This window comes from Sardina pilchardus, chromosome 9, assembly GCF_963854185.1.
Source record: "Sardina pilchardus chromosome 9, fSarPil1.1, whole genome shotgun sequence".
In the NCBI taxonomy this organism is placed as follows: domain Eukaryota; kingdom Metazoa; phylum Chordata; class Actinopteri; order Clupeiformes; family Clupeidae; genus Sardina; species Sardina pilchardus.
Window position 1 is genome coordinate 6,609,281 of NC_085002.1, and position 138,666 is coordinate 6,747,946.

At 44.3% G+C, this 138,666-nt stretch overlaps 12 protein-coding genes across 12 annotated transcripts in view; 10 read left to right on the forward strand and 2 right to left on the reverse strand.

Annotated features, from left to right (window-relative positions):
* The first annotated feature begins 1,143 nt into the window (after positions 1 to 1,143).
* On the forward strand, positions 1,144 to 6,673 carry micos10 (mitochondrial contact site and cristae organizing system subunit 10). Its single transcript, XM_062545444.1, has 4 exons — positions 1,144 to 1,259; positions 5,143 to 5,190; positions 5,668 to 5,777; positions 6,431 to 6,673. The coding sequence occupies exons 1-4, from the start codon at positions 1,199 to 1,201 to the stop codon at positions 6,437 to 6,439; spliced, it is 228 nt and encodes a 75-aa protein (XP_062401428.1). The 5' UTR covers positions 1,144 to 1,198; the 3' UTR covers positions 6,440 to 6,673.
* Positions 6,674 to 9,496: 2,823 nt separating this feature from the next.
* On the forward strand, positions 9,497 to 15,326 carry nbl1 (NBL1, DAN family BMP antagonist). Its single transcript, XM_062545443.1, has 4 exons — positions 9,497 to 10,039; positions 11,266 to 11,446; positions 11,772 to 11,883; positions 14,243 to 15,326. Exons 2-4 carry the CDS (start codon positions 11,274 to 11,276, stop codon positions 14,564 to 14,566), a joined length of 609 nt encoding a protein of 202 aa, XP_062401427.1. The 5' UTR covers positions 9,497 to 10,039; positions 11,266 to 11,273; the 3' UTR covers positions 14,567 to 15,326.
* Positions 15,327 to 22,000: 6,674 nt separating this feature from the next.
* Positions 22,001 to 26,226, forward strand: LOC134092133 (transmembrane protein 88). The gene is made up of 3 exons (XM_062544929.1): positions 22,001 to 22,380; positions 23,372 to 23,672; positions 25,999 to 26,226. Exons 2-3 carry the CDS (start codon positions 23,373 to 23,375, stop codon positions 26,224 to 26,226), a joined length of 528 nt encoding a protein of 175 aa, XP_062400913.1. The 5' UTR covers positions 22,001 to 22,380; position 23,372.
* Positions 26,227 to 55,709: 29,483 nt separating this feature from the next.
* Positions 55,710 to 66,937, forward strand: LOC134092531 (von Willebrand factor A domain-containing protein 1-like). Its single transcript, XM_062545446.1, has 6 exons — positions 55,710 to 56,282; positions 59,181 to 59,735; positions 61,321 to 61,653; positions 62,718 to 63,002; positions 65,003 to 65,284; positions 65,781 to 66,937. The coding sequence occupies exons 1-6, from the start codon at positions 56,201 to 56,203 to the stop codon at positions 65,792 to 65,794; spliced, it is 1,551 nt and encodes a 516-aa protein (XP_062401430.1). The 5' UTR covers positions 55,710 to 56,200; the 3' UTR covers positions 65,795 to 66,937.
* Positions 66,938 to 69,918: 2,981 nt separating this feature from the next.
* LOC134092532 (cyclin-L2-like) lies at positions 69,919 to 75,720 on the forward strand. The gene is made up of 10 exons (XM_062545447.1): positions 69,919 to 70,241; positions 70,569 to 70,643; positions 70,949 to 71,061; positions 72,897 to 73,017; positions 73,412 to 73,476; positions 73,608 to 73,707; positions 73,995 to 74,250; positions 74,554 to 74,644; positions 74,932 to 74,997; positions 75,325 to 75,720. The coding sequence occupies exons 1-10, from the start codon at positions 69,999 to 70,001 to the stop codon at positions 75,581 to 75,583; spliced, it is 1,389 nt and encodes a 462-aa protein (XP_062401431.1). The 5' UTR covers positions 69,919 to 69,998; the 3' UTR covers positions 75,584 to 75,720.
* Positions 75,721 to 76,814: 1,094 nt separating this feature from the next.
* Positions 76,815 to 79,951, forward strand: LOC134092279 (olfactory receptor class A-like protein 4). Its single transcript, XM_062545082.1, has 4 exons — positions 76,815 to 77,070; positions 77,919 to 78,170; positions 79,061 to 79,315; positions 79,719 to 79,951. Exons 1-4 carry the CDS (start codon positions 76,840 to 76,842, stop codon positions 79,929 to 79,931), a joined length of 951 nt encoding a protein of 316 aa, XP_062401066.1. The 5' UTR covers positions 76,815 to 76,839; the 3' UTR covers positions 79,932 to 79,951.
* Positions 79,952 to 81,827: 1,876 nt separating this feature from the next.
* On the reverse strand, positions 81,828 to 83,605 carry LOC134092533 (olfactory receptor class A-like protein 4). The gene is made up of 2 exons (XM_062545448.1): positions 83,298 to 83,605; positions 81,828 to 83,077 (listed from the first exon to the last, which is right to left on the reverse strand). Exons 1-2 carry the CDS (start codon positions 83,532 to 83,534, stop codon positions 82,064 to 82,066), a joined length of 1,251 nt encoding a protein of 416 aa, XP_062401432.1. The 5' UTR covers positions 83,535 to 83,605; the 3' UTR covers positions 81,828 to 82,063.
* A 1,691-nt stretch (positions 83,606 to 85,296) lies between these two features.
* On the forward strand, positions 85,297 to 87,769 carry fndc10 (fibronectin type III domain containing 10). The gene is made up of 2 exons (XM_062545099.1): positions 85,297 to 85,499; positions 85,733 to 87,769. Exon 2 carries the CDS (start codon positions 85,928 to 85,930, stop codon positions 87,005 to 87,007), a length of 1,080 nt encoding a protein of 359 aa, XP_062401083.1. The 5' UTR covers positions 85,297 to 85,499; positions 85,733 to 85,927; the 3' UTR covers positions 87,008 to 87,769.
* Positions 87,770 to 88,427: 658 nt separating this feature from the next.
* ssu72 (SSU72 homolog, RNA polymerase II CTD phosphatase) lies at positions 88,428 to 95,641 on the forward strand. Its single transcript, XM_062545449.1, has 5 exons — positions 88,428 to 88,677; positions 89,400 to 89,543; positions 93,182 to 93,321; positions 93,568 to 93,686; positions 94,219 to 95,641. Exons 1-5 carry the CDS (start codon positions 88,598 to 88,600, stop codon positions 94,318 to 94,320), a joined length of 585 nt encoding a protein of 194 aa, XP_062401433.1. The 5' UTR covers positions 88,428 to 88,597; the 3' UTR covers positions 94,321 to 95,641.
* Positions 94,801 to 107,439, forward strand: tmem240b (transmembrane protein 240b). Its single transcript, XM_062544930.1, has 5 exons — positions 94,801 to 94,830; positions 97,540 to 97,734; positions 98,032 to 98,138; positions 101,417 to 101,625; positions 106,658 to 107,439. The coding sequence occupies exons 1-5, from the start codon at positions 94,801 to 94,803 to the stop codon at positions 106,810 to 106,812; spliced, it is 696 nt and encodes a 231-aa protein (XP_062400914.1). The 3' UTR covers positions 106,813 to 107,439.
* Positions 107,440 to 109,043: 1,604 nt separating this feature from the next.
* Positions 109,044 to 121,361, reverse strand: atad3 (ATPase family AAA domain containing 3). Its single transcript, XM_062545450.1, has 16 exons — positions 121,058 to 121,361; positions 120,410 to 120,486; positions 119,204 to 119,305; positions 118,454 to 118,513; positions 117,018 to 117,087; positions 116,414 to 116,579; positions 115,200 to 115,269; positions 114,768 to 114,923; positions 113,750 to 113,806; positions 113,493 to 113,618; positions 113,159 to 113,283; positions 112,765 to 112,816; positions 112,544 to 112,614; positions 112,037 to 112,204; positions 110,945 to 111,053; positions 109,044 to 110,208 (listed from the first exon to the last, which is right to left on the reverse strand). Exons 1-16 carry the CDS (start codon positions 121,248 to 121,250, stop codon positions 109,885 to 109,887), a joined length of 1,926 nt encoding a protein of 641 aa, XP_062401434.1. The 5' UTR covers positions 121,251 to 121,361; the 3' UTR covers positions 109,044 to 109,884.
* A 6,492-nt stretch (positions 121,362 to 127,853) lies between these two features.
* The window catches only part of nckap5l (NCK-associated protein 5-like), a 76,364-nt gene continuing 65,551 nt past the window's right edge, over positions 127,854 to 138,666 (forward strand). Inside the window, exon 1 of the mRNA XM_062545462.1 lies at positions 127,854 to 127,986. The gene's annotated coding sequence lies outside the window, so the exon portion shown is untranslated. The remainder of the gene's footprint in view (positions 127,987 to 138,666) is intronic.

Consider the following 138,666-nt stretch of genomic DNA (forward strand, 5'->3'; position numbering starts at 1 on the left):
CATTGCAATACCCAGCCTAAATATAAGGTTTCAATTGGGCTTGTAAAATTGCAATTGAGTTTAGTTTTTATAAATCAAAGTTAAATATACTATTTTAACATCAGAGAACACAGTACAATACTCGATTCATCCACTCTATGTCCTCTTTGAAATGTTACAATGTAACTTATTGTGGGGGAATAGCAGGTGCAGAAAGACAACATTCCCACACATAGACACCTTCATTCAGACACACACACACACACACACATACACACACATATAGACACAGACAGACACACACAGAGACAAAAAATAAAATAAAAAAATGAATATAGGCCTACTTTAGATAGATTTAGCCTAATGGCTCTTATTGTCTCATCTTATTCATTTTTTCTCTCCCCAGCACTTGATTTTCTTGTATCAACAGCAAATGTTTGTAGACATCAATGTAACAAGTATAGGCCTAAACAATGTTATTCAAAATACCACACTACCTACATGGAAAAGCTAGGCTGGCCATCAGCCAGAACTGTCAGAAACCAGTGTAATTTGGAATTAACCCTAGGCCCACATCAAACAACCAACCTGCCAAGTACCTTAACTGCGTGTGTGTAGCCTACCTAGGCAAATTGACACGGTTTTAAAGAGAAAGGAAGTGCACCAAATATATATATATTTGTAGTAGTAGTAGTCCAAGCAAGCAACTTCTTTAAAGCATCTCCGCATTATTTTTCAAGTTTAATGCATAAAAACATAAATCAGAAGAAGGCTTGTTTCTGCAGGAATTAAACATAACCTTCTACTAGACCTGTCTCCATACAAAATGATGGATCAATGCCTAGATATAGACACTCAGAGAAATGAATAGGTCTTCTGGTAGTCCATAGACCCTGGAGAGCAAATATTGTCTGTATATGGCCTACATTTTATGACAGGGAATAATCTGCCTTACAGCAACCATTGAAAGTTGACTCTCAGAGTAGACTACCCTTTGTCTATGGTCTTGTCTCTGCCCTTTAAAAAAAAATAGAAGGCTGAAACAAGACTTATTGTCAATGATAACGATAAAAGTACAATTATAAGGCCTGCTGTAACATGATTTTTCGCACCAGCTTCGTATTGCTTTAAGAATGACGTTTGGCTTCCACATGACCAGTAGCTCTTTTTTTTCTCGCGATATTTGAAACACTGCGCTCAATCGGTCGGCAGCTTCATCATGGAGGAAGAGTACGGACGTAAATGGGACCGGTGTCTTGCTGACAGCGCTGTCAAAATCGGTAATTAAAGAAAAGAAGCACGCTACGTTTAATTAAGGAATGCCATCCTGAAAGTGATGAACTGCGACATCATACGGTAGATTTACTGTCTAATCACCGACAGGCCGCTCCCGGAGAGGTCATCGTAGCATTAGGCTATTAGATGTAGCTCACTGCCCTGTTATTGCTATGTTTATGCAGCAGATCACCGGACAATATAAAACGTGATGATGAAAACAGTTGATTCAGATGGGGTTCGTGACTTGGGCTGGACTGTAATGAGCTTCCCTTGGTGGTTAGGGGCAGTGTCCTCACCACAGTCCTTCAAAATGTCAACATGTGGCCAGGTGGCATTAATGCTCACGGTCATGTGTGTTGGATTGGCAACCCTGTTACATCTTTGAGTGATCAGCTGACCGTGAAACAAATCAAGCCTTGATTCTGGTGGAACTATATAAAGATGCAGTCCTAGAAATCCCATAGTAGTTCTGAGGCAGAGTGCCCAGTTGACACATCATTTTATCACACCAAGTCGGTAATGAGCTTTTCTCAATCAATGCAAAGGAAGTGGATGCAGTGCACTGTCCAGATTTCAATGAGACATTTTAGGAAAGTATCAGGAAAAGCAAACTGTAGGAACCACTGATATTTTGTTCAAGAATTGTCTCACAAAAGTGTGCACATTACTCTCAAATATAAAAAAATATGTAATTTAAAATTGTAGACATGATAGTAGGCCTACTTTGTCTCCTGAAATGTTGAAGCAAGAGTTGCATGTTTTTCTGGTTTATAATCTCGCATAACCTCTGGCTCTTCTTACGTAGGCCATTAGGCCTATATTGCTTATTCTTTTATCAACATGTTTTTTTCCCTCTATATGTTTGCATCCCTATATTCTATGTAAAGCCCCCTATAGGCAATTACAGACAGCTAAACATTTATCTCTCACTGAAAATTTACCACTCAAACACCACCACCAGATGGCAAATTGGTAATATCTAGGAGTCTTCGCTGAACCCCAAAGAAACACGAGTGCTCCTGTGACGTCATGAAGTACCAGTTCATGCTGGCCCATAAATATTTCTGTTTTTAACGCATGTTTTGATTGGAGGCATTCCTTCAGAACAAGGCCGTCACGCCGTTTTGCCAGTGTGGGCATGTCTCTCTATAATTGGTGGGTGTAACAGAATTGTGTGTGCATGAATACACACCAAGCAGATGACGGGCTGTCCATTTGAGTAATTTTCTAGCTCTTCCTGCCTTGAAGAATTGTGGTGATTAATTAGGTGTAATTTTACTGACAGATTATTAGTTTGATTTGATTAATAATCCATTTATTTTTACATTCAAAAGTATTTCTGCACGGCTGCGATAAGAGTTTTTCATGAGCTGAAATGGTCGGAGTTTTCACTGAATTTGTCATGAGCACATTGCAAAGTTAATAGGCTTTGATATGACGGGCTATGTGGACACGTTCTATAAGCGATTACTACATATTATGTAGTCATTTGATGTTGTGTGTGTTTCCCTAGCGTTAGACTACGTCATTGTTGATCTTGGTCCATGACTATGCTCTGAAATTCCATTTGTTAATCGCTATCAGAGCCAGCATGTTTCCTTTCGTGCTTTCCCTCCATTATAAAGACTTCGAATGTGGGCAAACTTTGCTCGATTTGCTGTCATCTTTTGCATCGTTTTGATTTGTTCCAAATGTCTGCTGATTCCTTTTTTTAATGCCTCCACATGCCATCACTTTCAAAGGGTCATAGCATAGCTGCGGCCTCCATAACCTCCATGAGACCTTGGACATTAAAGGGCCAGATCTGACATGATTCATTTGAAGGGGGAATCGACCGTGGATCTTCACAGAAGAGTGCAGAGGCAGAGGCAGAGGAGGAGGAGGAGGGGGGAAGGACAGGAAAGGATGGGGCACAGAAAGAGAGGCGGAGGGTGGGCCAGTGTGCATAAATATTGTGAGGGCGGCTCAAGACAATCCTGATTGTTGTGCAGCCGCAGGCACATTTGGCAGACAGGATTGCTGGGGCTCGGTTGCCGCTGCTGCCACTTTCTTTGCCGTTCCCTGGATGGGGGGAGAGAGAGAGAGAGAGAGAGAGAGGGGGATTGAGAGGAGGAGAGAGGAACAGAGAGAAAGAGAGAGCGAGAGAGTGGTTTGGAAGCGAGTGAAGAGCAGAGGGAGGGACAGAGGGATGTTCTGCTCAAGCTTTTACTAGAAAACTCAGACTGCAGTTGTGCAAGAGAGACAGTGGGGGAGATTGGGTCGGGGAGAGGGGGGGGCGGCTGCTGCTTCATGGAACAGGCCATGATTTGCAGGGCCCCCTCCTGAAGTAATGAAGACAAGTTGGGTGTTTTTATTTTATTTTTTCCCCCTCTTCGCGGTCGTGCTCGACATTTGTCGGTTGTGTAATGGTAAGCAGAGTGCAGTGTTTTGGCAGCCAAGCGATGGCTACGCCACATGCCTCTGAATCAAATTAAAAGGCTGAGAAACGAGTGGTGGGGGGGGGGGAGCAAGAATGGACGAGAAGGGCTGCTGGAGAAGAGGAAAATGGAAGAGAGGAGGACGGAAGAGAGGAAGAAAATGAAATGGGGGGGGGGTTTGAGGGTAGAAGAGAGGCGCATAGAATGGAAAGGAGAGCGAAAGGAAAGAGAATGCCAGAGGAGAGAAAGCAGGAGAGGATGAGAGGGCTTTGGGTGAGAGTGGAGTGAAGGAGAAGTGGGGGAGAAAGAGAGGAGAGGGAAAACAGGGGGAACGGGATGTACAGTAGAGGTACAGGAGAAGAGCGTGAGAGTAAGGGGAGTCAGAGAGCGAAGAGAGAAAAGAAAGGGTGGCGGAGAGATGGAGTGCGTTTGTTTGTGTGTGTTGCTGCTGCTCTGCTGTTGCTGGCTGGCGTGGAGCGGAGCTGGGTGGGGCGAGGCTGCCCGAAGTGCAGCGCAGCACAGCACAGCACAGCACAGCACAGCGCAGCACAGTGAGGTGAAGCTGAGAACACAAACACATTCCTGTCCCACAATCCTCGGCTCCTCGGCTGCTCTGCTGTCCAGAGCATATCCCCCTCTCACTTGGGCCCCTGCCTGGGTCTGATCACACACACACACACACACACACACACACACACACACACACACACACACACCACACACACACCACACCACACCACACCACACCACATACACACATACACACATACACACACACACACACACACACACACACACACACTGCTTTGCTGTCATCTTACCTATTCTCATCTCTCCATGGTTTCCTTTGTTCCTCTGTGTTTATGTAAATTCTTCCCTCAAATGAACTCTCTTGGGATTTGGTCTTTTTGTCTGTCTGTCCAGTTGTATCACTGTGTTCCAGTATGTCTACACCCCCTGCCCATTTTCTTGTCCCTAAAGTTTGTTGTTGTGAGCCGTTCTTCCCTCTGTTTGTTGTCAGTGTTTATGCCCCCCCGCCCCTTCTGTTTAATGGATGTCGTCTGGTGGGCAGGTGCTGTTTACCACTTTGAGGGGCAGAGGTCACATTAACTTCCCCCACCCACCTTGTGTTATTGGCACACATGTACTTCCTCTAATGTTGGACACACTATACGTGTGTGTGTGTGTGTGTGTGTGTGTGTGTGTGTGTGTGTGTGTGTGTGTGTGTGTGTGTGTGTGTGTGTGTGTGTGTGTGTGTGTGTGTGTGTGTGTGTGTGTGTGTGTGTGTCTGTGTGTGTGTGTCTGTGTGTCTGTGTTAGGATGAAAAAGGTGTCTGCTAAATGTAATGTAATGTTAGAGAGAGGAGGACTGTTGCTCATTTCCCATAGTATTGTAGACTGTAATTTGTTTTGTTTTTGGAGTATCCCCACTAACTTTCTTTCCATTTTTCTCTCTCCTCCCCCCACAGCGGCTGGTCTTGGAGTTGGCATAGTTCTCTCCGTCACGCTATTCAAACGTGAGTTGCACACCACCACACCCGTCACCTTGAGCGACACAAACTATTTTCATTTTTCCGCTTAATAGCCACAGCATGTTGTGGATGTACTATTAAAAGTTTTGGCTCTGAAATGACACCCGAACAGCTATATTTTCAATAATTTATTTAGCAGATACTTTGGTCCAATGCACCTTACAGTATTGTGTGGATGGGTATGCTCATCAGTAGGAGTGCTCCATTAATATCAACCCCGGAACATTGATGTTGTTGGCTTGATATTTCAGTTTAGCCCTAACATTGCCACACAACTTTATCTTGTACACCTTTGTGCAAATGAACTGAAATCAAATGAAGGAGAAATTAATGTGCAGTGTACCAGAAATGCAATTGCAGTTTTGAATGGTCTGCATGTAGCATGTACGTGTGTAAGTACGCGTGGCTTTGTTTTGGACATTTGTACATTTGTTTACCTGTTGTTTGTTTGTTTATGTGTAGGCCGCACATGGCCAGTGGCGTTTAGTGCAGGAATGGGACTGGGCATGGCCTACTCCAACTGCCAGCAGGACTTCAGGTCACCGTACCTGCTGCATGGACACATGGTTAAGGTGGGTATACTTCAGGTCACCGTACCTGCTGCATGGACACATGGTTAAGGTGGGTATACTCGGGGAAATGGCCTAGTGGCCCAGGGGAGAATTCAATATTGCCCATCGCATATCAGTACCACACGGAGCCTCAGCGTTTTGTCATAGGATAGTACTTATTGTGATGGATCATTGTGGGTTCATATGGCATGTAGGGTTGTAGGAAAATATCGAGCACACTTGAGTTTCGCAATATTAGGTTTATTGAGGATTGAGATCAGTGCAGTTGCAGATCCCACTGTTCTGATTGTATCAAAAGTTACTCTTTTACTCTGATTTCATGCATGTGGTGGCCTGTGGTTTATATCAGTTTTCTTGAAAATAGATTTATTAAAACATAACGTTGGGCGTAGTGTCGCAATATATTGGAATACATGTAATCAGGGCCTTTGTGTCATGATGCATATCACACTGCTTGATGCTGAACAGTACACAGCCCTAATTGCACAGAATCAGTGTTGTGCCAGTACTGCCTTCAGGGATGAATGTACTGTATGGGGGGGAGGGGGCAGGGGTGCTGTGGTTGAAAATGGTGGCCTTGGCCTCCTTCTCTCCTCTCTTTCTTGCACTCTTCTTCCTCTCAAGTGTTGCTCTGCCCTTCCTCTCTCTTGCAGGACCAGTAGAGGAGCATGGGACGTGCTGGTCTGGGAGGAGTTGCTGTCTTTGCTGTCATCCGTCATGCTGTTCGTTAACGTTTGCTTGGCGTTCTTTTGTTTGCTACCTCCACATGTTCCTGTTCCTGGTCACCGTTGTAATCGCTGCGTCTGGAAAGAATGTTGTTTATTTAATCGCACCATAATGAAAATAATTATAGTAAAGGCATTTAAAATAAAAAACAGACAAACATCAAAAAAAAAGGCTCGGGTTTGTGCGTCTGGATTTTGTGTTGAGCGATTGAGGCTGCTTTTTAAAGCTGTCCACATAATTCAGTTTTGACTGCGAGTCCTTTGGCGTAGCTCTCGTGGTATGCACATCCGTGAGGGCGAGAGGAAGAGAATGAGTGTTTTTGTGTGTTAATGAGTAGGAGAGTTTGTCTCCTGCTGTTTTGGAATGGGAGCCAGGTTCAGCACCTGCAGCCCTAAAGGAAAGGGATGAAGGGAGAGAGAGAATGAGAGGGAGGGAGGGAGAGAGAGAGATGGAAGAAGAGAAAGAAAAAAATATGAGAGTGTGGGAGTAAGAGAGGGAAAAGCATGAAAAATAACAGCAGAATAAGTTGAGTTTAAGTGCAAAATCAATAGGTGAACACTGAACAGCATATTAAATTGAGAGAGTGCAGAGTTTGACCAGGAATAGGAGATCTGCTTGTTTTCCAGGGCTGGAGTAGTTTCAGCATTAAAGGATAATTGCATAGAGGAGAGAGCAGTTAATCATGTACTAATGAGTGTTATTTCCCATAATTGTCCTCAAATATGCTGAAATGGACGCTCTCAAATCAAGATGTCGTCCGACCACAGAGCAGGGCAGAACTGCCAAGCGGTGATTTCATCAGCAGCTGCTGGGCAATCCACACATACGCAGAACCAGACCTGCACAGCGGGGAGAAGATAATCAGAGGCAGCACTCCACGTGGAATGACGGCGACGTTCTGCTCTCTCTCTCTCTCTCTCTCTCTCTCTCTCTCTCTCTCTCTCTCTCTCTCTCTCTCTCTCTCTCTCTCTCTCACCTCTCTCTCTTTCTCTCTCTCTCTCTCTCTCTCTCTCTCTCTCTCTCTTCTTCCATACCCTGACCCGTACACAAATGGGCTGAGCTTAAGAGCACTGAGCATACCTGGTGGAACAGAGTGCCACGAAACGATTGGCTGTGTCCCTTTTTTTTTTTTTTTTTTTGGAGAGCAGACTCCCTGCGAGCTTTTGTGACTGTGAGATATGGCTGCCCTGGACTGGTTTTGTTGGGTGCCATCATTTATGGTAAGTGAGAGTGTGTATGCATGTGTGTGGAGGGAGATCATAAGCCCTGTGTTTGTCCAGCCCCCTGGTGCAGCAGAATGCTTGGAATGTTCTAGAATGCCAGCTCTGGACAGGGGCTCAACAGTTATTACTAACAGGTGAGTCCGGCCCAGTGCAAAAAATCTCACTCTCTGGTACACAGACAGATACCGAACAAAAGCATGCATATATGCACAGATGCACCAACCCACAAACCACAAAATCCCACCAGAGCTGAATTTTGATCATAGCTGCTTGCTCTCAAAGTCACTGATGCATTCATTTTCTATGTGGGCAGACATGTTCGCACTTTTACAAAAATGCCTCAGCCGTTTTGTCTTCTCTTGTCAATCAAGGCATTTGTCTGCAAGTGAAGTGGAAGAGGTGGCTTTGGGTGGAGGTTATTGTGGATGGAATCCAAGCTGCACACCTGCGGGTAGAGTGAGTGCAGAAGCCAAGCGCGAGTCATGGGGTATGGGAGAAGCCTTAAGTACCTGTCTGTGCCTGTCTAACAGATGCGCTTTACACATCATGATGCTGCTGATGGATCACCAACATTTAGTGTCCTAAACACGTCACGCTCTGCCTATTGTGGTTCTTTTGTGTTGACTTTCCCTGATGAACTCTTAGCAGGCTCTCATTATTATCCAGCATTTTATCCAAGTGGACACAACCTCTGTTGATAGAAAGGATGGACTTGCACTGTTCCATACCTGCCTGCATTTAAAACCTTTTTCATTTTTTTAAGTTCATTCACTCCTAATGAGAGTGTAAGTAAGGGTCATGCAGTTTGTCCTCAGCCTTTACATTTTCTTAATATAGGCCAGCCCCTGCATGTGATGACTACAGTAGTGTGCATTTAAGTCAACAGCACTTCAGCTATGGGCTGCACAGAGATGGACTTACAGATTGTTTGAGGTGTGGATGGCCCCACCCCTGATTTTGAGCATATGATACCGATTGGCTACCAGAGAAACACTTCTTACGCTCTTCTGAAATCTAATTGGTCTGACAACCAAATAATGTTCTGGGCAAAAACTAGGATGTAGAATTCACTTGCAAAGGTCCAGTGGTGTGATCATGGCCTACAAAGGCCCTATTCAGCCAGGACAAAAATGAACTGCAATGCTGTTAAAGGTAGTTTAGTGATATACGGACAAAACATGTAGGCTTATAGGCCTACTAGGATTTGTCCGACAAAAACAGATTTTAACTTTTGTTCCTAAAGACAAAAGTGCCTTCACTCTTACTATTTAGAAAGTATGACCTAGTTTATAGGCTACTCATTGCTTTCTATAACGTTCAGAGGATTTTGTTTTTCTATTTGTGTATTGTATCTCATAGGATTTGTAATATACAGGCTGTGCAAAACCAGAGACAGGCAGATGCATAAAAATGCATGTTGACTATCGTTATTCATCTTAGCGTTATTTCTTTGCACACTTTAACCACCATTAAAGTGGCAACAGGTTTCTCCACACATGTCAAATGGGGTTCTAGGTAACTGTAGGCTATCATGCAAAAAAAAAAAAAAAAAAACCTCAAGTAACCTACACCTACTAGGCTACTCAACCGTTGCAACATTGTCCTCTCAAATCATAAGAACCTCGGCAAAAGAGGGGGAAGTCACCAATTTGTCATAAGTCACAAATTATTTGGCTAGTCCTGACAGGGAGGGATACGCCTTGACGACTGTCTGTATGATTTTAGAGAGTTCACTGATGTTGTCACCAGGCCGTAAACATTTCGACCTGACGAACTCTCTACATCCCCTCTTTTTTTTTGTTCAATCAGATACGCAGCGTGCAGCCAGGCAAGCCTCGATGCCGCGCCTAGTCAGATGAGCCCACAGCACAGCAAGAGAAAGCGGCAGCGACAGGAGCAGACTGACTGCGCACAAAACTTTTCAAACTTATAAAAATCTGTCTGATTTATTCCGTTTCAACGAAGAAAAGGAGGAGAATAGATATAGTACAGAGGGGAGGGACCCACGGAAGTTGATGTATAGATAGATTGGATTTCTTACGTGCGCTCCTTGCACGGTTTCAGCTCTTCATCCCTCGTTCGGTGATGTAATTGTTTAAGATCGGACGCGAGAGGAACATTGTCTGTTTTTCCGCTCGCATTTGACATTTTAAATTCATATCAGCCACTTATCGTCATCACCCATTTCTTCGTCTCTCTGGTGTCCAGTGGGTCGGACAGAGAGGGGCCGCGGTGAGAGGCGGTCGGTTTGGGAAAAGGGGATTCAGCGGGCAATATCTCTGGTGCCAGCGGACGTTTCAGTGGTTCCCAACCGTAAGTACAGTTGGTTTCAACTTATCTTAGTGACTTCAATTGGGGGGCATTGTAGGCGATAGGCTACGTGAGTAAAACAGATGGATTTAAAGCAGAAGATGATAAATGGTCAGCAATACTTTTATTTGTAATAGTATTTGTAACATGATATGAAACTCCCTGTGTATAGGCCAGCTTATTGAACCGTCCAGAGAACGTTTGCCCAAAAAGCCAATGCTGCATGCTTGCTTATTAACTTAATCTAAACTGATGTCATGAGTGCACAATTCGTAAAGACCTGTGATTCAGTGCTGTCGACTTTAGCTCAATATGAGATGTTTCACTTCAGCAGCAACTTGGCATCAAAAAGTTCTAATTTTCCAAACTTATTATGATAGACTTTTAGTCACCCCCTCATGCATGTGTCGAATGGCCGAAAACAAGCAAACACATTTATTTAAAATGTAATTGTTTTAATAGGAAAATAGCTTAATAACCAATTTAGTTATTGTCCCCACCCTCGCCCACACTCTCACTCTTTCTCCATCTCCCTGATGCTTCTCACGCACTCGCTTTCACCGCCGCAGGCTGCTAGGAAGTCGGACATGGATATTGAATTTGTGTGGAATGCCAGTTGCGTGAAAACATAGCGAAATAATAAAGTCTATTTTGGCTTTTAGAAAATGTTTTATGTATAAACACCTTTGTCACTTTTAAGTAGCCTACACGCGGGTGTCTTGAGATCAAATTGAGCTTTTAAAGCCGATTTGTATACTCATGTAGCCTACAAGAGGTCACAGTTTTAAAACAAAGGTTTTCTTTCGTGGGCGCATCGTTACGCAGTGTTCCTGTAGTTTATTGAAGTCAGGCGATATCTTACAGACATCTCTCCCCGTCTCTGGTTGCCCTAGTCTGAGCCAACGGTATTGTTCTTCTCCACTTGGCGCACACAGGGCCAAAAAGGCCGGCGACATGAATGATCTGAATTTGATTGGTACAACGGCTAGTCTTGAGTCGCACTGAATGACAGAACAGACAGGGGTGAATTAACTAGTGGTTTTAATATCGCAACTTTGACACTTTCGTGTTGGCTATAGACGTCAAAACAACTCCACCTTTCAGTCTCTCTCACTCACACTTGGTTTTTCGGACTATGATGGGCGTCCATGTCTTAGCCACACTACCACACACCAAAGTAAGAAAAGGGGAATTGATATGTCATAAAACTTCTCCCTGACCTGTTCCAGGTGCAGTTATGTGGCTTGGTGCGCTGATTGGCTGTGCGTTGCTCGCGCTGTGTTCTGCGCCTCCTCCCGCGCACATCAACCGTTTGGCGCTGTTCCCTGACAAGAGCGCCTGGTGCGAAGCCAAGAACATCACACAGATAGTCGGGCACACAGGCTGCCAATCCCGCTCCATAGAAAACAGGTCAGTACAACTAGAGGAAACTCACTGACCGAGACCCACAGGCGGAACACCCCAGCTGTGCTTCCTAAGGCAGTTCCTCATAGATGGTTGCATAGATAGGCACATTTAACTAAATATTATGCATGTCCATGTAGGAACATATGGCTGATTTGATAAGATCATTAGATTGCTCACACTGGTCAATAGCCCTTAAAGTATGCTGTATGAGTTAGTGTTTTTTGTGACTACAGACCTGCTATTGCTTCAGTCAGTTTTCTTGCCAAACTGTATCAATCTCTTGTGCATGTAAAAGATACTGAGCGATGAACTCCTGGCTTCCTGACAGGGCATGCCTGGGACAGTGCTTCAGCTACAGTGTGCCCAACACCTTTCCTCAGTCCACTGAGTCCCTGGTGCACTGTGACTCCTGCATGCCAGCGGAGACGCAGTGGGAGGTGGTGAGTAGAGGGGAGGCCATGCCCGTGTGTCCAGCTGAAAGTGCTTCAAAACAAACTCTTTTCCTCTCTCGTTGTCTGTCTGTTCTCTCTCTCTCTCCCTCTCTCTTTCTCTCTCTCTCTCTCTCTCTCTCTCTCACACACACACACACACACACACACACACACACACACACACACACACACACACACAGTGTTTGGAAAGTTACTTATGTTACTTAGTTACTTTGTATTCCATTATAGAATACATGCCCATAATTTTGTAACATATTCCAATAGATTACTCAAAGTGAGTGACGTATTTTGAATACTTTGGACTGCATCAGCATTGTATTATATTTTATTAGCAGTGTATGGAACATATGATATTATGTGAACTTATTATGTAAGACCCATAGTGTCAACAACAACTCAAAACCTGCTTTACAGTGAGGATTGATTGATACACCTATGTGCTATGAAACACTTAATGTCATTAAAGACAGAGATGCTTTGTCTTTATAGGCTAAAAGGTTGCCAAATCCCAAACAAAGTAGGATTCTTTGTAATGCATTTCAACAGCACATAGGGATTTACATGCCTTCTTGTTGAACACCCTGTCAAGAAACAAGAACCTATACTGCCCAAAACATGCTTGCTGGACATAGGCCCTATTGACCCAACACTGCAGACACACACACACACACACACACACACACACACACACACACACACACACACACAATGCTCTCTCACTATTTATTTCACATGATATCACTGTCCTGTTCTTGCTCAATAAAAAAATATCCATAGTCCATTTTCATATGTCTGTAGGTTGCTAGTAGCCTGAGAATATGCACACAATGACAGCAATGACCACTACTGGCTCAATAGAAGCTTCTGAAAGTGGATTACCCACTTTGGAGCTGGCCATGAGAAGTGGGGACTGTGACAGTCCAATGAAAGAAAGCAGACACAGTACCTGAGGCAGAAGCAACGTGTTTTTATGTGGTCACGCAAACATGGTCACACGTGTAATGAAAATGTATGTGTGTCTAACTAAGCATGCTTCAATGCAAGTCTTAAGCTGTGGCCCCCCCCCGGGACGGAACCAGGCAGAGAGAGTGCCTCAGAAATGAAAAGTGCAGTCCAAGATTATTAATAAATATATGTTTTGTCAAATTCAGCTCCTCAGCAGCTCACACTCCTCTAGCGGATCATTCTTGGTGTGTGTGTGTTCAATGGCTCCCTGGTGCTCGGACACAGTTCTGGCTCTGTAAATGGGACACAAACAAAGTTGGTTGGGACTGAGTCATACATCATTCCAACCAATCAGCACATTGCTTAAGGAACCTGGAAGGGATGAGTGTAAATTTATTTGCTGTTGAGCTCAAAGATCAACAAACCTTTGCCAGAATCACAGACTGCACATTTTACAATCCTTAACAAGTTTGGTCAGGCACTTAGTGCTGACGAGAAGTCTCAAGCAGAAAGCCTACAGTATTTTTGTGTCTCTCGTGGAGCCGGAGGACAGTGTTCTATACAAGTTAAAAGAAACCATAATAATAATAATAATAATACATTTTATTTGTATTGCACTTTACACCAAATCAATGACCTCAAAGTGCTAAATATATCCCGACCATATTAATACCATATTAACTGCCACGTGTATTAACCTCATAGAATACGTTTTGCAAAATCAATGTGTAAGTCATGGCTTATAGTTAGGAAACTACGTTACTCCGCTAAAAAGGACTCTTATCTTTTCGAGTCATTTCTGGCAGTAAATGACCAAAGTGGAGGATGTAGAATCAGGCTCTCTTGTTTCCCCCCTCTCCGCTCTGGTCTCTTTGATCTGACACATCCTCTCACCTCGCTCAGCAGTTAGTCATTCTGCTCCACTCGTTTCCGTTTCTCTGGCTCCAGAGACTGAGAGCTGTGGTGTATTTATGTTGAGTTGATGCCATGTAGGGTGAAAGAGTAGAAGTGCAGAGCCAGGTGACTGTTTGACCAGCCAAATATTCATCATTTCAAATAGCTTTGTATGTCTCTCTCTCTCTCTCTCTCTCTCTCTTTGTCCCTCTCCCTCTCTACCTGTCTCTCTCTCTCTGTTTGTGTGAAAGAGAGCGTGAGAGAGAACTTTTAAAGTGAGTATATGAATGGTGTACCTGTTCTTGGGGTGCTATATAGAACCAGGCTTTAAAGAACCCTTAGGGGTTCCTTTGATGAAGACTTCAAACTTAAAGAACCATTTAGGGGTGCCATGTGAAGTATGTACCATCCATTTTTGGTCCTATATAGCACCTCATATATATATATATATATATATGCAATATATGTCTGTACGTGTGTGTGACCTGTCTTTGCTCTGCCCCCTCAGGTTACTTTGCAGTGCCCAGGCAATGAGGACACTCCTCGTGTTGACAAATTGGTGGAGCGCATCCTGCAGTGCAGTTGCCAGTCCTGCAGTAAAGAGGGTGACCAGGAGGGGGCCCTCACGCAGCAGTCTCCCTCGGAGAGCTCCATCGATCCCGCGTCCCTGCCTGACGGCAGCAGCGCCGAAGTCCACTCCCACCCCCACCCGCACCCCCACCCACACCCTCACCCCCACCCGCACCCTCACAGGCACAAACTCTCACACCCACACCATCCCGACACACTCGCTGATCCGCTGCCACACACAGACACATCTGAGGGAGGATAAGTTCAACTGTGCTCCTCTCTGTACCTCTGTCTTCGCACTCCTCCCTCCTTCCCTCTCTCCTTCTCTTCCTCTCTCTCTCTCTCTCTCACTCTCTCTCTCTCTCCTCATTGTTTGAGTTGGTCTGTGATTTTGTACTCTGGCAGAACTTCAGCACTTTTATGAATAACACCACATTTTGCAAAAATAAAGCTTTTAGACAGGAATGTATGAACAAAAACCAGCGTGAATATACTCAGTTACCAAAAATGATCACAAAGCACGAAGTAAACTGAAAATCTAACAGAAACACACACAAACATTCACATACAGTAATATATCTGCATAATGTGTTCGTTAGCATAGATTCAGATGCTCCAGTGACACACGTAGCACAAACATACGCGCTCTGTATCTGATTATGAAAGCACACTTAAATCATTGCCCCCAGAGGCACACATACATTTTCCTATTTAAGAGACAATCAAAAACATGTACACACACAAGACACAAACACGCAAACATACACGCATAAACACACAAATCATCCAATTATGTCTCTTTTGGGCTAAAAGCCTCTGTGTTCTGTGCTGCCTTTTCTGTTGCCTCACTTGCGCAATTCTAACTAGACAACACAGTAAATTGTTGAGTCAAGAAAATGCCTTTCCTCCGAGTAACTTTATGTGGAGCTTTAGAAAGGTAAAAAGCTCAGTGGATCCACTTGAAATGATTCATACATTGAGTGTATTGTGCTGGCTTGGATAAAGCTGTTTGTATTTACAAACATCTGGCTTTCCATCTGTGTATTTATTTGTTCGGGACCACATGAGCCTTTGTGGTGGCATCCCTCAGTCAATACCACCATATAGCTTTCAGCACCACAACCCCCAAACTGTTTTGAAAAGGATTATCAGAACTCTGTTGCTGTCAGACATCATAAATTCATTTATCCAACAATATCTACTTCAAAGAGCCAGATCTCCAGAAACTCTCGTGTTGTTGTTTGCCTTAAAAGACAATGACAATCTAAAAAATAGTTTCATCACATGAGTTTTCCATTCCTGTAAAACCAGATGAAAGACACATGGCTGTAAACCATAATTGGAGTTTTTATTAAGTACTTCAAAACAGAATGTCTCTGTCTTTAAAAGCTTATAAATAGATGATTATCCCAGAGTAATTTTTAAGTGGCGTATACCGAAAAGATGTAATTATCTTAGTCATAAATCCTACTTAGGCCACATACTTCCCTATCTGGTTTGTGTGTGGCTGGAACACTAATTGCGCACACATTAATATTCTTAACATTTTCGTCTGCACATGTGTAATTAGCATTACATATCAAAACATTGATCTATAAATACCTGCCTGCCGGCTCTTTCTCTGGACAGTTTTGTGAGGCTGGCGAGGACCCTTATCATGGGCCCAGTAAAATGCAAATACCCCGTTGCACTCTGGGACATGAGGGGTTTATGGGATAGAGGTGGTGCGGCCCAGCTGTGTGGTGCAGGTGAAAGGGGAAATGGCACAGCCTGGGGAGGGAAGAGTGAGGGGAAAATGGCTCTGACCTTTCCATTCCGTTCCGTTCAGCCGTCGAGAGGTTCAGTGTGTGGCCACTGAGAGAGAGGAAGGACGAACACTAGATGCACTGTTCACCTCCACCGAAGTGTGGTCTGGTGCGCTGGCTTCTCTCTCGACATGTGGCCATCATTTGAGTCGAGAGACCACTAAGGGCTTGTGTAGACTGTTAACTGCTTTTTTTTTTTTGCGTATGATGTGGGAGGTTTTATTTAGGCAGGATGCATAAAAGTGTCAAATGTTGTTGATAGTTTCAAGCATTACAGCCATTATTCTTGGAGAAGGGAGTCAAAGAGAGGGCTGTGTCAGATTATTTTGAAGTTTTCATTTTCCATATCAATGATAGGATCAAATTATGCAATTTATATTAGTTTGTTCATCTGAATTTAGTTCGTTTTATTAAAATCCCTAATCTGGAGACTGGTAGAATGGACAGGTTGAAGGTATCTGCCCTCTCACTCATAGAGAAGGACAGAGGATCATTAGAAGATCTGTATCTCATCTTCATAAGTTTATCTGATCGCTCATGTCTGTCCTCTGGTGGAGACTGGTGGTACTGCACCTTAGCCTGAGCATGCCTGAGTGGACCAGCTGAAACACTACCTGTGTGAGGGAACAGAGCAACTCTGAGGGACCTTTAGGCAGTATTATGGAATGAAGAATACATATGAAATGCATAAGTTGATTGTTGGACAAACACAAAGAAAGAACTTACAGTCTCTTGACATTCCATGTTATTGGATCCCTCTCATAACTTTGAGTGGTATCTGTCATAAAGATTTTTACTTATTACAATACACCCACATAATCATTAGACAGGATACTGGTACTCTGTATCTGCACCTTGTCATTCCCCTTCTTTCCATCAACAGATGCCACACAGAAAGGAATTCAAGACAATAACTTCTGTTAACATATAGGTGTTAAAGGATTATGAATTTAAAGCCTAACAAACTGAAAAATGTTAGAAGACTTTAGATTTTAGTGGAGCCAGATGGCTCTGTTATGTCTTGAGCATGAAGTGGGCCCCTATGCCTTTAGCCAGACTGTATGCCATTCCAATATGTATCCGAATTTAGGTTTGTCGTCTTTTGGACAACTGCATCAAACAACAAGCAACATGACCAAATAAATATGGCACATGAAATAGTAGCGTAGAACTATAAAATCTTTTCTGAGAATAAACCTCAGTCAGAACCTGGCACCCTGTAACCATGTCAACAATCATGCCTTGAGTGGGAGTGACTTATATATATATAAATATATATATACAGTGGGTATAGTAAGTATTCACACCCATGCTAAAGTTGACTAAAAAGAGGAATATAAAATAATCTTTTTAGAATTGATTGTAATGCCTTAATTCAAAAAATGAGTAAAAATCAAACCGCTAAGGACACTAATTTTCTTTGTGATTGAAGAATGTATCGTAAATAGATAAATGTTCTTCCTTAAATACAGGTTGCATAAGTAATTGGACCCTATGTTAAATTCCCATAGGAGCAGGAGGATTTTTTATATGTTTTTATTTTTAAAGGCCAGCTATTTCATGGATCCAGGATATTATGCATCTTGATAAAGTTCCCTTGGCCTTTGAAATTAAAATAGCCCCACATCATCACATACCCTTCACCATAGCTAGAGATTGGCATGGTGCTTTTTCCAGTTAGCCTATTAGCCTGTTTGATGCTCATTGAGCTCAATGCAAATCAAACAGGCTAATAGGCTAACTGGAAAAAGCACCATGCCAATCTCTAGCTATGGTGAAGCGTATGTGATGATGTGGGGCTATTTTAATTTCAAAGGCCAAGGGAACTTTATCAGGATGCATAATATCCTGGATCCATGAAATAGCTGGCCTTTAAAAATAAAAACATATAAAAAATCCTCCTGGTCCTATGGGAATTTAACATAGGGGTCAATTACTTATGCAACCTGTATTTAAGGAAGAACATTTATCTATTTACGATACATTCTTCAATCACAAAGAAAATTAGTGTCCTTAGCAGTTTGATTTTTACTCATTTTTTGAATTAAGGCATTACAATCAATTCTCAAAAGATGATTTTATATTCCTCTTTTTAGTCAACTTTAGCATGGGTGTGAATACTTACTATACCCACTGTATATATATATATATATATATATATATACTGTATGTATATGGTTATGGTTATGGTTATGGTTAGTTATTTAGCAGACGCCTTTGTCCAAAGCGACATACAAATAAATAACAATACAAATTAAATGAACAGTGAACAATTACAAAAATAGGGAGAATAGCAATATTATCAATAAAACTGTATAACACAATCATTTTAAGCACTAACCTAATGAGAAATAAAACAATGAATATGAGAATAGCAATTAAATAAGTAATTCAATCAATCATATAATAACAATAACTATGGCATGGTAAGGCTAAATTTAAGGACAATAGCAAAAATAAATGTCAAATTCTATCAATGGACAAATTATAACAAAACAATACTATTATACAAACCATAACGCATAACAAACGCTCAAAAGACTAAGTGCATATTAAACAAATATGCCTTATCTGTACCATACATACTTATATATATATATATATATATATTCCATTTGGTTACTGTGCTAGGCTACTTTGTGAAACCTACAATCTAGAGAATACTTCTGAAGATTGCCTGTAACATCTGCAGGGAGGGTAGAAGCAGAGAAAATGGAGGGGATTGTGTTTCATAAGGACTGCAGTGCAAGAGGCACACTGCTTCACCCAATTCAGGGTTCAAATGAGGTCTAGAAACTTTCGTTCAGTGATATGTTCTTATTAGAGACTGCGATGAGATGAGTAACTGACAGCTATTAAAAAAGTTATTAGGGGATAATAATTCATACATACTGATATGCTTCAATCAATTTCCCCTGACACATGTCTTTTGGAGATTTGCCAAAGAGAATAATTATCCTACTCTCTTCTGAGAGGCTCCTATTAACAGGACTGATAGAATTCATGAATCAGCTGTCAGAACGTATAGGTGGGGAGTCCACCCTTGGTCTTACACACAAGATTAAGATTAAGAGGAAGGTGAGGGCAGTAGCCTCCTACACAGCTCAGACCGTTGGCCATGAGATTGAAAAAAAAAAAAAAAATGGACAAAGGCAAAAGGCTGTCCTTTCCTGGTGGCTGTAACCATGGTGACCGAAAACAGGACATGCGTCAGAGGTTAATAGCCATGCGGGTTCGCCAAATGTTTTTTTTTTTTAGAGAGGCGACCGAGTGTAAGGTCACGGCGAGAGAGCTCACCATGCCATTAGTCCGGCGCGCGGCCTGTTGCGCACTGGGCACCTTGTGGAGAGCTCTGTAGAAATACAGGGGAAGCTCCTGTTGAGCAGAACACGTAAGGGCTCTTTTGTCAGGACTCACTGGCTAGTGCTTGTAGCTGAATGCAGTAGCCTACCGTGTGCTGCAATCAATGTTGGCCTAAATCAGCAAAGCAAGAAAATGGAACACAAAGTGTCCTCATCCAAAATGTAGACAATGATGTTACCTATTTTTTCAGGGGCGCTGCTGGACAATTTGGGCCCTATGACAGACAATAATTCTCTGCCTATGTTCAAGGACGTTTTATAGCTGTTAGGTTATGTTCCTTCAATGTTCCAAATGTCATGGACTACCAAGAACAAGGGAATGAGGACTAATGGTGCCCTGACACAAGTGCATTCACAGAAGTGTGATACGTAAGATACCACTAGTAGCCAGTAAGTGTCAGTATGACCATGCAGTTTAGTTCTGCCTATTCTAGTTTGGCTTACAAATTCACAGTAACGTTTAAAAATTCACCGGAATACCACCAATCAGAAACCTCAGGATGTCGCTGGTAAGGGTGAGGAATGGCCCAGCCTAAAAAAAGCCTAGATGGCTTTAGCGTTACGCCCAAGCCTCTTTTCCCCCTATATCTGTACATTCTTCTTTTCTCCATTTGTCTGTGTCCTGTTCTCTCAAATGCTCTCCTGTTTCTGTGCTGTTCTGCTCTGTCCATTTAATGGACTTCCATTTTCCCCCAGTCGGAATAGGCAGATAAGAGAGTCTGCTATTAGCCCTGAAATGGCAATTTAATTATCCGTCATTCCCTGTTCTCTCCTCCTCCTCCTCTTCCTCTCCCTTTCTCCTCTCTTCCACCCCTCCCTACTGTGTCAGTCTCTCTCTCTGACTTTCTCTGTTGCTTTCCCCAACGGTGTCTTGTCTGTCTCATGCTTACGTTGTCCTTCCCTGTTGCCACTCCACATCCCTGTCCTCGCTCCCTGTCCTCTCTGAGTTTTCCGTTCTGTTACTCACACTTCTGTCAGCCTCCTGTGCTGGTGCTGGAAGATGGCAAGAAAGAAAGCGGTACACACGAGAGAGAGAGAGAGAGAGAGAGAGAGAGAGGAGAGAGAGAGAGAGAGGAACCCTGAATGGGGATGGATTTAATGCCTCCAACGAATCAATCAATCTCCCTCTTATCTCCAAAACACAGCACTTGCAGCCCAATCCATGCTATTTATACCAGGCTCATCAAATCATTGTCAGTTTGTCTAATGACAGAAATGAGTGAGTGGGTGAGAGAAAAAGATTGTACGCATGAGAGAGAACGTGGGGTGGTGGGAGAGAGAGAGAGAGAGAGAGATGGAAAGTGATGGACAGTGTGAGCGGAGAAGGGAGGGGCAAATGACCAAGGGTATCGTAAGAAGCAGAATAAATGAGTGGTACGCCTACTATAATTTCAGACACAACTTTCCGCACAGCTTGTTCGGTTTCAATTATCACCTTCAACATCCCCCCAAACACACACCTCCAACACCAGCAACACCAGCAGCAGCACACACACCCCACCCACCCCACCCGTCCCCCTCTCCACCTCTGCTCATCCGCCTTGTGCAAAATGCATGAGGCCCTGTCATGCCTAATGAGCTCAGGGCAGTTTACAATAGGATCAGCAGTCATACTCAGAGCCATGCCGCGGCCCCTCTTCCTCTCGTCTGCTCTCCTCCTCCTCATCCTCCTCTTCTTCCTCAGCTGTCTCTCCTCCTCCTCTTCTCTCATCTCTCTCTCTCTTCTCATCCTTCGACTCTCTTTTTCCCTCTCTTGCTGTATCTCATTTTTTTTTCAAGTTTTATACTTCACTTCTTCAACCCCTCATATCTCTCTGAGATCTGTCCTTGAGCTCTTGGCCCCCTCGTCTCTTTCCTCCTCTCCCCCCCTCTCTCTCTCTCTCTCTGTGGCTCTCTCTATCCCTCTTCTTCTCATTTTCTGCTCACTGACTATCTGCCCTTGCCCGGTTGCAGTTGCCTAAGATGAACACCCAGCGACAGGTCCATTCCTTCTGGGGCCCGTAATGTATAATGTATAATATATCTCCCCCCTTTACCCCCCCCCCCCCCCCCCTCCTTCCCTGGTGCCACCTCCGCCAAGGATCTCACGCCCAGCCCCTCCGCCCTCCATCTGCTGTGATGCCATGCATATTTGATGCCGCCGTTTATTGATTCAGTTCTGCAGTGGTGGCAGTGAATGGGACACAGCCGTAATGAGGCTTTACTGTTACAGGCGTTTTTTTGGGGTCCTTTGGGGGTCACTAGTAAGGAGGTAAAGTAATAAAACAAGGGAAGGAAGCTGTGCTGTTTTAATTATTCTGTTTGTCTCTTTTTTTTACTTGTTTGTTTCAGATGCCACAGGGGATTATAGAGGACAGAGCATCTGGATTGGGTTGGAATGGGAGGGAGAATGCATAATTATTGAGAAAACAAATTACCCTATTACTCACATGAGTGGCCATTCAGTATAATCTCCTCTCGGTAATAAAAGACCACTCAGGAAGGGAGATGTTTGTGAAAATTATGGGAATTTCTTGTTGTGGTGATCAGGCTCTTTCTCTCTTTCGCTCTCTTTCTATCCCTTCTTTCGCAGAGCCACACTGCAGGGATGGACAGGGAGAAAGAGAATCAGTAAGAGAGCAAGGCAGCGAGAGGACAGACTGGAAAAGGAGGGAAGTGTGTGTGTGTGTGTGTGTGTGTGAGAGAGGGAGAGAGAGAGAAAGCAAGTGAGCGAGGGAGACGCACGCTGGCAAATTTCGGACTGCTTATATCGCTAACAAGGCAGTAGAGGTGTGTGACATTCTGCGACAGCAATATTGTAACACCGCGCGTGTCTGGAAATATTGTGAATTCAAAACAAACCGAGCGCGTTATTGGAACCTGAGGTCTTTATTCCGGGACCAAGCAAGGACAAGCAAGAACATCAGCAGGTATGTATCAGTTTTTGTAAGGCAAAGGAAAGTTATAGGCTAAAGAAAAGAATATTGTCTACTTGTATCGGGATAGATTTGCTTTTAATTTGAAAATGACAGTTACAAAGACATAGACTTGTTTAGGAAAACAAGATGGATGGTCGGGATGATGATAAAAAATACTCCTCAAAAGAATTAGATGACATGTTGAGATGTTACGTTTTGGGGGCGCCAAGGCTCTGTAGAAGAAAATGAGAGGTGCTCTAATAATTGAAAATCGAGTGACAGATCTATCAGACCCTCGGAGGATCGGATCGATTTGCGCAATCAATTGGGAGGCTTCTGTGACAGATATCTCATTTTGATTAATCATTACTTCATTATCAAAGCCAATATTTACTTTACATATTATAAGACTATGTGGAACATCTCGTGTCCAAAGCACGACTTCCCAAAAGCCATGTAATTCTGTGCGTAATGATGTTTTGCCATGCGTAAAATGTCTTTCAAACTAAACCTTCACGCACCCGAATATATTTCTCATAGCTGGCCTTTTAACTGCATGCCTATATCTGACTTACCTGGTAGATGTATTGGAGTCGCTAGTACATAGGTTACAGGTAAAAGATTTGAGGCGCAAAGCTTCTGGGTGCTAGTTCAAGATGTTTGACGACACTTTCTACATTACATATTGTCAGTTTTGTCTCTTTGTTTGTTGACTTGTGTTTGGACTGTTTTACAAGGTGCATGTGTTCAGCGTCCCGGTACACCTGTCATACGAATTCACTATTTCTGTTTAACGTCCCCACCTAGCAGTGCCATCCCATGGATCAATTTTTTTCTGCACTCATGATTTTTTTCATGATTCTAAAATAGTCCGCAACAAGTTAGCATTTCCTATTTCTAGCATTATATTCTTTCTCATTATGCCTTGCGTAGTTGACCCATTATATGTCCGCGTCTCATAGTCGACCAGTCAATACCATTTTTTCCTGTGTTTTATATGTAGGATGTGTGGCGTGGACTCGGATTTGGATGACGGTGGCGTGGGTGATGACGAAAGAGATCAAGAAGATGAGTTCGCCATGGCCGAGGGGGTCCGCATGCTCCCCCCTCCCACAGCGCACTGCGAGGGCAGCGTGTGGGGCGGCCGCCGGAGTCGGTGCGGCTGCCTGGTGTTCGGAACGTGGCTGGTCCTATGGAACGTGGGCCTGGCCGTGACATGTGTGATCCTGTTGGCGTCCGTCTTCGCCGTGGTGCTGCTTCCCGCCGCACTGCTCCTCTACGCAGGCTTTCTCTGCCACTCGCGGGTGAGACGTTCAGAGTTGACTACTTGCCATCCGTTGCCTTACAAACCCATTAATCACAACCATCATTCTGAGCCAGAGCATACAAGGCCACAACGCAACCTCAAATAATCCTTACAAAGACTTAAAAGCAGTACCCCAGTAATAGCCTCCCCCTGCCAGAGAAAGCAGCATAATCATTATCTCATTTGCTGCAACCTGCTGGCTTTGTTTACAATTATGCTGGTTTGCTAGACCTCTTGATAGTCTTTTAGATTTAGGAAATTACAAACAGGCTGGGCTGTGTCTATGTTATTGCCCATTAGTGCTGTCTTGTTAGAGCAGCAATACCCTATTGTTCGGAGCTGTGATGGACTATTGCCATTAAGCCAGCCGTTTTGATTTAAACACGAGCAACACGTGAGTTCACTCCCAACACAAAGGCAGACCACATATAAGCTCTCCATTTGAGTCTTTTCACAGAGACAGAGGAAGGTCATCTAAAAAGTGCTACAAGATTTAGTTTTCTTTCATATTTGGCAAATGGACAGATCAAATGGAGCTATTTTGACTGACTTACAATCCCTATTTTGTTAGACATAATGCGCTCCACTGCACCACTGCTGAAATTAAAACTGAAGCTACAGTCCCAAAAGGTCGCAGTCCAAGTTTCTTTCAAGACACAGTGAGGGACTTTTGTGGGGACCACACATTAATCATTCAGTGTGTTTGGGCCGGGCCCTTCAGACACAACTGGAGGGAGTGTCTCTCGGTTCCCAGAGCGGCTGTGTTCAAGTTAGTCTGGGGTGTCTGTGCAGACCCGACCCGCTCGGCTGTCTGAATGAGCTCGACACAAACGGCCAGCCCCTCGGGCCCAACACGGGGGGGGGGGGGGGGGGGGAGCAGGAGGGATGTGTGTGTGCCCGCACTGTCGTTTGAGGTGTGCCAATGCAGGCTGGTTTAGAGGGGCTGATTAAGCCTCTCCCTAGTGTGATGAGGGCTCGGCCTGGGAGGCTTCTGAGAAATGCTGACGCGTAAAATGGCCACATGTAAGGAGCTCTTTGATCCCCGTGTTCCACCTGAGTCTCTCCTTCGCTCCACTTCCATCTTCCTCCCACTTTTCTCTCTCTCTCTCTCAGCCTCTCACCCATTTACACTCTTTCCTCTCTCTCTCCCTTCCTCTTTCTCTACCTAGCTTTTTGTTCATCGGTATCTCTCTCTTGCTCTCTCTCTCTTTCTGTCTCTCTATTTACAGTATTGCTCTGTCTCCCTCTCTCCTGCTCTCCCAAAGTGTGTGTGTGTGTGTGTGTGTGTGTGTTTGTGTGTGTGTGTGTGTGTGTGTTTGTGTGTGTGTGTGTGTGTGTGTGTGTGTGTGTATACAGTAGATGGATATGTGTGTGTAAACATTATTTTATCTGTGTATATTTGTCTGCAAGGTCATTACAGTTGGACGATATCTATGATATATCTGCCCATTAGTGCCCCAGCTATGTGTAATTTATGGGTGCTTCATGCCGTATATCATTTGTGTTGTGTTGCCCCTATCACACTATTGGCTAGGCGTTTAATGGTTCAGTGCATACTTTCTCTTAGTATTCTACTCATTGTCTTGTTCCCTATTTGAATCTCTTTTGTCTACGCTGTGCTTTCATTTTCCAGTCTCTGTAGTATCTCTTTGACAGCATTGTCCTCCGCACCTTCTTTTTCTGTTGTTCAGCATTTGTCTCTTTGTATCCTTTTCTGTTTTTTTTACCCAACTGTCTTCTCCAGCCCCCCTCCTCTCTTTCACTACCTTCTTTCTCCCTCCCTCCTCCCCTCCCTCTCTCTATCTCTCTCTCTCTCTCTCTCTCTCCTGCTCTCCACAGCTTTGTGGATGTTGCGTGGAGCTGGCAGGCGATTGACAGCTCGGCGGGAGGGTGGGGGTGTAGGGGAGTGGTTATTGACAGCTCAGGGGCTGTATCTTATCTAACATAAGGAGAGGGCCGGGACAGGAGCCTGTCACACACTGTTACCTTCTGTCGCACTGTCTCACACGCGAACGCTCAGAATGACGGCATAGAGGCACACCTACACATATGTAAACATGCAGTGCAAACATTTGCACAAACAAATGTACACAAACCTGCACAAACACTTACAAACACATACACACAATGCCACACAGACATATTCAGAAACATAAGCACTTATATGTGAAGAAATACATGATGCATTTGTCTGTCACCAAGCGTACATATGAGTAACTGTGTACATACACACATTTACACACACATACACACACAAATACACACACACACACACACCACATACAGACTTTAAACCAACTTTAACCTCCTTCTTCCCTCCACAGGTTATGGCATCCCCCTCTGCCCTATGTCGTTACCTTGACGACAACAGCTGTTCTGCTCTTATCATCCTTGGCTTCGTCATGATGTCACCGCTGGTGGTGGTTGCTGCAGCAACCTTCTGTGGGTTGCTCCGCCGGCTCCGCCTCCTCTGGCTGTTTCAGCCAATCAGTGGTGCCTGGTTCCGCGGCCGCAGCTTTGGGTGGAGTGGGGACCTGCGTGCCTGGGTGTGACACACACACACACACCCATACATAAACACACACATTGAGGAGGTGACCTCAGAGATCAAAGGTCAGGTTGTGAGGAGCATCATATAAACGTACCAACAGGTTGTCACAGTGTTGGGGACTGTGCGTTTTGACAAGCACCCATCCTATTGTTTTAACACGGCACTTTAACACGATGCCCTTTGCCAGCGGAAGAGTAAGCGGTCATGCCCGGCAGGCTGTAAGCAAATACCAACGTTCAGCTACACACTTGTGCTATAAATCTTCAGCTCATTAGTTAACGAAGCAGGCCTAGCTAATCTATTTTTCATTTATTTGCAAAAGGGATAGACAGACGTGTTTTGGCAATGTTCACAGAGGCTAGTTATGGAGATTACTCACACCTGTAAGGGCAGGCCACTCATTTGTACCTCAGCTGTGTCATTCCACATCCACATCTGCAGGTATGTTCCACCTTCCAGGCTGGGAGCAGGTTATATGCCAGAATCTTATCTCAAATCAAAACAGCAACCTCATTAGTCTCAGGTCCTGGCTTACTAAAGATATTAATGACAACTTGATATACAGTGGAAACCAATACACACAATCTAATTGGACTAAAATAGGTCGAGGTGCATGTCTATTTGTCACTGAACAGATGCAATATTTACCCAGTTAAAGGATAAGGTTGGACAATCTTTAGTAAGGCCAGGGGACGAGAGAAGGAGCTGTTGATGCAACTTTCTAGCCATTGCATATACAAAACCAACAGACTCTGTGATTCTTTGACTAGAAATTGGAGGTCAGTGCAGTTTAGCAAAATTCCCCAGGGAAATGTAAGCCTCGTTCCGTGTTAGAACAATAGAGAGGGGTGCTTAGCGGGGGTATCAGAATGGAAAGGAGGATTTTCACAAGCACACAGTACACCAAAAGTAGTGTCCATCTAATGTCATGTATAAAGTGTCCTTTATTTGTCTCCATCCAGTGGCCTACTAGCTAATGGCTTCAGTAGTTTGTTTTTGTTCAGTTTGGGAAGCACTGCTTCAGAAAAGGATATTGTTGCGTAGAAAAGTACTGAGTTCCTGCAATCTCGTCTATGACAAATGTAGAGTAGCCTACAGCGGTGGGTGTAAATGTATTTAAAATGTAAATACTGTATTTTTGTACCTTATTTATGTATTTATTTATCTTTATTTATCAATTTTCAATATCAAATTTAAGGAAGGAAAAGGGTATGAGCACACATGAAATCACTAGAACTGAAAGGGATCCATTGTAATAGTGTCACTCAACTTATGTAGCCTATACGAATGGGCCTTGACACTGTAATGTGCTGATGAAGTTTCTGGCATTTCCAACATTCATTTCAGCAGCCTAAAAAGAGGCAGACTCGCAAATCTCATCCATTTGAGGGTCTGCCTAGGACAAATAGTGCTGACCTGCTTTGCTTATGGGCAGTAGGCTTATGCAGTATGTGTGATACCCCAGATATAGAACTCTATTCCACAGCTTTAAGGTCTTTCAGAAACACTGTGCTAAAGGGCCACTAAAGCTCTGCAGAGTGGAATTGTACTCTGTATAGACCGAGCACACTTTTCGCCTCCTTGCTCTTTCAGTTCAGTGAGCTCTTCTGAGGCATTATATAATCTCTGAAAGTGTACTTTCACTGGTCAGACACAGTGCTGATGATGGTACAGCATGTTGGCTAGGATCACGTACAAATCTACAGCAACTGTACTTCATACAGATATGCAGCAGGCATTTCTTCTCTATTATACAGCAATAATGCTGTGAAAACTACGGAATCTTGTTACAGTGCAGGTTACACCACAAACACCTCACATTTACAACAGCAGCAGCAGAACAAATAGCCTATTTGTCTCCCTAAGCTTAGCTACACCGTTAAAGGTCTCTCTACATCATACAGTCACAGATATAAAACTGCTGCTGTAAGGCATTTAAGGCATTTATAGCCACTAGTTATGCTGCTCATTATGAGTTTTATTTGGGGGATACGCGAAGGCATTATCATGCTGATGCTTTCTTTAAGTAGATGAATATCTCCAGCTGTAAGAAATATGTAAGTTAATTAATGTAAGTGCATTAGTCCATGTTAGCTCGCGAGAGGTGCTCGGGGAGAGATGCAGTTACTGTACATCATAATAGAGCACAATATGGCTTGTATTATGCTATGCTTCGGGTAGTATGATTAATCTACGTTTAAGCCTCAGTTTAAGATGTTGGTTTAGATTTGTTTTATAAATAGATTTGAGAGTCGCTTGTAAACATCATTATAAAATGGTGTTTGTGCTGTTGAAGGAAAGTGGAGGATGTGTTGAAGATAGTGTGTGATTCAACTGTCGTGATCCAGAATTGGAGTATACAGACTCAGCCTCAGCAAGCATTACTTAACCTCTGTTGGTAATTTTCCAAATGGAGCGGATTGAGGTAAAAGAAGTAGCTTTGGCTGTAAATGTCACCGTTTGTACAGAGATTACTTTGTTTGGAATTGTTTGATCTGGTATTTAAATTGCCCATAATCGCCACTTCTCTCTCTGTATTAGCTCTCTCTCTCTGTCTCCCTCTCACACACTCACACACACACACACACACACACACACACACACACCACACACACACACTACACACACCACACACACACACTACACACACACACACACACACACACACACACACACACACACACACACACACACACACACACACACACACACACACACACACACACACACACACACATACACACACACACACCCAGAAAGATTCTTAATTAAATGATTTCATCAGAGTAAGCAAACATCTATGCTTGTGAATTTTCAGATGCTGTTGATATGTATGCACTAATTTCCATGTGACCTCTATGTTTCTGATTACCATAGTAGCAGGTCCGTGTCACTGTTACCTAGATGAATGTCATTAAAGAGAAACCAGTAAAATAAGAGAAATTCACTGAAGTTATTCTGTTTGAAGCATCTGTGACTCACATTTCTAATCCTGTAGGAAAACAACAAACCAAAAAGCGAATACATTTTTTCACACACCTTTTTTGAGGTCTTTTAGTTTTGAATGAAGGCTACACACAGACATCAAATGTGTTTTCGCTTCTGTTTTTCCTGAATCTTTCCTGACGGCTGTGCTCATCGCCGTGCAGGGTCCTACGGAGGCCATTTTGCTTTTCTCCAGGTGCAGCTCACAACACTGCGGGAACGCCACCGTTGCCAAGCGCCCCGCTCCAACACGTCACCACCCCGCATCTCATTCCACGCGCTGCACAGAAAAATAGGGGTAAATGGACACGCGCTGCGCGCTGCTACTGCATATTTATGCCTGTCAGAAAGGCCACCGTTTTTGTCTTCTGAAGCACCCACATGCTAATGGCATTTTCTGATGTATTTACTCAATTATTGGTGCCAGCTGTGTTGGTGGGAAGCCATTTTCTGGGACATTCAGCGCAACAGTCGCCCGTATCAAACGCTGATGAATGTACGATATTATGTACATGAATAACAGTGGTCGCCTAGTGGTTCAGGAGCCATTTTTCGGCCTAGTGGGTCTTGTCTTGTGGTAAACATTTCCCCCATATCGACAGGAAAATGGAGATTAGAGAAATCTTATCATCAAATCAGTGATTGATGAGGCATTCCCTTATAGCATGGCTGCTCTCCCTCATCTGATAGACCCGGGAGCTAAGAACGTGCCTGGCTTTGCTCGTCTAGTTCCTCTGTTGTTTCTTGTCTGGCTTGGATATAATCTGAAAATGGATATCAGTGATTGATGGAACAAAATACAATTTAAGACCCCACCCCACCCCACCCCCCCAAAAGAAAGAAAGAAAGAAAGACAGAAAGAAAGAAAGAAAGAAAATGGTTCTCTACAAGAAATGACATGGCCATATTTGCTGGCCATTCTCCATGAACTCGGACAAATATCCTCATCTTCCATCAGGTGCAGATGTGACACCTGGCTGCGATTGCAGGACTCAGACCGAAAGGAAGTCTGGTGTTGGGCACGCACGGTCAATTGATTCCCCATTCAGAGCAGGGTGCCTGGACACGTGGTCGAGATTGTGTGGCTGTTGCACGGGCAGGCGACTGGCAAAAACGCTGTTTGCACAAATGTCTGAACAGAAGGCCAGGGCCTCCGAGGATGCCTGCTCAAACATTATGCTAATGCTCAGCGTCTGTTTTTCTTTTTTTATTTCAGGCACCACATATACACTGAAAAAGATGCACGTCAACAACAAGTAATCAAAGCATCTGCATAGTGCTGTAGTCTGAGAGAAGCAATCAGTAGACTAGACCCCATCTGGTATTCAATGCAGGTCAGTGCTAGATAAACCAAGTGTGTTATGAAAGCAAAATGATGGCATCACCTGTCAAAGATTTATTTGAATGGGAGTTTAGCAGCCAATGAATCAATCTAGAGCCGGGACCTTAGCTTGGGAAAATGTTAACTTCACACCGAGCCATGTTAAAGTGCCCTGTTCCACAACTACCACATACTGATTTGTCACCATGGCGACGAGGCTCTCGCCATGGCAACAAAATGAAATGAAAAAGAGCAGGCATTTTCTGGTAATGATGGTGATGATTATTAGCGACACTGTAAGAACCCTGTGTAAAAGGTAAAGAGATGAGTGATGTGCAAAGCATGGTATGAACCCAATTACACCTTAGACAAAATAGCAGAGGGAGAGGGAAATAGACCCAACTAAACAAAATTAAAAAAAATATTAAATTGCCAACAGTAAATGGTAGCTATCCAGAGGACAATCAAATTGCATAAAAATTAAATCCACATTGAAGCAATTAACTAACTCATTCAAAACGAAAGACAATTACAACCACTATAATGGAACCAAACCCACTGACCAAATACACACATGCATGCACGCATGCATTCACGCACTCACACACACACACACACACACACAGACACAGACACACACACACACACACACACACACACACACACACACACACACACACACACACACACACACACACACACACACACACACACACACACACAAACACCATTGACCAAAGCTGCATTTGGTTATCAGAGACCCCTGTCCCCATTTAGGCGGATACTCGCTGTGCAACGTTTATCAACGGCTGCAGCTGCTCTCTTCGTTCCTCTCTCATCCTCTCCTGTAAATCACCAGCAGAAATATCCACCAAAAGTCCCCACCAAAACTCACACACAAATCAAAGGCCGGCTCACACACGCACGCAGAGTCATAAATATAGTCGGCGCTTTGGGGGATGTACTGTACGCATCCTGCTTTGAAAGAGACCATCGGCCCTCATACAGCTGAGCCTTCACATTCCTACAGATGCATATGCAGTTCATGTGTTCAAACATTCAGTACATACAGTGAGATGTACATTGATGTATAGGCTACACATAATTAAACCCATATTTCCATAACACTGATAATGCAATAATGTCCATACAGTGAGTAAACATACATGGATGCACACAGTAATGCGTCTGTTTGATTATACAGTCATACATATCTACATTTACTGCTTGCTACTACTCTACACGTAATGATGTCAAATCCATGACAAATTGGTGATGATGAAAGCCTTTCAGCATCAGACAGAGAATCAGTTCATAATGAAAGCTGTTAAACATCATGAAGAGTCAGTAATGTTTAGTTGCAATGAAGGGAATTCAAATCCCCCCTTTAATTAGACGAGGCGTAAGACAGCCTTTGATGAGCCTCCTATACAGGTGTTGAGAGTGTGTCAATGCATTCGGCACTGACCCCCCCGGCTGTGTTCTTCACATGGACCAAGCTGGACTGCTCACACATTCCCTGGCTTACAACCCGACTTAGAGAGCTGTTTGAAGTGTGCAGTGCAGACGAAGTGAGTGAGTGACCGAAACCGGTGGTGCTGCTGAGGATGGGATGTGTGTTGTGTGTGTGTGTGTGTGTGTGTGTGTGTGTGTGTGTGTGTGTGTGTGTGTGTGTGTGTGTGTGTCAGTGTGTGTGTGTGTGTGTGTGTGTGTGTGTGTGTGTGTGTGTGTGTGTGTTTGTGTGGCGGTGGCTTGGTTTTGCTTCATAACACCACAGCTGTCGGCCCCATAACCCAGAGCATCTGGCTCTCTCTGAAATATGGCAATCTGGGGTGCTTTTCAAAGCCTGCCGGAAGACGTGACACTCAACATGGCCCACATAGCAAAAGAGAGCAGAGCAGCGCAATAGAAGAGAGGGAGAGAGAGAGAGAGAGCGATGAAGAGACAGACAGATAAAGACAGTGAGAGATCTTTTGACATTTTTATGTTGAGAGAACCTGACCCTATAATTTGATTTGAACTATCAAAAATGCACTCCAAAATACAATGGATAACTGTCAACAACTTAAACTTAAACTTTTATAGGTCAAAGGTCATGCCTGCTATGTTCTAACAGTAAATCAGCAACATCCTCCTTGAGCCAAGCAGCTTGTTTGAAACAGAATTGAGAAAGCCAGATGTACAGTATAGCTTGCCTGGAACACAACCTGTGGGACTATACTGTACATGTAGGTTGGGTTAACCCTGCCTGATTTGGATTTCGCCCTGCAGCTCAGGCTGGAAACCTGCACATCTATCTCTCTTGCTTCCTGTCCACATCTTCTGGGTCCAATCACAAACTAGCTTATCAAAAAGGCGCACCCGGAACATTGGTCTGATTAGTTGAAGGAGTCATTTGAACTATGCATTGATCACGCCTCTTGTGCAGTAGAAATAAAGCACAGACTCTCCAGACTAATGTTCAATCTTAAAAGATTGATCTTAGTATAGTGATACTAGCCAGACTACTGTATGTGTCAGGCTTGTGCAAAATTCAGAATTGAGTTGAGAATGACTCCTTCATTCCAATTCAATTCTTGAGTTTGAATTGAATTTGAATTGAGGTCAAAAACAGGATGCAGAATTACAATTCGAATTTGAATTAAAGGAAGTAGAATTGAAATTCAATGAAATTCAAATAAATTCATATGCATAATTTAAGGGTAGGCCTACACTGCAAATTATTTGATTCTTATCAAGATAAAAAATATAGATTAAAGTGTTAGATCATTTATTGTTTTAAGGGTGAATTTTTTACTTTAAGAGTTCAACTTTACAAATCAAATCTTAAATCAAGCACCATATCTTTTTTTGTCTCAAATAGGCATGAAATCTTAAAATGAGGTAAATACTGTTAAAATTAGATCTTCTACATCTCTCCCTCAAATTCTCATAAAAATAAAGCTTGTTTTAAGATTCAGTAACAAGAAAACTTGCCTTAATTTAAGATGACATTTAAGATTTAAGATATCATCTTAAAAACAGCAGTTTATGCTTATATTTATATTTAACTCATTCTGAGGCTGTAACAACTTTAAATATACGTAATCTAGCCTTGTCACAAGCTGCGGCACTGTGGCGCAACAGGTTACAGCATTAGTACCATGTACTAGTCCTAGTCCAAGACCTGGTTCGAATCCTGCCTGAGGTCATACCCCAATTCCTCCCCATCTCTCTCGCTTGCCCACTTGCGTTCTGTCTATCTTCACTGTCCTATCTATATAGTATATTTTACTTATTTTAGGGATGTAAAAAGTATATTTATAAGTAATCTGATCTTAAAACCAGCAATTTCATCTTATGTTACGTTTCCAAATGCCTCTGTAGACATGCTTATTTCTAGATGTTTTATTTATCTTAATTCACAAAATCGTGTCAAGTGAAATTATCTTGCTGCATGGACAGATAATTTCACTTGTTTTGAGTACCTTTCACCTCAGATTTAGTGTTTTTATCTTGTTTTTAGACACCCTTTTTTGTAGTGTTTAACAATTAAGTTTCACAAAGTATGTCAGATATGATCTCAACAAACACACAATCTATAATTGAAAACAGCAATCAATTACATTTCCAATGTAATTGTCCCTGAACTGAATGTATGTGAGATTCAACACATTCTTCCTAGTATGTGACTGTGGAATTGTCTTGAATTGCCATGAATTGAATTCCACTTCCTGTCATTCCAATTCCAATTCCAATTCAACTTCCTGTGGGGTGGAGCCAATTCAATTCAAATTCCAACTCATGAATTGAATAGAGGCAAATTCTAAAATTCAGAATTGTGCACAAGCCTGGTATGTGTGCAATGCACTTGAATCTCAATGAATTGAGCATCCAGAGGCCACAGGCCTCCACACTTGACTAGACACATTCAGATCCTGTGTCCTCTGACTCACCAGGCTCCATTTCTGGGGCTAAGTGTCAGATGTGTCGCTCCACTGCTCTCTTGATCTGCTGCATCTCTGCCTTATCCCTCTCCCTCCCTCCCTCCCTCCCTCCCTCCTTCCCTCTCTCTCAGTTCAATTCAATTCAAAACGCTTTATTGGCATGACAATTCATAAAGAAAATGTCGCCAAAGCATACATTATCCCTCTCTCTCTCTCTCTCTGTCTCTCTCTCTTTGTCTCTCTATCTCTCTCTCTCTCTCCCCATCCCACTAAATCTTTTTTTCCAATATCTCTCTCCCAATCACACTTTCGCTAAACATGTCAATATAACTCAGTCAATCTCCATCTCTCTCTGTCTTCCTCTCTGTATCTCCCTCGTTCCCCCCAATCTCCCTTCATATCTCAAACACGTGCATGTTCTCTTTCTCTCTCTCTCTCTCATCCCCTCATTTTCTTGCCAATTACTCTATCAGCTCAACACAATGGGCTCTGATGACATCTCCATAATGGAGCCGAGGCTCAGAGACTCTCGTGCTGGCAGAACAGAGCAACATCAGGAGCCTACTGAGGGAGAGAGAGAGAGAGAGGGAGAGAGAGAGAGAGAGAGGGAGAGAGGGGGGGAGAGAGAGAGAGAGAGGGAGAGGGGGGGGGGAGAGAATGGTGCATGGTGGTTTGTCTCTGTTCTTCTTCGGCTTCCATGAAATCTGTGTGACTGCTGTCCACATGTGTGTTTAACGGTCCCTGAGCTGAGGAGACAACTGTTGGTGTGACTCAGAGGAGGGCTCTGTTCACATCGTAAAAAGGTCTTTTTCTGCTGCACACTTTCCCACCTGCCCCCTTACATTTGTGTTTTCGGGATGTTTTTGGATGTGTGTGTGTGTGTGTGTGTGTGTGTGTGTGTGTGCTGGTAGGTGTTTGTCCACACAAGTGTCTGGGATTGTTGATAGTATCTGTATTTGTGGAGTGCAGCAGTCTGAGTACATGTGTGTTCAGAAGTGTCAGTTTTTGATTGAACTTGTGTATGGATGTGAGCCTGTGTGAGCACTTTCTGCTTGAATGAGCACATTTCTTTTGAGTGGATCTGTTTATGAGTTTTCGATTGTGTTTGTGTGAGAGGGAATTTTTGTATATATCTGGTCCTTCTGTAAATGGGTCTACTCTATACTGTATGTGTGTTTTTCATTATATTTTGTGAATGTGTGTGTGTGTGTGTGTGTGTGTGTGTGTGTGTGTGTGTGTGTGTGTGTGTGTGTGACTGCCTGACTGAGTGAACATCCCTTTGCGATGATCATCTCCTAGCATGTCTCCGTATGGCTCTGACATCTATGGCACATGGATGGACTCTCCAGACATTAGCATAAAAGACTCCACTCTCTCTCCCCTCTGCAGTCTGCCAAGATGACTCTGGATGGTATGGAGCGGCATGGCGTGCAGCCGCATGGTGTGGTGCCATCAGCGCTTCATCAGTGCCATTAATCACCTCGCTTCCACACGCCTCTCTCCGACGCTGCTCGGTCAGGACCAAAGAGGAAAAAGCCCTCGCGGGGGGACTTGACATAGGGTGGGAAAAAAAACGCAGTAATGGCCGATAATTAATCCAGCCCTCGTTGAAGAGCCCGCTTAACCCACCGGGCTACAATTAAGCAATCGAGTTTTGCGAAGAGGGAGAGTGTGAAGAATCAGGAGAGGGGATGGATTAGGCAGAGAGAAAAATGACACCCCACCTCGGCACACAATAGAGGGGATTTGGAGATCTGAAACACAATCAGTGCTAATTTTAACCCCCGCCATGCCACAGGCCCAACTGTGGAGCCAATCAGCTCTGATCTGTCTGATAGTCTGTCGCAACATGCCACACTCCTCCCTAAGCAATCTGACACACCACCACACAGTGTCACCCAGGCCTGTAGACAGTGGGGCTGTGTACACAAGCAAGCAGTAGCTGGTGATACAGATCATGATGCAGGGGTTACAATTCAACATATTTCTATATATTGTGATACTATAAGCAAGCTGATAAATTGTAATTAAATATGATCTATAATTGAATATAATTTACATTTTTCTGTCTATGACTTGGATTGTAATAGTCTGTCTAACTCTCTGAGTCAGTCAGTGGTAACATTACTAGTCAGATAGCTAATGCTAACATTAGCGATGCACCTGCATACACTTCTTATGGGCGTATAATTGCTTCAGTGATATGCAGCTTTGACATGGTTGCCTCTGATTCAGTCTGAACGTGCATAATTAACTGGTGGGTGTGTGATGTGATGGAGAGGAGGGAGGTGTGGAGATGTGTCCTTGTTTCTTAGTGTCCTTCACCATCCATCACTCTGGTTCTACCGTAAGTTTTATCTCATCATTATCATCACTCTCTTCCCTTTCTTTCCATCTCTCCCTCAACTCTCTCTCCATCCCTCTCTCTACCCCCCCTCTCTGTGACATGTATCTACCCTTCTGGCCCGTGTGCAGTCGTCCTTTCTCTCTCTCTCTCTCTCTCTCTCTCTGTCTCTCTCACTTCATTTTCCACGAGTTCTCTTCTTTCCCCCTCCCTCTCTCCTACTCTAGTGTCCAATTTGGTTGCCAATTTCCCCACAGAGAAAATGACCATCATTGTTGCATTCGGCACCCACAACTCTTTGCACATATGAGTGGATAAGGCCAGCGTGTATCTCCCTCCCTCCCTCCCTCTCTCTCTCTCTCTCCCTATTTCTCTCTCTCTCTGTCGACCTGTCTGTGTAACGGTCTACTCATCAGTCAGTGCAGTCCCTCCAGCTGTCTGCATGGCTCTATTTGTCTCACGCTATTGATTCCTCTCCCTACAGCTCAGTCAGTCAGATAGTCAGTCTTTCAGTCAATCAATGAATCAATCAATCTATCTATCTATTTAACAATCTATCAACCTATCTATCAATCTATTTATCTATGTACAGTATATTTCTATCCTGTTCATTAATACTTTGATACCTATTCATTTCAACGCACTGAGCTTGCTCCCTCCACCCCCACACACTCTGCCCATTTTCCATAGCTCTAGGAGCCCAAACTGAGCCTGCGATCACAATGGAATCTGTGCTGTACCCACTCTCCCCCATTCTGCTTTCTTCTCCGCTCCATCCTGCATAGGGAGCGCTGGCTGGCTGGCTGGATGGCTGGCTGGGTGGGGGGAGCTTCATACCACAGGCATACGTAATCCCTGGCCACGTCTAGTCCTCTTCTCCTCCTTCTAAGCTCTCTCCTTCCTTGATTACTTTACCCCCAAATCCAGATCAGCCTGTCCTTTTTTCTTTTGTAGTGGCTGTTATTGTGTTGTTCTGTCAGTCTCCCCCCCTCCCCTCCACTTCCCCCCTGTGTCGGCCAGTCACTCTCAGGCAGTGTCCTTGCAGATGATGTGCTGGTTAGTCTGAATGAGGGCTTTTCATTTAGATCCAGGTGCTGGCAGGCCAGTGCTCTGTGAGACTCCCTGGACACACGCAGGAGGTTAGTCCTGAGGCTGGGGGAGGTAAATTGGATCTCCCTCTTGCCGAGAAGATGGAAAAAATTAATCTCGTCTGTGGATAACAAGGCCATGGAGCAACAGCGGGGGCGACGGTCTCCTAAGTGGCTGTGAGTGTGTGTGTGTGTGTGTGTGTGTGTGTGAGTAAGTGTGTGTGTGTGTGTGAGTAAGTGTGTGTGTGTGTGTGAGTGTGTGTGTGTGTGTGTGTGTGTGTGTGTGTGTGTGTGTGTGTGTGTGTGTGTGCGTGCGTGTGCGTGTGCATGCGTGTGTGTCTATCTGTCTGTCTGTCTGTCTATGTGAGCAAAAAAGTGTGTGTGTATATACAGTATGTGTGTGTGTGTGTGTGTGTGTGTGTGCATACAGTACATGTGTGCAGTATGTGTATTGTGAATATTTATATGTGTGCATCTGTGTGTTGTGGAAGAGAAAACTTGTGTGGATGTACAAAATGTTTTGAGAGCTTTGAGAATTTCCTTTTTGATCTGAGAAATGTATCAAAAACTATTATTGATAGAAGATATGTGACCTGACAGACAGGGATGTCAGGATGTGTAAAGATTTAGTTCTACAGTAAATCTGGCATTGCTCTGGCCATGGGGTGCTTTACTGTATTTGTCATTTTCCTTTGCACAGTGCTGTAAAAGCCTTTGTTTTCTTCATATGTCACAATGTCTGTCAAAAAAAAATAAACATAATCCATTCTCTTGCAATCAAACTTGATCTTGAGACATAGAGTAAACAGTTTGAGCCAGACACACACTTTTGCAGGCAATACACTATGTGGTGCAGTTTGCACAAATTGTTTTGAGAATGCACTGCTGCACCAGAGCGACTGAGAAAAACCTTCGACTTTTTAATCTACAAACACAACAAAGCAATTACACACAGTGTGACACAATGTTCTATGAGGCACATTCTGAGTATCATCTAGCAAAGCAAGCATATACAGTACCGTATGCAAATATGCATTTACAATTTCTGCAAGATTACTGTAATAGGAGTGCGGGCCACTTATTATAATAATGATATATTACTTCTATTACAGGTCACTGACAAGATCCTTACCATGCATCATAGTGAATACTATGGAGTACTATTGCTGACTGTAGCTAAATGTTTTACAATGATCAGTTGTCAGTGTATGCCCAGCTTAAGCATATATCCACTGCTACCGTTCTGCTAAAAGTCAGTGCCAAGACCAACATTACTTCAGCATTTTAAATTGAAACTGAATGAACTTTGACACGATATTAATTATTTCCTCTGCCATCAGTGAGCACTGAGGCCAGGGAGCACTGAGGCCAGGTAGACCTCCTCAGTCTGTCGTGATCTGAATAAGTATGAAAGGAACGCACTGTAAATCAAACAGAGGCGGGTCACCGCCATGTGATACCTGATTCAGCTGAGAACACAAAAGTGGAGAGCCTGTAAGAACATGATGAGAGTGCCACAGAATTAACTAGGACACTCTCTCTCTCTCTTTCCCTCTCTCTCTCTCTTTCCCTCTCTCTCTTTTCATCTCCCTCACTGTCTCTCTGTCTCTCTCTATCTCTCACACTCACACTCACAGTACACTTCTCAGTCTCACTCAACACATGCACACACAAACACACAGACACACACGCACGTACACACACAAACATTTAAAGGTGTTGATGAAGAGTTGCATGTCAGCCAGCAGGAAATGGCAGAGTGTGCAGTTAGTGAGAACAAAAAGAAAGTGCTTCGTCAATCACTCAGTCATTGAGTCATGGGCCACATACTCTCTCAACTCGTCTCTCTCTAAGAAAGTCACTCGGTTCATTGCTATAACATGTGCGTGCAAACACACACCCACACCCACACCCACACCCACACCCACACACTCACACACACATGCACACACCCACACACACACACACACACACACACACATATACACACACACACACACACACACACATTGTTAGTGAGTAATGTTGGGTTTGGATGGTGTTGGTATGGCGTCAGTTAGAACACCCGTGAAGCAGTTTCTTACATCAGTTACATTTATTATGCTGTCTTAAACAATTGGCATACAACACGTATGATTAAGGTATGTGTGTGATTTTGTGGCTTGGTGCACTCATACAGGTGTTCACACATCTCAGACTGTGGGCAATAGGCAGCAAACCTCTGCTGACCTCACATGACCGTCTGCGCTCCGGTGGACTTTGATGATCTTCCTGATGGGCCAACTTGCTCTGGGGTGCTGCGTATCCACCAACAGGACTACAGCGTCCAAAGTGAGGTCTTCTGGGGTGTCGTGCCATTTCTGGCCAAACTGGAGGGTGGGCAAGTCACTCCGTATGAAGCTTGCCCAGAACTGGTCCGCCAAGATGCTTCCACCTCTTTCTGGACAGGCCCTTGTCCATAGGGTACATCACTTGTGGTAGTGATCCATCTGGCCGCCCCAGGAAGAGGACATTTGGTGTCACTGGATCCTCATCAGCTATACCGAATGACGTATAGGCTTTAGACTTGGAGTTTAAAATGGCTTGCACTTCCAGCAAGACTGTGTGGAGCACTTCTTCAGACACTAACTCAACTCCAATCGAAGTGTACAGAGCAGTCTTTGCTAATCTTATTTCTTGTTCCCAAGCTCCACTGAAATATGGAGTTGTGGGGGTTGAAGTGAGATGCAATCTTCTGCTTTGGTTAGTGTTTCTGCAGTTCTGGATTCATGTTACTGAAAGCTTCACGTATATTGCCAAAAGTGTTTTGTCACCTGCCTTGACTCACATATGAATGTAAGTGACATCCAAGTTAATCCATATGGTTTAATATGATGTCGGTCCACCCTTTGCAGCTTCACCTCAGCTTCACCTCTTCTGACAAGGCTTTTCACAAGGTTTAGGAGTGTGTTTATGGGGATTTTTGACCATTCTTCCATAGGTGCATTTGTGAGGTCACACACTGATGTTGGACGAGGAGACTGACTCTCAGTCTCCACTCTAATTCATTAATCCCAAAGGTGTTCTATTGGCTTGGGACTCTGTGCAGGCCAGTCAAGTTCATCCACACCAAACTCTGTCATCCATGCCTTTATGGACCTTACTGTGTGAACTGGTGCACAGTCAACATGAAGGGTCCATCCCTGAGCTGTGCTTGGCCCCTTAGTTCCAATGAAAGGAACTCCGAATGCTTCAGCGTCAACCAAGAGATTTTGGACAATTCCATGCTCACAACTTTGTGGGAACAGATGTGTTTCTCTCTTCAAGTGTTTGATTGACATACCTCACAAAACTTCTTGAGATCACTCCAGCATTGTTTGTTTGCTTTGATAGACTCAGTCACTTGTTGTGAGTCATTGGATAGCTTGCCACTTACTCAGAAAATGCTCTGTGCTCTGACAATATGGACAATAGAACTCTGCTTTGCTTCTCTTCTCAGACAACACTTGGGATTGACGTCTCAGTCTTTGAGATATGTTGCTCCTCAACTTTACTTGCCAGTTGAACTATAGCCTTGGCACCAGGACTCGTATCATATAGCCACTCTGCAAGGTTTATCGCTGAAGCATCTGAAGCTGAAAGTTGGCCCTCTGCTCAGGCGGGAGTTTTGTGAGGAGGCGGGCAACGTGTGAGCCGCATCTAAGTTCCAAAAAGATGCCACAGAGGATTGCCCGGCAGCTCTGTTTGTGCTTGTGTAACCTGCGTTGTGTGGAACCACCGCGGTCCAGCCCTGCACACGCCCGGACTCGAAACCCGCGAAACAGCAGCATCTCGGATCGGGTGTCGAGCGTGCTAACAATCCAGCTAAAAGCCCAGGCTACTAGCTTTCATGCCAGCAGCGCTCTTGAAGCGTCGGGGAGTGAGGTTTATTAACTTTCTATAAGCACAGCTAACTAGCTGGCATCCGTTACACTCACCCCCCTAAACCTCACTCCCAATCCGGGTCACGGGACCAATGTAACCTGCGTTGTGTGGAACCACCGCGGTCCAGCCCTGCACACGCCCGGAGTCGAGACCGCGAAACAGCAGCATCTCGGATCGGGTGTCGAGCACGCTAACAATCCAGCTAAAAGCCCAGGCTACTAGCTTTCATGCCAGCAGCGCTCTTGAAGCGTCGGGGAGTGAGGTTTATTAACATTCTACAAGCACAGCTAACTAGCTGGCATCCGTTACACTTGTCTGTCAGAGTGTACCTTTCTATGGCACTCTCACCCTGGAAATGACAACAATGGCCGGGTTTCCCAGAATCGTTAAGAAGCTCTTAAGTGCTAAGAACTTCTTAGAAGCGTTCTTAGAACATTCTTACAACGCTCGTAAGAAGTTCTTAGAACTTAAGAGCTTCTTAATGATTCTGGGAAACCCTGCCAAGGTCTGTTTCAATGTTTATTACTGTACATTACATTTCATTACATTTATGAATCTGTCCTGCTTTTGGTAGCAAAGCAGTGTTCAGAATACCATGCAGAGTTGTAAAGGTGTCGTTTTAGCAAACGAAAGGCTACCGGTATAGCCTACTAGTGCAGCTACGGCATTCAGTCATACAGTGAGCTGTCACATCGACTACTTTGCAAAAAGGAAAACAGTGGAGTTTCGTGATGTCCTGTGCTGCGGTGCTGACGGAGGCTCAGAAATGATGATAAGTAGTAGCGGCGGTAAGCACAGAGGCCTTGGAGTGAGGCATAGCCCACGTGCTCATGAAATACGGACTGATGGCCACCCTAGTACCACTGAACCTGGTGCATAGAATATGAGGCATGGGAGCAGGCGTCATCCCGATTGGACCGTCTATGTTGGGTCTCCACTCACCCTCTTACATGTATCTGTGCATGGTGGCTGGTTTAGGAGAATGATGATGGCTGGCTGTGCCAAGCTTCATAATCTTGTAGGTAACTCGATCGGTGGATCGTTTTGGTCTAACTGCTTTGCTGCTGCTTCTTGTTGCATCTTGATCCTGAATCAACACAGCATCTGGCTTTTAAGGACCATAATGTTAGTGAGGACTTCAAGAGGAATAATGCAGGATTGGCGATTTCAGCTCTGGTTTCGGTTTCGTTTTTCGTTTTCGCTCGTTTTATGCTTGCATATTTCTCTGCAGAGCTTCCCCGACAGCTTTAGCGTGTATATTTATACATATATAGGCTATATATAAATATATGAATTGCAAGCGTGGTTCTTCTTGTTCCTTTCGCGTCTCTGACTTCCAGATGTAAACAGCAGACGATCGTTTATCAGAAAGTTGCAAGGTTGTAATATCGGATAGGGACACTAGGGGCGGGAGCAAATGTGACTGTTTTCGATAAAACTGGTCAGTCAAGCAAAACAACGATTTCTAAGTGATTTTATGACTATGAAAAAGTTGCATAGGGTCTCTTTAAAGGACTGTAATGTTGGGTTTAGTTTGTGTTGTTTAGGTGTCGTTGGTTAGAGCATCGGCAAAGCAGTTTCCTCCTTTAGTGTCTTTTATTATGTTGACTTCAATTGCCATACAACATGTATGATTAAGGTAAGTGTGTGGTTTTGTGTTATGCACGCGCACAGGTGTTCACACAACTCAGACTGTAGGCAATAAGCAGCAAACTTGCTCAGTATTAATGCAATTGCATGAAAACCAATGCTGTGGCAAATGTCAGGCTACTGGAAACTAATGTGAGGCTACACACGAGGGCGTTACTAAGCAACCACACCCTCAACAAAATAAGAGTCTTTCATACACACATGCACACACATGTACACATACGCACATGCACACACAAAGACACACACTGTGTCTCCGTAATGTCATGCACTCAGCCTCAGGGTAGTTTAAACCCTCATCCACTTTCAGTGTGGAAGTGACAGGCAACTCTCATGTGCTGATGGAAGCCATGCAGGTAAGACAGGTAGACGGATGATAGAGTAGGGGAAGGGGATGGGGCCTACTGCCTCAGGGAAACTCCTGCACACACACACACACACACACACACGCATTCACACGTACACACGCACACATGCACACGCACACACACACACACACACACACACACACACACACACATACACGTACACCATGAGCACATGACATGATAGTACATGTACGCAGATAATCTCCTCTACACCACTTAAGAGGAGAACAACAAGAGGAACAGAATGTGTTCTCAATAGTGTGCAAAAATAGGAGAGAGAGGAAGCAAAAGAGAGAGAGAGAGAGAGAGGGTGAGAGAATACTGTTTGAAAAAAGGCGTGTTGAAGAGGAAGTGAGATGAAGAAAGGCAAAGGAGAAAGGAGAGGTGTGAAGGTGCTAGAATAAATATATGTGACTGTTTAAAAGCAAACAAAGGCAGGGAACAGCTGGCTCCTTGTCATCATAGCATCACTAGAGGCACGTCTTGCATTCCTCACTCTTTGTCACATCTGGAAGCAGGAACAGGTGTGACTGTGCTCTCTCCCTCTCTCTCTCTCATCCTCTATCAGTCTTTCCTTCTTCCTTTTTCTCTTCCTGTGTCTCTCCCTCTGTTCTTCACCCTTCCCTCCCACAGCCTATTCAACACCACACAGCAACACTATGTGTGCGACATAAGATAAATTGCTGCTATCCTCTTTATGAACCTCATCACATTCCCCTTCTTTCTTTGCTCTCGTTGCCACCTCCTTAATAATGAGGAAAAAAAACTTTTCTGCCGTGTCTAGATTCTCTCACTGCCATCCAGGCTCGCCCAGAGCCTTGTTTATACCTCGGGCGCTGTGTGTAATTGCTTGTCTGGCAAAAGCCTCTGCCCAGGAGAGACTTGGCAAATCCCATGCAATTGCATGCTCAGGCAGCTCTCAGGAAAACAGGAAAAACATACAAACATACACAAGTAGTACATAGAGGACATTGTGAGGGGAGATATACTATACCGTGCAGATAACTTTGAGAAATTGTAAGTCCAGGAAGAGGACCTTGATGCACTCCATGTAATGATCTATGTTCTATTTATGTATCTTTTGAATTGTGTTGACGTTGGTATCTGTGCATTTTTCTATAAGTATGGTTTGTGGCAAATGCCAATGAACATTGAAGTGAAAGCACTAGAATTATGGAGGTAATCTTGTGTGTGAATAGGTCAGAAGTGTAACCATGTATCAATTAGGATACAGTTGAAAGTGGAAACAGCCTCTCAAATCTAATAAATAATGTAAAACATTTAACTATAAGCCAAGAAAATCTCTTCTCTATTATGTATCAATTGGTACTGCCTGAAAATGACATGAACATCAATGCATGCTAGCCCACATCAAATGTTGGTGTAGCAACAAAGCCTCAGCACGTCCCAATAATCGGGGTGATTATGGGCAGGCTTTCAGACTCCAACACCGTGCAGTTATGCTCTCTCACAAAGGGTATGACAAGTCTACACCTCAACCAAAAAAACAAACAAAGGACTACTCATTCCGGGCATATCTCTGCACTATTAAAATGATAATGGAATCAAGGCTCTTTAACTTTTCACTTGCAATGGATATGGCAGAACATCAGGAACATTCCAGAATTGGAACATACCCCGAGGGGTTCTGAAATTGTGTAAACGTGATAACATGGCACTCTGGATTTATCACAAATATTGGACAATATGAATATTGTTTTGGCTGCTCTCCGGGGATGCTGTCAGTCTTTGAGAGGACAAGTGTTGTTTTTAGAGGGATGAGATCACCTGTCTCCACTTTTAGGTTAAGGGGAAGGAGCAACAGGTAACTCAGAGGCCTCAGCCATCCTTACTCTGCTCCCGCAAGCATTATTTAAATACACAGACATGCACACACTTGTGACACATACACGCACATACACACACACACACGCACACGCACGCACACACACACACACACACACACACACACACACACACACACACACACACACACACACACACACACACACATATGCACACCACACACACACACACACACACACACACACACACATGTGCACACACTCATGCACACACAGACACGGAAGGACCAGCCCAGACAGATCCATAAAGAAAAACAAACCGTCGCACACAACTCGTGCCTCAGTCCTGTGGATTGTCAACACCTTTGCATAGCAATGTTCTCTGCTCATCTTACCGTATGTGGAAAAAGGCCCTTTACTCATTCACAGTGCTGCCAAGACTGACCTACTCCACTGCTGCAGGAAGAATTGAAGTGTTTTTTTCGTGAAGCACATAAAGGAGACAGGGAGGTGCTAAGGCTTGGGTCAGATACAAGGGGTCTCTCAGTGGTTTTGTGTGTGACAGTGTGTTTATCTGGTGTCATCCAGAAAAAGGGATAACTCAACTGAACGTTCCATGGGTATGTCTAGACCTCGTTCCGCGTGTTACAGTCGGATGGCTTTGGATACAGATGGGGGGATTTGTGGAGGGATGCAGCCAGCTACAGATGTGCTCTGCGAGTGCTGGTCTCCTGGCATTCCTGAACCGAATTTATGGGTCTACGGAGGGATGTATCCTAGAGCGAATTATACAGTGTGAAACAAATACCAAGACAACAATGAATTTTAACAAGCTTTTATTTTTGCTTCAAAAATCTCCAAAGGTCCCCTGCTCTGCTGCGTCTCCCCCTAGTCTGACTGCCTTGTCTTCCTCATGAGATACTGAATGTTAGGGCGCTTTCACACCACTAATTCGATTATTTGGTCCGCTTCAGGCAGTGAAATTGTTATTATGTAGCATATAGATTCCAGTGAGGTACGCTTTCACACCAAAAAACGAACCAAAATTAGTCTGATTGATTTTTTTCTCAATGTTTATCTTCCGGTAGAAATCGGCGCCAATTTTGACTCACTATTTTGACCTACAGTCTATGGTTTGGACCCCAGTTCGCGTTCTCACCAGAGGGACCGCACCAGAGGTCTACTTTTGGTGCGGAGTCAAGCGGACCGAGACCTCCTCTTTTTGGAGGTCTCGGTCCGCTTGTTTTGGTGCGCACCCGAGTGCGATTAATGCTTTCACACCAACGAAAACGAACCAAACTAAGAGGTTTTGGTACGAATGGACCGTTTGGTGCGCACCAAACGATGTTGGTGTGAAAGCACCCTTATACAACCAACTCACAAGACAATCAGCCCATGCAGCACATCAGAACAATGTGATTCAGACTGTATTGCACGTTATTATACCACAGAGCTCTAGTTTGTTCCTGCCATGGAAATGCCTTTATCCCGTTTCGGATAGCTTCTGACCTGTGTGCCAAACTGTTGCGATGAATCGGAAAGCAAATTTCAAAAGGGTTCGGATGAAAGCGCCAATTTCTGGCGATGACCGACAATTAAAAAGCTGGTGACCGCTGGCTCGGTGTATCAGAGCCCGAGCTGCCAGAGCTCCACACCGTGCCCCAGCTCGCCGGTTACCATTTGATGTCTGAAGCTTTGAGCTCAATTAATTACCACCTTCCCACCCGCGCAGGAATCCCCTGCGGCCCAGCTCAGTTTAACACGTTTTTTTACGGATGAAAGACCGTGTGATGGGGATGTATGAATCTGTGTGTGTGGGGGTATGTCAGTGTGTGTATGTCAGTGTGTGTGTGTGTGTGTGTGTGTAAGTCCCTCCCGGGGCTCCCGCGCTGCAACAGTAACTTTGTTGTCAACTAACTGTCGACTAACTGTCCAAGGACTCGGTAGATTCCTCTCCTCTCAGTTATTCAGTCTTAGTTGAAGTAGATCTTCCCTTTGTGGTTCTAAAACATTAGTCACCGTACTGCCCAGGCAGCGTCTATTTATAAAGCACAGATGAAGCATGTCTGCTCAGCAAAGTGATGTTCAAATGAATGAAATAAATAAGACACAAAAATGAGGCAGAGAATTAGAGTAAATATAGGACACAAAAACATCTGAGAAAAAAAGTATGTTTTAGATGGCTGTGTCCGAGTTAGCTAGTTAGGTACTTTATTCTCTCCGCAGATAAACTGTATTTCAGTGAGTACTGTACAACATTGTAATGTCAGTCCACAGTACCCCAGTGTTACACATAGACTCTATACATTCAAGCAGTCTTTACCAGTTCCTATGGTGACCCAGGAGGGAGAGAGAATGTCCCCTCCTCCCAATTAACCAATGAGACCCCCTGAAAGCCTCAAGCAAATGCATTTTTGAAAAATTTAGATTGGTATCACACAACAATCAGGAGATAGGGAACCCCCTGAATATAGATGGGTATTTCACACACCGGTCCTGACCACCACCCAGGAGTTCTAAACGACTTGATTGCCAATAGATTGTAATTGATAGTTTGATAAACTGTCAGGTCAGGTCAGGTTGTTCAGCAGTCATTACGTAGTCACTGTAGAGGCGCGGTCACCATTCAGCAGGGACCTTGCAGTGGCCAGGCGTACTGAAGGACCTCAGTGACCTATATGGTTGCACTCCCCCCCGACACAAGCATGTGCGTAATGAGAAAGCCAAATTCCATCTCATTATCTGTCCCTCATACCGTAGCGGTTACGTCCACACATAGGGGACAATGAGTGCTGTGGGGGACAGCGTATGTGTTTCAGTACATTGCTTTTTGGCATGGAGCCTGTGCATTCTTCCCCACATTCTCCCTCCGCCTCAAAGGGCCTTGAATCCTCCTAGCGACTGGACAGCCGACGGATGTTTGCTGACTCCGTCAGTGGCTCTGGTGAATATATATTTTTTTCCTTCTGACTTTTATTTATTTGCGGTCAGCGCTGAGTAAATGCTCCAGCGAGGTCCCTCACGACCTTCCCTCCACCCCTCACCCTCCTCTCCACCTCTCTCCCCATCCTCTCCACCCCTCCCCATCCTCTCCACCTCTCTCCTCGCAGGTGACAGGATATACGAGTGGATTATGTTGGCGTCGTGCCCAGTGCCGTAGATCACCGGAGCAACATGTAAACGGGCCGGCCGGGGCAGTCCGTCAAGGACCGGCGAGGTGTCCAGACGAGGAGTTTGGCGGCGCGTGATTGTTTGCTGCTGGCCCTATCATCTGTCTGGCTGGGATGCGTGCGTCTCTCCTCTTCCTCGCTCTTCATCTCGCCCCTTTGCTGCCGTCGCCGACACCGCCGATGATAACGTAATCAGCGCTGCTAATGTGATTAGTGTGAAAAGTGCTCAGGCGGAAACATCTCTCACCCGCATGCTCCGCTCTCACACAGTCCTATCCACACGCGCATCAGCAGACAAGTACTGTTATCACGTTGACCCTGGCACACCACACCACCACCACCATCACACACAAACAAACACAAACACACACACACACATATACACACACACACATGCACACACACACACACACACACACACACACACACACACACACACACACACATGCGCGCACACACACACACACACACACACACACACACACACACACACATACACACACAAATGCACACACACACACACACACGCACACACACACACACACACACACACACACACACACACACACATGCACACACACACATTATCAAAGAAAACCCAAAGGGGGAGAGGAGGGGAGAGGAGAGAGAGAGAGAGAGAGAGGAGAGAGAGAGAGACAGACAAACACACACACACCACACACACACCCATACACACTCATACACACACACTTACACTACCACCATGATTCACGCACCCATTTGGAGGCTCACCCAGTTTCACACTCATATGCTCTCTCTCGCTCTTCCTCTCTCATATGCTCTCATACGTGCCCACTGCGCACACTGATTTGTGAGCCGCCGGTGACTCTCAATACCTCCAGTAATCTCAGCTCATTTCATGGTGGTTTTCCGTTCTGCTTTGATTCATGCTCATGACAGAGCAACAACAATCTCGGCTAACAAAGAGAAACAAGAAAAAGACTTTCCAATCGGAATGAAAAGGCTTATGACGGTTGGGCTGGGCCCCCCCCCCCCCCGGATTGAAGAATGCTCTACTCTGCTCTCCTCTTTTTCTCTCTTTTCTCCTCTCTTCTCCTGCTCTGGTATTTCCAGTTTCCACATGGCCTGGCTCTGCTTCTTTCCAGGTTGTGTCATAGCGAATCAGCCTTGGCCTTTTCCTTCTTCGCTTCCTCTCTCTTTCCCTCCATCTCCACAGGACTCTGCCCTTTACAAAAACACCCCGACACCTCCCTCTCTCCGCATACTCTTCCCGAGCAGCACACTCGCTCAAGGATGGAGAATCTTAAGTTATTTCCAGAAAGTTCCATCACAGTCTTGTAACTGTACTTCTTTTACGCAGGCTTCATTGTAAATGCTTCCCAAATAATAATTTGATCACAAGAGTCCAATGATTGCTGAATGGTTTGATTGATTCCCACTGTCTGACATCAGCAGGAAGAGGGACAAGTTCACTCAGATGTCACAAGTTCACCCAGATGTCATTTGACAGACATTATATTGGGCGAGAGCAAGAGCCTTCCCTGCTAATTGAAAAGGCCTGGATGTGAAAGACTGTGCTGAATTAGTACGATTATTGGTTCCAATTAAGACTTCCTTCCCCGATCGGAGGTTAACTCAGAACAGATTCTGACATGGCTCCTTTTGTCTCGGCGCCACTGAGGGGCCTTTTCAGCACAGGAGATTGACAGGCAAATCGAACAACATCAGACATCTGACATTTAGACGTCAATTTGCGTCTCTGTCCGCCTCAATGAGGGCTTTGTCACAACGGGCGCCACTTCCACTCGCTCACTCAGCTGGGCATCCAACGCAGCGGCGCTGTGGTCGGCAGCGACACAAACCCACGTTCTATTGGCAGCGCACGGCGCGCAAATGCCAACCTCTGGTGAGAGGACATAATTACTGCAGTGGCATTAAGGGCAACTACTGCAGCCGCGCTCGGCCTTCGTTCCGCGCCCCTCCGCTTGTGAATAATCACAATCACTGATGAGAAAGTGGGACGCTCCACAGAGCATTGTGCTTGTGTGTCAGAGGACAAACACATTTTGCGCAGATGCCGCTGAATATGCCCTCTGTGCACCACTGTGTGACTGTCAACACGAGTGGAATCAGTTTGGCTGGGTTCCCATACATTTAACGTTGCGTAAACACAATCACACCCTCTTACACAGAGCTTAGATAGCAGATAGACATCTCTCTCCTGGAATGTTCTGAGGCTGCTGCGCTAGCAAATCACTGCCTATTGACATGGTTCCCTCTGAATTCAGTGAACTAACCACACTGTGGGTTGACATACACTGTATATGCAAAATTAGAAACCGCACATGTGTAAAGAACACGCTCCCAATTTGTTGTGCAAACAAGAACAGAACCTCACCACATAGGGGGTTTCCGAGCGCCTTGGCTGGTACAGTATGGTTTCTTCAGGAAGCGCAGAGTAAGTGGGTGGGAGTGGGGGGGATCAGCAGGTCCGAACAGATACCTGCACAGGGGAGGCGAGGAGGATCACAGTGGCAGCACAGGAAAAGAAAGTTTCCGTCATCCCTTGTGGCCTTTAGTTAATTCGGCCCCTGTAATGTGCCTCCAACCAGCCATTTAGGGCTCCCAGAATACCTGTGATGTTCCTGTCAGGCCGCTCCCTGCTACGGCACCGCGCAGGAATGTGCCCATAGAGCTGTCAATTTGGTAGAACTTTCCACCATCTAGAAGTGTGTGTGTGTGTGTGTTTGTGTGTGGGGGGGGGGGGATATATAGTGTGTGTGTGTACGGGGTGTGTGTGTGTGTGTGTGTGTGTGTGTGTGTGTGTGTGTGTGTGTGTGTGTATGTGTGTGTGTGTGTGTGGGGGGGGGGGGGAGGTTGTGGAGGTGTTACAAAATAGATTGAGCAGAGGTGAAAATGACATCAACCACTGCAGTGATATGCAAAACATCAGCAGCCAATATGAAGAGGCAGTACAAATGAACAAGCCAGCAAGGCCCTTAAATGTCAGAGCAGCACAGATTTATGAACAGCCTATTGTATCTCAGCTGTGAACTGCAGAGCAGTGCAATAATTCCAGAAACACCAGGCCCTTGATTCACCATTACAGTTGTCCAATTGCAAACAGATTGAAAGTCTACATACAGAGCAATGATCTAGAAGTCGCACTGTTTGTATGATGCTTCAGCACATTCTCAAATCATTTTTTGTTTGTTTTTCAAACGCTTACATATTTGAGTGGGGGAAAAGGCGTGCATGCCCTCTGAAGCTCATTTTTTGTGCAAACTGAACATGTAGTCGAGCCGTCTGTTTACAGAAATAATCTTTCACTTTGCTCCTTCCAAACAGCAGCCCGACCCTACCTCACCCCCCGACCTTGACTTCCCCCATTAAGTGGAGACACAACAGTAGGAGGCTGGTATGCTATCTGCACGTCCCATCAGCAGGAAGGAAACCTGAGAGAGATTGGATGGATCCCTCAGCAAGAACATGCGGTGGCCTCCTCGACAGTTTGAGTGATGAAGAGTGTGTGTGTGTGTGTGTGTGTGTGTGTGTGTGTGTGTGTGTGTGTGTGTGTGTGTGTGTGTGTGTGTGTGTGTCATGTACACCAATGTTCAGATGGATGGAGCTCTGTCATTTCTATTGCTATGACAGAGTGACCCATGATAAGGTTCAAACTGGTCGCTCCCTTCTGGTCAAGAACAAAAATAGAAGCAAAACAGCACAAAATGAAAACACGCCCAAGGGTTCCGGAACTCTCACCTCCCAGAACAAACATTCAGCAATGGCAGCTCGCTGTGTTTGAATGATCACGGCTATCAGACCATCACGATTGCATTATCACAAGCCTATTCTGACTGTTTGTAGTCTGGCCAGCTTATCTCTGTGAGCTCAACCACAACATAGCCCACTCCTGCATGAACTCTCTTCACACACACACACACACACACACACACACACACACACACACACTCACACTCGCACACGCACACACACTCGCACACGCACACGCACACACTCACGCACACACACACACACACACACACACACACACACACACACACACACACACACATACACACACACACACACACACACACACACACACACACTCACTCACACCACACACACACACACACACACACTCCAGGGAGGGAGAGTGCCCCCCAAAAACATCTGATGACACGAAAGTTTATCCCCGTCTTATAAAAGTATAACATACAGTTTTTTACAATCACTTTGCTACTATTTTCAGAACCTTGATGTCATTTTTCAAAACTCTAGACACAAAACTCAAAACGGTTATCACTTGTAACACAGGCCCTCTAATGTTCAAAACATTGGATTGTACATTTACATCTTCAAAGAAATCTTGCAATTGCACAATCATTGGTTCAAAAAACAAATTTACTGTGAAATACCACTGAAACATAACTATAGATCACCCGCACACAAGCAACCTATAGTTTCATTGTGTCATTGTTCGTACAATCATTAGATATTGTAGAACAAAATAGGTGATACAGGTTTCATTATGGTGCTACAGGAACAGTACAGTAAACACATCTCTGTAAAAGTACTGCAGTAGTAGAGAGAGTACTACAGACACAGTGGAATCATTGATCAAAGTTTGTAATATATTGATGCAAAACACTACAGTGCAATCACAACATAGGTTTACTTGAATTAAAGTAAAAATAATTAGCTATGAAATAGAAAAGAAAAGACAGCCTGATGAAAATATAAAATATAAATATACATTTTTTTATATATATACATAAAGATATAAAATATTAGGCTACATCCATGGATATTGGTCTAATTGGTTCATGCTCCACGCTAATTGGTGACAGTGAATCTTGTTACAGTATCTTGAAACTTTCATGATTTGCAGTAAACATGGAAGATTGTGTGTCTGTTTCGTGTTTCCATACAACTGCATAAGAGTAATGCAACAGTTACTTATCATTTTGAGCAGTTGTATCAATTGATAGTTAGATCATTGTAAGGAAATGAATAGACGCTCATATGAAATGTAATGTGTGAATTGCCTTTTGAAATAGTAGTACTTTGATGTTAAGTTGTATCATATTGAACAGGTGAGTTTTGTTGAATGAACAAATTATCTAAGTTGTATGTGTATTGTATCCAAGCAATTGAAAAAAGGGTTAGAGTTTTGAAAAATTTGCATTTTGATCATTGGTTGTGAGTTTTGTGTCTAGAGTTGTGAAAAATGACATCAAGGTTCTGAAAATAGTAGCAAAGTGATTGTAAAAAATTGTAATGACAGTCTTGCACGCTGTACAGTTTGTAACAGTGGTTGAGGTGAGTGAAGTTTCATTTCATGTGCACATTATTCAGACCGGCTAGTTGCCAGGACTACATGAAAACAACAATCTCCTTAGACCTGTTTACAGTAAAGTTGCATTGGAATAAAAATAAAAGCAGTTTATATATATAGTATAAGCAGTCAGTGAAAGTAATCTACATATTTTCACATGATAAAAACATTTTAGGGGTTGGGATACCTCCCTGATATGACTTTTTGCAGGTTGGGATGCCTGCACACACACACACACACACACACACACACACACACACACACACACACACACACACACACACACACACACACAAACAACACACACATGCACATGTACGTGCTCACACAAAACTTAAAGACTGTTCTTTTTCTCATGAACCCTCATAGGGTCAAGCAAACTACATTTCATTTTTGTGCCATATGTACAATTAGGAGCAGTGCTTCAGAAACGTTTTTTACAACTGGTTATTTATCAGTCCAGTGAACTCCAATCTATATTCTTTATGGATAGAGACCTTAACCTCTGCTTCTCTGATAAATCATCATCCCTGTTGCGTATTTTAGCACTCTCTTACACACACACACACACACACACACACACACACACACACACTCAGAGGATGAGAAAATGGTAAAAAAAAATGTCTAAGGTAAGGGGGTTTTGTGTGCATATCACACACACACACACACACACACACACACAGACACACACACACACACACAAACAAACATCCATAAACCCCATTGTATGCTAATCAAACTTTTTTGTTTTATGTTGTATTACTGGGGGGAAATATCCTCATATGCTTGCAGTTTAATGAATCAACCTGGGTGAGCTGCTATCCAAGGTTATTTCCCTCGCGTTGCCTTATCTTGGGCCTATCCACATGCAGGTAAAGTGTCACTGAATATACATCTCCATGGACCTGGATGGATACAAAGACACAGTTACTGCTGGAAGATGGATGTGATACCAACTCCTTTACATTTACACTGCCACCCAAGGACATGAATTTGATAGGAGTATTTGTTCTCTCTCTCTCTCTCTCTCTCACACACACACACACACACACACACACACGCGCGCACGCACACATACATGCACGTACACACATACCCAGACATTCAGAAACACACAAAAAGAGAGGGACGGACACACACACACACACACACACACACACACCCCTCTGTCTCTGCTTACAGTTCACAGTGTATCGGAAAAGTTCTGTTTTATCGTGAGTAATCAGAGAATGAGGGAGAAGAGAATAGCTTTCCACTTGACACTTGTTACAATACAGACACACATACATTGTACAATCATGGATAAATGCCAATCACGTCCTAACATGCTACAGAGTCTTCTTTGTTTGGATGAATTTACAGTTTCAGAGGTGGAGAAGAGAGAAAGAAGAGATAAGAAGATAGAGAGAGGGGGAAAGAGAGAGAGAGAAGTTTCATATTAGTTTATTTAATCACCTGACCTCTCCATGCGAAACTCTCTTGTATGGTTGTTAACTACTAACAAAAGGGCCAGTTCCAATAATGGTGACGCATTAACTCGTTGACTTGGGAAGGGAGGAGGCAAGAGGCCAAGAAGACAATCAAGGAGGCGAGCGAAACGTCGTACTCGGTAATCAGCAGTCCGGAGTGCTCAGGGGGAGAGGAGACGGTTGTATCATTTTGCTCTCACGGAAGGAGGGATTATCATTCAGTAATTGCCAGAGAGGCTTGGCCCAGACTTTCAATGAAGGTATGCCAGACTGGAAAGTTGTGCGCAATTTTTGTTAACCTGTTGGAGGAAGAGTTTGCATTCCAATCGGTCAGGATCTGCAGGTGGCGGAACCGCGGCGAGAGTTTCGACGCAAGTTCTTGGGATTTATTATCATAACGTGTACATTTTGATCGCAAAAGACGTTTGACATCGATGTAATGTAGCCTACTATAGGTTTGTTTTGAGACTGATATGTCCGTGTTGGCCGAAATCCCTGAAATGGGGGACGAACTGCGCGGCATCTTTGTCAAAGAATTAATCGGACGACGTCCCAAAGAAATTCAGTAGAATTTGTCTCTTCGCCTTGTTAGTAGATACATTGTTAGTGAGCACGTCAAGATGCGCTGGACAACGATTGCCCTCCTGATCGCTGGAGTTCTCCTTCGGCCCTCAGAAACGCAAGAGACCCTACCTGTCACAGGTGAGTGTAGGCTACAGGAAGATAAAATGCAGACTGTACATCTCGATCTCTTTACATTTTTATTTTATTTTTTTAAAGTACTCTCAGTTACAACTGTTCATCTCATGGTCAATGTAGTCACTCATTGCCCACATGGCTATTAAGGAACTCCCCAAAAGTAAAATCACACATTTTGAAGATCATTAACTAACTACAGTAGAGTTAAATCATGAAGGTATGCAGAGGTGCTGGGCTTCCAGAAGGTACATCGTGAAGTAAGGCACTAAACTGTTTTGTCCAAAGTGTCCAAACCTTTATAACCTGTACACACACACACACACACACACACACACACACACACACTGAAACAAACCAATGGTTGTATTGCTGCAATACCTACCCCTGGCAAGGTTAATTAGTATTTGTGATCTACTGACTTTGTGTCATAAGATCTGAGATTGGATGCATAACGGAAGGGCACAGCTGTGAACTGTATTAGAGGCAGAGCCTAACCAACTAATCAAGTGTGTTTGTGGTGGTCTATATGGGTGAATGATTACACTGGTATAACACAGTATCAGTGTGTGTGTGTGTGTGTGTGTGTGTGTGTGTGTGTGCGCGCGCGCATGTGTGTGTGTGTGTCATATAGAGTAAAAGGAATCAAAACTGAAAGGCATACTGTAGGTCCAGCAAAAAAATACCGTTTTTTTTTCAGTATCATTTCAATCACAGAATCCGCTATGGATCGCTTGCCAAAAACTATTGGCTGTAAATCAAAGGCATTTTTGTTGTTGTTACTATTAAGTGTTCATTTGGAAGGCAAATATGGAAGGTTACATCAAGATGCACATAAATATACATGGCTCAGAAGTCTTAATCAAAAGGCAAACATGTGGCTTGCAGGTACAGGGCAGTGCTCTGTTTGAACTAAGCGTCAAGAGGCCGTGGTCGTCCAAGTGAAAGCTCTCAAAAACACATCCAAAGACAGTATCCATGTCACAGGGAACTTTTTTTCCCTTTGGAATGCAGAGAAGGCACATTCTTTTGATCCTCCATGTATAAGTTGCCAACACTAATCCAGGCCTTCACCGTCCCTCTGTCATTCTGGTGTCCCTCTCCCCTTCTTTCTTTCTTTCTTTCTTTCTTTCTTTCTTTCTTTCTCCCTCACTCTCCCTCCTTCTGTTTTTATCCCTTGCTGAATTCCATTGCCTCTCCTCGATGTTATGCCTTCTGCACTATTTATTGTAATTCTTCACATTGCTATTTTCATCCAGCACTTTCAGCTGTTAATATCACTATAGGCTATTTGACTCTGGAGTGTGAGTGAGGCATTACATAACATTGCCTCTTTCTCTCACCCACTTTCGGTCTCCTCTGGTCTTTCTTGCCTCTCACTTGTTCTTGAGCACTTCATAAAACTTTAATGGCCACCGGCTCTTCTTTTCAAGGAGTCCTCACCCCAGGATGAAAGAATAAAAGCAACACACAGGCTTACAAAGAGAGACAAAGGAATGGAGAGGCAATGCAATATATATTATGTTCACAAGCATGCCAAGAGCATTCATCATAAGATTCTAATTATTGAGTATTGCTTTAGTGAGGGGATATGTGTGTGTGTGTGTGTGTGTGTGTGTGTGTATGTGTGTGTGTGTGTGTGTGTGTGTGTGTGTGTGTATGTAGTGCAAGTGTTTGGTTGTGCATGTGAACATACCTCGGCAGGTGTGGGCTAGCACCATTGTTCTGCGGTCTACCTTTGCACTATTTTACACAGGGCTGCGGGTTGGGCCAGTAATAGCGTCCCCACATCACTACTCCCGGGTGCTATCATGTTGCTGCTTCATTAAATGCATTCAGTCTCACACAATGCCACACAGGAGACTATGTGTTTTTCTCACGACACAGAGCCAGGAGTGTGTGTATGTGTGTATGTATGTGTGTGTGTCTGTGTGTGTGACACACTGAGGTATTTTTCCATTCTTATTTTTCCTTCATCTCTTATTATTTTTCAGTTGGTCACACCATGGATAGGTATAGGGTTCGATTTGCTATCTGACCAGATGAAAGGGCCATTCACACCAAGAACGATAACTATCACCATAAAGATACAAGGGTTCACATCTGTCCAATAATAAAGTCTCTCTTGTGTTAAAGAATATGATGGCTAAAACGGGATGGGTTATGATTGGCTGTTAGCTTTTTTATTGTTCTCAAAATCGCTCTACAAAGTTATCTCCAACTATAGTTCTTCATGCGGTTATCATTATAACGTTGTCATTCATATTAACGAGAGCGCTATTTATTTATAGTTACCGTTATAGTTAGTTATCGCTCTTGGTACAGTATGAATGGCCCTTAAGTGGTACTGGATTTAAAAAAAAAAAAAGAAATGAGAGAGAACAAATATGTGACTTTCATGTTGCTTGAGTAAAAGCAAACACCTGTGGTGGATAATAACAAGCAAACAAAGCTCTCGGCTGGTGTGAAATGGAGTTCATTATAACAAGCCTGATTGGTCTCTAAGACCCCCAGCCTGTGGAGGTAATCAGTATCTGTGCTGGTGTGTAGGCCGTAAGTATAAGGTTGGCTGCTGTTGTCTTCATGCAAATGTAAGCTGCCATGCATAACCCACCATAACCACGTCTTTTCTGAAGGAGCAGCCGAGAGATTCTGTTCTCTGAATGTCGGTTGTTTGTTTCATTTATCGAGGCACAAGAGAATGAAAAGGGTCTTTGAAAAAACGACATATTACACTTTTGTGAGCAAACAAGCTCTGTCAGGGGGTGGATGGGGGGGATTTCCACTGTTTGCTATACTGACAACGTTGACTGTGTTTGCCTTTCTCTCTCCCCCTTTTTGCTGTATGTCTCCTCCCGTCTTTGTGTGTGGTCCCCCCCCCCCCCCCCCCTCTTCCGTTGCCAGTGCTCAACTGTTGCGAGGGGGACATCGTCATCGTCCTGGATGCCTCGAGCAGCGTGGCCGCCTACGAGTTCACCCACATGATCCACTTCCTGTCCGAGCTGCTCGGCCCCTTCCAGCTGGGCCGCGGCCACGTGCGGGTGGGCCTCCTGCAGGTGGGCACCGAGCCTCGGGTGGAGTTCGGTCTGGACGGCCACACGGCCCAGAGCGGCCTGCGGTGGGCCATACGCAACACCCAGCAGCTCCAGGGCGACACCAACACGGTGGAGGCCCTGCGCCTGGCCCAGAGGCTGCTGGGAGTCCGCCCCGGGGACAAGAGGAGGGACGGCCCCCCCAAGGTGCTCCTGTGGCTGACGGACGGGGTGGAGCCGGGGCCGGTGGAGGAGCCGGCGAGAGAGCTCCGGCGAGCGGGCGTGGCGGTCCTGGCCGTCTCCACGGGGTCGAGCAACTACCAGGTGCTCCGCCGCACGGTGTCTCCGCCCGTAGAAGATCACCTGCACTTTGTGGACGTCGACGACATCAGCATCATCACAGAGGACCTCAGAGATGCCATCATTGGTAAGAGAAAATGGTCACTCAGAGAGAGAGACAGATAGGGAGAGAGAGAGAGAGAGATAGAGAGAGAGAGAGAAATAAAGAAAGTGAGAGATGGGGAATGGAATAAAGTAGAGACAGAAAAATAAGCATTGAGAGAGAGAGAAATGTAGAGGTCAAAACCCAAGCAGTCAGAGATTGAGACAGATTGTATTTAGAGAAAAAGTCATTTGGAGAGAAAAAAATGAGATGAAAGGAAAGAGACGGACGGGGGAGATATATTAAGGCGCTGTCCGAGCGACGGTGCAGCTGGGCCCAGAGATGACAACGTGCGGACAGTGAGCGCGGCTAATTTACTCTCACGAGATGACTGATCTGGGGCTCAAAGCGAATTACGAGGAGCTGGAGAAAACTCACAGACTCGTCAGAGAAAAAGAGCAGTGTCCAAAAAAAAAAAAAAAAAAGGCTTCTTCTAAGACACTCTAGAACAATCCCCATTCAGGAGTCACGTGGGCCTGTTCAGTTTAATGTAACGGTGTTCACAATCGAGAAATAATGAAGCTTTTCAGATTCGCACGTGTGGCAAAGCATCACAGCTGTGCGGATGGGTGACTTCTCGGGAGCACGGTGAGAGGGGGTGAGAGAGAGAGAGAGAGAGAGAGAGAGAGAGAGAGAGAGAGAGAGAGAGAGAGAGAGAGAGAGAGAGAGGGGGAGAGAGAGAGGGGGAGAGAGTGAGGGGCGAGGGCTCATGACAGGGGCTTATGCAGTCCTCCTCCACAGCTCCAGTCTTTCACTAGTTAAATGCTCCTAATGATCCCTGCCTTGTCTCCTTTCATCTCTCTCCTGCTTTTCTGTAACACACTTTCTCTCTCTCTCGCTCTCTCTCTCTCCAACTTTCTCTCACCCCCTTTTCTTTTACACTCACTCACACACAAACACTCACACTCACACTCACAAGCTGTATCAGATCAATCTAGTTTTGTGCCACCCGAAGGGTTGTACAGATTAAAACGATCGTAGCGCACCCCTTCTGTCTATTAACAGCCTCATCTACACCATCAAAAACAGAATGGAGGCTTTTAGTGCCCACCAGGCAGAAATGGAATTTTCACTCCTGCCTGAGCGGTGAATACAAATGAACCCTTTCAGAATTACGAGTGGACACCGCCTCGTAATGCCGTCTATTGCTAAAAAGCCATTTGCAGCTTTGGCTAAGCAGAGAATATCAATCAACCTGTTTTATATTGCAGTTGTGGTTTACGGTTGATGAGAGCAATATGTGTGCTGTAGCTCTTCATACCGGACAGGCTCAGAGGCGCTCTGACTATAATTGATGAGATGAGTGGAATCAGCTACCTGCCATAGTGTAGTGGATGTTTCTTGATGTTTTGTGATGTTTTTTAAAGTATACATTTGCTGTTTTGTATGTGGATAGGATTTGTGAGAGACACAAAGCATGTGGGAGAGAGAGTCAAGGGGGTGGGAAATTATCAAACCAGGGTCTTCATGGACACTTGGACCTGAATGTGGTAAGACAATGCTGCTGCTCCATGGCCATGATGTTTCTTTTTAAATATGTGCCATTTGTCCTCCTCCTTGTGTGTGTCAGAGATCATCCGTGCAGATCGACTCCAGGTACGTGACATTACCTCCAGGAGTGCCGTCCTGCAGTGGAGGCCTGTTCTGACAGCACACACCGGCACCTACGAGCTGACCTACGGGCCCTCGGCCGACGGGGCACCGGCGGGAGGGCGTGTCGGGGGCCCAGGGACCAGCACCACCTCCAACCGGGGCTCGTACGTCCGACAGATCCTGCCGGGAGACCACAGCACGTGGCAGCTGAAGCAGCTGAGGCCGGGCACCACGTACACGGCCTCGCTCAGACCCGAGTCCAACCAGCAGCTCCTCAAAGCACTCAGTGTGAGCTTCACCACCCTCTCAGGTGAGAGACAGAGGGGGGAGGGGTGGAGCGAGAAAAGGACAGAATGAGAAAGAGAAGAGAGAGAGATAGTGGAATGTGAGGGAGAGAGAAGGAGTGGGTGTGAATATTACACAGAATAAATGAGAGAGAGATAGAGAGAAATAGGGAATAAGGGAAAAGAGTAGCAGAGAGGGGGAAGTAGAAAAAAGGAGAGAGAAAGAAAGAAGGAGAGAGAGAGATACAGAGAGTTAGAAGATGGAAAAGACAGAAGGAGGAGAGGCTTAACACTTTATTAAAATAGTATTGGGTATTTAAAAGCTACAAAATAAAATCATTGACAGAAGGAAGAGAGGAGGACATATAGAGAGACTGATGAAGAAAGAAAGACGGTGGAGGGAATATAGACCCACCTCCACCTCCACCTCCACCTCCCACCTGTTCAGCCTGGAGCTACCCGACATTAACTGCAGCACACCACCTGCTGAGACAGAACGGGGAGGGGGGAGAGAAAGGGAGAAAGAGATGACCTGAGGAAGCGAGAGAGAAAGTGATACAGAGAAGGAGAGGGAGAAATAGATACAAAGAACGAGAGGGGGTCTGTGCCGATGGATGAGATGATATGAAACTGTCAGTGGAACTAATTTGCTAAATTATGGAGGTATGAAAGGCATCGATTGTAGAATAAAGAATGAAATGATGCAGCAATCATCCATCGGATTTCTTCTGCACCACAGTGCAATAGCCGCAAATTCATGGAGTCAAGAAGTAGTTCACTTCACTGGGTACATTAGCTCATATCTTTTATCTCCCTGCCGTATAGGAAAGGGGGTGGATTGAACGTTAATGTTTTCTAATGGTTTATGTTATAATTTAAGATAGGTGGCCCAAATGATTCTACAAAGCATGTTTTGTGAGAGGAACCCATGTGTTTTGCTTAAAGCCATAGACCCGGATAAATAAGGCTCAAGACTGTTCTATTTAAAGGTTTCTGAAGGACAAATCCAAAACCAGAAGTCTGCCAAAAGGTTTGACTTGAAATGTGTAACCTATTTCAAAGCAAATACATGCCTTGCTTACTTTTTCAGATGTTTCAGTAGCTGTTAGTCCAACCACGGTCTCTATTTCTGAGTCGGGCCCAGACAGCGTGCGTGTGAGCTGGGGTCCGCTGCAGCCCAGTCAAGTCCGACGGTACCAGGTGGAGTATGCGGTGCTACCCTCTGGAGAGGTCCGAACGGTCAACCTCCGGAGTCACGAAAACTCCACCTTGCTGACCCAACTGCGGCCAGATTCGCAGTACCTGGTCACGGTCACCGCGCTGCATCTCAACGGCCAGGAGAGGGCGATGTCGGTCAAAGCCTGCACTCAGGAGGGTAAGACAGGATCTTTTATTTTAGCGTCTACAAACGGACAAGACAGGAAAACTATTTATTGCACTGCTACAATCCATGACTTTTTTTTATCATCAACATATCATGTAGTCAGACTCTTTTGGCTCGCACTCTGAAGAACCCATTAGATAAACACAATGAGGCCCAAGAGAATAAACCATGATGGGAATAGTACACAAATATCCCAAGAATATACTTTCATGTTTGTTCTCAAAGTCTTCATAAAACCCAACCGGTTTAACATCCATGTCATTACTGAAGAGAAAACATTACTCTCCTAAAAGACTAGCCTATATGTTGGATTTATATTATAGCCTATCCGCTAATGTCACTTCAGTCACTGAAAGTAAGTCATTGAAAGTGTAGTAATAGATTTGTTGTTGGAAGAGACTTTACTTGTGGGCACAGAACAATAAAAATCATTGAATCAGCTTGTGCTGTATTGTGCTTTAAGAGGGGCATTCTGCTATGTGAGAGGCATTCAGAGTTAGTCTCTGTCTAGCCAGGTGCAGATAAAATGAATCCACTTGCTGCAGGGATGATGATAACCACTATCACATTGCTGCAGGAGGTTTCTCAACTCATTGTTTTACATGGTCAGAAACACTCTGCAAAGCTTGCTGACCACTCCAGTGGAAATGTGCTCAGGCCGTTTGTGCTCTGAGGGACAGTATCTCAGGGCAAAAAGTGAGCGAGTCAGTTTCAGGTTGGCAGTGCCATGCTAGACTAATGTTCACAATCTTAAAAGATAGAGCATAGTATGGTGATAGCCAGACTGGGGTCATTTATCACAATGACCTTTCTGAGAATTACACTGCTGGTTGGTTGGATTTAGTTAAATTAAGTCATGGATGGTATGTAGCCTATACATGTTTTCCAGCTTGTCAGGTTTAGGCATGAGGTGGGTTGTAACTGCATGTTCAGACCCAGCCATGATTTTAGTGTTTGTTTTGATATTTCTCTGGCTGACACAGGTGAATACCCATACACCTCACAAACAAATACATCACCGCCCAGTGTTGCTGTGCACAACAGAGTCTGTCTTATGACACATTCATTTGGGTACTTCCTTTTTTTTCTGGATGCTTTCAGCCCATGCTTAGAGTAGTAAACCTTGAGAGATTTATATTTCATCATTGCCTGTGCAGTTAAGAGTGATGAACGACAAGCATATAGCCCGAGGATTGCCTCTAAAGGTCAGCGCCATTTTTTTGGGAGGGCTTCTTGGAAGCTGTCATGAATAATTTACAGTAAGTCAAAAAACGTCTGTCTTCTAGAGACGAGACACAGCCTATTTAGTGACTTGGTGATGCTCCAGACCTGACGACTTTGACACAGCTATATTTATTACTTTTTAAGATGTTTTTTACCTTGAGGAGGAGAACAACTTGGAGAGGGAGACATACAGCCCTGCTTTCTGGTCCAGATGTGGCCCAGGTCTGATGCAGAACACTTAACCTGGTTGAACTCTGAGAGCTGTGCTACTCTCAGACTAAATCATGTCTATTCTTATCTCATCACTTGTCACTCTCTCCCTATCTCCCCCTCCATCTTCCCCCATGCTTCTCGCTTCATGTCAACCTGTATCAACCTAATCCCCCTTTCTCATGCCTTTCACCTTCTCCCTCTTAATCTCTCCACCTCCAACTTGCACTCCTTTTCTTCATCTACTCTCATACCCGCTGTTCCTTCTCTCTTTCATCTCATTTTCGTTATCATTTTCCTCTCTCACATTTTGTCCAACTCTCTCTCTCTATCTTCATCTCTTTTCTCACATTCCCTCTCTCTTTTTGCCCTCTTTATCTCTCTCCTCACCCCCCCCCCCCCCCGTACCTTGCTCCTTTTGCACCACCCGTCTCTATCTCCTAAATTCTCACCTCTGTATATCTCCCCTCACCTTCATTTTTATCTCTCACCCCTCTCTCCATCACCCTCCCTCCCCCCCTCTTCTCCTCCACTTCCTCTCTATCCACCTCTCTCAGTGGTGCCACCTCTAGAGGACCTGCAGCTGAGGCCCGCGGGCCAGAACTCTGTGCAGGTGGAGTGGAGAGGTCGCGTGGGGGGACCGCAGGGCTACTGGGTGAGCTGGGACGGGGCCAGACCTGCGTCCTCCCGCTTGCCACCCTCGCCCTCATCCCTCTACCTGCCGTCCAGCTCCGCGTCCACCTTCCTCACCCACCTGGCACCCAATAGCCGGGTGTGTGTGTCGCCGGTGTACAAGACGGCACGGGGACAAGGCTTGTGTTGCACACACACACATTCAGGTTTGCATGTTTCTACAGCTTCAATAACACATTCAAAATATATCAATAGATATTAATGCATTTGTTATGCATAACATAAAAATCATATGTTATCGATATGTTTATATGGCTAGGAAAAAAAGCACTGTGCAAAGCTTGCATGTTAGCTCTTCAGAAAGAATTCACTTGCTCAATTTTTGTTTTTTAACTAGCTCAAATAAATGTAATCACCTGAAGCGATCCCAAATAATGCCTCTCTAATTTGTTGTCTAATTTAACACCCGTCTTCCTGCATTTAGGTTCTTCTCAATAGAACATCTGTCTGTTTTGTCAGTGAAATATGCAATAAGCCCTGAAGTGCATAAGCACTGTAACAGCCTCTCTGGAATTTAAATATACAGTCGTCTTCAGTAGATCCATACAGAGATATTCCCCACCATGTGTTTATCTAACTATATCTCCCCTCTCCACTCCCCATCTCATTTTTCCTGGCTGACCCTCTTACCCTTGCCTGCAGACTCTTGGCAGTAGACGTCCTATTCTTTGAATCCACTTGGAAACCAAGAGCAAACACCGAAGGCACTCTGCTGGAAAATAAGGCCTTATCATCTCTACTCTGCAAACCCCATCAAGTTTCATTGTTGCTTCTCAGTGTACAATTATAGCCTGCAAATGGGCAAATCAATGTCTTGTTTATGGTTAGAATTTGAATGAAATTGGGCAGCTGATGCCATGAATGATAGTAATTGTAGATCAGTGGACCAAAAGCCACTCCAGAGACAAGAAATATGATGAAAATGATAGGAAAGGCAAATGCATTTTAAAAATCAGGCAGATAGACAATTTATACATTTCAGCAGAAGACATTGCTTAGCTCATGACTGTTCTCTCACCTGACAGCACTGTGCTGAACCTATGGACAACTGAACTCTTCTTGCTGTCATCTTCACACACACACACACACACACACACACACACACACACACACACACACACACACACACACACACACACACACACACACACACACACATCAATCATACTATAACATGTACATCACACACAGATAACACAGACAGAGCAGATGCAAAGACACAAAATCACATACCTCTGCCCTTAACTAGCAAATACCCAGCATTTATTTTATATTACAAACCTTTCTGCTGTAAAGCTTGAAAATATACCAAAGGCATACATTTAGTAGGATCATCTCACTAGCTCATGCAGAGTCTAGTGTTCTTAGTGGTTGTGTCAACAGTGACACTCAGTGGTCATATGCTCAAATTACATCTGACTGTCAAATATTTTTTTCCTATCAATGTAGTTGCTTCAATAGTATCATTTGTGAATGTCTAATGTTTAATCTAATTAATGTATTTGAAATGAAGATGTATAGCCTTATATGCTTATCTTATCTGTATGAGATGTAAAAACTAATTTTGATTAATAATATGTATTGTATAAAGAATTAAGACATTTGGTGCTACATTGGTTTGACTATTAAAACATGCAGTTGTTTCATGGTTTTGGACCATAATTCTTGCATAACATGTTTCCATGTATTTCCCCATCTAAGGGGAAATACATGAAAATGCACTTTTATGTCAAATCATATTTAAGTAAATATGTCACTTCTAAAAGTCATTGTTGTGATGTAAACCAGATTAAAGGAATCAAAATAAGAGTGTCATCTCATCTGTCACGGCCTGTGTTCTCATTGCACGGTGTACTAAGAAGTGAAAATAAGAAGATGTCACAATGAAGTTCACCTGGTTCAACCTCTCACCTCCTCCTCCAAAGCACCCTTGCAATGTCTCCCCTCCTTCAACACACTGCCACACTGTTCACACATTCTACTCGCACTACACACTCTACCTATGAAATCTCTCACACAAAAGCTATTGTCAGCTGAACTCCCCTGCCTCAAGCCATTTCTGCATTCCTGCTCACTTTCATCACGTATGAGTCAGAATTTGCTCAGAGGACAGAGTAAGAATAGTCAATAATCTGTTTATCAAGTTTGTTCTGGCTGCATCTGAGACAGGAAGGCCTGTTACAACCTGTTAAGGGATCCTGACTGATTCTGATTCTGAACTAATTGTGGTGGCAAATTGCGTGATCTGATTTAAAAACACACTGGCATGAAGGTCATGATGGCTAAGTTTAATGGTCCGTTATTTTTCTCTAAAATTAGAATTGCAATAGATTAGGCCTATAACCTATCGAATCTTTGAATAACACGTGCACTGCTGTTTTGTAGGCCGATCGAGCCTATGTAGCCTAAATTACAGTTACATGTACAAAATGTACAAAATGTTACAAAACTCAAAACGGTTATCACTTGTAGGCCTAATACAGACTGTCTAATGTTCAAAACATTGCTTTGTGCATTCACATCTTCAAAGAAATCTTGCACTTGCACAATCATTGGTTAAAAAAACAAATACTGTGAAATACCACTGAAACATAACTAGCCTATTGATCACCCATACACAAGCAAGGAAGTTTCACTGTGTCATTGTTTGTACAATCATTAAATATTGTAGAACAAAATAGGTGATACAGGTTTCATTAAGGTAGGCTACTACATGTACTGTACAGTAGGCCTAAATTACATCTAGCCTATGTAAAAGTACTGCAGTAGTAGAGAGAATAGGCCTAGGCCTGCTACAGACACAGTGGAATCATTGAACAAAGTTTGTAGGCCTAATATATTGATGCAAAAACACTACAGTACTATCACAACATATGTTTATTTGAATCAAAGCCATTTTGAACATGGTTTTGAGTTTTGTGTCTAGAGTTGTGAAAAACATCAAGGTTCTGAAAATAGTAGGCTAGCAAAGTGATTGTAAAAAATCTGTAAAACCGATTAGTCACTGCATTTGCGTGTTAAACTCGATCGATCGATTTTAAAATAACCTACGTTTTAAGTCAAAGAGACAATGGAAATATCGTAGCCTTTTTATAAACCATGACTTTGCTCATGGCCGTAACTACCATTGAGGACACCGAGGTCATGTCCTCGGTATTTTTTTCTTCAAGTTTCGTTTTATAAGTGTTACACGTTAAAGTCTTCTTCCGTATTGAACTGTATTTTAAGAAACTGCTCAATGCACGCACGTTACAATGAAAAACACACACAAAAAACCCTGAACAGGCTATACACCCTAATGACACTTGTGCAGCGTTTCTCAAACTATGGGCCGCGCAACGTGGAGACTGCTGGTCAGCGAGGCATATAGTGAAATTAGGTCCGGTGATAATTTGCTGCGCAAGCAACCGCGGACCGACAGAAAAAGAAAGCAAACGTTGCTGCAATCAGGAGGAAAAGCTTGCTAAATTGATGTGATTAAACATAGAGCCATACAATTAAGTGTGAACGTTCATTGAATGCATGCGTGTACGCGTTTGCGTGACAGAAACTGAAACTGGTGGCAAAGCTCCGCGTCAACCTGTTGGAAGGCTATAATTATTTAACGACATTTAATAGAACAACGTGGATTCTCGCAACTCCCATAAAAACAGAGCAGAGACTGTACAATACATTGTTTAGCATAGATAGATACTTTATTGATCCCCAAGGGGAAATTCAAGGAGTATCGTTTAGTCAAATTTGATCATGGTCAGATATAGTCTTTCATTTAAAGATCTTCAGATTTCGCCTATCTGCACGGCCGTTTACCATAGACAAAAGTTGCTATTGTGTTTCCTGAATCCTTACATTTAGGCATTCAAATGAAACTTCATTATAAACCATATCCATTTTTTCTCCATTCTCCCATGCAACCATGCAAAAGCAATGCACTATTGTACGTATATCTTACATTAGTAAAGCAGGCCTCTGATGTGCATATGACATGCTAACATGCATAGTTTTCACAAACTTTTTGTGAACAATTTTGGCACTTCAAACATTGACTGCTTTGAAGTGAAAGTGCATGTCTAACTATAGCATAATAATCATTGTAATGATCATCATAATGATGATTTGATGGGGGGTGGGGTGTAGGTATGTGTAGGTGGGCCCTATGACCCCAAAGTCTGCCATAACCAGGCCTCAACTTAAAGAAGCTAAGCTCCACGCCCCGCACTCCATTTCACATTGAATGTTCCTTATGTTATTTTCACATAGTTGCCAACCCTAGCTATGACCCTGCAGTTTATATGCAGCATTCCCTACATGAGGAGATGCAGAGCATTCTTAATCACAGAAGGAGTAGGGTCCAGTTTGAATAACCAAAGTCAGTTTGGGAAAAGGCTCTTGAGGCTCTACAAAAAGAATATTGTGGAAAAGTGTGTTGGTTCAAGTTATGAACAAAACATGTTATACAATGAACAAATCTATAATTCTATGTCGTTGGCAACATGATCAGAGGGCTCGGAAGAACCCCCCTGGCATTTCGGGGTGCCCAAAATTTCTAGCGATGGCCCTGACCTCGGTATTTTAAAAATCCTGGTTACGGCCCTGACTTTGCTGTCCTAGCTGAAGACCAAATCAAGAAAGCTGTGAATGGTCTAGTCCAGAGCCATAGGCTATCTACCACTCTGGTCTAGTCAAGGGCGCTAGTCTAATCTAGGCCTAATCCACAATCTTGTTATTTTGTGTCGAAGTTTATCAGTCCACATCTGAATCCGACCAATCAGAGGCCACCAGGAAGTTACAGGTTTTGCTAAGAGTGTTGTGGCTGTGCTAGAGTTCCTGCCCCTGAGCCTCGGTCTGTCCTTGCTTCTGATGCCCTCCCTTGAGCACACAATGGCGGCGGGAGATATGAGGCTGCCCGGGGAGGGGTTACTAATTAAAGACAAACTGTATTCCGGAGTAATACTCACTCTAGAGAATTGTATTTTACCAGCGGAGCAATTAAGTCGAACCCCGTCGGCTGAACACGGGCTGTCCGGGGAGACGGAGGAGCAGCTACGAATCAGTGGCTGCGAAAGGATACAGGCCGCAGGGATTCTACTTCGACTTCCACAGGTTGGCAATGATGGCTCTTACGTCTTTGTCAAACTATTTAAACCATGCTCTGATCTGAAATATTATAGCTAAATCGGCTTTATAAGGTGTCTTTACACTTATTGCTATTGCTAGCCTACATTATTCTGTAGCCCAGGCAAGTTTTGATGTGTGCACGTGCCTTTGCTGGCCCATTCGTAGCATATTCTGCTAAAAACGTCACTGGACGGGTTTCTGCATGTAATATCATTTGAGCACTTTTGCAATTATATTTGTGTCTATCGTAGTAAATGGACCATCTTTGACCAAAGCGATTCATGTGCTGTGATCTCACATTGAACTCTGCAGGTTGCCATGGCCACTGGGCAGATACTATTCCAGAGGTTTTACTACTGCAAGTCATTTGTACGACACTGTGCAGAGGTAATCTGTAAACATTCATCTTTGCAACTTTGGTCAAAGTAAGCCTAGTCCTTCAAGGAGAGGCAAAGGGTGTGCTGTAATTCTCATTTCACCATCATGCTCTGTGAATCTATAGCTTCCATGCCTGTCCTATGCACCTTTACTTAATTCTTATCATGATTTCACATTTTTGTCCTGGATTATTTCATTAGACCTGTCCTAACCATATATTATATAAGCCTAGACGTTGTGTTTCCAGCGACTATTTGCTCCCTCTCATACTAACCAGACCTAACTGTCCCCATCCTTCGCCTCACTGCTCTTAGACTGTTGCGATGGCGTGTGTGCACCTGGCGTCGAAGATTGAAGAAGAGCCACGGAGGGTCCGGGATGTGCTGAATGTGTTCCACTTCCTGAAAGAGAGGAGTAGAGGAGGCAAGTGAGTAAGCATGCTTATGCAGGTACACACATCAATGAGCAGGCATGCATGCATTGTCTTTCCAGAGCATGGATCTTTACACATGTGCACACTCGTGGGTAAAGTGCTCCAAGAAACACATGGGCCAACTCCAATTCTTCTACATAAGAAAACTACAACTGGCACAATGATCAGACTCTTTCATGTGCACAATTTTTTGCATTCCTTTTTCCAACTCGGATTTGATCTGCGGTTACCAGGATCAACAGGGGTCTGATAGAGTGACCCTTTAAATCTGAGCAACGTTGACATTAGCTATATTAAGGCTCTTTCATTCATTCAGTTGTTGGTGACTAGGCTGTATATCAGTGTTAGATGGGAGGTAAAGATGATGTGGATGGAAAAGATGACATTTGAATACTGTTGTCCTCAGTGTTGATTGCAGAGCACAGTAAGTTGATCACTAAAAATTGGCCTTCAAATTTACCATTTCATCAAAATAATGTGAAAGGTAGTTAATGGATGTTGTGTCATTTCAAAGTGATGCACTTACCCCTCAGATGATTGTCATCTTGCTTCACCGTTTGGCTTCAAATGAATAAAGCTAAAAATAACTAAGTGTGCCTAATGGAATAGCCTACGAAAACGTGCCTGAAATGGTGCATCCAAATGATTGTACTCGTATTTGAAGGGACACGTGGGCCTCGAGCCTCTGCCTACGCTTGAGGATCTCAAAACCTGACCTAATTTATCAAGTACTTCTAAACCCTTGATGGTTTCAGCGGAGTTCAGCTCAGGCTGTGGGTTTACAGGGACAGCTGCAGTAGTGCATTCATTATCTCATGCTTTTGCGCCGCTCACATTCTCTCTGTGCTCACCAATGCCTGGCATGTTTGTGAGCCGTGTGACTTCAGACACATCACATCCTATGCTTTGTGACACAAATGAATGAATGAATGATTCATTAATGAATTGATTAATTAATTAATGAAGGATCACCGTAAGCTTATCTTATTGGGCTGCTTTCGGTACAAGCGGAAGGACTAAAAGTCTTTTGGTTTGCAATGGGGATCTCCTCTGAAGTTCTCTTTTAGTCCAGAACCAACTGGCCCATTTTGCATGAAGTATCACTAACCACATTCACGTCCTTGGTGGAGCTGCATACCTTGTGTCCATGGAAAACATTCAGCAGGACATCTATGGGGCACCTGTGGCCTACTGGTTAGGGGTTAGGGCTTTGGGATGGCAACCGAACCGACCAGTAGGAAAAATGTGGGCGGAGGGGGACTGGTTGACCACTTCTCTGCCATGCCCACATCCACGGTTGAAGTGCTCTTGACCTAATATAACCCCTCACTGCTCCCTAAGCGCCGCTGTGCCAGGTAGCTCACTGCTCCGGGTTAGTGCGCTCACTATGCACTGTGTGTGTTTCACTAATTCAAGGATTGGGACCAAAGTTCCCTCATGGGATCAAAAGAGCATACATACTTACTTACTTACTTATGCTTAAATGACTGACGGTACTTAACATACTTACTTATCCATGTGGCTGATGCTTATCCACAGCAACTTGCCTACGTTAATTATTGCAAGAGCGCGTCTCCCCAGTTGCCCTGCTTTGCTCTGTCTAGGGCACAATGGCGGCAGTCAGGAATTGAACCCACAACTTTTCAGGCATCTCTACCTCAAGTGACAGACCAATGTGCTAACAGCACCAATATGATGCATAGGGAGAACACAGACTGCTGGGGGAAAAAAAGTGTTTGTGTGCATTATCCTACAAGTTGCACAGGTTAAAAGTGTCCATTAAACGTATAAGTGTAATTGTAATTATTTCCAATTGTCCCCTCCTGTAGAGGTTACTACCCCATGCCCTTGGATGGCAGTTACATCAACATGAAGAGTCAGGTGATCAAAGCGGAGAGGAGACTACTGAAGGAGCTGGGCTTCTGTGTGCATGTCAAACACCCACACAAGGCAAGTCTTGGTCACACACACACACACTATACACACACACACACACACACACACACACACACACACACACACACACACACACTAATATACAGGTATGGAAATGTTGCCCTGGCTATATGGTTTAAATACTCACTTATTTACTACTTATATACTCATACTTATTTTGATAAAAGGTATAGAGGATTGATGAGATCAAGTTTGTTTATTTTATGAGTCCATTGAACAAAGTAAGTCTGCTAGTACTTTGAAAAAGTATATTGTTATGGTTTGTTGCTACACACTGTGGTTTGATTGCCTTTTTGTCATTTTTCCTTTTTTCTTTTCATAAAATTACTTCTTCCTGTTCTTGTGAAAGCCTTTTATATTAGTAACAGTCTTTTTTTTTTTTTTTTAGATCATTGTGATGTACCTGCAAGTTTTAGAATGTGAAAAGAATTCAGAACTAGTTCAAATGGCGTGGTAAGTGCTTGCGCCTCCTCCTTAGTTCTGCTGCATTCACTGCTCAAAATGGGAATGAGCATTACATTTCGAGAAGAATGATATCTCTGTCTGCTTTCCTCCTTTGCCTCCCATCACCCATCTCTCTGCAGGAACTACATGAATGACAGTTTGAGGACCGATGTGTTTCTGAGGTTCAGTGCAGAGACTGTGGCCTGTGCCTGCATCTATCTGTCCACCAGACGCCTACAGGTCTACCAGTTCTTAATAATAGCTCTTACCATTTGCCTGCTAGCTAGGCAAAGCATGAAAATTTACTTTTTTCTGAAAAAGTTTGTACGTTCCACAAGTGATTGGTGACAAGTGCCCTACTTACTTTCTTTAATTTCTTTCTCTCAAACATCCTGCTAGTTGTCATAGTCAGTTGTTGTTAGCACGTGATTGTTTGCTCACAGTTAGTTTTAACAGTTCATAGATTGTGTGTTATTTTCTGTTTGCTTGTATTTACTTTGTTTGTGTCTGTTTAAACTCTTGGTCAGATCCCTCTACCAGAAGAGCCACCGTGGTTCCTTTTATTTGGGGCGACGGAGGAGGACTTACGGGATATCTGTGGAAGGATTCTGCACCTGTACACCCTCCTGAGTGTCCCTCTGTCCACCCTCCTGAAGCAGGTAGATGAGGCCCGTCAGGCCCTGGATGCCCTCAGCAGCAAGGGGAAGCCCGGCACAGCCATGTCTGCTGCCGCCACCCCCAACGTGGAGCCATTCAGTAGCTTCTCCCCTGCCTCCAAAGCCGGTGAGGGTGTGGAGCTCGCCTGCTTACTGTTGTTTGAACAAGAATACATCTTTGTGTTCTACTCCAGGTTTTGTATACAGGCGTAATGATTTCTGTGGTGGTTTGATTAAATGAATGTAGTGGACATCATCGTGCACCTCAACTTATGTAGGCTTTGCATGCGTTGCATGTCTGCTCATGGACAGTGAATTTCGATTAAATCTTAAAATTAATTACTTTTTTTTTTTTTTTAAATTTTGAAGTGATTGTTATAATGTTGGTTGAGTGTTTGTTTTTGCCCCTCTTCACATCACCTCCTCACAGCTTCCCCTGCTGATGGTCGGCTCAATCACGAGACTTCTCTCAACCAAGTGGCCCTGAAAAACGCCTGTCGGAAACTGGCCAATGGAGAGGAGTAAGTAGTCCCGGTATTTGCCTGTGCATTAGCGTGACTTGGTCTCCCTGTGAAGTATTAGAGGTTAGACCTAAAATCAGAGAAATGAATTTCACACTAGCCAGTTGTGGATGCCTTGCAGTGTAAATTGATATATTTGTTTAAAAACATTAAATTGAATTCAGTGTTCAGTTACATTCAGTTACTTGCACTCTGCACAATGATAATAAAGTTGAATCTAATCTTATCTAATCTAATATACATTGTTATCACATTTCATACATAAATATCTTTTTGTTAAATTGTAGGAAGGAACGACTTAGTCGCAGTGAGGAGAGAAGAGACACCAAAAGCATTTCTCCCCCCAGACGCAGGTATGGCAAGGAATGGTCCCTGCAGGAATATATCTTACTTATAAGCTGAGTCTATTCCCTCTTCTCTCAAAGCGCTTTCTTAAGCATTTTCTTACTCAGTTCAGCTTACTCATTCAGTTTCATAAGAATGCTCTCCCTTTGTCTTGAGTTGTCCTGTGCATAATCTTTTTACATAGGTTTTTGTTTTTGTATAGGATTGCATTTAAAAACTCAATTTAAAAGTGTTCAAAGTTTTGAAAGTGGCCGAGTTCCATAATCAAAACTGGGTAATCATGTTTGATAATGGTGATCTGAATATTGAACAGCATAATGTTTTCGGTCCCGCAGGCGCAGTCGCAGTGTTGCCTCCCCTCGTCACTCACTCTCTCCAGTGCGTCACAAAAAAGTCTCTCACAGAGAGAGGGATAGAGAGAAGGACCGGTGGAGGGATAGAGACCGAGATAAAGACCGGAGTAAAGAGAGGAATAGGGAGAGGGAAAGGGAGAAGGACAGAGAGAGAGACCGACAGAGGGATCACCGAAGAGAGAGAGAAAGAGGGGAGAGAGAGGGACCCAGGAAGGAGGTGCATTCGTCACACAGAAGATAACCCTTCAGTTCAGAGGACCACATTCCAAGATGTATTATGGACCAAAAATAAAGTTGTAATTTTTTTTAAACTTTAGACGAAAATCTGTGACTTTCATAAACAGTTTTTGTAATAAAAAGTTGTAATTTTCTATCTTTTCTAGGTCCGTGTGTCCCTATCATTGTAAATGAGGGCTAAGCTCTCAATTACTCCTCAAGTTTAAATCAATTTTTTTTAAAAAAAAGATGCGTAAAAGATGTGTAATGATAAATCTGACTTTTTAAAAACTCGTCACTGCAGGGAAAGGGAACCCAAAGTAGACTGCCGTCTCCTCGCCACCACCTCCCCCAGGGCTGAGACCGATTTAATGAATAGCGGTACCTGCCAACAGTGCACTTTTTGACATCCCCATGCTGTTATTAATTACTGTCTTGTGTGCCTTCGAGACCACTGTGTTGTATAAATCAGAGAGGAAAGACGATTGGTCAACAACTGAATTTAAAAAATATATATCTATATATATTTTAAATTATGTTAGAATTTAGTTCAGACATAATAAGAATGAAGTAGCCTATAACAGTGTGACTATTAAAGGAGTTTTGGTAGGAAAATGTATTGCCTGTATTGAAATAATGATCTTGGGGAAAGAATGGTCAACTTTCAGTATGAGAAACAAGGGAATTTAGGTTTGCAATCTTTAATTAAAATCTAATGTAGAAGGACCTAATGTTAGTAATACCTGGTGTACATAATTAAGATGGCAACTAGGGTTAGATGATCAAGGATTGGGCTAGACATGGTTGCTTAACTTTGACATGGCTAAAGTGACTTACAAAGGATCTAGGTTCCCCTTGCCTGTCAGCAGATCGAGTTTGACTCACCTGGGGGAAAGGCATCAACCCCATGACGCTCCTGGATGTGGTTACCGTGGTGATATGCTACATACTCTTATAAGGAGGAGGCCGGACCAGTTTATATGGCAGAAGACCTGGTTGGTGTACACATTGCTTTTCTGGACTGACTTCAATGGCATGGCCATCATTTTAAAGGATTTGTCGGGATAGGACTGAATTCATTCACTTTCTTGGGGCTAAAGCAGAAACAGAAGTCTGGATGACCATTTTTCACCTTGATGTATAATAGATGAAGTTTAGACCGCTATTTCACGTTATAGTCTTTCAAATTATGCTATGAAACTAGGCCTTTTTGACTATCGAAAAGAGGCCCCTCTGGTTCGGGCCATGGAGGAGATGCAAGCGACCGTGGAGCCCATTGGTATGGGTCTCCGGATCCAGGTGTCAAACATACAGACGGCGTTTTACATCATACTGGTTGTGATTGGGATCCTGGGAAATGCGGCGATCATTGCTGTGATTGGTGAGGGTGTTATCAGGGACCAAGGTGCAGGTCGCAGCTCGGACATGATCCTGGTGAACATGGCCTTCTCCAACCTCATGGTGTCCATCACAAGGAACGCCCTGCTGGTCATATCAGATCTGGGAGTTGAGGTAGGTGGAATGAGGCTGATTGGGAGAAGCTATATGTGCCCTTACTCAGAGCCAAGACCTAGATTAATAATAGATTCATCATTGCGTTTTGTGTAGCCTGCCTTCTGATGTGGTGATCTGGGTAACAAAGGAGATGTGATGACACAATTGTCACTTCTCCTCTGTGATGATTATTTTATAATGGCTCACTATAAATTCATGAACTGACTGCCCCACTTTGACATCCCTGCCTCTAGGCCGTGGAGAAGATCAGTCAAATGGATGAGAGAGGGAGTTGCATTAAACTTCTTCTGAAAGGGCTTTTAAGCCTGTTTCTTGCCAACTCATGGGAAATTATTTAGTTCAAATGTGACCGAAGGGACACATGCTTAGATTATATGATACTTTTTCAAAAGTAGGCCTGCCCCGCCAATTGGACATACAATCTCAGGGTTGTAACCTACATATACTGTTTACATAGTTTTCACACTGTTTTTATTTCTACAATACTACCTGCTCTATTGCGAAGGTCACTGGATTATGACTGCAAATGCTTACTCTGTCTTTTCTATATTCTATTGATATGATCACTGGATTATGACTGCAAATGCTTCTTACTCTGTCTTTTCTATATTCTATTGATATGATCACTGGATTATGACTGCAAATGCTTCTTACTCTGTCTTTTCTATATTCTATTGATATGATCACTGGATTATGAATGCAAATGCTTCTTGCTCTGTCTTGATATGATATATTCTATTGATATGATCACTGGATTATGACTGCAAATGCTTCTTACTCTGTCTTTTCTATATGATATTGATATGATCTCTCTGGCCCCTCTCTCTCCTGTCTGATGACGCTAGCTGTACTCATCCAAGGAATGGTGCCAGTTCCTCATGGGCCTGTGGGTGTGGCTGCGCTCCGTAAACGTGTGGTCCACCTTCTTCCTCAGCGCGTTCCATTTCCAGACCCTCCGGCGCATCACTCCCATCTCTGCCAACAGAGGCCCGTCCAAATTTGTGTTCTTCGTCTTTGCCATCATCTGGATCATCAACCTGCTGTATGCCGTCCCTGCTTTTATCTTTTCAACCAATGGGAGCAGGAACTCAACAGAGGTATGTGGCCAGTATGTATTGTGTGTCCCTCACAACACCATACACAGAGCTGAAGATATACAGTACAAGGCCAGAACATGTCTGTTCTTCAGTAAAACTGGTGTTGTTCTTCCTGATGCTGGCAACGGGTGTGCTTTTGTAATAGAATATAATAGTAAAGACTTTATTGTCATGTCAGGCACAAATATTGTCTTTGGTCACAAAATAGGTCTCGATTGCATATTCTCTCTCTCTCCCTGTTTCTCTGTCTCTGTCTCTCTCTCACTCACTCACTCACTCACTCACTCACTCACTCACTCACACACACACACACACACACACACACACACACACACACACACACACACACACACACACACACACACACACACACACACACACACACACACACACACACACACACAGTGCTCCACTCCCTCCATTTTCCTTCCCCCAGACCTCCCTTCCTGCCAACCCTTCTTCTCTCAGACCAAGCTGGGCACATATGGAGTATATAGCTAACCAAACTACACTCCAATGTTTACTTCTCCACAGTTCATTAACCATAGTAGTAATTTTAGATGAAAGAGGCCTTGCAGATGTTATTGCATGGCCCTGAGGGAAGTAAAATGAACATTAAACGAACAGCACAATCGATTCTGATTCGATTACAATATCAATAGGATTTATTACAAATGAGTGTGAAAATTATATTGCAAGGTTATGATCTTGGGATGTTATATTTATCTTCTATCTTTATCTATTTATATTCTAAATATCTGATCCATGACAAGTACTTCACAAATGTTTTTTTTGTGTTCTTTAATGGGTGAAAGATGAATAATAGTCCAGATATTCCAATATTTCTCTTGATTAAAAGTGTAAATACCAAATCGCTTCATGTCTTCTAGACTCTAATGTTGGTGAGCAGCACCACACGCCCTCTGCTGGGCTGCGTGTGGAACTTCCCCAGCTCCTACAGCGGCCTGGCCTATGCCACCACCTCCATGGTGATCCACGAGAGCCTGCCCATCATTCTGATGAGCTTCACCAACCTGGGCTCGCTGCTGACGCTCTACGCCCACCGCCGCTCCATCCTGAACACGCAGAGGAACCCAGAGGCCCCCGTCATCAAGAGGGTACCGGCCGAGAGACGCGCTGCCAAGGTAACATATCAACTGAGCTGGTATAGCCTGCCCTGGATTATAGGGAATACTTCAATTTGTACAGTTCTTTTAACAGTTGTATGTGTTTACATTTGATTGTGCTTATATTTTAGTGATAGTGACACTGTCAAATGTAAATGGAAGAACATGTACATTGTGGGTGTACCTATTCAGCATTACATGTAATACAAACTGTGTGCACTTTCCAAAATAAAATCACACATGACAATCATGGACATGTCAGCAGCAAGATGGATGACAATTATTTTCACATAATAATAATATGGTAATTTGGTAATTAACACCTTTCATTGACCTCTCTCTCTCTCTCTCTCTCTCTCTCTCTCTCTCTCTCTCTCTCTCTCTCTCTCTCTCTCTCTCTCTCTCTCTCTCTCTCTCTCAGGTGATTCTGGCTCTTATCATGCTGTTCATCTCTTCCTGGGGTACTAGTATCATCTCCGTTAACTACTTCAACTACAACCGTGGCTCGTCTACAGAGTTTCTGTTGATTATTGCTCGCTTTGCCAATATCACCTTCATTGCGCTGTCGCCCATTGTCCTTGCGGTTGGACACAGACGATTGCGAGCCGTTCTGAAGGCAATGATCTCTTACTGAAGGCTGGACCCTCGCACACCATCGCCAAAATGAACTGAAAATAACCCTTTCAAGAGCTTTCAGTGGAAACTTTGGGCTTGTATAGTTTTTGTCTTCTTCTCACCTCTCACTCAAATGTATCACACATGTGTGGGGAAATGCTGTAATTAAAATCGGTCACTATGTATCACAAAGTTTTCTGATCATTAGAAGATATTTGTCTCTATTTCTGATCTCTTTCAGACGTTTTGTTGTACCTCATTAATCAGAATGCAAATCAATAGGCCAGTTGGTCTTTTGTCTCTTATACAGACATACACTCATATTCTTCATATTTCATCAAAAACATTTATGATTTATTACATTTCTGTTGGTGCTCATTAACCTGATCTGACATAAAGATGGTGTGATATGTTTACTATCTTGCCTTATGTCACACCAGCATGATGCTAACACAATCTGTCTCTCAGGCTATCATTTATACAAACATAATAGTCAATAGCCCCGAGTCAATGACTGCTATAAGCTAAGAAGCTGGAGTAAGACAATGCATAAGGAACAAACATTTTTTTTTTGCTCACTTATCTAACTGTAGGGAGACGGAGAATAACCCAATTTAATAAAACGGTGGCATGTTCCTTTAAATCTGACAAAATGTCATGATGCCCCAGATTAATATTATAATTAAGGATGCATAATATGAGGGAAAATGTATATGTGAATGATCATTGTGCATAAGTCCTCGTGGGTTTGTAGGTATTTTGTTGGTCTAGTGTTTCCACCTGATTTGTGTGGCAGTCACATATTTCTTTGCATTTGTGAGGTCTTGATCGTCGCCATCGGTTGAAAGGGTCCTCTCTTAATTATTAGTGTGAGAGAGATGAGATCCCTGGGGTTGCTGGGTGGATCTTCCATACCTTCCCCACCCCACCTTTGGCCACAGGGAGTTCTAATGAGGAAAGCTAAATGCCAGCGAGCACATTTTGCCCTAATCAGTTTATGATTATTAATTGATCCCTGAGGTCCATACCCTGTAATGCAATATGCATACTCAACTGAAGCTCAGAAGGAAACTCCCTACCCTCTGGACTGTGTTGAATGATGGTCGATCATGCATGGAAAAGCATCTCAAGAAAGTCACCGATTATCTGAATATAATATCATATCATATGTGAACACTGTTCATATGCTCATATTAGTTTATTTACAAACCTACAAAAGTCCCATTTACATTTCACATGGTATACCTAACAAATGACAAAATATTTAAATCAACTATTTACAGTACATACTGTACACACAGTCAGCTAAAGAGCTTGGTATTGACTGCATTAAATACACTTCCAATCAATATTGTGAGATGAAAGGCCCTTCTGAAGCGGTGCAGTCTTGTTAGAGCCTTTCATCTAACTATTTATTCATAGCTTGAAAACCTCCGACTTGATCGATATCGGTTGCTTTCCCCTCTACCCTTCTCTTGTGGATGATTCTGGCTGCACATGTTTTCATCCCCCTAACAGCCCACCTCTGTCATCTAGCATCCTTCAGCTGCAGCCGTGGCATTTCAGCTATGCACCTGAAGGCCAGTGCCAGCGTGCTCCACTGATGTCGTCTTCCCAGGGCTGGCTGTCTCCCACTGGACACAGGTGTTGGTGGGCGGTGATGAATGCCATCATGTCTCCCTGCACAGCGGGAAGTCTCCTCAGCCAAACACAACATCAACACTTGATGAGGAGCCGTCACACACACACAACTCATGGCTCCATGGAATTAAAAAAAAAGTCAGAGCTCGAAACACTTTTCACAATTCATTTATACAAAAAACAAATATTCTAAGTCACTCAGTGACCTTAAATCATATCAAAAGGTTCAAGCTCTTTGAGTGAAGTGTGAAGTGAGCTGTTTTTATTGGATTTTTATTATCATAAATTTATATTTTATGGTAAAACTGTTCATTTCTTCCATACTCTCCTCCGATTTGCAGATGTACTCTTGTAGGTCCGATCTTCGTGCTTTATGCGTGAAAATGTAGATATAAATAACCAAATAGATAACCTCAACAATTTGCTTCTTTTAAATATCACATCTTTTATCAACCCTCAACCCATAACACACACACACACACACACACACACACATTTCCTGTTATGTAGCTAGGTCTTACTTCTCACCTCCACTTTGATGACCCCCTTCTCTCTCTGGCCTTTGCTCAGCTCTGTCCTTTTGCTGATGCTCATGTCTGACACCAACTCTTCCTCAGCTCCGTCTCGTGAGCATTTGGCTCTGTCTGCCCAGCCCAGGACCATGCCCACGATCCTCCTCCTCAGCTTGCCGTGCCCCAGGGCCACCACCATGGGGCTGAACCCCACGAAGAGCGAGGCGGAGAAGTGGGAGACGGTCAGCAGGCCCTCGGCGTGATGCCCGCCGTCGTGGTTGTAGTAGGTGACGGCCGCCACCTGCATGGCCCAGCACACCACGAACAGCGACACCAGCGCCATGATCACCTGGCCCGCCTTGCGCTCGGTGGCCACGTGCTTGGCCAGCTCGCCCTGCTGCTGCTCCTTGCCGGCGTCGGCGGCGGTGACGGCGCGGATGTGGCGCGCCAGCGTGAGCAGCGTGGCCAGGTTGGTGCCCATCATGAGCACCAGCGGCGCCACCTCGTTGAGCGCCAGCGAGGCGGAGGCGAAGGCCGAGCCCTGCGCGGCGCTGGGGAACTCCCAGACGCAGCCCAGCAGCGGGCGCGTGGTGCAGCTGATCACCATCAGCTCCACGGTGGCGTTGCCGTGCACGTGCGTGGTGTAGACCAGCGCGGGCAGCGAGAAGGCCAGGTTGACGCCCCACGCCAGCGCCAGGGCCAGCCACACCTGCCGGCGCTCGCGGCGCTGCGCCAGGGGGCCCGCCATCACCCGCTGGCGCCGCAGCTTGACGCAGTGGAAGGCGCTGAGCGCCAGGGTGACCCAGCAGCCCACGGCGCGCCACCACACCCACAGCAGCATGAAGAGGCGGCACCAGCCGGGCGCCAGCGTCACCTCCAGGCCCAGGTCGGAGATGAAGATGGGCACGGTGCGGAAGAGCGACGTCAGCAGGTTGGCGAGGGAGAGGTTCACCAGGATGGCGTCCGAGGGGGGGAGGTGGCGGGAGGAGCTCTCGGTGGCCGACTCAAAGACCTGGGGAACAGGTGGGGAACAGGTGAGAAACATGCATGGAGGATAGAGAAAGGAGAGGAACAGAGGTGTGTTATGAGCTGAATTGCAAAACCTAAACTATCCTAAGTCAGCAATAACTGATTCAATGGATACAGCTGACATTTGCATAATTGACTATGACTTTAAAACAGACTGTATTCATCTGTCAAAACGTGCCTGTCATTACGATTGTCTAACTTACCACATAGATGACCAGAATGTTCCCCAAGATCCCAGAGAAAACCAGAAGCCCAAATAAAATGGCATCTACTGTCAGCACCTCGGACATCTCTCCATCAGCTGGGCATAGTTGTGCCTTCGTGTGCCGTGCTGGGCAGAGGAAAGTCCCAAGGTTTGTGCCTGTCCCACCGATCTGTCCGCCCGGAGCTGTCGCTAACTGCCATCCCAAACTTTTATACACTCGCTCACATCCACACATGTGAATGACCCTACAACTCTGTCAGCACTCTCAGTGCTGATTGAGCCCATCTTCCTGGTCATTTACTCTCTCCAAAAAAATCTGTTGCCCAGCAACATGGCCTCAGCGCTGCTTACTTATTCAAAATGTGTCCTTCAGTGATGATTGTGGGGGTGATGACAACAGACTCTCTCAGCGCGGGTCAGCTAATCAGCAAACGGTAAATAATTCCACTGTAAGGAGAGAGAGAGAGAGATTTGCAGTTATTCTACACTTTAATGAGCAGGCTGCTCTAAAGCATATGAATGTTTATGATTGCATGATTGGTTGAAGAGAGAATTCTCATGACGCCTTATTTCAACCACTCACCAGGAGTTGAGTCTATGCCTGGCTAGTCAGATAGTAGATGTTTTTTTTTTTTTTTTTTTTTTTAAAATGTGAGAGCATAGGTCCTTTTAGGGAGCTGCTTTTTTTGGTTTGAGGATAACTGATGAAACAATATGACCCAACAGAAAATGACACCAACCATGCAACAAAATAACGAAACCATGCAGGGTCATATGAGATGAAAACCAAAATGAGGGCATTAAGGACGCCAAGCTTTCAGAATGTTCTAGGGCAAGGTCTCCTGAGACTGACAACCCAAAAACCTATTCATAGTGCACACGCTCGCACGCACGCACACACACACACACACACACACACACACACAAACTAAACAACTAAGGGGAGAAAAGAGGGGGAAAAAAGACAGTCAGAAAGAGAGATCACAGTTGTTATCATTACACAGATTCCATTGATATAGACAAATGTTCTGTCAGGCTTAGCAAACACAAATAGGCCTACATAAAAAAACAGAGATTTTGATCCAGTTTTATCTTTCATTGTTAAATCACAGCATGCTCACTTTCTGCATTAGCCGAGAAACTAAAGCCATATCGATATGCAATAACATACAGTACATACAGTACTGTACATTATTACATCCATACAGAATTGGATAATAGGCTGTTCACACTAAGGGGAATAGGGCCAACAGGCCTGCAAGGCCATGCCTTGTCACTCTTTTACTCAAGAGGGCTTATTAGAGACTGCTTTTACTTGCACTGATTCAGCATGTTTGTGTGTGTTGCTAGCCTCTTGACACATCACTTGACCTCAGTTGAATGCTGATCTCTCGCCTGTGTATTTGTTATGGGCGAATGCTTAACTCAATAAACACAAAGCAACTGGGATAGTTACCAATTGCATTCATCAGTTGATCTTGAGATTTACATTGGATAGTTTTGATGACTTCAAACATCATGCAAACTTAAATGTTGGTGGTGCACAATTAATGACGTTGACAGTCCTAAAATGGCATTACATTTTCTTCATTCTTTCTGTATTTCTTTCATCAGTCAAGTGGGAAAATATATTTGCATCGTATAGTATACCCTCTTCTACCCAGTTCTAATAAAGATCACCTTCATGGCGACCTAATTAACGTGGGTGAACATATTGCTACCACATGAGGTCGCCACTTACTCAGCAATTAGATTGGTAGATGCAACATAGTGTGCAGAAACGACATAAGCCACTACATTTCGTAATGCACAACTTTTAACCAAAGAATAAGAGGCTACATACATAGCCATACATTCATAATAAGTACACATACATATAGTCATCATACATACTCACAAACAAACAAATAAATAACATATTAATAAATAACTCCCACGTGAAAGTGTGGCGTGAGCACTATGCCACACTATACGGAATACAACACGCAGTCCGGAGCAGTAAGACCTCCTGGCTGCTGGACAAGCGAGAGCCATAGACGTGGAACCAGTGATGTGAAAGGGGACTATAGCCTAAACATGACTCATGCCGTTGACTGGTGAGGATGACTTCAAACATCCTGACACTTCAACTGTCTCTCCTCCTCTCTCACGACAGGAAGACACATCGGAGCATCAAGGACGCCGGAGGCAGCCACGACAAGTAAGACTAAAATATTGACATTACTACACATCTTTTTTTATTTTGTTGCCGCCTTGTGAGTCTGTATTGTTGACGTTTTAATTAGCGTACATGTTGTTGACATTGTAGCATCGTGTTTTCGTGACTGTCCTGTGTCTGACAATGCGTTGATATAGGCGAAAAAGGTTGTAGCCTAATTTTATTTTTAAAAATGTTCCAGAATATTAATCTCACTTCTTGCACTCTGTTTTCAGGTCAGACTAGTCCCCTGCATAGTAAACTAGCTCCAAGGTTGGATTTAAAAAGGCAGTCAGTACAAGGATGTTATGGCAGCCAAGGAGGTGCCTCTCTACCTTCCCCCTGTTTTTGGATGTCCATCGGTTGTGACAGCGCTGTCTACCATTTCTAAACACCGTATGCCATCAACAGTACACTGAAGAGGCTGCACAATGACAGGTCTGTCTATATTGGCTCACATCTCCTTTCTCTTACTACTGCTCTGTGCGACCCATGCGGGTGCGTCTCTCCGCAGTTGGGAGTCGCGCTCTTCTCCAGGATCATCATCACCCTCTTCGGATGAAGGAGGCGTGAGTCGCAGGGCAGTGACCTCGAAAGCGGCCTCGCATCCTAACCAGAACAATAAGCAAAACGACAGCAGCCAACAAGGATTCCTCAACCTAGGTACTGACTCAGCCATACCAAAGCCACAGGAAAGCACCCTCAGCCATAAAATTGGAAACACTTCAAACTCCAACACCAGCAACACCACCACTCTGACATTCAGATCACCAGGCCGTGTCCAGGACCACTCTGGAGATGCAGGGCCGACATGCGCCTATCGCCTACTGGAGCAGGGCGGCACGGACCGCCTCTGTTTCCGCCAAACTCAAGGCCATTTCAGTTGCCCCAGCACAGACTGTGAGAGAGTGAGGTCTCCTGGAGGGTCATTGGTGGCCAACGTGTTCTCCAACGGCAGTGTACTGATGCAGTGGACAGTCCAGAAGGACAGACAGTCGGCAAACAGATGGAGTATGGCAGACCGGCCCCTGCACCGTGCCCACCGCACAGCCGTGGAGACTCAAGGTGCTGGCTTGGCAGGAGGAGGGCAGGAGAGGGGGGCACCTGTGACAACCCAGCCTAGAGTCCCAGAGCGCGGGGTGGACAGGCAACAGGGTGGCTTCAGGCTGAGCTGCTGGTGGAACGGCAGCTACACTCAGTTTGAGTGCACGGGAGTCCATCTTGGCTCCAGCTGCAGGGACTACCTGCTGAGCGAGTTGCATGAGAATGTGCCCTACCGCATCTGCCTGGGACCCATTGCGACTGCGGGGCATGAGTCTATTGCCAATGGCGACGACTGTGTGGAGTTCAGCGTCTCTCCCACGGGGATGCAGGACATTGTGATTGCCATGACGACCGTGGGAGGAGCCATCTGTGTGATGCTGGTCATCATCTGTCTGCTGGTGGCATACATCACTGAAAACATCATGAGTCCTACCACACACACACATATGTCGCACACACACCACTAGGACGCCATCACACTCTCACACTCATATTAACACACACACCATCACATTCCAATCACTAACACCACCCACGTAAACAGGAAACACACTGGTATTGCTAGTGTCAGTACACAAGTACGCCTGCACATTTACTCAAACTACTCGCATCTACATGTTCCATAAAATATTAGGTCATGTGACAGAAAGTTAATGCATGGCATTACCTCCACATCACTAAAAACCCACCTAAACATATGGCATCACAATTTCCTCTTGACTTGAAAGAACCTCTGCTGTATTCTCAATATACTGTTTGTCAAAATTCAGATTTGCTGAATTTCTTGAATAATGTATAAAGGTTAAATATGAATTTATTACCTTATCAGCGTTAATCCTCCTGTGTTCTCATTCATTATATTGCACTGACCTTATAGGAAAAATAATTATACATGGAAATTGAGAGTAATTTACAGTAGTTATGTTTAATGCCAAATGCAATTTTCGCCAAAAGGCATTGATCCATTGTATTCTTCATGTGTTGTCAATTACTATAAATTTCAACAAATCATTAAGCCAAACTTTTTTTTAAAAAAAGTGATTTTCACCGACTACGCTGTATATGCTAATGAACCCCAAAACCTGACAAAATGACATATGCCTTATTATTTCAAACCTGTGCTCGCAAAGTAGTAATAATGCTGTAGGCTTACTTTAGGGACCTAGACTGTGTGTCAGTCAGTATAAATACTGTGCTCTACCCTTTGTGATCAATAAAGCAATCTTAATATTATCCATTATAAGTTATTATGTGCATTTATTATGGTGGAAAGCGTCTTCTTATGTGGAAGAGGGGCAAGGTGACCTTTTATTGACAGGCTGCGTCATTGAAATGCAATGAAATATGACTAGGACTCAGAGGTTGCAACACAGGCTGGATTAACTAGTCAGAAAAAAATACTAGGGAAACAAACAAAAAAAACTATGTCTTCAGTTACAATAAAATATAAGTATAGCAATATTTTCATATGATTATGCCCACACATATATCTCATTAGCCAATAGGCCTACTTCTAATTTCTGGAAATTAATAAGGCTACTCTCTGGAGATTAAAATCATAGCCTGCTCAATGGGATATCTAGGCTATAAGACTCAATTTTCTTTTATCCATTGAACAGATGCTTTTAATCAAGCTTGTAGGACAGGCTAAATTTGCAATGAAGCCATGATCTGGGCGTGAAAAGAGGATTGGTCGGGTCGACAGACACCAGATCTTTCCTCATTTAATGCAACATTCATGGAAACAATGTTACCTCGGTAGGAATATGTTATTGTTCTGAACGTTCTGAACACAGCACACGAAGCTCTTTGCTGTGAAGTGTGTTCTCCTGACGTAACTGGCAAGAGGGCTCCTCCCCCACTCAATGACATCAGCAAAAACGCTTAAATCCCCTTCCGCCATTTTAAAATCTGTCCTAGCACGAGAGTACACGGTCGTAGTCGTCGTGTAACATACACAGATAGGGATAACGAATACATTTTGCATACTATATTAGCTTGGACAAAAATATCTGATTTTTCGAGTTTAATTAGTTATCATTTTCGAGAGAAGTAAGATGCCGAGCCACCCGCTTCGCGTGGCGGTTGTGTGCTCGAGCAACCAGAACCGCAGCATGGAAGCTCACAACATCCTCAGGTAAAAATGAACGAAGATCCCACAAATTGGCAGAAGAGAAGAAGACAACAAGCTGTCCCTCGATGGGGTTTTCATATAATCTCGAGATTTTTTACGATCTTCACCATGCTGTCCGAAAACAACAAAAAGAAATCTCGACGCAAACGCAAAAACATTTCAGCCCAACCGTGGCTTAAACCTGGCATTATTGATTTTATTGGCGAAAATAGACTATTTTAACTTTGATTAGCACCATTATGTGCAGGGCTGTTAACGTATTTAAAATATTTGTGTTAAAACAGCTGATTAAGACATTCCAGGCGATCTTATCATCGGACAACAGCAGGATATGACATTTGTCTGTAATGATAAGTTTACCGGAAGCTAGCTGTACAAAATGGAGTGCGTAAGGCTTTCCAATGTTACAAGTTAACTTCAGTCATGGATAGCAGTGAAACTTCTTGGAACTTCTAACATTGGATTGGCAATAAAAGTCATACAATTAGACCTGATGCTAGGTACATTAGATTTAACCTTACGGCAGCCATATGGTAAGTCCAATTGATCCCAAAGCAAGTGATTCATCTTTGCGGTAAGGATTTCGCCAGTGGTGTCCTTACTATTACCGGGGTTAGAAAACAAGATCTACCTTCTCATCTTCTGTCTACCTACTGTCTTCCTTCTATGCAACTGTTGCTTGGCTTCTGTCTATTCTGTATTTAATCCATTCTCTATCTCCACAGCAAGCGTGGGTTTGACGTGCGATCATTTGGGACGGGATCACACGTGAAATTGCCAGGCCCAGCACCGGACAAGCCCAACGTGTATGACTTCAAAATCACTTACGAGCAGATGTACAACGATTTGGTCCGCAAGGACAAAGAACTGTATCCCCTCCACACAACACTGATGCGCACACTCTTTGTTCACGTAGGCCTATGTTGACAGACAGACACAAACACACGCACGCACGCACGCACGCACGCACGCACGCACGCACGCACACACACACACACACACACACACACACACACACACACACACACACACACACACACACACACACACACACACACACTAGTCAAGGTGATTGCTGGGACCTGTGTGATATCTTCTATATACTTCGTGCACACCACGTATTCTCTTTTGCACTTGCAACTAATTTTCCTAAACAAGTTCTTTACTCAAACAGCACAACTTCTGAAGGTGTCGTCAGTAGCCTATTTCGCAAATTTGTCAAATCGCAGGTAAACACAGAAATAGCAGGTCCGAATGTAAAAATGATTGTATTCACATCAGGCACCTAAGGGGTGTAGTGAATGCGTGATTACTTTTTTCAACATGGGCAAAGTGAAAGTCAAAGGGCTCCTCTTGGCAGATATGTGTATTTTAGAAGTTCATCAGGATATGTGTGGTAGATGAGTGGCAGTTATGGGTGAATGATGGACTGTTAGGGATGTGTTTTATGGGTTGAATTTTTTTCAAAAGTAAACTAATGGATTCATTCCAGGAGGGACACCGCTAGCACAAAACATGTGCTATGTTTGATTGGGAAAGGGTATTGTGTGGTGGTGTTCCATCGTTTCCCAGAACTGCCTTTGATAATCCTGTGGAGTACACTTCAAGGACAACATTGAGGAATTGACTGACCATTAGAGCATAGACTACACTGAGAAACACAGCTCATCGTTTCATCCCATATGGTGTGGGATTAGCTAAATAATGCATGTTAAGTACCTGACTTAAAACCCATATGCTATCCTTAGTTAGCATGTTAAGTTCATTATGTCGGTCTAGCTGTCGCTACGTTTAGATTTAAAAAAAAAAAAAGGTTTGTATTGAAGATTTAAAAAAAAAAAAAGAAAAAACACGCAAACAAACAAACAAACAAAAAAGACCTAACCCACTGAGCAAATGGAAATCTCTGTGTGAAACTAATCTGTAAATAATTTTCTATAGGTGCATCATCCTTAAGATCTTTTGATATGGATTATGTCAGGTCACACATTACCTGTGCGTATGTGTCTTTTTAAGCCTTGGGGAGGGATAGGGTGACCAGCTGTCTCAGAATATCAGGAAGGGCCTTGAGAAGGCTAGGTTTAATACAAACAGAGATTTTCCCTTATACTGTATTGTGTTCTGGCGGGTGTTTTTTTTTTTTTTCCTTTTCAAAATAGGTGTGTAGAGCACGTTGAGTGTTGCCATCTTTTTTGGCATGTATTTGACCATTAAAAAAAAAAAAAAAAAAAAAAAAGCCATTGTGTTTCCGGTGCCACTCAGATAGATGGATGTAGTTTGGAGATTGGAGCTTGCTGGACACCTACTGGTCAGTTCTTGTAAATTCACAGAAATCCAGCATCATTGGAAAGTGTAAGAGGAGGGGGGGGGGGAACGTCACACTGGCTTTGTTATTTTTATTTTACATTTATCCAGAGTAATCTTTGACAAAGTCAGTAATGTCTGATTTACTTTACCCTAATAGAGCTGATGTATGCATGCCATATGTTGGCAATGGAATGGATTGTCAGACATGGTGCTGTGGCTTTGCATCTATAACCGTTATTGCCATTTATTATTTTCCACCCACACATAGAGGTGATCTTGGAGGCCCTGTGTGGCGTATCATCGAACTTGTGAATGACCTTTCGGGACACATTTCACTGTACATAGTTTGCCAATCAAATTAAAGCTGCTCGTGGTTTTAGGTGGAAACAGATGTTAGGAGTAAATGCAGCATTTGACATATTGGCCACCCTACAGATTAACTGGCTTGATTATAATCAGGCCATGTGTGGCGTGTAATGACATTTGGCAGGGGATGGCCTGATCACTCCATTTAAATTTATGCACGTTTGCTTGTGCTGTTGAATAAGGGGAATGTTGTGTAATAGATAGATTTGTAGTGTTATTACAGTTGTTCTGCTTGTGTTTGGAAGACATGTTTGCGATTTCAGACTTTCATTAGGCCGGGATAGCAACCACAGTCATTACTTAGTTGTTATTAAGTAGGTGTAATATGATTGTGTTGAGTGGTTAGGGTTGACCGTGGTTAGGGTTTAAATACTGTTTATTATGGTTGGTTCTTTGGGCTGTCAGCTCAGCTCATTCATGTAAATGTAGATTCTTGCATGCAGTTCATATCAAGTCTTAAGAATTATGGCAAAGTTTTCCAAACAGAGACCACCTTAGGAAGAAATAAAATGAGAAGGCGCATGGGAAAAAACAGAATTGCTGACTAGCACTGTTTTACAGCTATTCTTTTCAAATATTTATTTAAGCACTTAAATATTGAATTGTTTGGACCATCATATCTCAACCACAGCCATTGAGATAATGTGTTACTGGAGAGGCCTTTTGTCTAGACCTTCTAAAAGTTTTTCTTTTTAAAAGCTAAATAACTATGACGGTGTGTAAAAATGGTTTTGAGAAACCTTCTGAGCAATATGTTGCAACAAATACAACAATCCCTTTCTCATGAACATGCTAGGGATGAGTTTCCCTCCCGGAAACGTCTCCCCTGTCTGATTCCTGTAGGGTCTCCAACCTTTTTTCCCCTCTAAGAGCTACTTTGACATAATGAACATGTTTGAGAGCTACTAATGTTTTATATGCTATTAGTAGTAGCATGTGTTCACATAGCTGATTTCCACCCAAAATAGCTGAAAATGTTTCGTATGCGTTTTAATGCTCTTTTAAATTCCTTTACCTTTTGTCTTTATAGATTGTGAATTTGATTTGATAGGAATTTTGATCAGGTTTAACAAGTGACTTTGCTGTCAAATTCACAATTTTCCTTGAACCTTACCTTGAAAGCTACTCATGTGGGGAGGTACTGGTAGGTCGCAAGCTACCTGTTGGAAACCCCTGCTCTATAGAAATCTTTCTGTAGTGGTACCACTAGATGGCATAAGAGTCCATTTTTTCACCCGCCCTTTTTTTCCACTCAGCCACTGAGGGTTAAGCCAGCTGCGGATTGGGCAGCAAGAGCTGTTTTGGGGTTGAAGGAGAGGGTTACCGTTCTTATTTTAATTTGTGCAGCCACTAAGTGGTCGCATTAAGAAATAGAAAGGTGATTCATGAACCTGATACTTCTAGATGCAGTCTTTGACTTTAATCCGATACTTTAAAAAAAAATCAATTTCAGTACTTATTGGAAAAAAACAACCGTACCTGTTCACATTCCTTGTCTTGGGCAATGGGGGAACAAATACAGTGACTTAGTATTATTGGCCTTTGAACATCCCTCTCAATCAACATGCTGACGTATCAAGGATTCAATTGAAAATTGGTCAGAAATAGCCTCTAACATGCTAAATGCACTTTTAAGGAGCACAGTTGCTCACAGCAATTTTAGATGGGGATATATACTTCTTAAGAAGGTGGTTTGAGTTGTGCTGGTTTAGGATGTTCGTCTTTAATTTGTGTTTTTAGATTGGGACAACGGCACATTTCTGATATCATACTTCCATACTGTTTAAGCAGCACTTCCTATATCCTGATTTCCTTAACCTAAGCCACCCCTCAGATACACACAGAACGGAATCCTTCACATGCTGGATCGCAACAAGCGCATCAAGGCACGACCAGAGCGCTTCCAGAGCTGCAAGGACCAGTTTGACCTGGTCGTCACCTGTGAGGAGAGGGTCTATGACCAGGTGCTAGAGGGTGAGTGCTAAATGCATCATACTAGCATGGAGATTTCATATATTTTTATTTTCATATTTTTTGATATTATTCTGTTTAGCTCTCCGTTTTGTTCACCTTGGTAAAATGCTTAAGTCATTGAGAAAAAGTGTATGGTTTCGAGTATGATTGCACATTACAATTTTGTCTGGTATTGTGTTGTGCTCTCTGTTTTTATTCATCATGCCCTCTGTATTTTCTTGCACACACTCTTGTCCTCATCTCCAGAACTGAACTCGCGTGAGCAGGAGACCTTCCAGCCGGTACACGTGATCAACGTGGACATTCAGGACAACCACGAGGAGGCCACTCTCGGAGCCTTCCTCATTTGTGAGCTCTGCCAGTGTGTGAGTATCTCAGCGTCATGGCCGCTCCCCCTTTTAAAGCTAAGGCTTCTCCGGGCTGCTTCCTCGACCCGTTTACCCTCCACAATCCTGGCCCTGAGAGCACCAGATTGAAGTCAGTACAATTGCAATGCTCCTGATTGATTATTTGAGTGTGCAGTTAATCAAGTGTGCTTCTGTTTTGATGTGTGCCTCTCTGGTTTGTTAGCACCAGGAAGGATGGAAGATGAGTTGAGACCCCGTACATTATCTTGATTTGGTGCCATATGCACTGTGCTGTTTTATGTAGAGCAGTGGTACAGCTATACATCTCATTGTAAATCTATAACAATTGCATACTGTCTTAATTATACGGAATGCTATCCATTCAGTGTGCTATGTAGTACTTTCCTTGTGGAAAGCTATCCTCTTATGCCGGTGCCACCTGCACTGATGAACCAGAAGTCTTGCAGATCCATAAGCCATCTTAAAAACGTTATTTTGAAGTTAGTTTACTGAACGTTTTGTCTGTTGGCCTGGTCTGTTGTTCCCTCAGATCCAGCACACTGACGACATGGAGAACGAGATGGACGAGCTGCTGCAGGAGTTTGAGGAGAAGAGCGGCCGGCCCTTCCTCCACACCGTCTGCTTCTACTGAGCAGCTGGCTGCTCCATGCGCCGTGCCGTGACGTCATTGCACTGTCTCTCCCCAAAGTCACACCTGAATTTACACAATATACAGTACACATACATGCTGTGGGGGTGGTGGGTTACCCACGACGCAACATCAAACCCCCCCTCCCCCCAAACACTCACCCCTGCCATTCTCTGATGACCTCCTTACCCCTCCAAGTACACAGGAAGGGCATTGCCTCCCACTCCCACCATAGTCCAGGGAGCCAAGGAGCGTTGATCTGTTCTGCTCACATGTTCCAGCTGCTACAGCTGTGAGGTGGCACTCAAGGGTGACTTCTGTTTACCTGGTGAGATTTGGATTTGGGCTGTGCAGAGACAGAGAGGTGTAAACCACCCCGTCTGTTGCACAGCCTTGTAGAGATGCAAGATTAGGGTGCAATATCTGGCTACGTATAGCCTTCTTTCCTAGTCATTATCAAACCCTCCCCATTACTGCTCAGTGATGCTTGAGTGGCTGTGGGGGTGTGCCTGGGTGAGGTGAGGTGGGAGGAGAGGAGAGGGGTTATTAATGGTGATCAACCCAGTCACATCCCAACAACTTTCTACTTTCACTCCAATTACCAAGGCTATGGGTCACCTCATTCTAATCCACGACCTTTGCCCCCTCCAGCTCTCTGTCACCCTCTCTGACATGGATACAACAGTTACGATGACAGAAGCCCCATTCCACTCTCTTCGCTCGCTCGCTCCCTCCCTCTCATTTCCTCTTCCTCCCTTTCTTTCTTTCTTTCTTTCTTTCTCTCTTTCTTTCTCTGTCTCTCAGTGCCCCTCTACTTCTGTTTTCCCCTCTGAGGGCAGATTGGTTTACTGTAAGTACTTTTAAGTGTAATAATCATTTTGGATTTTCCTTTTTTTATCACTTTTGCTTTTGTCAAATACGTGTGATGCTCTGGGTTGTGCAAAATGAACACAAGTGTAGTTTCTTCTATTTTGTGTGAGTGTGGGCGTGTGTGTGTGTGAGGAGAGCTAAGATGATGATGTGTAGTGTTGTGACGTGAGTGTTCTTACTTCTCGAGTGTACCGAGAGAAGATATTGATCCAACTGACGGAAAGGCAGTGAGTTAATGATTGCATCTTTATAATTCAATCACATTGTTTTGATACATATTTTAAACCTCAGATTTGTCATCTGCTCAGGGGGGAAATTGTGTTTTCTTTTTTGTACATTTAGCAAGACTTCAACATACTGAATTAATTGCAAGCTGAGAGCTCAGTCCAGAGTGCCTGAAATTCCTTGTGTAAATAATATGATTTCGCTAAAGGAATAAATGTCTCTAGCAAAAGTATTTGTTTTGTGCCTTTATTTATTTACAGAATATTCGTCAGATGGCAAACATGTGACTACTACTTAATAGAAAAGAGAGTTGGCTTGCGACTGAATGACTTGCTGATATTTTAGTAATAAATATATAAATGAAAATACAAGGGGGAACAGAAAGCATGTCCAAGGTTGTCTTGGGGGTTAGAGATGACCAGGGTTCTCCATTGAGAACTGGGTTAAGTGATCATGGGGGATGGATGATGTCGGATACTTTGGCCCTCTTGCAGTGCCCCTGGGACTCAAAGGCCTCTGATGACATTGAAACTTGTCCTTGAGTGAAGGTGGAGACACTATAGGCAATCAATTCTCAAAGTCGGTATACTTCACTGTTAGCACAGCTGTGCTGAGATGATACAGAATGACCTCTAAAAGTCAGATTTGCTTGTTCCTTTGAGTCACACTGTGGGATAAGACCCACCCAGTGTAATGATAGAAACAGAACTGTATGCACAAACCTTAATGTGAGAAGGAAATTATAAACAAGTCTTTAGATTAGTGCTCTTAAGGCTGTTTCAAAAGTAAAGAAAAAGAAAGGGGGACGTGTCTCTTGGGCAATGGTGTTTGTTGCAGTAAAACTAAGGTGGTCATTAAATTAGGCCGCTAATTCATCAGATACAAAACAAAAGACTTGAAGCACTCCTATGAAAAACAAAAAGCCTTCATTAGATTTTTTATTTAATAAAGGCTATTACAGGCCACACAGGAGTTTCTGAATTCTTCTGTGTTTTTTACTGATGAGGGGCCCATTTTGATGAGTACCCTGCATTTGTAGTTGATGACGGAATGTTAAACTGACAAGTTAAATGAGCGGTTCAGATGGTGTATTATGGTTATGACTGAGAAATGCTGATTTCAACTATATGTAGGCTAGGCCTACTGCATTTAACAGTAAACAGAATAGCGCTGCACACTGTAGGCTACACTCATGCTCAGTAATTGACATTCGCTTTAGTGCCAATCCTCCACTGGTGTCCGCACGCCCCTGACAGCGAAGTCGCCAATTAAGTGAATGGGTGGCTGTCACAAGCGAAGCCCTGCCCCAAAGAATGGTGCAGAATACCAATTTGATCTGCAATGTCACTCGTCACAGGGGAGGAATGTGCTTACCAATGTGATGTAACATTGTATCAATTACATGAAGCCAGTTTGGTCCAGTGCGCATTAAGGCCTATACAGTACTGGCAAAACATTTTGCATGAAGTGCAGACTGTTACATCCTGTTACGCGGTGATGGAAGCCTATTTAACTGCGTGTTACTGTAGGCTATAGTATAGATACAAAGCCAACCCACTGCAATTATCTCGGGAGGCGCTAACAACCTTCGGTGCAGCTTACAGGGCGCAGGTTTTCACTGGTCTCTTTCTCCAGCGAGTCAGTTGCTATCTGATATTTTCTGAATCGCTGGGTGGGAGGATCCAGTGTTTGCCTGCGCAAGTGCTGTAATCTTCGCTACCGTTGGATACCGAGGGAGAGGTAGGCTACGCTATTACAGTTACGACACTACTGTCAGCCTGAACTCGCCACAGATGCTGGAGAGAGAAAACAAGCAACAAGCGTCGGTTGCTCGAGAGACAAGTTTCCCTAGACAGGGCGCGGGAATGAGCTACGCACCGTGAGACTTCATCTTGACTCACTCTTTGGAACGGTCCTAAGGCGCACTGCATCTGTAACGGCGAGGATACCTTCTCGAAGCTGTTTCCTTGCGTTTCTTAAACACCTATCAGCAGCGCCGCTCCTCAGCACCGAGGCTAGCTCTCAGGTGGAGGTGCGTGTGGCATCTATGGCGGGGATGTGAGGTGACAGGAGACAACGCTCGCTTGAATCCGCCGAGCACCGTGCCTCCAGCGGGCGAACTGAAAGGGAAAGCAGAGTCGTGCCCCGGTGGGAGCTCCATCTGTGAGCGCCTTCAACCGAGGACAGCTGTTATTTCAGCAGGTGGAACCACGGGCTGCCGTGAACTGGAGGGTGAACGTAGGGAATCGTCGAGTTTTGGAAGTTTTGCACATAATTCTGAGCACCATGATGTTTATGATTCTCGGGGCTGCCATAGTAATGGTAAGAGGACTTTACCGCTCACACACCCACTTCCCCAGTTCTTAGAGTAACGCGCCTCACAGAACTGGCACCTTTTTGGATACATTAACTCCAGTGACTGCTTGTATTAGATCAACAGGCACCTCCAAATAATTGACGTTTTATGTCCACACAGCGGACATTTTTATGTTTAACATTTTTACAACGGATTTTTTTTTCAATATTTATTTTTTTCATTGAAATGTAGTCTATTTGTGTCACCGGCAAACTGCCTTTGCGGCTCGTGTCGTCCCAGTTGACTTGGATGGTTCTTTGCAGGCGGTAGCGTGTTTAACGGACATGAACGCTCTTCTGGATCGCTTTCACAACTATATCTTACCACATTTAAGAGGAGAGGACCGCGTCTGTCATTGCAACTGTGGAAGGTAAACTATAGGCCTAACTGTAATGTAACAGCTCGAAGAGTGTTTAATCATGGTTGGTTTTCTTATATTTTCTGCCTAATGATGTCTGAAGTTATTGTTTTAGAGATACAACAACTTCATACCTTTCAGCCCTCTCTGGTTTAGTCTTGCGTAGGTCCACCACATCTAGGTTATGTTTCTATTACATAAATGAGCTTTCTTTAGGCCTATTCTGTATGCTATATGACGAAATGTAGGCTATCAATTTGTCGCCACAAAATTGACCAGAAGTAATCATTTAAGGGGTATTTTTTTCCAAATTCAAAAATGCACTGGACTCCAGACCTCCCTAGCATGGGCCCCAAAATGATTTTCTTTCATAATTGGCAAAAAAAAAAAAAAAAATCTATCGGCACCCCTGCACCATCACACATAAAACTGTAAATACGAACAGAAAGAGACAATTGAATCACCTCCATCTATTGAATCACCTCCACTGTTCCAAGAGGTTGTCACTAACAACTATTGATTACTTGTCAAGTGCTGTGAGTTGATGTGTCTCCCGACCTCCAGTTTGCTGGAGACAGAAGGCTATTCTGCTCTCTGTTCCTGGACCACATGCATGTCAGGATTAGCACTGTATGTTAACATTTTGTGTGAGACATAGGAAGACTCAGTTTTCAGAGAGATGTGATTTGGTTCTGTGATCACACCTACTCTGAATTTCTTCCATGTCTCATTTGCACATTGTGTGATTTTTTTCTCCACTTTTAAGCGTCACTCCGATCTAAGTTGGTCTCTGACTGCATTCGTGAATATGCTCTCCAATACAATAGTTTGGAGCTTCTTTTGCTCCACCAGGACATCAGCAAAGGTGCAAATGCAAAAAAAAAAAAAAAACGAAACAAGCTTCATCTAAAACCCATTCCCTGTGATAGCAGATTGGACCAACAGGGTTTCATAAAGTGTCTCCACATGTCAAAAGCACTCGTGCATGTGTTTGTGTGTTACACGAATGTTCATTGTGCCATAGAACGAGTAAGTGCTTCAGACAGACTGTCTTGCAATATACTGCATGTACCCTCATGAATGAAGAGCCCACCTGCCAGTGTATTAGCATGGAGTTTGGCACACTATCAGTAAGCACACTATCAGTGTCAGCTTTTGCTATGTGAATGTGAATGTAGAGAGAATAGACCCTCCTCCACACGTGCAGAAGAGGTGTTGTCTTCTCTTTTCAACAGAAACGTATGAGATGCCCTGGCCCTCATGGGATGTCTAAACACCACTAAGGGCAAGAGCAACTATGTATGAGATTGTGTGTTAATGATCCCCCTTTGCTGGTAGATGAATTCAAGTGAATGCCTCATCCCTCTGGGTGTCTGACTGTTTGGCTGTTCAACTAGTCCGCTGCTGCCACAGCTTCCTTTAGAGCCTCACACTGTTGCCTTAATCTCCCCTGAACCGAGCACACTCCCACGCAACACTCAGCAACTGTATCTGCACTGCTGTCTCACAGGCATTATGCTTTATAAAACAAGATATGTTGTTACACTTTATTTATAGGAAAAGATCTCCTCAGAGCTGCTTGCGAGTGAAGGCCGGGTATTAGTCTGTAGATCTCTAATGCTGCAGATTTTATAAGATGCCAGGCAGCCGCTGCCTGTGAATACTTCATGCTGCCTTGTAACTCATTTTGTTTGCCACACAGCTGACTTGTTTTGAAAGCCGCCCCTGGTGTTTTCTGGCATTTTCAGCGGCAGTGACTTTCCTGAGAGAGAGAGAGAGAGAGAGAGAGAGAGAGAGAGTTCAAGTGAGAGAGAAAGAGAGAGCTGTTGCAGCATATATCTCCCACCTACTCAGACCCCAGGGCCTCACAACCCTTTCTTTTCTAGGAGTATCGGGCTTCTCCCTCTCGCTCTCTCTAAATCTCTCCTAGCCACACACACACACACACACACACACACACACACACACACACACATACATATACATATTCATACATACAATAATGTACTTGCCTATGTGTAAATGTGTTTGGTGTGTATGTCTGTGTGTTTTATATGTGTATATGTGTGTGTTTCCAGCCCTCTACCCATATTTACGGTGCTCTAAGTCACTGACACTCTCTCTGTTTCCTAGAGTGTATATTTCTTCTTCCCCTCTTTCTCCCGTTAGTGGCACCTTTCTCTCCTTCTCTCTCCTTCTCAGGCTGTCTATCTTTTTCTTTTTTTCTTTCTTTTTTTCCTTCTTTCTTTCTTTCTTTCTTTCTCTTATCCCCTCTGCCATACACCTTTCTCCTCATATACGGTACCTCTCTCATCATCTCTAACCCTGGATCTCTCTCAGTCTATCTTAAACCATGTACCCTTCTCATTCTTGATTTGCATCCTGCTTCTACATTGATGCTCTCTCTCTCTCTCTCTCTCTCTCTGTCTCTCTCTCTCTCTCTCCTCTGCTTCCCCTCCTCCTCCACAGTGCTGCATTGTGCTTATGTGGCAGGTTTTGGTGTTAGGCTCATGGTCCATGTTGTGAGAGTGTGTGGGCCACCCTGGGGAGTATGGGTGCAGTTGCCCGTGATGCGTTCCTCCAGCACGCCCCATAAGCCCTCATTAGACCCAGCGGGCCCCCCAGTCCTGCAGCCCCGCGAGCCCACCAGGCCATTAGCCTCTCCTCATCTTGCAGACGCACGGAGCGCCGCTCACCTTGTTGCTGGAAATGATGATGAATTAAAGCATTTCTCCCACACGCGCTCTTCCCCATCTCTCTCCCTCCCTCTCTTGTTTTCTCTCTGTCTCTCTCTCTCTCATGTTCTCTAGCCTTTCATCCCTCTATCCCCCCCTCCTCTGTCTCTGGCTCCTTGGCTCTTGTTTAGTTCCCATTATTCGGCTTGCCTGCTCTCATCACAGTGCCTTTATTTGCTGTCATGATACATGTAAGGCAATATTCATTCTCTTTCCCATGCTCCTTTCCCTTCTTATTCATTGGTCTGCTCTCTCTCTCTCTCTCTCTCTCTCTCTCTCTCTCTCTCTTTCTATCATTGTGGTATATGCCTCTCCACCTGTCCCTCTGTCATCCTTCCTCTATCATCCTCTCTCTCTTTCTTGACTCTTTCGCTGTATCCCTTTGGTTCATTTCAGTTGAAAACACGCCCTTTGATATGACTGAGCCTCTTTCTGTCTGTTTCTCTCTTTCTCTCTCTCTATACCTCCAGCAATCACTCCTCCTATTTTCCCCTCCATCATGCCAATCCCACGCCGTCTGGCTGGCCCACTGACCGTCTCCCTCTCTCCTCGCAGGCACCACGTGCACTATGTGATCCCGTACGACGGGGACCAGTCGCTGGTGGACTCCTCGGAGAACTACTTTGTGAGCAGCGGCGTCACCAAGCAGGAGATGGACCTGATGCTGGGCCTGCTGCTGGGCTTCTGCCTGAGCTGGCTGCTGCTGTGGCTGGACGGGGTGCTGCAGTGCGCCCTGCGGGCCTGGAGATCCAGCCCACACCACGGTACGTCTACGCAGCCTCGGCGGAGGGACGGTAGTGTTTAGACTAAGCAACATCATCCGTGTGTGAATTAAAAAAAGGCAGCACTGGAGCTCTAATCTGGAGTGGTTTTTTTTATTCATTTTTATTTATGCTCATTTAAGGCTCCTTGGGTCCAGCACGTATATCTGTAACCTCTGGGATGTGCACGCCCCTTGCACAAATTAGACTAGAGTGTGCCGACACTCTCTGTCTCTTCCCAATGCACCTTCGCCCAAAATCTTTTACTGACAAACATACGATAAGCCATGATTTTATTGAGCGATCCTGGCAAAAATAGAACTGAATTGTAAATCAATACAGTTGCGGTGGCAGAGTTTGAGGCTGGGGTGTGGGGATGTATTTATAATATGGAGTCTGTGAGTGGAGAGAGAGATGACTTATTCCCATGCAGATGACTTATTCCCATTCATTTCAAATAGTAAAACTATGCTAGCTACTTTCATACCTGGACGTATAGAGAGATGACCACCTACATCTTTTTTTTGGCCGGTGTTGCCCATGACTGCTGACCACAGTAGCACAAACCCTATATGCTCTCTGGTCATTCTGATGGAAAGCAGCCTGAGAACTACAGCTACTGGCCAACAGTGTGTGTCCCATGACCACACTCTTGAAAGGATTATTTTAAGGCTATCACTGGCCATTCTCAAGCCTCTCCGGAGGCCACTCTGGTAAACTGACCAGTTATGTATTCTAGGCGTCAGTGGTCACAGGAGAGACTGCTACAGGAAGCTCTCTAAATGCTTGGCATCTAAGGCAGTCAAAGTGAGAGACTGTGTTTCTGGTTCATTGTTCCAGCTGTGGGCATCTTTTATTAATGAAGTTTTGTAACTCACGCTACACCTCTACATACATCAGTTTACATCAGCCCAGAAGAGAGAGAGAGAGAGAGAGAGAGAGTGTGTGTGTGTGTGTGTGTGTGTGTCTGTGTGTGTGTGTGTGTGTGTGTGTGAGAGAGAGAGAGTGTGTGTGTGTGTGTCTTGTGATTTGCCAGAGCAGAATCACTCTCACGTCACTGCTACTTGCATCTCTGCGCTGCTTTGTCCTATTATCAAGCTCTCTGCGCTGACTGTTACCCTTAGAATAAATGCTGGCCAGAGGCTAGAGCAGAACACAGCACAGGTGCATGTGTGTGTGTGTGTGTGTGTGTGTGTGTGTGTGTGTGTGTGTGCGTGTGTGTGTGTGTGTGTGTGTGTGTGTGTGTGCGTGTGTGTGTCGGAGGAGTAGTCAGGCACTACATTCTCTCTGCCTCCGCATCTCCCCTCAGTCTCTGGAGCTTAATGTGCATGTCACTAACGTGTTACACAAGCAGCACGCGATCGTCAGTGGACAGGAATTCGTGTTGGCATGCGGACGCTCTACTGTAGTAGTCCTCTGGTCATTGGTATAGATGTGCTCCCTCAAACCGGATCAACTGAGATGCCCTGCAGGAGGCCCAGGGTGTCCTTGTGTTACGCACCCAAAGCCTGAGCTTTTATGCAGAGTTGAGCGCACCTACAGGAGCGCCCCCTACAGGATGCCACCAGGGATGCATCTAGTGGAGGGGCATAAGGGCATAGTGATGTGTGGCTATGAAGACTCCAAGCAGACTGTGTGTGAGAGAGAGACCATTGTGAATGGCAAAGGCAGTTAGTGTTGTAGTGTATGAGGATAGTCTGTGGAGTTTGAGGAGAGTATGCTGGATTTATAGCCTATATAATTATAACCTGTTGTTACTGGGTTATGGGTCACCTAGGACCACTCTACACTTTTCTGTTTAGGTGGAGAGATGGTAAGCAAGGCTGAGTGAGTGACAGAGAGGAGGGGTTGACAGGGAATGGAAGAGAGAGACAGACAGAGAGATAGATAGACTGTGAGAAAAAGAGAGAGAAGGAGAGAGAGAGTGTGTGTGCTGAGGTTTAGGGAGCGCTGCAGTGTGTTCTGAGTGGGGCCAACTTCTAATACTGTAGATGGGAGAGAGAGAGAGAGTGCTACTGAAGGACTGGAACTGTGTGAAGGACTGAGAAGGGAGTTGGCATAGGATGTGTGCGATAGAGGCTGTGTAGCAGGGAGGTGTGTGTCTGTGTGTGTGTGTGTGTGTGTGTGTGTGAAGAGGGACTGTATGAGTGTAAGTGGTTGAATAAGACTACAGGTAATCACTGTTTCAGCTCAATTGTGCATTCTGGGATCAAATCTAGCCCACACCATGGCAATCAGGGGAAAGAGGGAGTCTGTCTAGGTTTGGGAAAGAGTATGTGTGTGTGTGCGTGTGTGTGTGGGTGAGAGAGGGAGAATGAGTCAGTGTGTGCGTATTTGTGTAGGAGACAAAAGGGACAGATGCAGGAAGAGAAGGTGTACAGTATGTGTGTGTGTGTGTGTGTGTGTGTGTGTGTGTGAGAGAGAGAGAGCGTGAGAGAGAGAGAGAGAGAGAGAGAACGAGAGAGTGTGTGTAGGAGGGAGAGGAGAAAATAAGTGAGTGTGTAAGTGGGGGAATGTAGAGCTAGTAGCACCCACTGGGTTGGATGGAGTAGGATGGCTGCAGCATGACCTCAAAACTACCGCCAGGAGCTCGCAGTGAAGAGTGTGGTGATTTGGCAGCTCACCAGTGTGCTGGCTATACTGTGGCATTTTGCCATGCCTTTGCAGGCCGGTCCAGTCCAGACACACACACACACACAGATCAAGAGAGAGAGAGCGTACAGTAGAGGGGGAGAGAGGGAGAGAGAGAGAGTGACTGAGAGATAGAGAAAGTGGATGAGAAAGACCGTATGTCAATGTCAAAATGAGAGAGTGAACGAATGTGTGAGTGAGTGTAGCTAATCACCTAAGAGCATGTTCGCCCGTGTTGAGTCCAGCACTTTTTTTGTTGTTCTCGTGTTGTAAATATGTGGCAGTGCTGGTGTTGGGCGATGCCAACTGGCTTTCTCGGGGCTCAGGCCAGCCGGCCCAGAAATCTGGAAATGCTTTATCTTACAGCCCTGCAGCAGAAGGGCTCATTGTTGCCCGTGGTCACTGCTCAGAATACAAATCAAAAATCAAAACAAAAACAAAAGCAATAACAATAAGTGCTTCTCAATGCAGCACAACACAATAAGCGCTGTAGGTTCAGTATGCCAGGGAAGTGTATATCGGACATTAGCTACATCAGATCTTGAGGAAGCACTTAGGGCATATATCAGCTCTGATAAGTGCGGACACATTGAGGGATTGGGACTCTGCCATTGCAATAAGCACCTAAAAGCAGATCATAAAGCTCTAGCTCCAGTGGATGGGATTACAGCAACAAATGAATTTGTTGGAGGACAGTTGCGGCGTTTCTCCCTTTTCATTTATTTATTTATTACTTTGGCGAATGCAATTCATTTCTTGGCTTTAAGCTGCAGTGGTGTGGGCGATCCTCGTCTCGGTACAGACCTGTCAAATGTTTCCCTGCGTATTGAGCGGATGACTCAAGCAGCCCACTTTGTCACGGTCTTTCTTCAGATTACCGCCTTACTTTTTCTCAAATGTCACGTCGGCTCAGCGAATATTTGGCTTCAGTGCCACAGCACTTTTAGGGAAATAGTATATGTGTTTTGTGTCTCTGAAAGTGGTTAACGGCTCTCTCTGTATGCATTAGAGAAGATTACTTTCTTGTAATGCATGTTTGTGTTAGTTTGCACACATATACTGCACATACACCACTATTTGCAGTATCTGATGTAAAATCTGATGTAAAACCTACTCTTCAATAATATCAATGATCTATCTTCAGATTTCTTCGCAATGCAGTTCATATCCACACACATAAAGGAAGAGATTTAACATGATTTCTTTTATTGTTCTGGTATAATCAGATGGCCTTTAAAATGGTATGCTTAGAAAGCTGTTGTTTTTCTATATTCAGAATGGGCATTAATATATTCATATACTGAGACCTACATTTAGACATAAATGATCTCTCTTTTTCCCACCTAGCTAGACTATGTATGAATGTTTCATCAAGTTCCACAGCACAGAACTATGACTCTGGATTGGATTATAATTATAAATCCGTTTCTAGGATGGTATTTCATTTTACAAAAATGTAATTATGGAATGTAATTAATCTCTCCTTCCCTCTCTTTCCCTCTCTCTGTCTTTCACTCTCTCTTTTCCTCTCTCTCTCTCTGCCTCTGTTAAGTTCACACTATCTAACACCCTCTTCTGTCTTGTCAGTAAAAATTGAAATGGGCCGTTACTTGAGAGGGCAGCGAACGTCTCCTTGTCTTGCCATCCACTTTACTCCTCCCTCTCTCCCCTCCTCCATCCATCTATCCATCCATCCATCCATCCCTCCCTCCCTCCTTCCGGGCAAATAAGTCATCTTAATCGCCCGTGTACATTTATCAGCTCAATTAAATAAAAAGGCCCATGGTACGAGCTGGCGTGGCCTGAATTTACAGTCCGGGGGCACGAGGAGCGAGCGCGTGAGCGACCTTGTGGATCTCTGGTAGCACACAAATCACCTGATGTAGGAGCCATACGTGGAGCCGTAATGTGTCGCGTCACCGCTCACTCAGTCAGAATGAAATAGCGCGCCGTCCTCCAGAACAAGGTTAGGGCTGCGGGAGGAGAAAGGTTAAGTGCTTAGTGGAAGTGAGATCAGCGAGTCGAGCGTATAGTCTCGTGAGGCCAGGCAGACGTGGCCATGCCACTTAGGTGATGAGAACTGACAGGCTGGAGTTGGAAGCCATAGGAAATGAGGACTAGAATGACTAGAATGACTTTGAAAGAATAATAGAAACTACATATCCCAGCCTCCTCTGCAGCACCCTTCTCCATTACCACTCCAGCTATACATGTACTTAGTGGAGCCTTGTCAAAGACTCTTGATCCCATCCACATCTGGACCTGCTTCATATAGTTTTCTCATTAGCACTAGATGTGGAGCCTGTACAGTAACAGTTGTTGTATTTTAACAATACTACATACTACACGTGATCGTATTTTATCATCCAAGTCTTGATTGGATCCCTTCTTTGTCCCCATGCAGACATCGTGCCGTGGGAGTGGCTGTCCCGGGTGTGTAACCTGCGGGAGCTGCGCAGGCGGCTGCAGCTGCGGCTGCTGGAGGACTCTGGGGGGAACATGGTGCACATCAAGCAGAAGCTCTACCACAACGGCCACCCCAGCCCTCGCCACCTCTGAGGCAGGCCCCCCCCCCCCCCCCCCCTCCTCCACCACCCCAGCCTGCAAACCTCAGATGTGGCCAAGCACGCCTTCGACTCCACCCAACATTAGCGTACTGATGGCCCAACATGCAGAATTTGTTCCAGCAGAGAGACAGACAGATGGACAGGCAGACTGATGATGGATGGACAGATGGACAGCCCACCTCCGAACTCCCACCTCTCTTCAGAGGGCGCATTTCACCTGTGACTCCTCCCAGTCCATCTCTGGCTCCTCCTGTTTCCTATTGGACAACAGAACGCTCGACTATTAACCCATTCTGTTAGAGATGGCGCCATCCTGCCATCTCAAGGCATCTCCCTCTCCACACATCCACCCTGAGACAAACTGCTCCAAACCATGAGGGTGGTCCATGGTGTTTTTAGGGCAGCCACCTACTGTCCCACCCTGGAGCCTACACAGCCACCTCAATCCATCAGCTACACCTTCAGCCTCGACCTCTACTATCACCAGTCAATGGTGCTGCGTCAGTTACAACAGCTCCACAATCTCAGTATTTGGTGAGACAATTCACAACATGGTTATTTTTGAAACCTCTCGCTGACACCAGCATAGCTTAGGCAACTTTCAGTCGACCCTCACCTGACGCTCATTGGCTTGTCCATTGGTTCTTTAGGTTGCCATTCTGTGAAGGAATTCTATTATGGGATGTCATCAGGACGAAGGGGTGTGCATGGGGGGTAGGAGTGGGGTTGAGTGGGGGTGAGTAGGGGCTATCGGTAGAAGGTGTACAGTAACCTTTGCTTGCAGGTCTTTTGTAGAGTAGCTGTCTACTTTGCTTGCAGTAGTCTGCTTTTAATCTGTCCTGTCGGTGAAAGTGAGCGTGCGTGTGTGTTTGTGTAAAAGATGTGGGAGGGAGTCCAGGTTCATATATTTTTGATGTCTCCATTTTTCAAATGGGATTTTGCGCCCAGGGAAAATGTTTGTTAGTGTCTATTTTGGAGAATCAGCATGTTTATATATGAAAAAAAAAACCACGCACATTGTGGGGGAGGGTTAAGTGCAGGTGCTAGAGGAAACATTAGTTGGGGTTCTGATTTTTTTAAACACTTAGCAGGGGTTGGGTTTAACAAAAAGCATTCGTAGTCAAAATAAATATTGTAAATATTGTTTTTTTTCCCTTGGATTGACTAAGGTCGTTTCAATTTTAGGTAAAAATTGGATGTTTTGCACTGATAATGTTGGAGAGGACAGACTGAAGGAGAGAGAGGAGGGCATTGAGATTTGGTAAGAGCGAAGTACTCAAGGAAAGTTCTGGTAAATGATTCATGCCCTTAATGAATTATGGGTATTACTTTGGCTGCTTTTTGTGTCCCTTGTGGAGATTGTTCCAACTAACACACATACATCACCACTAAATGTGTGCATTAAATGTTTGAGTTGGACCTGGGAAAGCCAAAGAAAGCATTGTAACACTGTGAGAGAATCAATGGTTTGGTAAACCATTTTAACGCAACTGTAGATGATGTTGATAACCTGACAACATGAAGACTGTAGGCGATGCTTAGCAAGACCCACTTGATGTTTGCAGTAACTGACCACGTTGTAAAAGGTCCAGTAACTGTGAAAATGGGCATTCAGTTTTTAACCTAGCCATAGTTTGAAATAGGTCATTGTTTTGTGAACTCAGACAGCCTCAAACGTGCTAGTTAGCTTCTGAACTTTAAACTTTCTAAAATATTGCAGGGTTACTAATGTGGATGTACGGTAAATACAAGTGATCATTTGTGTATATGCAGAGAAATTACATTCCAGATGAGAGCAGCTCAGTATGAAGGCAATACGAAGAGCAGTGAATAGAGCGATGAAAAAAAAAAGAGAAAAATACAGTCCTTGCATCTTACTGCATGAACATTAACAACATACATGTTGTAGACACATGCATTTTGCAGATCTGAACTACTAGTGTCTCTGCAGTGTAAGAGGTTTGTGGTCTTGCTGTGTGTGTCTACGATGAGAAATGTGCTTTATGTGTATTAGGATGTCGGAATGTGTATGTCCTGGTTGGTTGGGATCATGTGACTTGAGGTGTTGCCGGGATTGGCCCGGTCTCTTGTCTTGAAGTACCCAGTGTCTCCTCTCTCCCTCACCGTCTCCTTGTTCAGATGTTGCTGTTGTGAAGACGAACCTCTGTGTTTCAATAAAAGTTTGATGGTTTGTGATGCGTTTTACCATTGATTGATGCGAAAACCAAAAGATCAAAGAAAATATCTTTGAACACCCTGACTTACAACACATACATAGCAGACTTTAAGAAATCATTATCTTTACTGTTCATAAAAACATACATTTCCATCTGATTAATATTTGTCCATTTTAAATTAGTGACATGGAATTATAGCTCATTCTTCTTTCATGTAAAGTAAACTTACACAGACAGGGTGATTCGATTCGATCACAAAATACAGAACATCACACCATTTATAATCATTCTTCTCATGAATACAGCTCTACCCCTCTCATCCCTATCTCACATGAACACAGACTACAGGCAAACAGGTAACAGTGGCCTTCAGGATATGACCCGTGTCCAATCAGTGGCACATAAACTCTCCCCCCCCCCATCCCAGAGAACCTCAATACCTCGTCCATCTCTCCCTCTCCTCCCCTTCCTCTTCCTCAGTGCTGGGCCACGGCAGTTGGGTGGTTAAGTCCCAGAACCTGCAGTAGTGGCAGCAGCACCCCCCACACCAAAGTGGTGCCCAGGTACCAGAAACTCTACCCCACCACCCTGCATGAGCAGAGGATTGCCCCGGTCGTGAGCACGGGCATCAAGTGCCACAAGTGCATAATTTCATGTAACGTGCGATGCGTGTCTGGGGTGGCACATGTTGCCCTGCCCGCTGACCGGGTGACGTGGTGCCGGTGCCGGAATCTGACGGGGACGATGGATGGACTCTGAGATGGAGACGTATGTTAAAATGACTCTTGATGCTCCCATTGGTCTTTAGACACAAACAGGCCAGAGGTCAGTAACTGAGGTTATTGGAGGGAGGACGGTGAGAAGTGATGGACTGTAAACTAGGCCAATTAGACAGGGGTGCCGTCCCTGGGAGGCGGTGCTTCTGATTTTGTCCCGTTGCCTGTCCCCGCCCCCGCTTTGCTGTCCCTGGAGGGGGATAGTAACTCTAGAATGTTCCCAGAGAAGGCCTGCGGCGGAGGTGTTCCGTGAGGCAACGTGAAGCCCATCTTGCCCGGGTCCATGGCTGCCCCGACGGCGCCCTCCCCTGCCCCCCCCGTGGCCTCCGTGTGGAGCCAGTCCATCTTCTGCCGGTGCTGCTTTATGGCCTCCTCCACCCGCGCATCGATCATGGCCTCCGTCAGCACGCCATCTTCAGAGGAGTACGCCGCCGCCTGGGATGGGGAAACAAGGGTGTGAATGAGAGAACGAAAGAAAGAACAAACAGAGGAAGAGAATGCAGAAATCAGTTGACAGGAAAACAAGGAATAGACAGAGTTGGCTAAGCAAAGAACAGAGTAACACAGACAAAGGAACAGTCCAGGATTTAGTTAAGTGCAAACAATCAAACAAGAACAGTTACTCTTTCAGGAAATATCTCTCCAGTCACATAGCTGTTACAAGTCTACATGCTTGAACACAGAAGGAGCCTGGCTAGAGTCGCAACCCAAGGAGTGTTTACACCCAGCTAGAGTGGCAGGAGAGCTGCCTCTGCTTCTCTCTCTGACTGACTGAGGCCCCCTAGTGGAGAAGAGGCCTCACTGTGCTCCAGTGAGTGCCCCACTTCTCAGTGCTGTCAGGTCACCTATGGAACATCACTGAGAACATGTTCCAGAGTTATTTTAAGCCGAGGTAAGCTCCATTTCTAAAACAGAGCTCCACAGCCGAGACGGAGAAAACACCAGCCAGGAAAGAATGGGGGGGGGGGGGGGGGGGATTAGTGATGCCAAATCACTCAAAGGAGGCTTTGCTAAATGATTCATGTGGTAAATATTTCAAGGAGTTAATGAATTGTGGATACTGTTTTGGCTGCTTTGACCAAAAATACTGAAGAATAACAGCGTGAGAATGAAGAAGAGACCCAAAGAATGACAGACAGGACAGAAATGATCGGCCCAGACTTCCACTGACCTGCCAGGCGACGCCCAGTTTGGAGATCTCTCGACCCGACATGCCCTCCGTCCGCTTGGCGATCTCCGAGCACTTCTCTCCGTAGTCAAACTGGGCCAGCTTCAGCCTCCTGCACAGTCACACCACATTCCATCAGCCATTTTATTCTCACAGAAACACATTTGCACACATTCATAGAATCAATTAGCGAACAGAATTCAAAGCGACATATGGACAAACATTGTCTCATGGGCCAGTGTACTTCCTAGGTAGTGAACCTGCCATACTGAGCTCCTGGGTGACAACACACACACAGACCAATTGGTTCAAATAGTTAAATAGAGTCAAAATAGTCAAATAGAGGTAATAACTATACTGTGGCTATGGAACCAACCACAAGGAAGACTAAAATGCTCACAAAGTTACACATCTGTTCATCTGTCCAAACATGCTTATTTATGTCACTTAAGGACAAGGCAGATGTACCTTTGTCCTCTACAGTATACAGTACATGTGCTTTCTTCATGAATCAGCCCATGGCTCATTTGTACTGTCAGCCCTTTCTGCTACCAGCAGCAGGAACGTTACCTATAGCTGCCACTACACCATTTCCAAACATCTTTGAGCTATGACAGTATGCAAGACTGCTGGATGTCTTCATCTCGATTCGCTCCCTTGGCCCAGAGGCTGCTGGGATTGGGCTGTTCTGTTCCGCTCCCCAGTGAGCGGTAATTAATGGGCCAGTCCAGATGGCTCGGTTCTGCTGGTGTTCTCTCTCTGCCGCAGAGCAGAGCTTGACGCAGAACAATCCTCACTCACTTAAGAACAGCAACACCCCCGCTCAGCCTGTTCTCACTAGAAGGCAATCTGGGCAGTCTGCTAGCTTCTGATTCATGCTTACACTTACCTCACCTGATGGAGACTGTTGGTGGTCCAAAGAAAACTGCCAAAATGTGTGAATGTGAGTATGTGTGTGTGCACACCGTGCTTTAGTCTCTACGTAGCATTTGGTTTGTTGAATGAGAGTGTGCATCTCTGCATCATTTGTTTGTGAAAGGATTTTGTGTGTGTGTGTGTGTGTGTGTGTGTGTATGAGTGTGAGTGTGTACTCACTGTTTCCCCCCAGTGGCTGGCTCCAGCACATATCGGTCAAAGTACAGGCGCACCAGCCTCTCCCGCTCCTCCGGCCCTGGCAGGGCGAAGTTGACGATCTCGTCAATGCGGTCGTTTATGGCCCAGTCAAACTGCTCCGGCTGGTTACTGGCCAAGACCATCATGAACCTGAGGCCGAGAGAGAGAGAGAGCACGCTGGATTAAAACATCTGCCAAAGGACGAAACGCAAACACCGATATTCTCACGGGCACACAGTGAAGCAAGACACGCACACTGGTAAAGAAAACCCTTATTCATTAACCACAAACAGCTGCACCAAAGAACAGAGCACACCAACGATGGTTCAATTATATATGCAAGCACCATCTTGATCACGACTTTTCTCTGGCATATGATTACATATTAATTAATACGTCTAATAGCAAAGAAAAGATAATGTACAAACACATGTGTAATGGTCACGTTGACCAGTTAGCAATAAACAGTAATAAAGGATAAGGACAAACTTGTTGCTCTGTTCTCCAGTGCGGTACAGGAATGCATTTAGTGTCGCTCTCAGATCCTCACTGATTTTCTCCTGTGTAAGACACAGACGGACAGACAGACAGACAGACAGATGGACGGTAAGGAACGAGATTGTATACAGAGAAATCAGACCTGTAACGAATCAACAAAGTGTCGACACAGCGCAGGAGCCAGCAAGAAAGAGAGACGCGCGAGAACTCACGGTGGATCTTTTGCGGAGGAATGCGTCGGCTTCATCAACGAAGAGCAGGAGGCTGTGTAGGACAGAGAGAGAGAGAGGTGGGGTATCTTATTAAAACTCTAATTCACACACGTAGTTGCTCAAACTGGTTTGAGTTTAAAGACTGACCCATCACACATGTTTTCTACTGCCTTATCGACAATATATTTATTTTCCTGAACATTACATTATGAACGATAACTATAACGATAACGACTAGCTGGTATGAATGACGACGTCCAAACATAAACAATAACGATAACAACGCTAATATAATAGTTGTCTTTATAGTTATCAATCCCGGTGTAAAACAGCCCTTGTATGTAGTCCATGCTTAGGTTCTTGGAAACACATTGACACGAGACAGATGCCTTACCCTCGTCTGCTGGTGTTGGCCCAGTCGAACACCTTGTGCATGGCCGTTACGCCCTCGCGTCCCATTGGTGCCACATCACCACCTGTCATGATGGCGTAATCCATGCCAGAATGCATTGCCAATTTCTGACCAAAAGGACATGATGGAAGGTTTGAGAATCACATTGTTAATGACACTGTCAATCTACGTGAACCCACAAGAAAAGCATTTAGCGTTTCGCTGCAACGAAAATGAGACACTTGGCTGGTAATCTGCATTGAAATGATCCTACAAGGTCCAGCGCATTACTGCAAAGGCATCATTTGGAGAGGCAAAAGCGCAGAACCGAACTCACTTTGGCAAAGAGGGTCTTGCCAGTGCCCGGTGGGCCGTACATCAGGATGTTGCGGTACAGTCCTCGGTTCTGCCGCGTGTTCCTCGTTGCTATGGCGATGTCACGCACACGCTCCTCCAGGCCAGGCTGAGAAAGACCACGAACATAATTGTGTAAAGATGTATGCGTATGTATGTAGATGTAGATGACTGTTGCACTTGCACATGAATATTGCTATGAATAGGTGAATGTGAATCCATGCTGGTACTAATACTCACACTAAGCACAACCCCCTCCAGAGCATCCTGAGGCTTGCTGCTCAGACGCTTTGACACCTGAGAGAGAGAGAGAGAGAGAGAGAGAGAGAGAGAGAGAGGAGGAAGATAAATGCATAGTTAAAAATAAGTAGAAAAGACAGTAAAGGATAGCGGCAGTGGGAGGGAGGCAGGCAGAGAGAATGTGGGAAGAGAAAGAGACACACACACAGAGCAAGGAGAGAGAGGGGGGCGGAGGGGGGACACAGAGAGTGAGATTGAGGGAAAAGAGGTCAAGAACTCTTTAAGGCACACTAAACTTTGAGGCAAGACAGGGCCCCTCTAATCAGCTAAAAGCTCCTCAAAACTGATTCATGGCCGTCAGCACAAGCCTAGGCCACATGCCAAAATCTCTCCTTCTCTCTCGCTCCCACTCACACTGGGAACAAGCTCACTCATCTACTGCAGGTCTCAGGCTGTTCTGAAATCTCCCCATTTCAAAAAGATGCATGCCTAACGATAGGTATCCAAGCACTTCACTTCACAGCATTGTGTGACCTCTAACCGAACCTTTTGACCTTGCAATCACCAGAGCAACCACACTGCTGTTCCACACTGCTTCAGTGCAGGTACTTGCCCCTAATTCACTTTTTGGTTCACCTTCCTAGAGTTGTTATGCTTAACCCTGAAGCATTACACCTGACTAAGGTAATCAATGTGATGAATATTGGGCTTTACTAGACTGTAATGTAGACTTTCCTTCACAGGAAATGGATGAATAGGGTTTTAGGGTTCTTTTTTTAGGAACAAAGTGTTCTAAAGAGTTCTTGCCAGCGTAATGTATGAGTTTAAAGGTCTCCATTATTTTTTTTTTTCGTGTGTGTGAAAAATTGCTTGAATTTTGGCCGGCGCTCACTCGAGCCAGAGAATAAAATCTTAACACAGCACTTTGGAGAAAAGTGCGCTCCAGGAGCGATGGCACTCTACCGGGCGAGACAGATGCGGCGCGTGAGAGAGGGCCTCAGGCCAGCAGGTCCTCTACCTTGATTGGATGCTTGATGGCTTCGCCCACCGTAATGCGGGACGTCTCGCGGACCAGCGAGGGCTTGCCGAGACGAGCCTCGATGTAGCGCCCGGCCACGCCCGTGGCGTTCCGCGCCGAGTAGACGCCGACTGCAAGCAGAGTGAGTCCTGCCACCTAGAGGTATAAAACAGGAACTGCAGGTTACCTTCAGTATGCAGTCAAACACTGAATCCTAACATTCTTTTCTTCGAACCAAATGCACATGCTTTTTTGCTTCAGTGATGCCGACAAAAAACACCTAATCCTAGATATAAAAAACAGCAAGAACATGTTCATGTTATATCACTTTAGTGTTTGGTATCGACTACAATATTGTTACAAATCTATCCCATCACAATCATTCATTTTTTCTTCCTTATGAAAACGGATCCTTTACTATATTGCACTCACCGTAGCAGTGACCTTATCCCAGTCTGACACAAAGGCCCGGAACCCTTCTCCAAACACTGCCCCCGCAGTTCTAAAAAAGAAAGCACACACCCACAAAAATGACATAAGGGCATCAAAAAAAGAGAAAGAAGACGTAACAAATTTCCGTTTGCTTGCACATCGTCCTGGACAAAGAGCCATATGTATGCGTGTCTATGGACATGGCTGGCTCTCCCAGGGACGCTCCGATCTGCATCTGAATGTGCTTTCTCCCTGCACCCAAACGCCTGACTCTACAAATCACCTGATGACAAGGCTTTTTATTAGCTGACCGAGATGTGCTACTCTGTTTCTGAGCAGGGAAACACCCAACTCATGCTGTGTTGAGGGAGCCCACAAGCAGCACTGGGAAACACTACCATATGGTGTGTGTGTGTGCATGTGTGTGTGTGTGTGTGTGTGTGTAGGGACTTTGCTGCTCTTCTACAAGGCGTACAAGACAAGTCTTATTTTCTATGACAAATTAAGATTGTATAACAATGTGTGTTTTGCTGAGGTGTTGTAACAAGCAAAGCAATGTTATAAAGCGAGAAAACTTACATACACGCTAACAGGTAACATGCATTGAATAGAGCATCAGGCAAACAGAGTAGTTCATTCATACAGCAACCCTTATTATGGCATCAATGTATATTTGCTAAGAACTATATTCTCAGACTATTTACAGCGCACTAAAAACTGTTCACCAATGTTCCACTTTGCCGATTTGAATGCAGCCGTTATTACATCTATTCATTCCAAATCTCAATCGAGTCAAACTGTAAGTCTGTAAATTAGAACGGACTAAAAGTTGAGCATCTCTGTCAGTACTCTGTCAGTCTTCCCACAAGTCTGCCTGTGAGCGCAGGAGTCTGTGTGCTTACTGTATGCTCTCCAGGACAGTCTGCCTGTGAGCGCAGGAGTCTGTGTGCTTACTGTATGCTCTCCAGGACAGTCTGCCTGTGAGCGCAGGAGTCTGTGTGCTTACTGTATGCTCTCCAGGACAGTCTGCCTGTGAGCGCAGGAGTCTGTGTGCTTACTGTATGCTCTCCAGGACAGTCTGCCTGTGAGCGCAGGAGTCTGTGTGCTTACTGTATGCTCTCCAGGACAGTCTGCCTGTGAGCGCAGGAGTCTGTGTGCTTACTGTATGCTCTCCAGGACAGTCTGCCTGTGAGCGCAGGAGTCTGTGTGCTTACTGTATGCTCTCCAGGACAGTCTGTCGGTGTTCAGCGGCCTTCAGGCGGATCTGCTCGCGGATGATGTCGGCGTTCTCCCGCTCCACGCGTCCCCGCGCTTTAGACTCCGCCTCTATGCGAAGCATCTCGTTCTTGTGACGCAACTCCATCTCATGTTCGATGGTGGCTGTGTGGAAATTAAAAAAAAAAAAAAAAGAAAAGAACAATAAACAAATAATAATAAAAAAGAGGCCCATTCACTAATGCAACGCAATTTACACATAGAAGGCACACGTGGGATTTTTATTTACAGGATCAATTAAGCATAACGTTTGGAGTTTCAAAGTTCTATTCTTTCAGTCACTGCCTTCTTTGTTGGATAGGTAGGAGTACCGTACATAGGCATCCTATCCAACTAGGCATCCTATCCAACTAAGCATATTTCATAGCACCAGAGTTTCTTCCAACCAAAAGAGCCAGCATCTGTGGCCATGATATAACAAAGACCCAAGACTGTAAGTGGCAGATGACAGCCACTCAATAGAAAGGTTTAGAATACACAGCAATCTCCATACCGCTAATGTTGCTAATGCTAATATCTGTGGAGATGGTTCCTCTTTCTCACCTTTTCTCATGGCCTCCTGCTTATGGACAGACTCTTCTTGCCTGCGTAAGTTCTCTTCATTGATGGCTTGCTGCAGATGAAATCAAAGATGGTCTCAATTACATCTCTACCAATTCATCTGTCATTTGTCATTTATCATTAGTTTATGAAAGAACAAAATACTTCTGAATATAGATATGTAGTGTTCCGTAATGCCACAAGACTCACATATCCTTCCTACGTAACATCTACAGTCTAATTTGATCTATCTTTAATCGTTAAAAGCATTTTATCTGCCCTTCATGCAATCATATAAGATAACTACTCAGATTTTGTTGATTTGCCATTGTTTCTGTTAAAGTCTTAGGTCTTCATTTTTTAGCCCTTGATATCATTTCAGTTTTACAGCCTGAATAGCACATTACCTTGGAGACCATGCTTGGGCAGTAATATCTTGAAAAGTGCTTTTCATAGCCAGTACGTGCTCAGTATGTATGACTGAATTACCTGAGGTGTGTATGGCATACTTGGAGACACAAAAAGTGCAAAGAGAGTGACTTAATGGTCTCATGAAATTGTTTTTGTACAAGTCTTCTTTCATCTTTTTGAAGAAAATCTGGCGATTTTTCACATAGAGCTCCCTGGTCACCAAGTATTATTGATACGGAAAAAAAAAAAAAGAGAATTGATTCTACATAGCTCGAGTTGCTACTTCAAGCAGCTACAGCGCCACACTCTGGAGGAATGTATGTGAGCACCCATCTTCATGCCCCAAGAGCGTAGCGCTGTGGCTGTCAGGCCAACAGTACTCTGTGACCTTGAGAAATGGAGATTTCGCCAGATTTCTCCATTAAAGATAAAAGAAGAGGAGGTAGTTTTTCAAAGAACTAAAACTGTGTAGGGCTCACTGTATAGGCAATGCTTGTATTGCAATAAATGGCAATGTTATACCATCGATATTCTACATATTTATAACAGTGCAATTAACGATGTGCTTATGTATGACCGTATAAATCTGCCACAATTTCAAACGTTCATGTTCCTACTACCTACACTACGTACCATTTTGGTCCTAGGACAATAACCAAAAAATGACCAAAAATTGTAATCGCATACTCTGTGTGATCCTTAACATCTTCACGTTAGATGTGGAGACCTAAAATATTGACACAACATTGATTGTGTTTTCAGACTAAATAGGTTTGATGCCATGTGGTTACAAGATTTAACTTTCCAATAGCCTCAACATCACTCTTTTTGCACTTCCCAATGCAGGGCCTCCATCAACATACAGTGCAAACCTGTAATGGTCCGACTGAGAACATGTTTGCCTTCCATCTCACACTATTATAAAGTCAGGCTGGGAATATGACAGGCTAGGAATAGATATTAATGCCCAAACATGGCTTTCAGGAATTGGCCCCAGTGCAAATAAATGAGAGGGCGAGGACACCTACCTGTTGTCGGAGCTGGTCATCATACCTCTGCCTTGCCAGCTTGTCCTGGTACTGTGCCCGCTGTAAAACACAAAAGTGTCACCATGATGGATGTACAGTAGACGAAAACATGCTCATGAAACAACGCTGCTCTAGCACGATAGCACCCACTCCCCCATATAAGAGCTAACGCTAATTAGAGGCCCTGTTGATAGTGTCAGATGAGATCACCAAACCCAGTTTTTGGTTCAACCGCTTTGGGTCCACTATGAGACCAAGTCAGCTTCAAATAACAAGACTGTCATACACTTAACCTCATAGAGCTGCATATTAGAGTCGCATGACTTCAATAACCTTTCATGGAGGAGAGACATGTATCAGTACAGTCTTTACTCTATCATCAGGGGTGTGTTCAATCTCTATATCGTTTTAATACAGTTTCCATAGTACTGAACAACATGTTTACCCCAAATGCAGTGGCATGTTACTTTCTTTGAGGTACTTTTTCTCATAGGTGTTATCCATCAGCACTGATGTGCATATAAAACCCACTGTGCATAATGAATCCAACTAAATTCATTACAAATGCAAAAGTTGACAAATAAACCAATGTCCAAAAAAAAAAGCAACAAAGAATAGTATTTTCAGCTGTGTGTGAAACATAAGGGTTTTCAGTGCACCACTGTTTACGTTGGAGTGTTTCCCGTCTTGCCGACTACAGCATCTAGCTCACACTAACAACACTTGCGTAGCACCAGAATGGAATCTTACAGCCTGGTTCTGCTTGGTCTCCTCTTGCAAGGTCTTCCTCCTCTCCTCGGACTGGATGCGAATCTGGTCGCCTTTCAGCTGCTCCAATGCCGCCTCATACTCCTAAGGGTTTAAAAGAGACAGAAAGATCATTAAAGGAATCACTGCTAACTGACTGAAGCTCACTTTTCCAACATTTTAGTCATGGGTGGAGTGTGTTAGCCTGACTCTCGCCAGACCCTTGTAGTTCCGCCATGCTCCACCAGAGGCGTTTCGCTGAGCTCCACACAAGGGTCTGGACTCGAGGGCAATCCAAACTCCTTCCAGGGAGCAAAAAATGATGAACCAATCAGGAGCACCAAAGCGAGTGTTTGATTCAAACAACAATGGCGGCACGCAGCGAGGAGTCTTGTGCTGACATTGATTCTGCTATTTCAACCGTTTTGTCGAATCTATCGAGTATTCATTCTTTAAAAGATGAACAGAGAATGGTTTTAAAGACATTTATTGGTGGCAAGGATGTTTTTACTCTTCTTCCGACCGCGTTTGGCAAGAGCTTGAAGAAGCCTAGCACGTCATTCAAGATAACAGACAAATGGTTTATCAAATCACATGCAAGGATGTTTTACAAGGCCCCGCCTTCAGAAATACACCTCCTATCGAGAAGTCCCAGATCCTTGTATGAAGCAGACAGCGAACTACAAGGATCTGGTGAGAGCCAGGTTAGGAGTGTGTTTGGCTACTCTGTACAGTGAAGGTGATAAACTCTGAACATGAGGCTCCAGAGAAAGAGAATAATGAGGTGATGGAGCCTTGCTATGTTAGCAATGACTTGAGGTGAGACTGTACAACCACCGCCCTTGACTTCTCTTTTTGTGTTTGGTGAGCTTATCTGTGATTTGTTTCATCCATTTAGTAGTAGATAATGTTTAACTCTGTGCTGTCTTTCTATGACCTATAGGCAATTAATTTTTTTTTAAAAAAGAGGCGAGAGCAAACAGTGTATAGCTCATATACTACAACAATATGTTTAGAGCTTTTCATGAGACCAGAATAAAGATCTGCTAACCAAACATGGGACTCAAACGATATTTCAATTAACTAGTCATCTAATTATCTGTGTGTGTTTACAATATTACATTACACAACGCTCAGCTCATCTAGCCCTTTCTGTAACCATCACCCATGCACACACTGATAAGAATGTTTCAGGTCATGCTTTATTACCTTTATTTTGGTCTGATGCTCCATTTGAACATTATGCTCCTGCATCCGAGCCAATTCCAAGGCCTCTTTGGCATGTCCTGCAAAGGGACCAGACAGTGGATCTTATCAAACACAACAAAAACTGCCTAGCTCATTGAATGATAAGCAATACCATAAGGGGATTTGTGTAAATAGGTAAAGCTTATTCATGGAAATACACAGAACACATACACATAATTACATGTACTGACATTCGAGACTGAAAGGAATGCTTGACCACTGTCACATGGCTGCATAAGATTGATATTGACCTTCGAACTTTTACCCTTGATAGTATAATTAGTCGCAGGCCGGCGACCATCAGAGCAGCCTACATAGCCAGCACTATACTTAGGTTCAACATTTCTAAAAGCCTCAGTGGTGATGGCTTCTTCCTGGGCCTACAGCTCGTAGTTGAAGAAGCACACAAATATTAGCTTATGTCTAGTAACGTGCTGAATGCCACCATCCATCCTCATGGTGACCATGAGACTGCGATTGATGTTCGTTGCATCATCTTCGTTAGTGTGCATCACCTTGCACTGTAACCAGTCTACTGTACCTGTTCACTAGCTGAGCAAGCACCTGTCGTAACCGAATGAATGATAACTCATGAAACAGGACTCTTACGTGATTGATCAAGGTCTTTGGCTGCCTTGGCCGCACGTTCCAGCCCCGTTGGATCAAAGTTGCTCCATTTGTCCTTGGGTCTATCACCGCTAGATCCACCGGATCCTCCGGCCGGCGGAGGTGGAGGTGGCGGCACCGGCATCTCCGGAGGAGCTTCAGACTGCCCTCTGTTAAGGCCGAACAGCCAAGACATTTTCGGTATCAAAGATGAGCTGTTAACGGCCCGTACCGGTGGCAAACGTCCCCGTGTCAAGTCTGTCACCGCTCACTACACACAGCAGTAACACTTCCTCTACACGCGTGTCACGCTGCATCCATTTGCGCAAGTGCAAAGAGGTAAATCTTACCCCTGAATGAAAATCTCTGTCGATTGGCTGAAATTAGATCTCGCACGTTTCTATTGGCTAGTTGTTTGTCCTCAGCAGAGGTCATGGAAGAAGCCACACCCGTCACTGCAGTACGGTAACCGAAAAGGAACAAATAAAGATTTCGTAATGTTTTATCATAGAACCTTCGATTTGTTCTATATAAAAAAGGGGGGCTGAGAAACCTAGCCTCGTATATTTGATCATCATATAGGCCCTAGCCTATCGTTACATCACTCGTATGCTAAAGAATTACTAGTTGCAACTATTTAGGCTCCTAGAATTACTAGTTGCGACCATTATTATTATTTTACATTAAATAAATAATACTTTAGATATTTTCTGTATATCTACTTCAAACAAGTAAGTAAGTAAAATGTATTTATAAAGCACATTTACACACAGCATAAGCTGACCAAAGTGCTGTAGGCCTACAGTGAAAGACTAAAAATGACACAAAATAATACAAAGTAATACAGTGAAATAAGTAACATTCAAGACAGGGCACACAGCACAGGACATATAAAGAAAAGCAGAAAGTACAGGATTAGGGAACAAGAAAGGCCCGGGAGTACAGGTGGGTTTTTAGCCTGGATTTGAAGGCAGAAATGGAGGGGGCGGATCTAATATCCAGTGGGAGCTGGTTCCACAGACGTGGGGCAGCAACAGCAAAGGCTCTGTCACCCCGCTGTTTGAGTCGTGAGCGTGGCACATGTAGGAGCCCTTTGTTAGTGGATCGAAGGGACCTTTGGGTAGAGTGGAGCTGGACAAGGTTGGTGATGTGAAAAAACACTCACAAACACACGCACACGCACGCACGCACGCACGCACGCACGCACGCACGCACACACACACACACACACACACACACACACACACACACACACACACACACACACAAAGCAGTTCAGCAATTCAGCAATTCAGAGTTTTTACAGGTTCACATACAGTCATCTGTTCCAAATAAATGCTTACAACTGCTGATATGGATTAGTACCCAACTCTTTGTTTTATATAACTCTCCAATGCAAAGTCCACAGGCCGCCAACCTATACACGACCTAAGCAACCAACCAATAACACAAAACACAATGAGCCAACATATCCTTCTCACTCAGAAATCAAAGGCTGATATTTTAGAGTTTTTGTACAGTAGGCCTATGTGTCCTCAAGATCAAAAGCTCTCTCTCTCTCTCTCTCTCTCTCTCTCCAAACCAAACCAAAATACTGTAAACTTGGCTTAGCTCATGTTGACAGATTTGGTGATTCTTGTCTTGAGCAATCTTTAATTCATTTGACAGCATAATTGTGTCTTGGTATCCTGTCATTGACCCTGCAAACATTTCTCTTTTGCTGAGCCATTACTCACTAATGAGAATAAAAAAAAAACACACACACCATTTACTTGGAACATTTTTAGGACTACTCTACAATCTCCACAAGATGGAACCCAATCTCTTTCCATGCAGAAGAGTTTTAATTATTACTCCCACCAGTAGATGGTGCTATAACGTAGGAAAGATGTCTTGATGGCACTATACCTTTTCCTGCTATGGGTCTCAGAGCACCACATACAGTAATATAGGTCTCTCCTTATTCTTGAATCTTTTGAATTGCTCAATTCTTCCTGTGAGAGCCTTACCCTTTATGTAAATCAAATGAAATGTCATAGACAAATAACACACAGGATCATGTGTCGTGCACGAGAAGGCAGAAGTGATCATTATTTTGGGGTGCATTTGTTTATGTGTGTGTGTGTGTGTGTGTGTGTGTGTGTGTGTGTGTGTGTGTGTGTGTGTGTGTGTGTGTGTGTGTGTGTGTGTGTGTGTGTGTGTGCATGTGTGTCCGTCTGTCTGTGTCTGTGTCTGTATCTGTGTCTGTCTGTCTATCTGTCTGTCTGTCTGTCTCTCTCTCTCTCTCTCTCTCTCTCTCTCTCTCCCTCTCTCTCTCTCTGTGTGTGTGTGTGTGTGTGTGTGTGTGTGTGTGTTCACCTGCATTATATTCCTTTATACACCTGAGCATAAATTAAACAAGCCTTATATGGGCCCCTGGAACAGGATGTGAGCTCTCACATGAGAGATAAAGAGCTGCAGCTGGTTTTGCATATGGAGAGCAGGATTAGGGAAAGGAAGTTTCCATGTCTGTAAAGGCTTTTACCTTTTTCAAACATTACACATTGATCGGGACACCATCATCTATTATTTAGTCTAATCTGTCAATACTCCAACAAACAATTGCATACTTATATATAATGTAAATTATTGAGCTGAATTATTTTAGCTGACCTAAACAACCATTTCCACATGTTAAGATACTGTATTCAGGTTCACCAGAACATACTGTATGTCCTTGAGGAGGTGTGTTGTCATGCAGTTATCATCACCAACATAAAACAGTTGAAAGTTCATAAATAAACAAACACTAGACCTGCACTGCAGCAGGCAGACAGACGAGAACAGCAAGAGGCAAGCACAGAGTTTCAGACATGAAAGCAAATCAAGAACACCAGAGAATACAGGTGTGTAATGAGTCTGGACTTAAAAGCCGTGATGGAGGAAGCACATATCAAGTGATAAATGTCCGCAAGCATAGTGCCGTGACTGCAAAGGGCTCTGTCACCTTTTTTGTTGAGATGTGGCCATTGGACATGCAAGAGCTTCGCTTCGAGATCAAAGAGCCTTGGGGCATAATGTAAATGAATGACGTTACTGATGATACATGTGGTAGTGGTCAGTAATATGTCAGATGATAAGCTGCGGTTTTCTGTTATTTTAGGCGTCTCATGAAATGATGTGAGTTGTTCCATCGCTGCTCATAGCACTTTAAGCTTGGCCAATGTGATATTTGATTTAATCACTTTCTCTATAAATACACTTAACTACTGCTGTGTCCAACCACCATCCAGTTTCAACCAGTTTTCATGATAAGAAGGGTGTTGACTTAGGGTCTGTCATGAAATATGGGGCCAGTACAACTCCAGTTGTTTTGCTCCTTCGATATATTGTATTCTTTATGTGCTACTAACTGACACTGAAGCCTATAAAGCGTTCTGGGCTGGTATACCTCATATCAGTTATCTATGTGGGATTTGGACACAGACCATGGCAGCGGTAACAGATAGCCTTGGTCTGATCAGCTGTCTGCTTGCACCTCACTAAGGCAGGGCTCTCCTTAAGCCTCACCTCTTCTCTGAAATCCCTCAGCCTGAAGCCCTGGCCTAAACAAACAATGGCTCCCCATCCTCCAGATCATCTGTGTGCCCATTCCCACGATGAAATAATAACATCCTGGGATCTCTTTCAAGGGGAGTTTCCAGTCAGGATATATCTGTACAGCAGCAAATTGAGTTTAATCTGCGTTTCATGACGTTTTGGAGTGCCACAACATCTTGAGGAATAGAATAGGCCTTGTTCAATGCAGGAAGGTGCTATCAACACATAGATCGCAAGTTCAACTCTCAAAAGGCAAACATACTAATAAAGACATTCATGTTCTGCAGGTCACTTATGAGCAAAGTTTTGTTTTGATGGTGCATGATGAATGCTGTGGTGCACAAAATGAAAACCATTTATGCTGCAACTTCAACTTAATAAGAACAGATGAATGTGTTTTACTGCCAATAAGCCATACGCAAAAAAAACCCCAATTACAATAACACTTCTAATGTCACATAATGATACAGCCTGTGCATTCATTCATTCATTCATTCATTCGTTCATTCGTTCATTCATTCATTCATTCATTCATTCATTCATTCATTCATCCATCCATTTATTTAAGAACTGTAAAAGTTGAGGAGCAAGAACTTAAATTGATTTAAAAAAAAAACTTCATGTCTGACTCCACTATTAACTCCTGTTGCCTCTCCCCTTCTCCCAACTTCTAAATGACGACTTGAGAAAGAGAGAGAGAGAGAGAGAGAGAGAGAGAGAGAGTTTACATATCAGTTGGACGTGCCATTTTTGTGAGTCAATAAACAGGAATCAGTGATGTTTTCCCCACTACAATGAGGGCTCATATATCTTAGCCGACTGAAAGACAGCATACAACAAAAATGGACACTATTCAGGATGCAAGGCCAAGGTCACTTCAGTGTGCTTAAGTAGACTTGTCAGGATCATGATAAACATTTGCAAATGGGGTCAGATTTTTTGGTCAACATCACAGTTCAAGAGACTCGACACACACCATGCACTGCTAGTGACAATGCTTCACTTGCAAATCCAGAACAACTTCAGAGTTGTAATTGTTTCAGTGTGATTATTGCCCAAAATGTTCAACTAAACCACATTTCTGGCGAATCACATGAACTGGTGCTATATTTGTGATGAAGTTACTATTGTTTGAAGACCAAACTGAAAAACAGATGCAACATTATTTAGAAATGTATATGTTGTTCCTCTATGTAATAAAAACCACAGGCACTTTTTTGTGAGGTATGGAAGATTTAACTAGCGCATCATTACATGTAATACTGATATAGCATACTGCCACATCTGCATGAGATTTTAAATATCTCTCTACCATCCCTCTATCTTAGCATATTTCTTCTTCCAGTGTAGCTGCACATGATTGGTTTCCATAGGCAATGAATCTGTCAGCTCTTTCTTATCCGTCATCAGAGCCCCGCATAATGGGTCTAATGATTTCAAATGTCGCACCGTTTGTAAACAGAAGTGGATAATTATGTCAGGAGAGAGGAATGTCGCCATAGTACAATGCCATCATTTCCTGAGGTCAATTATTTTTAGCCACCATAGGCAAGGCTGCAAGGGTAAAAGTGTTGGCTGCAGCGAGGGGAAGCGTACTATGGACTGTCTGTTTCCTGTTTACGGGTTTTTGTGTCTGTAAACCTGCATGGGCTGGGACTGCGTGAGTGGTCCACAACTGGAAAAGACAATAAAAGACCTTTAATTCTTTTCACAGCTACAGCTGATAGCACTTGTCGGGTTAGCCAGAGAATTGCAAGTGGTGGTCAAGAGGCGTGCACCGGTGCAAGCTGGGTTTTTTATTTATTTTTTTTTATATTTTTACATATTTGACAGTGGGGTGGCTTTACAGTAAACAACAGCCAAGGGCTGGTGCTTTCAAATACAAGACTCAATATACAACTCTAATGATAACAGCCTCTGTTTGTGTGTGTGTGTGTGTGTGTGTGTGTGTGTGTGTGTGTGTGTGTGTGTGAAAGAGAGTTATTTAAATGTTTACACAGTTCATCAGTTGTCTGGATGAAAGCAGTCACAATGCACTAGAATATCCTGTTGCTGCTATCCTGCTATTGTGTTATCTATCTATCATTGTGCCCCAGACACAATAAAAACCTTTTATCCTTTTATCCTTTCATTCTGTGTTATCGGTTTTTCTTAATCTTTGTCAGAAAGGGTGATTTGTGTGTTAAATTATGAACTTTCTATGTGATTGGGATATTCTGGGATGAAAAAAAAAACAGACCAGGTTTTTTGAGGATGGCAACATTCTAAACATTCTTCTCTTGCGGTAAACAGCATATTTCTCACAAGGACAGAGCAATCTAAGTGTTTTCTGAGAATACAATTACGCTGTCAATCTCTTCAAAAATGTGCAGCTTTCAGTATTAAGTTGTGTTTCAGCCCAAACAACATTGCCAGAGCACAGTTTTTGTTGGCCTGTCAAATGCTTGAAGTGCTGTTTTGTTTTTGTTCTGCAATAGGCATGATTTATGGGCAATATAGCACTCAAACTCAAAGGTCTCTATTTTACTTCTAAATCCAACTTTTATTTAACAAATTAGTCATTGTTCAGACAGAAGAAATATTAACTTTTTCAAATGTTCATTTTCATGATTGGATCAATTGCACTCAACCTGCTATGCATCTTTTTGATTAAATCAATGTTAAATTGAATATAAATGATACAATGATGCTTCAACTGAAAATAAAGTTTGTAATAAGCTCAGCGAGCTACCTTATACATGTTTAGATGTAGCCTAACACAATGTTGTAATTACATACTTTATTGAAATGTAATAATTTGACTCCTCATATCTTCTGGACCAGACATGACTGACAAATTAACTGCAAATGATGCATGATATGGACTGAACCACAGAGAACATGATTTGGACAAAACTCCAGGCATCTTGTCCCAAAACCAACCAAAACTACTGATTGTGGTTACTTCATTGCAAAGTAATAGCATGTATTATACCTACTTATAGTCTATGTTGCGCCTGTAATTGTGGAGATTTATTTGGCCAATGAAATGATTACTCCAGTAAAAAGGACAGAGAATGTAATTTCGAACTGAGTTGTGAGGACCACACATGTGTCGTCTGGTCCAATGAGATCGGCGAGGCGAGAGAAATTTAAAGCCATGACATCACATTTCCTGACGAGTGCGTCCAAATGCGGAAAGACCTCGGAGAGGGTCTTTTTCGCTATCCGAGGGCAGAAGGAATGCCGTTATTTTAAACAATAAAGGGTAACGTTATTGCTTTTCAAAGCATCTTTTTGGACGTGACCCAATTTCACGTCGACCCCAAAGCTTATGACTTTTGCGTCCCTCCATGCACCATTTTCTGCAGTAGGTAAGTTCATGTTATTTTCCCCCAACCTACAGTATTCTGTTACGCTGAGTGTTTAGGGAATGCCGGAAAAAAATCTGTGGACATGGAGAGGGGACGGACATTGCGGGTTTCTTGAGGATGTAGACCTAGCGCGTAACCACAGATTTGATGTAATAAATCCTCGCAACGATACGTGACTGTTAATGCAATTTCAGTGTTATTGTTACAATGTTATCGTTGGGCTGCAGTAACGCTTTCCACTCCTTCGTTGTATTGGGGTTAATACAGGAGAGAAAGGGAAGTCACCTATCCAAAATGAATAGCGTAGGCTACGTTCTATCGAAACGGCACAACCCCGGTGTGGCATTTGTAAATCGAGGAATACTCCTCAACATGCCCTGCCAATGTTCGATTGTAGGACTACGCGCTAGCTAGCGGCCCGGCTTCTGCAACTAATCTATTTGTGGCTGATAATGTTGGTCGACTGCTTTTTAAATGCTTTAGTAGGCTATCAGTACTCTGTCGGCTGGCGTCTCTGTTCGTGGATGTAAACATATGATACAAGAGAATGTTAAACCCCCTCCTCTCTAAAAGATTAAACACGATGTATTTGGGGTGTGTTCAACCGAAGGCAACATCTGCACGGATTATCCAGAAGACCTTTTGTTTTAGGGCGAAACAGCATCCACTGAACGTTGTTCCGCGTTTTATGGGGTCTGGTCAGACAATACAGATGCCTTGCCTTGTTATCAATCTCGCAGTCCACATCTTGAAATCATTACCCATACTCGAACTGGTTGTTTTTGTTGGAAAGGTTTGTCCGGTACAGTAAATCTGAATTATGTGGAGACAATGTTGCCAAGGCACACCTGTGAACATTTCCAAATATTTACACGGGTCTTTTTTTCTCCTTTTACTTGGCCTATTTTGGGACCGCTGCACCGAATAGGCTGGGTCTGACTTCATAGCTCTCTCTCTCTCTCTCTCTCTCTCTCTCTCTCTCTCTCTCACTCTCTCTCAACCCCCGAGTCATTATGTGAATTGCACTCTACCTTAGGCCTATAGCGTATTCTCATGGCTGCTTCCACACATGACTTCATGGACTTGGGATAATGCCAGGTCAGCATGCAACCTCTGATTAACTTATGTCCAAGATTACATAGTTTTGGTTAATAATAAGCGCAGTAAATTCTTGGCTGCCACACACTCTTTCCAGGGCAGGCAGCATCTGGAGTGCAGCATGATGATGATAACCAGCGTGATGGTGCTCTATAACAAAAGAATGTGTTTTGTGTAAATACTTGAGATTAGGTCAGCAGCCCGTCTCTATGTGCGTGAGATGGGGAGAATTAGTGCGCTCATTCTGAGGGCATTTTTGAGGTTCAGTGAAGACTATAACCCCTCGTGTGAGGAGTTACACCCCTCAAGCCCTGCTGGAAACACAAACATGAAACGTCGATGCACATCTGTGTGAGGAGAGCACAGTAGTTGTCTGAGATGTTTGTGGACACTTTCGTTAAACTATACAGCATGCATCTAAACATCTAGATGACACAGCTATAGGATGTCTTTAGGCTACTGTCAATTCCTTGAAAGAAATGCAATTGGCCAAACGTGGCTGGAAGGGTTTCTGTATATTTTTGGCCAGTGAGTACTACACTGCATGCCATTTAATCTGTGGCCTGACCTTGTCCGGATCATCAGGTCCCATTTAGAGGACTCGGTGTTGTGTTCCTGCCTTCTGACAATACAATGTTCATGGCGATGTGTTACTAAAACAATGGAACAACAGTAACCACTGTCAGTCAGAATAGGTTGGGCAAAAACAACAGGATTTACCATATTCATTCAGAATCAAATGACACAAACAATGCTTCAGCTCCGTACGGGAACGGATGTGTTTATCTTTTGTTTGTTTAGATCCAACCTCTGTGTCAATGCTGTACCTCAACAAGCTGAAAAAGTTTCATCTGACCACCAAACTCAAGACAACAGTTTAGGTGCAACATTCTCAAAAAGAGGCATGTTTGTCGTGTATGACCATGCTCACAGAAGAATGCATGCCAAGGTTGCTGTTGCCAAGCACTGGCCTATGGCATCGCGATGTCTCCCATAATTACATGAGTGGGATGGAGGAGAGAGAGGAGTTTGTGTATCAGGAAGCAATTTAATCGGAACTCCTTTGATTGTTATCTGCCTTTGATGGTGCAATGCTGGTCCCCGGAGACAGGGCTCGGCCTCTTATTGGCTTTAATGGAAGACAACTGCAGTGGTCAGCCCTGGACCAATGACTTGTCAGGACCCTTTCAAATTAGCGTGGAATGGCTTTCCCATTCTGATTGCCCCCTCGGACTAATAGCATCAGTTCAGGGGTCAGGTAGGCGGGCATTTTAATGACTTTTGATCAGAGTTGAAGAGGCCTTGTCGAGTTCAAATCGAGACCAAAGGGTCACTACACACTAGGACCATGTGAAGAATACTGTTGTCCCCGATAATGATTTTAACTGCTTGGTCATGATACGGATGATCTATGAGAGCCATTGAGCACAATTGGCTGACTTGCAGACAACCCCAGGCACATGCTTGCAATAAAAACTACTGATGTTTGTTGATGGGTGATTCACTGGGTCCACCTCAAGCCAGGGTGGTACTGGGGGAAACTGTTGCACAGACAAGTCACCCACAGCCCTGGACAGCAAACCAAGGCTTAAGAACCCCCCTCACCATACTAACCCTCTGAGAAATGAACTTAACTAGTTTTCAACTAAATTACGTTTCTCTTGTTTACAACCAAAAAGCTGCCAGAGTTTACACACACAGATTTATCCCATTGGAGCAATGTCTGAGTCCAAATCCAAATATGCCAACAGAGATGGGAATTCAGGCCTTGGCTTCAAAAATCTTGTTTATACATGACTCTAAATCCCAGCAGTTGCCTTGTTTTGGCCTGTTACTGAATTAAAGCTTTGATATCATCCAATTTGATCAGAAGTATCCTTCCATATTCCACACATTGTGGAATATGGTTTGAAGATATACTCCAAGCCAGTGGTGTCACTGAAGTGCCACAGACCTGCTTCATGACTCAGTTTGATGGTCTGAGACTAAAGATGGGATAATATTTGATTAAATGAGCAAAAGAACATATTATACGTTATTGTAAAGTAAATGAAGTACTAATTAGTACGGGTGTAACGGTTTGAAGTCAGTTCGCTTCATTTTCGGTACGGTGTAGCCTGTAGGTACTGCAAGCCTAGTATTCACTGACAATATTGCTGATGCACAAGGGGAATAGTATTTTGAAAAGGTGTCAGATGTTTTATTGATGTCAATTGACTAATCTGACGTCCATCACATGTTTGTGTGGTATTTCTTTAACCGTGGTCCACATTCTACACTCGAAACATTCTGTAAACATCTGAATTGAACTTAATGTCCTGTACCTAATGGTTTGGTATGAACACATGCACCTTTACACCCCTACTAGTTAGCCATTTTGAGTGATCAATGGTTGTTGCAGTCACGCACCAGTTGCTGGTATTTGAAATGGACATTTTGAAACCTAAACCCCACTGCCATGGACTATGTATGAGGGTTTAGATTTGCATGTCTCTCCAACCTGGCTAGTTTGTTTCTGTAAAGTCCTCTTCCTCTCTCCCTCTCTCCCTCCTTCTACTCTGTTACATTAGTCTCTTTTTCTACCATCACTTTCTAGCTCATCCCTTATTTTCCTGTTTTTTTTTTTTTTGAACTTGTCATCCTCAGTCCACTCTTTCACTTCACCACTACTCCATCAATCCATTGCTCTCCGCAGCGCTTGCTCGCGTTGCCTCTTGGGTTTCAGCTCTCAGGAGAATCAGACGCGTAAGACATGAAAGCCTCCTCAGAGGCATGTTGGCCCAACATGATTGGGGAATAATGAAATTTACAGAGCTCTTGTCAAGTGAAGTCGTAATTCATCAAACCGGTGTTAATGTCGTTTGCATGGATTTGGTACAGTGCCCCTCTGCATTGACTATAGAATAAGGGGATTGATTTCATTCTTTGCAACCTACAGGCCCATTGCAGTGTGGAAATAGGCCGTTAGCTGATATGAGGGTAGTGGATATTAAGACCAAGATGGCACTCAGTCTATGTATAGATTTACTCTAACAGGCCTCTGTGAGTGCAGCGTTTGGGTGGCTTCCTTTGCTTGGCTTCTCTCGGTGTCTACCGCTTCCTCTCAGCGTGTATAATCATGTTAGAAGCCCCACATCTTGCCATGAAGGTTTTCAAACAGCATACAGGCATGCACACATGAGAATGTGCATCTTTGTGTGTGTGTGTGTGTGAGGGAGGGAGAGAGAGAAAGAGGCTGTTTGGCTGACAAATAAAGAAGATTAAACTGCTCACTCATCAACATCAGTACTTTTTTGTTGTGCATGATGTACTGGCACATTTGTTTGCATATGTGCATTTGTGTGTGTGTGTGTGTGTGTGTGTGTGTGTGAGAGAGAGAGAAAGAGTGTATTTGTGTCTGTGATGTATTGTGTTTTGTTTGCGTGTGGGCTCACATTTCCCGCTTCACGTTAAGTCAATTTCCATTCTGTCATTTTAATCCGCTACACCCTCTCGATTTTGATTGCGACTCGTTTGACCAGCTTGGTCTCATTTCTTTCTCTTTTGACTCCATGATGAATGGCACAGCAGAAGACACCAGTGATAAATGAAGCCTAGCCCTCTCAGGCCTGTCCTGTGTGCATCACTTGTGTTTCCGACCGTAAGATTCACACTTGTCAAAGTATTTTAGGCTACGTAAACACTCACTCGCCGTGCAACACGTCTCACTCATATTTGACTCTTCCCAGCTCTGACTAAAAATTAATTGAAGTCTAATTGAAGTCTAGTAAGACACCGTTCACCATTCAGGTGAGTTTCTGACGATAAGACGGACTGTAATTTCAAAGCTGTTTATGTTCAGCTTTCATGTGTCTTGTCCTCTTTGGATCCTGCATGCAGAACACGAGGGCGATGGCTCCCGACGTGGAAGAGCGAGGGCGTGTGCGTGTTTGAGAAATTCTTGCCGGTCTCATCCCTGATGACCAGATTAGCCATGGTGTCACATAAACATCTGCTCTTCCTCCCCAGCGATGGCATCGATTGCGCAGAGCAGAGCAGAGCCGAGCTGAGCGGCGGAGGGAAAGTGGCGCCGTTGCAGTGATGGAATCACTCAGCCTTAATGTATATTTCAAAGCTCCTTCAGTGCCCCATTTTCTTCATTCGCTTTCTCTCTCTCACACACACTCTTTCTCTCGCTCCCTTTCTCTCTTGCTCTCTCTCTCTCTCTCTCTCTCTCTCTCTTGCATGTCCAGTATCTCTTGATCTCTGTCCCCCGCTTTGCTCTGTTTCGCTTTTGCTGTTTTTAACCCGGAGCCTTTGTGACGTAAGCCAACATATGAACAAGAAAGCAGTGAGATCAAAAGCGACGAAGACAGCGGGATGGAGAGTGTGTGAGATAGAAAGTGAGCGATGCTATTTATAGTCGCATTTTGTTGTTTGTAATTGCCTCGTGTGTTTGAGGTGGCTAGGGTTCATGGTTGGAGCTGTCAGTGGCTCCCTTCTCCTGTTACTCTGAGGGTGGCAATCATATTGTGTTTGCAGTTGGTAGCGATTATTTCTGCCTTTTGATCTCTGAGATTGCCTCTCTCTCTCTCCCTCTCTCCCTCTCTCTCTCTCTCTCTCCCTCTCTCCCTCTCTCTCTCTCTCTCTCTGTCTCTCTCTCTCTCTCTCCCTCTCTCTGTGGCATGGTGCTTTCCACACATCTCTCTCCTCAGGGTTAATTTGTCAGAGGCGGAAGCTCAGTCGTCTGTGCAGCATGGTGGCTCGCTGCACATGCCACGCTTGAGCTCCACTTAAAGCTGTTCTCCTGTGAAAGAGCTCCATGTTCTCCACGCTCGCACCAAAGACCCCCCTGGCTTATTTGCACAGAAACCCACAGTTATGACTGAAGCACAGTCCGACCCTGACTGGCCGTTGAAGGGGGGGGGTCCAGCGCCACGGTCTCTTGCGCGCCGTCGGTGGGGAGGCTCTCGGCCATTTGGTCAGGGCCGTCCATCTCTCTCCCACTGATTTTCCTGGCCTGTCGGAGAGGCTGCCAAGCGCGGTGACAGATTGGTTGGCAGGCGGGATGGTAGGCGCTGTTCGGGGGCGCGCGGCATCGCCGTTGTCAGATTAAGCTGTCTCCTCGGTGCTGGACTGAGACGCTTACTGTTTTGATGCCTGTCATTCGCCACGGCTCTGGCAGTGGCAGCGAGAAAGAAATTCTATTCTTGTCTATTTTATTCTACTGTATTCTACTTAGATATTATTTTATTTCACACGGTTTTGGTGTATTCTTTTTGCATTCCATTTCACCCCCGTTTACAGTATTCTTCTGTATTGTGTTCTCCACCCCCCCCTTTTTACATTATTTTTTTTGTATTATGTCCTCCATTCCACCCCTCTTTTTACAGTGTTCTTCTGTATTGTGTTCTTGGTTCTTCTTGGGCTCTAGTCGTTTTCACGCTGCTATGCTGTATTGTATTCTTGGTTCTTCGTGGGTTCTAGTCGTTTTCACGCTGCTATGCTGTATTGTATTCTTGGTTCTTCGTGGGTTCTAGTCGTTTTTACGCTGCTGTGCTGTGTTGTGTTCTTGGGTTCTAGTGGTTTTCACGCTGCTGTGCGGTGCTGTATTGTGTCCTCTCTCTCCTGCGTGCGGTGCTCTTTGTCCTCCCCTCACCCCAGCGCCGGGCCCAGCTTGCATCCTGACGTAGCGCCGTGATGAATGTGTTCCTTAAAAGCCCAGCGGGGCTGCAGGCCTGTTCGCAGGGACACCCCTCAGATGGGAGTCATGTGCTCTCCTCCAGCTGATCAACATACAGGCCTCCCCTTTATGAGCCTGCGCTGGACCACTGCACCCCGGTGAGGAGGGGGGGGGGAGGGGCGGGGGCAGGGTATTCTGAAACAGGAAATAGAAAGTGAAATGGAAAGGTTTTTTTTATCTCCCGTCCCCACATTATGCAAAGCCATGTCCGGCAGGGATGCAGTGTCTGCGGTCGCCGTGGCGGCCAGCTCCAAACACGCCCGTGGAATGCGGGCTCTCAGATGCTGCAGGCGGGGCGGAGACAGGGGCCGTTAGGTAGATTATAAATGGTTTGGTCTGCTCTCTCCATGCCGTGAAGGCCTGCTGTGTGGTGTGTCCCTGGCACACAAAGAAGCTAGTTGTGGAGGAGGAAGTCAGCAGAGCTGGTGTTTGGCTTTGGGCGCATGTGTGTATAATGTGTGTGTGTGTGTGTGTGTGTGTGTGTGTGTGTGTGTGAAAGAGAGAAAGAGAGAGAGAGAGAGCGAGAGAGAGAGAGGTTGGGGGTTGGGTCTACTCTACACCTTAAAATGGTTTGCTGAAAGGAGTAGTTTATAGATTAGCTATTAGTGGTAATATGTGTCAACAGAACCATGTCATAAGCTTTTCAGGGTATGCTCGATGCAGTTAATTTGGTCATTATCGAGGGCAGAGCGAGTATCAAAGTGAGTGAGTGAGTGAGTGAATGAGTGAGTGAGTGAGTGAGAGAATATGAATAAATCAAATAGTGTAATGTAGCAATTAAATAAACAAATATATAGTCATAAATCATAAGTTAACGAGCGGTTAATTATGAGAGGTAGGTGAGAGCTTTGTTCCCTGATGTCATCATCATCTTAAATTTCTGATGGATGTCTCTCATTTTTTCATCTAGTTATTATTTAGATTTGTTTAATTATGCACAAACACTGGCAGTATTTCAAGTAGCTATGCAATTCTGGCATCATCAGCAACAACTACAGTCGAACAACAATACTACTGAAGCTACTTCTGTGGCTACCAGTTAGACTACTACAACTACTACTGATGATTGATGTCAGTGATATAGTAGGCCTACATACGTTTCCTTCAAATAGGAGAAGCACCAGCTAGCTGATTATGACACAAAGACAATGGGAAGCTTAAAACAAAGGGATGACACCATATCCTGCTTAGCCATACATTTTCCCTTGGCTGTCACTTCCTGGTCCCTATCAATTGTGACATCAAGGGATGTTGACTCGGCATGGACTTATTTAGATGCATTTATTCCAATGCAAAGCTGCGATGCGTCACATCTCAAACGGTCCCACGAGTGCACCAGCAGGGATGCCTTGAAATATTTAGGCGTTTCTGTCCTCTGTAAAGAAAAAAAAAATTGTTCAGTATTAAAGCCGCTTCTCATGCCGGCTGCTTAAAGGAAAGGTGGGGGGAAATGTTCCTCTGCTATCTGCTTCTTTGTCATCTTTGATTTGTCACACGGGCTACGCGCTAGTCCAGATTTCTGGGCTTACTGCCTTTTTTTCTCCTCTCTCTTTTTGTTTGACTTCAATCTTCTTTCTTCTTTCATTCAGACAAAACATGAAAAACTCTTTCCTTAACCTGTGCACCTTTGGGAGTGGAACAGCTTCTGAGCCGTGCGGCACATGTGTTAGGAGGAGATTTGATTCATTTGTTTTTGTTTTTATCTCAGCCAGTCTGACTGGGGTCAGCGTCTCGGCAGAAAGGGCCGTACGTCGCGCCCGCCGTCCGTGATGAATGAAACGAGCTCCAGGAATTGGTGTTTTTGCTGCGCTGGCGAAAACAAACACCCCTGTAGTGGTGGCACCTGGGCTCCGTCTGTGGTTAGAGAGAGACAAACGCTGCGAGCACAGCACACTGAGAAAGCGGCCGCCAGACAAGACATATGAGGTTCCTGATGAGGGGGAAAAAATGACACTGACCTGAGGTCAGGTCAGAATTTCCCTGCGCCTCTTGAATGGAGCTATCTCCTGTCATCTATCCAGAGCTCCTACAACCTTCACCTCCCCAGAGCACATACTGACATTCAGACGCAGACTGTTGTATTACTGAAGCACATGCTTGCATGTGAGCATGCTGCATATGTGTTCTGCAGCTCTTTGTCTGTGTGTCTCTTTGTCCTGGTGTGCACTTGCACCCAGCCAGACACAAACACACACACACGAATACATTGTAGCATATATTAGCTAGGGAGGACTGAGCATATGTGTGTATATGTTTATGTATAGATACAGAAACAGAAGCATGTAGATGCACGGCCACTTTTCACACACATTCCTCATTCCTAACATATGTGCACACATGCTGTTTTGTGCATATTCCAACACACATTGTGCATACACATAAACACACACACACACACACACACACACACACACACACACGGAAAACGTAATGAGGCCACCCGAGCCCACCCTTCTCCTCCCTGCCTCTATCTTATCTTTCCCTCTTCCCTGGTTTCTTCTCATCACCCCTTTCATCTGGGTTCGGTTGCCATGGCGCTGGATCAGAGCGGCAGCCTCCTTTTGGTCTTTGTTTCCTAGTTGTTTTGGGGAAGGGTCTTGCATGCCAGAGTGTTTGATAATTACCATCCCAGATCTCTGCAGGAGTGGTAACATACGTACAGACACACACACACACACACACACACACACACAAAAGCATGCCCATGCACACACTTGGATGCTCTGATTTTACCCTGTATCAGCTACATGTATGAACAGACGAGCACAGACATACAAATACACCCATACTGTACACACGCGCGCACGCACACACATACACACACACACACACACACACACACACACACACACACACACACACACACACACACACACACACGCAGACATGCTCTAGTTTCACCATCTATCATCTACATGCATGCGCTGACTGCACAGATAAATTGCCACAGACACCCACCCACCCACACTCACACAGTTGTGTTCACAGACACTAGCTCATTATCCATATCCATATGCACACACAGTCATATGAGCAACACACACACACACACACACACACACACACACACACACACACACACACACGCACACACACACACACACACACATGCACACACACACAGACACACACACACAGACACACACACACACACACACACACACACACACACACACACACACAGAGACACGTCCACACACAGACACACACGGCGAGCAAGGAGTCGTCAGTGAAGATATATGAGTGGCTGAATCTCTGGGAGACATCTCTGCTATATTCCCCCACTCTGCACATGTTTGGATTAGGCTTCCAGCTTAGTCGGCAGTGTGTATGTGCGCTGCGCGGCGCAGGCCCAGGCCCATATTTCTCGCCCGCTTCCCTTTGTTGCGCTCGCTCCGTCCCGCTGTCTCTTTTATCAGCGCTTCCTGCTCAGCCCTCCTCGCTCGCGTCGGGAAGCGCTCCTTTTTTTTTCTGCACATCCCACCAAAAAATGTCTTCCCCACCAGTCAGCCTCCAGACATGGCGCTCTATCTATGTAGATTGAATTTGCTCGAGAGAGACAAAGAGAGAAAGAGTGTGAGAGAGAGAAAGAGAGAGAGAAAAGAAATATTATATATAATCTGAATGTATTGATGAAATGATCCAGGTAAATGGCTCATAAACCGTCTCTCGTAAGTCACTGGCGTCTGCCAGATTTAAACGAGGTCATATTCGTAAATATGTAAGTCAATACGTTCCCCCCGCCTCCTGCTTGCCTCTGAGCTAGTCCATGTCAATGCCTTGGAACACAATGCAACATCGCAGGAGCAGAGAACAAGATATTACAAGGTCAGATAGCACATATTTCCTCCTCTGCCCTA

Coding starts and splice junctions, on each gene's coding strand:
- ssu72 (XM_062545449.1), top strand. CDS start 88,598: ATGCCGAGCCACCCGCTTCGCGTGGCGGTTGTGTGCTCGAGCAACCAG. Junction 88,678..89,399: donor GAAGCTCACAACATCCTCAG/GTAAAAATGAAC, acceptor CTATCTCCACAG/CAAGCGTGGGTTTGACGTGC. Junction 93,322..93,567: donor CTATGACCAGGTGCTAGAGG/GTGAGTGCTAAA, acceptor CCTCATCTCCAG/AACTGAACTCGCGTGAGCAG.
- LOC134092279 (XM_062545082.1), top strand. CDS start 76,840: ATGGGTCTCCGGATCCAGGTGTCAAACATACAGACGGCGTTTTACATC. Junction 77,071..77,918: donor TATCAGATCTGGGAGTTGAG/GTAGGTGGAATG, acceptor TGATGACGCTAG/CTGTACTCATCCAAGGAATG. Junction 79,316..79,718: donor CCGAGAGACGCGCTGCCAAG/GTAACATATCAA, acceptor TCTCTCTCTCAG/GTGATTCTGGCTCTTATCAT.
- fndc10 (XM_062545099.1), top strand. CDS start 85,928: ATGACAGGTCTGTCTATATTGGCTCACATCTCCTTTCTCTTACTACTG.
- LOC134092133 (XM_062544929.1), top strand. CDS start 23,373: ATGTGTGGCGTGGACTCGGATTTGGATGACGGTGGCGTGGGTGATGAC. Junction 23,673..25,998: donor GCTTTCTCTGCCACTCGCGG/GTGAGACGTTCA, acceptor TTCCCTCCACAG/GTTATGGCATCCCCCTCTGC.
- atad3 (XM_062545450.1), bottom strand. CDS start 121,250: ATGTCTTGGCTGTTCGGCCTTAACAGAGGGCAGTCTGAAGCTCCTCCG. Junction 118,514..119,203: donor AGACCAAGCAGAACCAGGCT/GTAAGATTCCAT, acceptor TGTGTTTTACAG/CGGGCACAGTACCAGGACAA. Junction 110,209..110,944: donor AACTGGGCGTCGCCTGGCAG/GTCAGTGGAAGT, acceptor TCCCCATCCCAG/GCGGCGGCGTACTCCTCTGA.
- nbl1 (XM_062545443.1), top strand. CDS start 11,274: ATGTGGCTTGGTGCGCTGATTGGCTGTGCGTTGCTCGCGCTGTGTTCT. Junction 11,447..11,771: donor TCCCGCTCCATAGAAAACAG/GTCAGTACAACT, acceptor GCTTCCTGACAG/GGCATGCCTGGGACAGTGCT. Junction 11,884..14,242: donor CGGAGACGCAGTGGGAGGTG/GTGAGTAGAGGG, acceptor CTGCCCCCTCAG/GTTACTTTGCAGTGCCCAGG.
- LOC134092531 (XM_062545446.1), top strand. CDS start 56,201: ATGCGCTGGACAACGATTGCCCTCCTGATCGCTGGAGTTCTCCTTCGG. Junction 61,654..62,717: donor GAGCTTCACCACCCTCTCAG/GTGAGAGACAGA, acceptor TTACTTTTTCAG/ATGTTTCAGTAGCTGTTAGT. Junction 63,003..65,002: donor CAAAGCCTGCACTCAGGAGG/GTAAGACAGGAT, acceptor CACCTCTCTCAG/TGGTGCCACCTCTAGAGGAC.
- micos10 (XM_062545444.1), top strand. CDS start 1,199: ATGGAGGAAGAGTACGGACGTAAATGGGACCGGTGTCTTGCTGACAGC. Junction 1,260..5,142: donor TGACAGCGCTGTCAAAATCG/GTAATTAAAGAA, acceptor CTCCCCCCACAG/CGGCTGGTCTTGGAGTTGGC. Junction 5,191..5,667: donor CTCCGTCACGCTATTCAAAC/GTGAGTTGCACA, acceptor GTTTATGTGTAG/GCCGCACATGGCCAGTGGCG.
- LOC134092532 (XM_062545447.1), top strand. CDS start 69,999: ATGCCCTCCCTTGAGCACACAATGGCGGCGGGAGATATGAGGCTGCCC. Junction 73,018..73,411: donor ATGTCAAACACCCACACAAG/GCAAGTCTTGGT, acceptor TTTTTTTTTTAG/ATCATTGTGATGTACCTGCA. Junction 74,645..74,931: donor AAACTGGCCAATGGAGAGGA/GTAAGTAGTCCC, acceptor GTTAAATTGTAG/GAAGGAACGACTTAGTCGCA.
- LOC134092533 (XM_062545448.1), bottom strand. CDS start 83,534: ATGTGTGGATGTGAGCGAGTGTATAAAAGTTTGGGATGGCAGTTAGCG. Junction 83,078..83,297: donor ACATTCTGGTCATCTATGTG/GTAAGTTAGACA, acceptor CCTGTTCCCCAG/GTCTTTGAGTCGGCCACCGA.
- tmem240b (XM_062544930.1), top strand. CDS start 94,801: ATGCTTGAGTGGCTGTGGGGGTGTGCCTGG. Junction 98,139..101,416: donor TGTCATTGCAACTGTGGAAG/GTAAACTATAGG, acceptor CTCTCCTCGCAG/GCACCACGTGCACTATGTGA. Junction 101,626..106,657: donor GAGATCCAGCCCACACCACG/GTACGTCTACGC, acceptor GTCCCCATGCAG/ACATCGTGCCGTGGGAGTGG.